The 121,896-nt window shown below is 36.5% G+C and overlaps 1 protein-coding gene and 1 pseudogene across 2 annotated transcripts; one reads left to right on the forward strand and one right to left on the reverse strand.

Moving 5' to 3' along the window:
- The first annotated feature begins 53,254 nt into the window (after nucleotides 1-53,254).
- On the forward strand, nucleotides 53,255-90,473 carry PLSCR5 (phospholipid scramblase family member 5). Its single transcript, XM_020980937.2, has 7 exons — nucleotides 53,255-53,267; nucleotides 61,706-61,869; nucleotides 70,006-70,048; nucleotides 71,359-71,579; nucleotides 80,847-81,008; nucleotides 85,260-85,421; nucleotides 90,435-90,473. The coding sequence occupies exons 1-7, from the start codon at nucleotides 53,255-53,257 to the stop codon at nucleotides 90,471-90,473; spliced, it is 804 nt and encodes a 267-aa protein (XP_020836596.1).
- On the reverse strand, nucleotides 86,495-121,568 carry LOC110204804 (large ribosomal subunit protein eL36 pseudogene; annotated as a pseudogene). The gene is made up of 3 exons (XR_013483418.1): nucleotides 120,886-121,568; nucleotides 90,267-90,467; nucleotides 86,495-87,726 (listed from the first exon to the last, which is right to left on the reverse strand). The product of XR_013483418.1 is annotated as a large ribosomal subunit protein eL36 pseudogene (transcript).
- Nucleotides 121,569-121,896: the final 328 nt, after the last annotated feature.

The raw sequence follows: 121,896 nt of genomic DNA on the forward strand, positions 1-121,896 counted from the left end.
ACCAGACACAGACAATCAATGTTCATCTATTGAAGTTCAAGGAGAATGGGGAGGGTATTTCTACAAGTTTAGATTCAATGGGCAACAGAATTCAAATGACCCTTAAGTCAAACTAAACTGGAACAATTTAAAAAAAAGAACTATTTATTTAATTCAATTAATTACTTTCAATCAACAAGCATTTGCTTCCTTCCACAAGGCAAACATTATGATAAACCCTGGGCATAGAAAGGATAGCAAAACAAAAACATAAATGAAACAGTCTCTGCTCTAAAATATCTAAATATGAAAGGGGCTTCAAAGACCGTCTAGTCTAATCTTCTCATTTAGCAGATGACATCAAAGCCCAGAGAGATTGAATGCTTTGGTGTAATGATGTTCATAATCTCAGATTACATAGCTTCCTTACATAACACCTAGGTGTACATTTACTGATTCTACAATGTAGGAAAGACATAAAAAGGGGGGGGGGGAACGACTATTTAGTTTTATTCCTTTTTTGTGTGTCCAGGTAAGAGTAGTTTCCACCCTTTCTAGAATTCAGGGGGGACAATGTCAAGTCTATTCTTCTACACACAGCACCAAGCCAGGAGCAAAAGCCTAGAGGCAAGACAGTATTTCTTCTCCTTGAAGCAAGTGGAAGTTGGATGGAAGACATGGGGAGTTCTAGTTCCTTTTTTGCTTCATCCTTTCACTATATCTCATCACACATATGCCAGGACACACGTGAAGCCTTCCATTTCTCCCCTTAGTCCACTAGAAGAATCCAAACTGAGGTACACTAGTAAAAAGCAATCAGGATCACTGGGAAATAGGCTCACACAATTAGTGAAATGACTAATAGAAACACAAGATCTTTAATTTTTCACTCTTAGATTAAGGTGTTCCCCAAAAAGCTTCTCTCATTAAGTAGATAAGTACATATTAAAAGAAAAGAAAAAAGATGACAGCTACTTATGGATACCAAATAGCCATTATGCAAAAAGAAGACATTTTAGGTGAAGATTTTTAGTGGGAAAATATTTGCTCTACTGTCTATTTAAAATGTTGTGGGTAAACATGCCTTTTAAAATACTTGATTTATGTTAATAATGATAGAAACAAGTATAAACAAGTATAGAATTAAACTCTAAATAAAATTACAGATGCTGATATTTTTATACTAGAAAAAATAAAAAACAAATATCAGCTTTAGCACAATAATATCACTACCAATTTTGAAGCTGGCTTCCCTTCTAGATTTTTTTTTCAGTTTATAGACTTTAACTTCTGCTGTGTTATTTTTCTCTGGCCATATTTACAGTAATTTCTTATCCTGAAATAAAAAAAAATAAAAGCAACTTGCCATGGACAAGTTACTTAAAGATAAAATGTTAAGACACATAATTTACATATTATAGAACTTTATATATCTTATTTTGTTGCGTGTATATATTTTATCTGTTGATTTTTCTCTTTATTTTGTGTTTGACTCCAACAACTAGTAAATTCATCTGTTCAATTCATTTTTTAAAATTATTTTATCTGAAGGTTTCTTTCTTGCATACATTTATTAGGAGCATGCTGAGTAATTTAAATTGATTTGTCAAAGTTATTTGCCAAAATAAAAGTCCAAAATATCTTTTTAAATGAGAACCTAAAAAAAGGTTTATTTCCCACAGGCCAGCAACCCAGAGCACTATTAAAACAGGAATAAGAAGGGAGGAATAGAACTAGCAATGACTTAAAGATTCAGATGGGTAGCCTTGAACACAGCTGCACCTGAAATAATCTTAATTTAAGAGAACCTCAAATTGAATGCATCCCTCTAGCTTCAAACGCAGAGATGATCATTTACATTCAGGAGAAACAAACTGAGTTGATTGCAAAAGGGAGCTCTGTGCCCCCACCCCACAAGTAAAGTAGAATAGGAAGCCATGCAAATGAGGCATACAATTTATAATGAATTGGGCTAAAAATGATGATCTGTTCATGTGCTGCTCCCCAAAGTTCATTAATTTAATGTAATATACAGTGAAAAGAACCATACCTACGATTACCACAATTAAAATGCAAATTCTCTGTTTACCCAACCCATCCTAAGTTGTAAGTATATGAAACATCCCTCCTGCAAAATAACAAAATAAACTAGAAGTATCATATAATAGTATCAAAGGTAGTGTGTGTTGTGTGCCACCATTTATTATCATGCTATACTTTTATCTGTATGTCACCCTTACCCCAAAGCATATTGGGATGTGACTTCCTCCTTACCGGTGGAGATGAATGCCCTTTCCATGAGGTGTGGGATAGAGTTGGTGAGAACAGAACTCCAGCTTTCCTCTGTTTTCTTCAGGAATCTCTAAGCTTCATGTAGCTTTGGGTGTTTCTGGCTTCCATCTTTAAAAGGGAAGATAGAAAAGACAAACCCCATTTCAAGTTGATATGAGAAAGATATGAGAGGAGCTGACAGTCTCTATCATATCCCTTTCTCCAGGTTGCTATGGAAGAGACTGCAGGGAGTTTCCCCTCAGATCAGATCTTGCACTCTCTTTCAACTGAGCTGAGTTACCTCACTCCCAATGGGAGTGCCCCTTCAATCTGTATTGTCTGGTATGTATTCTCCCACGGATGCCTTCTCTAATTTCTGGGTGACTATGATTTGGACAAATGGGTTTCTCTGCTGTTCACTAAATGTGTTCATTGTGGAACTGGTGTTTGGTGAGAAAGGAGTAGTCTTGAATATAGATATTGGGGTCTTTCTTCTCCCCAAATAATGACATGGAGATCAGAAGTTAAATTGAACCTGAACATATCTCCTAGTCTAACAATATTGTAAGAAGCAGATAGATATAATTCTAGTCCTGTACCTCCTCTGTGAGGAGAGCAGAGTGGCCTCTAACCCCAGCCTCAGAAATGTGGATAGAGAAGAGACAAGAGATGTCTATTCTGCATCCCTTCAAGCAACACAATGACACCCTCATGTACTGGTGGGGAGGTAGCCCCTTATCTCACATGGTTTCTATCTACACATGGACCCTCTTTATACCTATCAATCACAAATTAAGTGACTTGCCCAGGTTTACACAGCTAGTAAGTGTGTGGATTTGACTGAATTTGAGGCTGGATTTTAATTCAGGTCTTCCTGAATCTGTGCCGTGCCTGGTGCTGTATCCACTGAATCAGCAAGCTAACAATATTGAAGGGGTGTATGGGGTGTTCAGGGAGGGCTTGACAAGCCCTTTTCAGGGCTGCTTATCCACCTTTGGGGTTCCCCTTTCACCCAACTCTTAACTGCATCTCTAAGAAGCTATACAATGGACAGTGGCCACACCACCATAAAATGTTCTCAGCAGATGGGCTAAACCAGCTTGAGAGTAACCAACAGGCCTTAAGCCTACCAGTGAGTTAGGGGAGTGTCTACCCCAAACAGTGAATACTTCCCTTGCTGGAATGGGCAGATAAAAACAATTGGTTCCAACAACCATGAAGGTTGCTGAAGCAAGCCTTAAATGGAGTCCTTACAGCTTGGTAGGCAGAGAAAACACCAACGTCATCCACCGCATCCCAGACCATTGCCAGTCATCCTGAATTTTTACTGCCACTGGGCTTAGATGACTCTGGAAGAGAGAGGGAGTCTGATGACTTTGTGCAGCAATTCCTTACTTAAATCCAAATCATGCACAAGTCATTGATGTCATTGGTCCTCTTCAAAGACAAAGGAATGGACAACAATCCAAATTAAAGTAAAAGTAATAATAGACAACATTTCAATGCATGTAAAGTTTGCATTGTCCTTTAAATATAGGATTTTATTTAATTCTCACAACAATTCTTTGAGCACAATTCTGTTAAGTGCTATTATTCCCATTTCACCAAGGAAGAAATTGAGACTACAAGGTCTTCCCTTTTCCAAATCTAGCTCTGTATCTACTATACCACTAAGAAGACAACAATTTTTATTCATTCTGTACATACTGTCTACTTGTCTAAAATGGAATCTGGCTTGCAAAGGGACTACAGGTAAATAAGAAAGAAGGCAGGACTTGGGCTCAAAATCATGCACATTACCCAAAGAGAGTCATCACTTGAAGAAGAACTTACATAAGTCTGAGTTCAGGAGTTTGGTTTCATCCAAACCATGCTGATGACTTGGGTGATGGTGCTAGCTCCCACTTCTCAAGTACATTAAGGTTTTAGAAACCACTTTTTCTCCAAGAACCATGTGAGATAGAGAGTATAAATATTATTGTCCACATTTTACAGTTGAGGAAACTAAAATTCAGACAGTTTAAGAACTTTGCTAAGAATAATTTTATAATTCCCAAAATATCTGTGTATTCTGGCAGAGTAAATTAACTTGCAGAAAAGTCTATGACTTAGCAAATAAAACCTATAGAGAATCCTGAAGCATAGAGTTTAAGAGCTTTGCCCATAATCACATGGCTAGTAAGAGTCAGAGGATGGGAACTGAATTGAAGTTTTACTGATTCTCAATGCAATCAAGCTTGGTCAGAATCATAGGAAATGAAAAAGCTGCTGAAGTAATGAGACCTTAAGTCTTTGTCAAATCATTTGCTGAAGTCTCCCATGCAGAGATGGGAGTGGGATTAAAATACGATTAGTTGAATGTACATCTAGACAAACAGCTGAAGCCAAAGAGTAGTCCTCAATGGTTTGACGTCAATTTGAAAGGAAGACTCCAGTGAAACTCCCCAGGGAGTTTCTGCTTAATTCTCTGCTGTTCAATATTTTTTATCAATGGACTGGAAAAAGGCATAGAGAGAAGTTCATTAAGTTTTGTTGATTACTCAAAGATGAAAGGGGTAGTTAACAAGGCTAACACTGAAATATGATGATTTGATAAGGGATAAATATAAAGTCTTCTATGTGGATTCAAAAAGTCAACTTCAAAGTATAAGATGAGGGAGACAGAACTAGACAGAAGTTTATCAGGAAGAGGTCTGGAGATTTTAAAGAACTGCAGATAAATATGATACAATTGTGATGTTCAGTCAAGAAAGCTAAAACAAGAATGCATTAAAAAGGGGGGGAAAGTATAGTGCCAAGAGGTAGAATTACACTATACTCTACCCTGACTAGACCATATTGGGAGTTTTGAGTCCAGTTCTGGTTGCCATATTTTAAGGAAGATGTGGATAAGCTGGAAGACAACTAGATAAGGCGACCAAGATGATGAAAAATCTTGAAATCCTGACATATGAGGATTAATTGAAGGAACTTGGAATGTTTACCTGGAGAAGAGAACATAATGAGGCCATTTCCTCTGTCTTCACGTCAGGAAGGATTATCACATGAGAGACACATTAGACTTGCTTTGGTTGCCTCCATAGGGTAGAAATGGGAGAAATGTTTAAAATCTTCAAAGAAATAAAATTTCAAAGAAATTATTTTTGAACAATGGAAAAAATGCCTAATAATGAAAGCCACCCAAAAGTGAGATAGGCTTCATTGGGAGGTAGTGGGCTCCATCCAGTGGTGTGCTGTAAATATTTAACAACTGGCTTTCTGGTGGGGGGATATGAATGACATACTTTTAAGTTTAATCTAGCTAGACAATCAACAAAACAATAAATAAAGTCCTAATTTGTAACATTTGTTGATTGACAAGGTATAATAGCTCACACTAAAAATGTGATAATCATCTCTCACAAGACAGTATGGAGGAAGACCTAAGAACCCGTAGTTGTATAATGATTTAGAGATTTTAAAATATTTTCCTCACAATAGCCTGTGAATTCAGTGGTACAGATACTGTATCCCTATTTTACAGACAAAGAAGTTGAGGCTTAGGGAGGTATTACACCGCTAGTAAGGGTCCTGGAGAATCCCTGATTATAGGTCTAGCTTGTTTTCCATTAGCTTACTACTGTACCTGGAACATGGTAGGTGCATAATAAATCTAGATGAATGACTGACTGACTGCACAACATTGTAGAAGTGTTCATATGCAAATATCATTGCTTGGTCTCTATAATGGTGATTTGTGGTGCTTAGAGCTCTTTTCTTGTTCCAGCTATATATCTCTTTCATATATGTATACATATGGAGTTACTTCTGGATAATTGAGATTGTATTTCTCAGAGATAATAATACTAGTAATAATAATTGTAAAATACACATTATGTAAATTATATATATGATTTTTAAAAATTTGACTATTGCATAAATAAACCTATCTTTTGCTTTCATATCATGCATGGATATTGCCCAACATATTCCTCTCCATTCCTTATTTAAAAAAAAAGAGGGGAATAAAAAAGAGTTTAAGAAAACTAAACAATAAATTGGGAAAGTTTAACATTATATGCAGTCCCCCAAATTTGCAAAATATCAGTGGGAGCTGCCTTCTCATATTTCTTTTCTGGTGCCAGGTTTGGTTATATAATTTTGCATCATTCAATTTTCCTTGTTTTGTTATTGTTTATCTTTTTTATTTGTATTGCTGTAGTCATCATATATTTATACATATATGATTTTGTTGATTCTTCTCTTTGCTTTGCATCAGTTCATATAAGTCTTCTTATGTTTTTTTTTTATATAAATCCTACCATATTCATCTACAACAATTTGTTAAGCCAGGTAACAGACATTTACTTTGCTTTCAATTCTTTGTTATTACATAAAACATTTTGATGCTTATGAAGTGTTTCTCTTTTTTAATTCACTTGCTTGGAGTATACTCCAATGTATAACAATGAAATTTCTGGTTCAAATGGCAAAAGCATTTTAGTCATTTTATTCATATAATTCCAAATTACTTTCCTTAATAGCCGGACCAATTCACAGATTGCAGTAGTGTCTATTTTTCTACAACTCTTTCAACACTGACTATTCCTATATTTTACAGTCTTTGCTAATTTTCTAAAGCAAAGATTATTATCCTCATTTTAGAGACAAAAGTCACTGTGGTTTGCTTGTTTGTTGTAGTTTGCTTTTCTTTTCTTTTTTTGTGACCTCATGATTTCCTTGTTGTGGAAATTACTTCCACCAGTGACATTGATCAACTGTTCTATAACTTGCAGTCTTAGAGAGTTCCCTAAGACACTATGAAGCTAAAGAACTTGCCCATGGTTGTGTGACAAAAGGTGGTATATAGGCCAGAAACAGTACTTGAATGGAGGTCTTCCTAACTTTGGACAACTCTTTGTATTTTACTACACCACCTCTCGTGGAAACAAAATAATTACTGAAATTATTTCTCTAAAATCAAAAGATGACATAAAGTATTCATATTTGATTTTCCTAGATAAAACTGTATTTTGCTCCACAATGGAATATTATTGTAACAGCAAGTTTTCACATATTTCCAATAGGATGGTTTCTTAACTGTGTTTCTTGCATTGTTTTTCAGTCATGTCTGACTTCTTGTAACCTCATTTAGGGTTTTCTTGGCAAAGAGAGTGGAGTGGTTTGCCATTTCCTTCTCCAACTAATTTTACAAATGAGGAAATGGAGGCAAACAGGATTAAGTGACTTGCCCAGGGTCACATAGGTAAGAAGTGTCTCAGGTCAGATTTGAACTCAGGAAGATGAGTTTTCTGACTCTACGCCTGGCACTCTATCCACTGCACGATCTATCTACCCCTTCTTTTAGAAATGATTTTTATCCTTTCCTGTAGGTCTATGAATAGAATAAAAATGTAATAATCACAAAAGAAAAAGAGAAATTTAATATTGTGAACCTGTCATTGCAATAGGGCTTTTTGGAAGAACAGTCCAATACAGAAAAAAGAGGCCATATTCCTACAAAATATTAAAGGAAGGATCTTCAGTGTTAGGTGCTTAAAATGTCTACAATTATATGAGATTCAGAGAGGCCACCCCCTGCTGCTTTCCATTCAAATGAATGGGAAGCACATGGGTAAATTACTACCCAGATTGCATGATAGAAGACATTGTAAGCAGCTGTCACTGGAGCTCTGTAATTACATAAGTATCCTTCCACTATTATACAATTAGATAGTCCTATCTCTCTTTGACTAGAAAATATTTTTGTTGGTGTCAAGAGCACTGAACTCCCTCTACTTGTTCAGTCTCTTGGATCTCGGCAGAAAACAATCAGTACTTCACTGGCAGGTCATGTTGACAGTGTCATCTCTAATGTTTTATGCCCTGAGGATTTCAACATTGGTTTCAAAAGATTTCTAAAGTCTTCTATCAGGGCAAAGAAAATGTCCTGAATTCAATTCATTTCTCATCAAATAAAATGGAAGAAGGAGATAAATTCTTTTGTCAAGTTAAATTTCTTTCCAACCTTCAGTTCTATTGTTCGATACAATATCTTTTCAAGGGATTCTAGTATGAATCAAGTTAAGGAATATTTTGCAAACCATTTCAAAAGAAGTAATCTGGTCTGGAAATAGAATTGTTCATGATACATCATTCGTGGATTTGTTAACTGTCCTATTCTTTAAGATCTTAAAGGAAATTCTGTAAGCATTCTATTTCACTTTTGCAAGACACATTTATGAAAAAGAATAAAATAATGCTTAGTGAGATATTTGGGATCTTAAGTTGTGAAAATTTAACTGATAATGCAAATGCTTGTGTTCATCTCAAAATCATTAACAAATAACTATCAAGTGTCAATACAACTACAACTCTTCCCCACCACCCCCAACCCCAAGAATGTCTTCACACAGTGATAGTGCCGATCTATTGGTCTTCCAACTTCTTGTTGCTGCTGTTATTTTTTCCAGTGACAGTTCCACACATGTTAATTGCCATCAGCCTCACTCTGGAATTAGGGAACCTGTGTTGAAATCCAAACTTGTTGCTTTCTATGTAACCTTTAGTAATTAAATTAATTTCTCAGGTCCTAAATTTCCATATCTCTTAAATGAGTGAATTGTACTAGATGGGCTCAGAAGACCCTTCCAGTTCCAGAATTACTATCATATGATATATGAGCCTTTGATCTGGGAAATGCCATTGTTTCATAAGGAGGGGAATATGTTTTGTGCTATCAAACTCCAATACAAGGGACACAGCAGCTTTTCACTTTATGTAAATTTTTTAACTTTACCATTGATATAGAAATCAGATTAATCAGCTAAATGAAACATATTTAATATTAATTATGAACACATGATCCTTTTCTGGAGATGACCTGTACACATACAATGTTTGTTTAATATATAAAGATGAAACCATATTTATTTTAAACAATTTTAACGAAGTCAGTTTTGGGTTTTCTTAGGTCAGTCTTTCAGATTTTGTCTGTGTTCATTAATCCAAAAATCATTCATAACACTGATATGAAGAGGATTATTAATAAGATTTTAATATAATTCTTAATAAAAAATTTTAAATAATAATTTTTAAAATCTTTAAAAAAATAGAGAAAGAACAATTAGATGATAAAGAGAATACAAATATTAAAATATATTCTAGAGTTCTTAAAATTCTCACTAAAAAATCACCTTTGTGTTTTTGTTATCTTAGTGAAAATTGATCCTTTTTAAAATGCTTGGCCAAACTTAAAACAAAATCACTCCATTGAAGGGCTCTGAGATAGTCTAGCTTTTCAGCTTATTAAATAGTGCAAGTATTTTGTGCAAGAAGAATTCTAAAAGGATGTGAACTTCTGTGTTTCACCCGGCATGCATTTTGTATAGAGTTAAGAGGGGAATCTTTTTTTTGTCTTACCTATTGTGTATGCAAAAATAAATAGAATAAACAATTATCAAGAGCTTAGGATAAATAAAGCATTGTGCTAAATTAGGAATAGGTTAGGGATACACACATTTTTCATGAATGCATATATACACATGTGCATGTATGTATGTGTATGTGTGTAGAATCCCTGGCTCTAGTTGTAGAAAACAACACAAGTATGGGGAGAAGTAGAGTTACAAAGGGAGAGGATGGAGGAGGGAGAAAAAGAGAGAATAAAGAACAGATGATACAATTACATAGATATATGGCTTGGATGGTACATGAAGGTAAAGCACAAGACTGGATTCAAGAGCCAACCAGGAGATATTGTAGGCTAACAGGGTTGATTGGCAATCACACAGTCATAAATCAATTGAGTTGAGTCTTTTAGTGCAGCCAAATGCTAGACTGAACTTTTATCATTCCCCATTCAGAAATCTGCAATTAATCTAGTACCTATGTCTGCATCTAACTGATTCAAGTCCAAATACCTCAAATGGCATTTGAATCCCTCTACCAACTGGTCACATGTAACCCAACCAGACCATGAGTGTGTAATATGAACATTCTACTCAGCTTGGTCTCTCCAGTGGCTCCAATGCACATGCTTTGCTTCTCCCTGTTTTCCATGCTTTCTATGCTATTCATTCCTCCTGAACTACTATCTTCTGATTTTTGTACATCTCAATGTTACTAATTCCTTTAGGATCCGTTTCTGGCTCTCCTTTAATTCAATCCCCATCCATCTGTCTTTCCTCTAAATTCCTGTAGCATTTATAGTCTGTGACTTATCCCATACAATTTGTGTACTGTCATATTATTTTCTAGTTGTTCCATATATGCATATCCATCCATCCATCTATCTATCTATCTATCTATCTATCTATCTATCTATCTGTCTGTCTGTCTGTCTGTCTATCTATCTTTCTATTTATATGTACTTACACATTTCTACTCTGATAAGAACGAAGAAAGCTACTCCCCCTTCCCCTTTACTTTTGAACTCATTTTTTCACTCTACTTGACCTTATTTCATTACATTCTACTTTGTACTGAAAGCAAAAAAGAATCCTATAGAAGAGAAAGTAAGTTCAACATTAAATACGTAGCTACAATATAATAATTGTAGGTTGAAATAATTCTATGTGATTACAAAGTGCTCACAAAGTATCTATTCTCTCCTAGGAGGCAATGGAAATTTCACTATCCTAAGAGAAGACTGATGGATTAAATATGAAAAGGGCTAAAATATTTTTAGTTACTTCAATTTTCATACTTAAAAAGGAGTTGCTTTACATTAATGGGGAAGTCAGAAGAAAAATGAGTTTCAATTGAATTTTGCTTCTATATATCACTCTATTTAGGTTCAATCTAAAAATTATCAATGACATTCTTATTTTTACATAGGAAACTAAGCATTTTACTTTTTGATACTGTGTATTTATATATTTTATATCAAATAAGGGCCAAGATTATAATTTCAAAAGTATTGATTTGGCAAGTTGTTTTCCTCTTGGAACTATATACTTTCTAAGAGTACATATGTGTATTCACACACACCTTTTGTGTGTGTGTGTGTGTGTGTGTGTGTGTGTATTTGTGCAGGAGTGTACATATACATACAGGTACTCATACTTATGTGTGTACCTATATACACTTATGTATATGTGTATATATCAAAGATATATATACATATATATACACATATATAGTTACATTTTGCCAGTCTTATAAGAAAAAACACTTTTAAAATATATTTAAGTGTGCCTAGTGTTCAGCAAAAATATATATTAGTGTTATATCTATGAAATAAAAAGTCCTTCATTTGTTAACAAAGCCAAGAGAACAAAATTGCCCAGATGATGCATGGTAAAGATTCCCTAATATTCTAGGGCAGGAGGTATCTTTTTTGGGCGGAGGGGACTATGGTGTCTCTTGAAGCATACAAAAAATATAATATAAAAATGCACTGGGTTCTCAGGAAAGGATTTGTCATGATTCTAAGATTTCTACCTTAAATCATTCACCTTTGACAAAGAGAAATATGACAAAGCACTTGATTGACACGAGATTTTCTAGCTGCAACATTGATCTTATTTCAATATCCATTGTAAAGTTACAAGTTAACTAAAAATGTTATTTCACATTAATAATGATGCAAACAACAACCATTTTCTCAAAGGAGGTGAAATAGCAATCTAGACAGAATCCAGGGCATCCCTCAGGAACTGGGAAGCTGTGATGACCCAAATGACCACTTGATGGCGACATTTCACCATCCAAATGCAAATAATCCAACATTTGACAGTAGAAATTCTAAAAGCTTAAAGAAAATCAAAATGGGCAACATATAAAAATCACCGTTTTAAAGTTGCCCTTCATAAAAACATATTATTAATACTTCAATGTCAACTTGTGCCCTTTCCATTATGATCTATGCATCTATGGCAAAGTTGAGCTTAGGTTCTATAATTTTGACAATGCTCAAAAATAATGCATACTGATCCCTTATTGCTTTCTATCAAGGGTAACATTAGCATGAGTTAATTCATTTTTTTTTTTAGTATGGCACCAGGCTATATACAAAGATGTTCCCGTATCTTGAGTGGATCTTTGAATAAATCCTTGCTACTCGCTCAACCATCATGAGAACCCTATCACATTGACTCTAGACTTCTTAACCACTGAACAACAGCTTTAAAAAAAAAAAATCACTGTAATAAAAGACTTGGAGGAGGAGAAGAAAGAGATGAAAACTACACTAGGGCAAGAAAACCTAACTAGATGATAGGAAGTCTAAAAAGGGGAATAAAAAAAATACAGATCCCATTATAGTTGCCTCTTCTGGAAAATCTTCACTATAGCCAGAAATGGAGGACATTTTAGGAACTAGGTCACCATTAGTTAAGAGAACTAAGAGCTATAATATTCATTAAATTAGTAACAGTAATAAAGGCACAAATAAAGGATATCTTTACTATAAAAACAATCTTTTCAGGTTATAGGGATGTTTTGCAGCTGCAATACAGGTTCAATGATCCATGCCTTACAAGCTCAACAGAATATTTAAGGAGACATTCCCTCAAGAAATGCTTAAGCAGAATGAAGAAGCTAAGTGTTTAGTTCAGTTGGTTAGCACAAACAACCAAAATTAAAGATTTCATCCCTGGATAGGACAGGCAAGTTAGCTCCTAGTGTGTATCCCTAGTCCCAATAAACTCACGAAAGTATGGCTTGGAGATGACAGTGAGTTGACAAACAAGTATATATGTCTTAATACAAATTAACTGTGACAGTAGTTAGCACAGATAATCTCCCATTATCTCAATTACTATCTCACAATTCTGTCCTGGCTCTTCCAGGGACAGTCTTATTTTTGGCTTTACTCTAAAAGTTCTTCCCAGCCGGGGGAAAGGGGGAGGAGTTTAAAGCATAGTACAAGCATAAGTCAGGTATGAAACAGGTAGTTTTATTCCCACACAGATAAGAGAATCTTAAGCAATACAGATTCGGAGAGATGCTTATAACAGAATGTAGCAACTGATCATTGCTAGTACAGCCAGTTGAGAGGCTAATATTCAATCTCTATCGACACATTTGCAAACAGCTTCTTTGTGAGGATAAATTAGTTAATTTACATCTTCAGCTCCACTGCCCACAATCTGATACATGCAAAATAGACACTTTTCAGAGGCCTTCTGCATCTGCACCTGCTCTGGTCACTGCTACCCTGCTGCTTGTCAGGAAGGAGAAAACCCCAGATGATTTTTAAAGATCTCTCAAGGCCTTCTACCAAAGGAAAAGAAGATACAAACTAGAAATAGCCCAACCTATGTACAGGTTTGTCTAGAAAGTCATGAGCTCAAGGCTTCCAGTGGGAAGGGAATAAAGGCAACTCCAAATCAACCTTTTGGACAGCTCACAGAGTCATCCTTACATTTGGGAGTTGACAGAAGGGGGAGACCTGAAGAGCTAAGATAGCTCCTTCAATATATGAATGGAGTTCTGGCTCAATAGCCAAACAGAATACTTTTTGACAGCACACTACGAGTATTTGTGTATGAACAGAAATAGAGTATATCCCTCCACACTCTGCACTGATGGAGGGGGACATCCATCATACATGCCCCTACACAAACCCACCCCTACCTTCCCTAGGCTGAACTGGAGTTCTAGCTGAGTATGTCCTGAATGGAGAAATGGTGAGGAAGGCTACACTCACAAAGGTCATCCCAAATGTCAGATCTGATGATAGGCCAGTAAAATCATCTTGATATAGAAAGTATGACATATTGTATTGCTAAGACACAAAAACTAAAAATCCAAATATATTTATTAAACTAATCATTCTCAGCCCAGCAAAGTCCATAAAATTATCAGGAATAAGAAAAAATAAATGTAATTTTAAGAAAAGATCATAGTTGTTATGGGTTTTTTATTTGCCACATGACAAAGAATAATTCAAACATATCTAAATAGATTATTGCATTGTAGGATTTTTCTTTGGTTAAAAAAATTGTAAAAAAAATAAATAAATAAAACAGATTTTGTGTCATTCCTGAAGGAAGAAAAAGGGAGATGATAGATTTCCCCTAAGGGCTTTTATAACACAAAGACCATACATACATAGACATAGACAGTATTATATCTGTACACATATCCTTGTAAACATATGCATGTGGTATGTATGAAAGATCTATATGAGAGGTAGTATGCTGAACTTGAGAGGGCAGCTAGGTTGCTAAGTGGTTAGAGCACTGAACCTGGAGACAGGAAGATCTGCATTCTAATTTGGCTGCAGACACTACCTGCGTGACCCTGGGCAAGTCATTTAACCTCTATTTGCCTTAACTTACTGGAAAAGGAAAGGCCAGACCACTTTGGAAAGAGAACCCTATGGACAGCATGGTCCACAGGGTCATGAAGAATCAGATATGACTGAACAAAGAAGTGAAAACAAATTACTGAACTTGGACTCAAAGGACACCTAGCTTTAAATCATCATATGACTCCAATTATTGTATGATTCACAACAGTTTACTTACCCTTTTCCAAACTCACTTTTGTCATCTGCCGAACAGAAATAATATTACCTCACAGCATTTTTATGAGGATGTACCTAACTTTTGTGCCTAGCACCGTGTCCAGCATTTAGTAGGTGTTTCATAATTCTGTTACTTATTGACTGTAAATACCTTGTACACCTTAACATGCTATATACAAAAGCTAGTTAATTCTGAATCTACACAAAAATACATATGCATGTATGTAAGTAGATGGAGTCTGGCACAATGGACAGAAGTTTGGCTTTCTACTCAGAGGACTGAGATTAAATTTCAGTTCTGTCACTGGCTACCTACACAACCACATAAAGATTAGACAAACTGAGGTTCAGAGAGGTTACGTGATTAATTTATTATCATAAATAAACACCTTCTTGCTACTACTTATGTTATTTGATTACATACTGAATTTTATCTCCCAATGTAAAATTATATGAAATATGGAATTAATAACATTTCCTATTCAAAGATTCTCTGCTCTATATTACCACAATACTTAAGCCCTTTCTTACCCCCAAGTGACCAAGGACTGGATTTTAAAATGTTAAGGAGAAGGACTATTTTTAATTTTTTCTTCTTTTCCCCAGTGCCTATAATGTTGCTTCGCAAGTAGTAGGTAATTAAATATTTTGGAGTTTGTTTAAGGGCTTGAAGGAATTTTGCAATTGCTCCTTATTTTTCTGGGAAGAAGAAAAATGTTCCTAATTTAGAAATTCGGTGACTCAGGCATAATGTATATGGTAATTCAGCTCTGAAGCTGAGATATTATGGCTGAGGGAGGAGGAAGAACCATTCCTATAGCAATTCTATGCTCCGCACATCAGGACCAGGGAAAACCCCTAAAGGAGAAATTTAACTAAGTTTCTGGACATCATAACCTTCATAGACAAGAAAGTCCTTAAAGTAACATGTGTGAATTGTTTACCATTTAACTGCAAGATTTATGCCTTTTTAAAACAGCATTTTAGATCCCAAATACCAATATTCTATATTGACTGCAGCATAGTCATTGACATTACAGGTGTTTTCATTTTTTCATCTATTCATTAAATAGAATGGGTGGAACAAAATGCCAACATAATGATCATTAACTGAAATGTGCATCCCAAATATTGAACAATAAATACTTCTGGAATTCTGAAAAGTGACTTTTTTTTCTTGTGTCTTATATTACAGATTTGCTCCACTACTTAAATACCATGGTTATGGAATTAAGTGCTTGAAACAACTTTACAATTACTCCTTACTTCTCTGGGAAGAAAAAAAATATTCCTAATTTAGAATTTGGCAACTGAGGCATAAAATGTTTAGTGATTCAATTCATTGAAGCTGAGATATTGTGGGTTAGGGAGGATACAAAACCTCAGCAAAGTAAAACTTAATGGTGGGACAGGTAGAAGGACGAACCAATCATATGGCACCATGATGAATTTTATTCCTTACATCATTCTGATTAATGATATTTGAAATTTTAGGACTATATAAATTTCTTTATATATGCAGACAGGGAAAAATCATATTCTTTGATTTGACTGAAAGTTAATGGTATATTTCCAGAATATAACTCTAACAGGAGACAATCCAACTCATGTCCCATATTTCTGTACTCTCTTGAGTGATCAAACATTTACCTTAAGCATCATTCTATATTGAGAAGGCTAAATATCTTCTGACATTCTCCTCTGCATATCGGAACATGGTCATTTGCTGAAGACATTTTTTCCTTTATCAAACAAAAATAAGATGCAGCTATAAGGTAAACATCTTTCTTTGGTGACAATATGCCATCTACCTCCAAAGATATATTCAATCATGGTACCTAATTTGCACTAAACATTGCAATTGTTCAGCAACATACACTTGTTAGCTAAAATTTAAGATCCAACTCTCTTTACTTACTGTATATTCCCATCTCCTCTATATGTAAGAAGACAAAAAATATTAGAAGACATGAAGCAGATTGATTTTGTTTCATTAATATTTTAAATATATTTCATGTTTCTACTATTGCTACATTTTAAAAAGCAGGATCACATTTTATCTTCAACAACTTTCATTATTTTGTTACACTTTATGTAAGATAAATTAAGTGGGGACAGGGGCATAAATGGAGAGAAAGGAAATGAAGCCATCATATATAAAGGGTAAAGAAAAAAAAACTTTTTTTGAGAAAGAAAACTTTTTTATTTCAGATTCATACAAAATTCATACAAATATTATTATGGTTGGGAGTATAGCTCATTTGAATTTTACTTATGTTTGTTTGAAAAGACCAATATGAAAACACTGCCACTCTTAATCACTCCATTTTTTTTTATAAAATTAGAGCAATACTTCTGAAATTGATTAAATAAAAGATGTAAATTACTTTTAAGTAGGATTCTAGACATGGAAGAGGCTCCAGAGATTCACTTGATGTTACAGATTAGGAAACTAGGGTGTCAGAATTGGAACTTGAACCCAGGTCTCATGATTCCTAGGCTCATTCTCCTACTCCACATATCCTTACCCTTAGTTGTCCTTTACAAAAGAAGTCATTAAGTATGGCAGAATAGGAATACTCTTTAATTTTGACTACAAAAATTGGTTTGAAATTTATCCATTTCTTTTTAGAAAATAGTATTCATTTAATCCTTACATTCTGATAAAGCTCCTCTTCTTTTGAAATACAATTAAAATATCTTCTACACAAGGCTTTCCCTGATCTCCCCAAATAGTATTGCCTTCCTTCCAAAACTACTTTCTAGTTAACTAAATGGCATGTGTTTGTATGTGTTCATTTATTTACTATGTGTGTATACATGCATGTATCTGTATGTAATTATTTGCCTTCCCTCTTGGAAGGTTAGCTCGTTGCATATTGGGATCATTTTATTCTTTGTACTTGTTTCCTTACTCTCCTTCCTGTCTGGCATGCAGTAGGTGTTTAATAAATACCTGTTGATGGATTGATTTGACAGGATAGGATTCATTTTGTTAAAGCTGTCAAGATTATATAGCTAAATTTAAGATGATGCTAATTTTCTGATTTAGTAAGAACTGACTGCTCTCTGCTGGTATAACCTTCAGGAATTAAGGTTAAACTCATTATCACAAATTAAACAAAGTTCTGTTTGTGATCATTTGAAGTGTTAATTTATATTAAATTTCCTGGCGTACAACAACCCAGTATCAATAATATTATTCAATATTATATCAATAATAATTCTACTGCAAAGATGTGTTATAACATTTCAGTTTGCTATTAAAAATCATCTGAGTAGGGGAAGGGGTTTTATAAGTGTAACACATTGAGTATAATGTCAGACTTTTAAAAATATATTGATGTTATATGCTTTTTTCACTTCCTTTTTTTCTTTAATTTTTTTTTAAAGAATGGCTCTCTTAATTGGGGGTGTGGAGAAAAGATAAAGGGAAGAATCTCGGTGATGTAAAAAACAAAATAATTATTCATAAACATGTAGTTTTTCAAAAGTATGCCATCTGAATTAAACAAAATAGCAATTATTTTCTACATAAAACATAGAACAGGTGTGTTAGCTGGCAAATCCACAGAGCATCAGCTGCTCAGTTACAGTGAAGTCAGAAAGTTAGAATTACTAAAATGACCAAACAAATAAACAAACAAACAAACAATAAAAACTAAAGTTTGGGTGCTTTTCTGCAATGTCCTGAATCCTAAAGAATTGACCTACATAGGCATGAACTATCTAGTTAGGTATAGTTCTGTATTAACTTCAATTTATCTCAGTTCTTAAATCACCCTTGTCTGACTGGTTTTCTAGAGCAAGAATTGAAAGGCAGACTGTGGCCATTATTAAGAAGCGTCTCCCCTTTCCATTAGTAACAAAACCACAGAGAGAACTATTTTCACAACATTCTAAACTAGATACCGAACAGCCAGGTGGTGAAGTGCATAGAAAGCCTGAAGATGTCAGAGAGACATCTTCCTGAATTCAAATCTGACCTCAGGCACTTATTGGTTATGTTATCCTGGGTAAGTCATTTAACCCTGTTTGCCTCAGTTTCCTCATCTGTAAAAAGAGCTGGAGAAGAAAATGGCAAACCACTCCAATATCTTCATCAAGACAACCCTAAATGGGGTCAGAAAGAGTCATGCATGACTTAAAGGTCTGAATGACAAAACTGAGTACTTTTATTGTTATGTTGCCTTTGGTGGCTATATGTTACATTGGACAGGATTTCTGTTGAACATTAGATAGAGGAAGAACTCAAGGAAAAGCATCAACCTTCCATTGATTACCCTAAAAAAATGACTTGTAAGCATCCTTTATTGTTCAGGGAACTTCATTAAATGGCACTGTGACTGCATTTTCAAATGAATTGTATCAGTGTCAATCTCAAAGTAAATGAGTTAATCATGATTGTCTAATCCACTTTTAATTCATGTTTATAATCCATAATACAGAAAAGAACTTAGAAGGCGGAAAGGATGGGAATAAACATTTATAAATCACCTATTACATACCAGGCCCCGTGCAAAATACTTCACAAATATTATCTTATTTGATAATAACAACAACCCTGTGAGGTAGATGATGTTATTACCCCCATTTTATAGTTAGGAAAACTAAAGCAAACAGAGATCAAGTGACTTGCCCAAGGTCACAGAGCTCAGAGGTGTCTAAGGCTGGATTTGAATTCATGTTCTTGATTGCAGACCTCACCTTAATACAGCGTGGATTCAGACCCCTGGGAAAACTCTTCTGGATCATCCCATTACCAATGTCATAAAAAAAAAAAGCTTTTAAGAGACTTATTTGTGAACTATTATATGCCAATGAATGCAGCTTTAAGAATATATTCATCCAGCAGAAAGGCAAGAGCTGAGCTCTTTGTTGATTCTACATTTTATCAGACATGAGAGAGGTGGAGGTCTCTATTTTTTAAAAAGAAACTATTAGCCCATCCAAAGATAACCTCTTGAAATATACTAAGCATCACACTGTCATTGAATTAGAGGAAGAAAAAAAATTAGCCTCAGCACACAAATTTAGAACTAAAAAGAGCTTACCTCAAATTCCCTTACCAGGACCCAGTCCAATTCCTCCTTTTCACAAAGGAAGAAACTCACACTTAGGTTATATGACTTGCTTGGGATCATGTTAATGGAAGAGCTAGGTCTTGCTCCCAATTGTCATGAGTGGCAGTCTTTTCCCATTATGTCATACAATGTCATTGTTACTCTTCAGAACATAAGCTATTAAAGAAGAGATTTCCTGAGAAAGCTGATCTGTCATTCAGGTGCCACAAAGGACTTTTGAATCCATTATGACACTAAAGATAGAAATGTTCAGGTAGCTTGCGCCCATTTTTTTTTTAAATAAAATTTTAAGAAGGGGATTGGTGACATCTACGATCTGTTGTCTGGATTGTAGAAATATCTTTGCCAATTAACAATGAAGAACATGTTGTTAGCGGAATTATAGCACTAAGAAATGATTAAGGTAAAGCAGGAATAGCAACAGTAGGAACAGCAATAGCAGCAGCAACAGCAGCAGCAGCAGCAATAGTAGTAGTAGTAGTAGTAGTAGTAGCAGCAGCAGCAGCAGCAGTGGTAGTAGAAAAAGAATGTTATCAGAGTAGTGACTTATCCAGGACAATTTTTTTATGAATTGTACTTCACAAAAAGCTGAGAATAATGGGATAAAGAAGATGAAGATAAAAGAAAAAGTATCTATTGAATGACCTGAATGTCAAGTGGCCAGAATCATACATCAGAACCTGGATATTGTATATAAACTAACAAATGAGAGTTCCCTATACTTTAACAGTAGGGTAATATCTTCCTGGACACTATAGGGTATTAGCTTGAGGTTTTAGTAAGGAAGAAGTTAGAAGGAAACTAGATTACATGCCCCTTCAAACCTCATGAAAAGGACAGTTTTCAAAATGGCAGTGCTCAAGCTAAACTGGTAGCTACAAATGACGTGAATCAAAACTCTATTGAGTTGATCCATTTGCATATGTAATAATAAGAGTATGTATATGATAGTTTTATGTCATTTGATCCTCGTAACAATTCATAACAAGTGAGATAAGTGCTATTACATCCTTATTTTATAGTTGAGGAAGCTGAATCTAAGAAAGGTGAAGTGACTTACTATTATGTGTCTGAGGTAGGATTCTAGCTCAGGTCTTCTAATACTATCTACTGGGTGGATAGAGATAGCTATATCAATACCTATAGGTGGGTAGATTCTGACTCTTAGGGTGTCTCCATCATACCCTCTTACCTTGGTGAGTTTCTACCTGGGCTTGCATTTTGGAAAGGGGCCCAGACTGGTCATCCTCAATTCTTTTCACAGCTCTTCTGACTCTCAGGACTTCTCCACCATTCCCTACCTCCATCCCCTAATTTCTCTTTCCATTTCCCTTTTATGTGTTGATTCTTACAATAAGAGTATATTGCTTGAAAGCAGGATTATCTTTCTTTTTGCTTGTATTTATATTTTGAGTTAACCACAATAGCTGCCACATAGTAAAAATCTAATAGATGCTTGTAGACTTGCTTTGCCTGTAGTTATATCCCTATCTATATCCCAAGCAGACAATAAAGTTGGACAATGAGCTGAATAATTAAATAGGGTGAGATTAGGCTTTGTAACCTTGGGGAATTATTTTCAGCTTTTGGTGAGCCTAAGCTGCTCAGTTCTGGAGCAGTCCATCTCTTTAACAGTGCCATTTTTTCAATGTGCCCTGTGGTTATAAATCAAGAAAAATCATGATCTCAAAAGAATTAATTTGGCAGGTCACCCTTGCCCCTAAAAATGCTTTATTACAAAGCTTTATATTGGGAGTAAGCAAGTCACATATCACAGAGCACAGACAACTTGCTACTGACAAGCGACATAAGTAGCATCAAAGATGTATATGGCTGGAAAAAGAAATGGGTGTGTCACATAATGAGAATGAGAGAAAACAGCTGCATAGACACAGTGATATAGTGGCATTCCCAAAAGCATCCAGCAACTGTGCTAGATAATCTATAGGAAGCTCAAAAAAAAAGATATGAGCAAGAATTACACGGGAAGAGAAGGCATTGATAGATTGTCATTGATACCAGGGCTTCTCAACTTTTTTCAACTCTAGATAATTTTTTTGCATTTTGGCAGCTTTCCTTGGTTTTGCATGGCCTGAGGACATGCACAGTGCAAAGTGTGCATGCTTTGTGTTCAGAACTAAGGCTAAGTGTTTTGAGTTTGTTAGTGATATGTTAGAATAAATTGTAAACCTTTTGCAAATCCATCAGATTATCTTTCCTACAATAATCAATAAATCAACATGAGCTCAAAATAATTAAATCACTTAGATTGGTTTGAAATTCCAAAACTAAAAGTGACTCAAAATAGTGATGTTTTCTTTTTGGTTTATATTTTAAAGAAATAATAACATTTATATAGCCGTTAAAGGGGTTTTTTTTTTCAAATTGCTGGACTCGTGTTATCTACTTTGATCCTTACAACAATGCTATGAGATAGAGACTGGTACAGAAAGGGAGTCTAAGAAAGGTTAAGTGACTTGCCCAGGGATCACATCGATAGTAAATGTGTGAGGTAAAATCTGAATTCAGTTCTTTCTGACTCCAGAGACAAACTGGATGCATTGCCTATAATTGTGAGGAGTGCACAAGAAATTGATGCAAAGTGTATCTGGTTGTTGAAGACAGAATTCATATGGAAACCTAAGCTTTTTCCAGATGTACTACTGATGTAAGATAGACTCATTCCAAAGTTAGCCCTTGAGAAGATTCAAGAATGTGTTTCATTTCTAACCTGCTTGCACTCATTTGTAAGTAGAAAAGTCCACTGAAGATTTTGATATTCTTGTATGAAGATTTTCAGAATGGATTTCTTCATTCTACATGGCCTGGAGCCATCATTTACTGGCTCTGTGGGAGGTGAGACCGCTATAAAACTGTTTAACTTTGTCAAATGCAGAAAGACATCCAGTAACAAATTCTTAAGTTAGAGTACATACAATCAGAAACAAGTCTATTTTAAGCAGACTACTTTCAAAGGTAGAAGGATACATGGTTCAATTGTGTCAAGACTCATAAAGAGCGGGGTTTTCTTGTTTGGATGGCCAAAATAACTGGTCTCCTTATTTTCTAGTCATACGATGAAAAAATAGCAAGACACTAGCAGTGAGACAGACAAATAGCCTTGTTAAGGAAAGGAGTAATATTGTGAAAAATCAAATGAATATATAATTAGGTTAATAATTCTTCAAGGACATTATGAAAAAGCTGTGGTGCCGCTAATGAAGAGAGTGTTTGAAAAATTGATGCATTCAAAATAAAACTTTAAATTAAAAATAACAAATAATAGTTGTTTGACTCCTTTGACTAGGATTTCTCAGTGATGCTATTAAATGAGGAAAAGACATTAGATTGAGATTCTTAAATCCTTTCCTTATGATTTTAAAGGATAAATGCTTTAATAGAATTAAATTCATCTAAAACTTATTCCTTCACCCTGCTAATTAATAGAGCAGAAGCTTGAATTTGTTAATTAAAATAAGATACCTCAGGGAATCAAAATTAATTTTGATGTCCTAATAGTTAGCTTTATACCAATATATTTTCCAGACATTTTGCCCACATTATAGAAAAGTGAATAAAAGATGTTTTGAGTCCGAATTTGGTGGGGGTGGGGAGAATTACTCATTTTAGCACTAATCACAATGCCCAATGTAGATTAATGTGGTTTTTCATTAAGGCTAATCTCTATGGATATCTTAGAAATTTCAGAGTGAGCTTTTGAATGCTGTAAATCTAAGTCATTTGTTCCAATGTGATCCAGCTCAATAGTAATGGAAAGCTATCACCATCTGGCAGATGTTTTCAGGTCTATGGGAAATGAGTTGAGGGGCTCATTTCAGTTTCTATTGAACACATGTCCAGGTCACCAGAAACACCACCACAATTTGCACCCAATTAGCAATCACCAGTATGTTGTGGGTTGCACAGTAATGGAAGCTGGGCGAGGATCCAAATTCAGAAATGATCCCATTTGGATCCAAATGGAAATGCCCTAGTGGGGTCAGCATAAAGGGAGCTTGTGCGTCTGTGTTGTATAAATGAGAAAGGATTTTGTTGTCCACAGTGTTCATGTGGCACTTCCCATGAATGCTGTTCTTTCTCTCAGAAATCAGTTTTGAATTCTACGATACTGAAAGAGACATGGGAATAATATAAAGGGCAAAGACGAGCAAAGTTTGCGATTCCAATCCAGGTTAACCTTTTGAAAATAAGGCCAAAGTCCATGCAGCGATTCCCACCATTTTAAAATTGGGGTCATGGATGATAAATAATTGTCAAATTATGATTTTATAAATGAGAGATAAAAAAAACAACAACCTGTATTCTTTCATAGCAGGGATGGAATAATAATTACAATGTAATAATAATAATAATGACAATAATAATAACTAGCATTTACATAGAACTTTAAGTTTGCAAAATGCTTTACATATATTATTTCATGTATTCTTTACAACAGCCTCTGAGGAATGAGCTATTATTGTCCTAATTTTCCTGATGGTGAAACTGATATTCAGAGGTTAAGTGACTTGCCCATGGTCATATGATAAATAAAATCTAGAGAAAGGATTTCAACCTATATCTTCCTAAATATCAACCCACTACTATAACCTACTTCCTCTATCATGTATTTTTCCATATGCTCACCAAAATTATTGATTAAAGTTCTGTGAAAACCTACACATAAGCCATTCTATAATCTATAAGACCTAAAAAGCTAAATTAAGACTGGGATCTCTAAATTATGAAAGATGCTCAGTGGATGCACACCAAGAAATTTTTTTTTTCATTCTTTGTTTACAACTTATTAGCATAGGTTCTAAAATCACTAGGATTGCCTTGCTCCCAAGGAGGAAGAAGTGGATTAATGTCAGTGTATTTTGACAAATGGGAATATCTGGCAAACTAAAGAGGACAAGAGAAGTATAGTTCATGTAGGGAGTAAAATTAAACTACTTGTGTATAAAATATTCAAGACAGCCAAAAGAGACCTAGGCCCCAGTACACTAAAAACTAAATAAAACCTACTACTTAGTTTACAGCCTTATGGTAAGGATGCTAGGAATCATAAACTTATATAGCTTTAAATGACCTTGAAGATCATTCTAGTTTAATGAACAGGCACACATTATTTTTTACCACTACAAAATACACACACACACACACACACACATACACACACACAAACAAGTATAATATGGCCAAACTGACCTTCTTGCAATACCACACACAAGCCTTTCAGTCTCCCATCTCTATGTCTTTACATTGGCCATCCTTCACGCCAAGAATGAATTCTCTTCTTATCTTCTCTTAGAAATCCTTGTTTCCTTCAAAGCTCAGCTCAACCACCATCTTTGATACAAAGTCTTATTAGATCCTCTGCTAGTGCCTGCCCTCCTCACTTACTTTGTATATTTTTAAATTTTATTTTTTAATACTTATTATTTATTTTTAACATTTTTTTCTTTTTACATTGAGTTCTAGATTCTCTCCCCCTCTTCCACCTCTACCTTACCCAATAAGAAGGCAAATAATATATCAGTTATACATGTGAAATCATGCAAAACATTTCCATATTAGCAATTATCACAAACAAAAAATAAAAGAGAAAATTGTACTTCAATTTGCACTCAAAGTGCATCGTCAGTTCTCTCTCTGGAGGTGGGTAGCATGTTTTTCATCATGAGTCCTTTGGAATTGTCTTGTATCCCTTGATCAGAGTGGCCAAATCTTTCATAGTTGATCATCATTACAGCATTGCTGTTACTGTGCACAATGATCTCCCAATTCTTCTCACTTCACTTTGCATCAGTTAATGTGGGTCTTGCCATGTTTTTTTTAAACCACTCCCCTAGTCATTTCTTATAGCGCAACAGTACTCTATCATAATCATATGCCACAATTTGTTCAGCTGTTCCCCAAGTGATGAGTATCTCCTTAATTTCAGGTTCTTTGATGTGACATAAGGAACTGCTACAAATACTTTTTATACAAATAAGTCATTTTCCTATTTATTTGATCTCTTTGGGGTGCAGGTATATTAGTGGTATTGCTGAGTCAAAGAGTATTCACAACTTTATAGAGCTTTGGACATGGTTCCAGATTATTCTCCAGGATGGTTGGACCAGTTCACTATACCACAAACAGTTCATTAATGTACCCATTTTCTCTCATCTCTTCCAGCGTTAGTCATTTCTAATAGTTGTGAGGTGGTGCCTCAGAATTGTTTTAATTTGCCTTTCTCTAATCATTAATGAGTTAGAGCATTTTTAAATATAATTATAGATAGCATGGGTTTCTTCTTCTGAAAACTGCCAGTTCACAGCCTATGACCCTTTGTCAATTGGGGGATAGCTGTCTCTCCTTTTTTTTTTTTTAATAAATTTGACTTATTATTGTGTTCAGTCATTCAATTGTGTCTGACTCTTCATGGCCCTGTATGGAGTTTTCTTGGCAAAGATACTGCAGTGGTTTACCATTTTCTTCTCCTGTCCATTAAGGCAAACAGAGGTTAAGTGTGGCCTGGTGCCACACAGTTAGTAAGTATCTGCGGCCAGATTTAAACTCAGGTCTCCCTGATTCCAGAGCCAGTGTTCTATCCACTGAGCCACCTAGATGCCTCTAAGTTTGACTTAGTTCCCTACATATTTGAGAAATGAGATATTTTGTCAGAGAAACTTGAAAGTTTTAAAAATATTACTTCATTGACTATGGTGCCTTTTAGCAAAATGCAGTTTCCCTGATTTTCTCTTTTAATTAGGCGTACTTTTGCTTTTCTTTTTTTCGTGACATCACAATTGCCACCCCTGCCCTCTTCACTTCAGCTGAAGCATAATAGCCTCTGCTTCAGCCCTTCATTTCAATTCTGTGTGAGTCTTTCCGTCCCCAGTGTGTCTCTTGTATACAACATATTGTTGGCTGTTTTCCAATCCATACTGCTTTCTACTTCCATTCTAAGGGTTACCTCATCCCATTCACATTCACAGTTATAATCACTAACTGTATTTCCCTCCATCCCATTTCCTTTTGTTTATCTTTCTGTGTCTGTCTCTCTCTGTTTCTCTGTCTCTGTTTCTGCCTTTCTCTCTCTCTGTCTCTCTCTCTCTGTCTCTCTTCTCTATATATATATAATCCATATCCATATATATATGTATATATATATATGTATCTCCACATACATACATACATATGTATAAATGTATGTATGTATGTATGTATGTATGGTGTAATGGATGGAGGATTGAATTTAGAGTAGGAAAAACCAGGTTTAAATATTATATCTCAGACGTATAATATCTCTAATGAAACTGAATAAGTCACTTAACATCTCTCTGCTAGTTTCCTTATCTGTTAATGGAGAAGGTTGGGTGAGATTGTCCTTGAGGTCCCTTCCAAGTCTAGATCTGTGATTTTATGATTTTTTTTTATCTTCCTGAAAATATTCCTGGAAGAAGTAATGCATCAAACTAATTCACAGTACAATGTGTAGGCTTCTTCCCTGAGAGAAAGCCATGTAAGTATTAGCCACTTACAGGGAAGCTGAAGAGCCATAACCAGCAGCTCTGGTGTCTGGGGCACAAACTGCAAGACTTAACCAGAGAAAACAAAACAATCTGTGAGGATTCTTCAAATCAACTTCCGAGACAAATCCAGTTGTTTGCAGGAGAGGAGAAAGACCAAAACAAAGAAAGCTTCTCATTTCCTATCCAGCTGCATTCCTTTGGACTCCATCATGCTTCCAGGATGATAATCATATTGTAAGGTCACAACAGCCTTGGTCTTCACACATCATCAGTGCCTTTTGCCCCTGTAATTCTCTTAATGGAGGGCAAAGTATACAACCTCACCTTTTACATGAAAGGCAGAGCAGAGAACTGCTCCAAAAACCTAATCTGAGGAGGCTATCCAGATCAGCCATCTCTTCATTGCCCTCCTCTCGCCCCTCCCTTCCTTTTCGGCTTCCTTTTCAGTGTTGTCTTCTTCTATTAGATTGTAAATTCCTTGAGGGCAGGGACTGCCTTTCTTTTACCATATTCATATCCCCAGGGCTTGACACAGTGCCTGACACATAATAGATGATTAATAAATGTTAGTTGACTGATTAACTGACTGACAAGGTAGGAGGGAGCAGAGACACCTTGATACACTTGCTGGGGAGGGAGCAGGATGGTACTATGCTAAAGAGCTGCTCACCTGGGATGTGACCATTAAGGAGAGAGAAGGCACAGAATGTAGTAGCCTCCTGTTTTACTGATTCTTCACAATTAAGTTCTAAAATCAGTTACTTTCACCTATGGAAGAAGTATAAATGCTATAAGCATCTTCTAAATTTTGGCAAAGTCCTAGACACCCCATCCTAGTTGTAGCTCTTAAGGGAAAAGGCTAGAAGCAAGAAAGTACCTCTTTGGTACTTTGAATAGGGTAGCAGTAAATTTGTAAATATAATTTGCACTTTGATTTTTATTATATTAGGAGAGACATGAGTAGCAAATATCCCTCCAAATATTTGTCTTTTCTCACTCATTTCCTCAGGCTTGAGGAAGGATTTCCTTAAGTGAATCTCTTTCCATTTCCATTGTTTAGCTATTATTTTATCATATTGTTGCATTTCTAACATTTATAAGATGTTCAAGGAGTAGGATTTAGACATAAACTTTCAATCAGCCTTCATAGTAGAAGCCTATTTTTGTAGTTTTGAAGCATGAAGCATGTTTTTACTCATGTTCAAATGAAAAGTCCAAGAAAAGGACAATACACATAAGCCAATATCTCAAGCAGTCTGTTAATATTTCATATGTTATCCCTACAAAAGAGATATATAAACAGATTTCACAGTTCTTCCTAAGGTCAGTCTCAGTAATAGTCTATATTTTCCCTGTTTACTTGAACAAAAAATGTTAAAAACTGGAAGATATGAGAAAAAGAGGACCAGTTCATAGTTAAGGTACTCTAACAAGTAATTAATCAGCTTCTCAATAGTCAAGTTGACTGTGGTAACCAATAATAACTGATAAACCTATTATTTCAAATACATCAGTCATTCTATGAGAAGATAAGTTTTATCATTTCTGCCATCAACTGAAGGTTCATTAACTTGTTCAAAGCTACTAAATAAACAGCTTGAGTAAGATGAGGGCAGAGGCATAAGATGGCTAAGTAGAGAATTAGATCAGAATATTAACTTCTGGCTATAAAATATCAGTTAGGTCCCTGCTTGAAATTTGACATACATCACTTCTACTGCTTTCCTACTCATATTCTGATCTCACTTCAGGTTTGGAAAGAGCATAGTCTTGAGAATGTTAGCAAAATGATACACAGCTCTATGAGAGTCTATTTAAAAATTAGTATAAATAGATTAATAATATAATTTTTTTACCAGATCTATGATTTCATTAGTCTAATAGATTCCTAATAAGGGAACTTCTTCTACTATTCTGAGTCGCAATGATATTAAATAATTTGCCCAAGGTAATGAAACCAGTATAAATTTAGAAGGGGGCCCTTGAACCTAGGTTCTCCTGACTTCAAGTTCAGCTTTTTAGAGGCTACCATGTCACTCGTATGGTCATATCATGTCATATAATTTCATGGACAGTGTACTGTAATGGTTAATGTCCTGGGCTTAGAGTCAGGAAAATATGGTTCAAATTGTTCTTATTGTGGGAACTAACTCTACCAATCCAGTTTGCCACCTGTCTTTGACAGTAGATAAGTCTCAGGGGACTGAGCCTGTCTTCAGAGGGTTCTTTCCCAGGAACACACAGCTAGGAGGTGACAGAGGTACCACTTGAACCACATATTCCTGACTCTAGGCCCAGCACATTAGCCATTATGGTACAATGCCCATGAAATTATATGATATGATATGATGAAATGTTGAAATCTCAGATGATTCTAGTATATCATATGTACAATAAAATGTAATTAGAGTTAATATTTAGAATAAAGACATTTCAATTCTTCACAGCACTTCAAAATATTTCTCAGTAGAGAAATAGTAAAAAGAAAAATCTTAGCATGTGCCATTGCAAATAGTGAATCATAAGTGTTAATGTAGCTTCATGAAAGTAGAAAGCTTGGACATCATCTATAAAAATATCAAAGAATCAGAATTATGTAGCAGAAAAGTATATTAGAGGATTAAACAGTGTATTGATTCTATGTCCTCAGGCAGGAAAGTTCTTTTTATTTATTTTTAGCAGAACTTTAATCCACACTCAGCTGAAGAATATTGACAGATAGATAGATAGATAGATAGATAGATAGATAGATAGATAGATAGATGGATAGATAGATAATTGAGTTTTAGACACTCATGTGATACACAGACCACTAGATTTATAGTCAAGTATATAGATGTTTTTTGCATCAGTTCATAAAAGCCTTCACAGCTTTCTCTGAAACTGTCCCCTTCATTGATTTGTTACAGTACAATAATCATTATTGGTTCAGCCACTCTCCAATTGATGGGTACTTCCTTAGTTTCTAATTCTTTGTCACCACTAAAAGAGCTGCACATATGGGTCATTTTCCTCTTTGGGCATACCTCTAGTAGTTGTATCACTGGGTCAAAAGAGTTCAACAGTAACTTTTTGGGGCACAGTTCCAAATTATTTTCCGTAATGACCATAGAAATTTGTAGTTCTACCAAGACTACGTTAAAGTATTTGCTTTCCCACAGCCCCTCCAGCATTTGTTATTTGCCTTTTTTTTTTCAGCTTTGTCAATCTAATGGGTATAATGGAGGACTTCTGAGTACCTTTAATTTTCATTTCTCTATCATTAATGATTTTGAGTGTTTTTGTGTATGTCTTCACTTGTATTTCTTCCTCTGAATACATTGTATTCATATCCTTTGACCATTTATCAATTGTTCAATAGATCTTGTTCCTATAAATTTGAATCAGTTCTCTATATATCTTTCAATCTTCATCAGAAAAACTACAAATATCCCCCTCTCCGCAGTTACTTACTTCTCTTTTAATTTCATCTGCATTCATTTTGTTTGTGGAAAATCTTTCACATTTCCTATTCTCAAAATTGCCCATAATATCTTCTACAACCCTCTTTATCTTTGGTTATTCATAAATTCTTCCCCTATCCATAAATTTGAAAGACATTTTCTTCCTTCCTCTAATTTGTTTATGGTGTCACACTTTATGCCTGTCTTGTAACCGTTTGGAGCTGATCTTGGCATGTGAGGTGAAATGTTTTATAGAGGGCAGAATTTGGACTTTGCAGCACACTCCACTTTCGATCAATACCTCTGCTGGGTTTGAGGGACAAGATGCTCCTTCTATGATGAACTGATCTCTTAATCTCATACCCATGCTGCTAGCTCAACCTTAGATGTTCAGTACCTTCCCGGCTTCTTCACTCAGCCTCCTCCCCTCTGCGATAGAAGGGCTATGGGGTAGTACACTCGACTCTTCCCAAAGCTTTCCTTTATGGAGGGAAGGCTTACACTTTCCAACTCTCTTCAGTGTTCATTCGCAGCTCTGCTTGGTGTTAACTCCGTAGAACAAAATGGACCCTGATGCTCCCTCCCTACCCAGCCCCACCACTTTTCCAGCTTCCTTTTAGATCTTGCCTTCCTATTTTAGATTGTAAGCTCCTTGAGGGCAAAGGCTCTTTCTTTTCCTTGTTGGATTGTTAATATTACTATTATTATTTTCATTATTGCCAGGCTGCTTTCTAGTTTGCCCAGTAGTTTCTGTCAAATAATGAATTCTTTTGCAAATAACTATTAAAGACTAAGATATTGAGTTCATTTGCTGCTATATATTGTCTACTTAATCTGTCCCACTTGTAAACTTCTATTTCTTAAAGAGTACTAAATTGCTTTGCTGAATTATTCTTTTTGGTATACTTTGAGATCTGCTACTGCTAGGTACCCTTTCATCCCACTGGGGTTTTTTTGTTTGTTTTAATTTCCCTTGGAATTCTTGACTTTTTATTCTTCCAGTTGAATTTTGTTACTTTTTCTAGCAATATAAAACAATCCTTTTGTGGCACTAGTTAAGTAAATTAAGTTAGGTAGTATTGTCATTATGATTAGATTAAATTGGACTACCCCATAAAAGTAATATTTCTCCAATTATTTAGATCTATATTTGTGTAAAGAATGTTTTATAGATATACTTATATAGTTCTTGAGCATGTCTTCATAGTTATACTCCCGAGTATTTTATGCATTCTGTAGTGGTTTTAAATAGAAATTTACTTTTAATTTCTTTCTGCTGTAATATACAGAAATGTTGATGATTTCTGGGGGTTTGTTTTATATCCCACAAAATATATGAAATTATTAATTATTTTAATTAATTTTATTTGTTAACTCTCTAGGGTTCTTTAAGTAAATCATCATTTTATCTGCAAAAGTGATTGTTTTGTTTCTTCTTTGCTTATATTTATTTCCTCAAGTTCTTTTTCTTGTCTTCTGATGGCTAACAGTTTCTGCACCATATGAACCAGCAAAGGTTAAAATGGATAACCTTGCTTTGCCCCCATTCTTTTAGGAAGGTGTGGTAGTTACATTTATCTAAGCATACACTGAGATATTCTAGTATTATAATTTTGTTAGCAATTTCTCTGTAACTCATTTAACTTTTCTTTTAACTATTTAGATGCTGGGTCATTTAGTACGCGTGTATACACTTAGTATCGACAATAATTCATTCTAATGTGCTTCTTAGCAAATTGCATTTTCTGTACTTATCTCTTTTAATCAAGTCCATTTGTGCTGTTGCCTCATCTGAGAATGTGTACATAAATTGTGCTATGTGAATGAAAGGTTATATTACTTTACTGAAAGAAATGTAAGAAATTCTGAGAAACATAGGAAGACCACATCAACTGATACAGAATAAGCGAGTAAAATGGTATATAAAGTTACTCAAATATGCAAATGGCTCTTTAATATCATTGAATTTTATCTTCCTACCAATTATGTATACCATAACTTATCTACTTCTGATCACTTAGTGCGCCTCTTGTTCGTGTCCTCCCATGAAGCCATGGTAGAGAGTGAGGGAGAGGAGTCCTAACATGTTATTTGGAAGTCTTCTTTGCTTTTTTTATCTAATATAATGAATATTCCCACCAACATGCCCATGTGTGGGTGAGGAGAGATAAACAATAATTATTACAATGTAAAAAGAAAAATTGGGGCAGCTAGGTGGCGCAGTGGATGGAGCACCAACCCTGGAGTCAGGAGGACCTGAGTTCAAATCTTTTCTCAGACACATAACTCTTACTAGCTGTGTGACCCTGGGCAAGTCACTTAACCCCATTGCCTAGGCAAAAAAATAAAAAGAAAGAAAGAAAGAAAGAAGGAAAGAAAGAAAGAAAGAAAGAAAGAAAGAAAGAAAGAAAGAAAGGAAGGAAGGAAGGAAGGAAGGAAGGAAGGAAGGAAGGAAGGAAGGAAGGAAGGAAGGAAGGAAGGAAGGAAGGAAGGAAGGAAGGAAGGAAGAAAAAGAAAGAAAAATTAAAGGAAGTTGATAGCTTTGGAATTGTCTTGGATTGCTGTCTTGATGAGACTAGCTAAGTCTTTCACAGTTGATAATCATGCAATATTACTGTTACTTTGTGCGGTGTTCTCCTGGTTCTGCTCACTCCATTTCATATCAGATAAGTTCATACAAGGCTTTCCAAGTTTTTCTCATCCATCCTGCTCATCAGGATGATGAACAATAGAGAAGAGATGGGAAATTTACTGTTTTTTTTTCTTTGATGAGGTAAGAATTTAGGGGTGTGGAAAGGTGCAGGTGTTGTCAGAAATGACCCACATGAGACTTTCCTTATCTTAATTTTGTTTTTGTGCTACAAAGAGATCACTGAGAGTGAAGGGTGGGAGGGTGAGTCTTTATGTAAATGACCATGCTTTAAAAAGAGCATATACAAATCTGTAAAAAAAAATATTAGGAGTAGTTTCCTAATATAATGAAAACATACTATGGGATAAGTCCATTACAGAAAATAATTTCATACTTCTGTAACAATTATAACTAGAACCCAAGAAAAAATGATAGGGTCACACATAAGCCACAAAAATAATCATTTTAATGAAAAAAAAGCTTAGAACAGAAGGTAGAGATCTTAAGCATCACTCCTTGTTAAATTAAAAGGTAAGTTTCAAAACTGATAGTTATCAAAAGAAATCTAAACTATCCACAATGATCTGGGAGAAATGTTCAAAACCATGAATTATAACAAAAAGTCAAATAGAACCTCATCCCTGTCCAGCAGGTAGGGAAATAATATTGAAGTGACTGTGAGAAGAGAAGCAAGTTAATAAACTGCTAGTGGAGTGATGAATTATGTAACTATTCTTAAAAACCATTTGTCCCAGAAATCTGACCTCTTGGATCATAGGAAGGTTATTGACTTCAAGAAAAGATTCATGTACAAAAATTACATAAAATACAACTTTATTAATGATGCTAAGAAGCTGGAAATTAATTATGTGTTTAAAAATTGTGGCATGGCTAAACAAATTATGATACCTAAAAGTAATGGAATATTGAGTCCTAAGGGATGATGGATATGAAGGATTCAGAAACACATAGGAAGTTTTGTGGAGGAAAAAAATAGAGATAAAAGAAGGAAATTGATTATCATTGTCAAAATGAAAGGATACATCCATTTAATTTGTGTGTGTGTGTGTGTGAAATACACTCTGTTAAGGAGAATTATTTGTGTGTTTAATAAAACAAAAACAATCAATGATAATAAAAACAGAAAATACTGAAGTTCATTTTTAAAGTATGATTATTAATTTTTGATACTGTGCATAGGCTTTGACTTAGCAATAGCACTACTAGCTCTGTAACTCAAAGAGATAAAAGAGAAGGAAAAAAGGACATAATTGTACTAAAAATGTTTGTAGCCACTCTTTCTGTGGTAGCAAAGACTTGGAGACTAAAGCGCTGCCCATCAACTGGAGAATGGCTAAACAAGTTGTGGTAAATAACTGTGATAAAATACTATTTTGCTAGAGTAAATAATGAGCCGGATGGTTTGAGAAAAATCTGGGAAGTCTTATATGAACTTATTTGGTGCAAAGTAACTTGAGCAGAACCAGAACATTATACATAGTAACAAGAATATTGTACAATTATTGGTTATAAAAAACTTAGCTACTTTGATCAAGCAACAATCCAAGACAATTCCAAAGGACTCGTGATGAAAATTACTAACCACCTCCAGGGAGAGAATTGATGAACTCTAAGTACAGGTTGAAGCATGTTTTTTTTTAATTTCTTTATCATTATTGCCTCTTTTTGCTTCTTTTTTCCAACATAGCTAACATGGAAATATGTTGTGCATAACTTTGCATGTATAATTGGTATCATATTGCTTGCCTTCTCATTTGGGTGGGAAAGAGGAAGGAAGAAGGGAGAGAATTTGTAAGTCATTTTCGAAATGAAAGGTAAAAATAGTTGTTTCAACTTACAAATATCCAATGTATTTCCACTACAATGAACATCCCTCTCTAATGTTTTAACAAAAGAATATGTAAGAACAACTGTGATTCCATTCATAATGCAACCTTACAGTCACATAGTTTTTCTTTTTGTTATGAGATATGATAGATTTATGCTTTACAAATTAGTAGTAATGCTTTTTTATTGTTTTAAGATGAGTATTATTATTGTTGAAAGCTGCCTTCATTTACATAAGTGAAGGAATCATGTGTATTTTCCTTTTGGTTCTGATTTATTCACTCATCATCATTTCATGCAGCTTTCTTCATATTTCTTGTTTTGTTTTACTTGCCATTCTTCATGGAGCAGTAATATTCCAATATATCCATGTACCACAGCCTTGAATAGCATTTTGTTTAAAGTGCAGATGATGAACAAGTTTTATTTCTGTAACAAATCATATATCCAATCACATTCAGAAACATCCCATTATATATACACATGTGCCTCAAATTGGAAATGAATATTGGCTATACTATTCAAGATATTCAAGAATTAAATAATACACAGAGAAGTAATTACTTTTATTGAACCGGTGAATTTATTAAACCTAGAAAGACTCAAATGACAGTGGAGTCAATGGATTAGACCTGATAACCTTGGAGAAAGGTTGTCTGTTTCCATGACTACCAAGATTGCATCTGGGTGGTACATCAAACACAATGTTCTCTGATTGGCAGAGTAAACTAATGCTGATTTGGAAAGTTTTAGAGCAAGGGAATGGCTTCTATCACTTGCCTGCTAAGAAGAGGCAGCTAAATGGAATAACCACACTGAGGTCTTTGGAATGGAAGTTAAAGGAGAGCATTTTTTTGAAAAGTCCTAACATAACTCATTGCTATGAAGCTGATCAAGGGACCCCCATTTAGAAGGCAAGAAAGTCAGAGTCAATGCCTCCCTATGCTTGATCCTATATCATCTACTATAGTGTTTTTGTCTAAAGGATTGACCCTCTGACCAATTATATAATTCTACAGGGTAGTCATCATCTTTCCTTTCTTTGTGGCAGGAATTATAAGTTAATACTAGCCCCTTTTCAAATTTTTGTACCCTGATGTGCCAGATAACTTTTTTGTGACTGGATCTGTGATTTCGTTGATATAAAGAAGTTACAATGAAGTTATTCCCTTTACCATTGAACATGGCACCTGCTCCATGACTTATTGTCTTAATTCCCTGAATCACTAATACGTTAAAGGATTTAACCAGTTGGTACATGTGTTGGAGAAGGGCCTTGAGTTAAGGCCTTCATGTCTCTGAGGTCAGCTCTCTACAATCATACCCTTCTGCATTATTATAAAATTATTACTATATAAATATAAATAACATGTAAGTTGTGTAGTGGATGCACCAATGCATTGTAATTGGTCCTTGTTGCCTCACTGATAAGATCATTTCTGAATATTCATGAACTCTCTAAATACAAGGTGTAAAAGTTATCATTCCCCCAGTGATAAGAACATTGTTCTTATACTGATGAAATATTAATCCAATAAGCATTCATGAGGAATCTACTATATGCCAAGAATTATGCTAGATGCTGAGATACAGACAAAAATAAAATAAGTCCTGTCCTCCTGGAGCTTATATTTTATTTGGGAGAAATAACAAACATAAATGAAAACATAGAGAAAGTTATTTATTGGGGAAGGGGATGAAACACTCAGTCTTGGAGGATCAAGAAACACCTTGGGTAATAGATGGTACATTTTTGATAGAGATATTAATATAAATAGGTGAGAAGAATATGCATTCTAGGCATAGGGAATAGCTTGTTCAGTGGCAAGCAGACAGTGGATGAAAGTGTATATATGAAGAACATACTGGACTGAAGATTCATTCGTAATAATCATGGAAACATAGGCTAGAATCAGATTATGAAGGGCTTCAAAAGTCAGACAAAAGGGGTTGTATTTTATCCTAGATAAAATAGGAAGGGTCTCTCTCTCTCTGTCTCTCTGTCTCTCTCTCTCTCTCTCTCTGTCTGTCTCTCTCTCTCTGTCTCTCTGTCTCTGTCTCTCTGTCTCTCTCTCTCTCTCTCTCTCTCTCTCTCTCTCTCTCTCTCTCTCTCTCTCTCTTTTTGGCTAGGCAATAGGGTTCAGTGATGTGCCCAGAGTCACACAGCTAGTAAGTGTTATGTGTCTGAGGCCAGATTTGAACTCAAGTCCTCCTGACTCCAAGGCTGCTGTTCTATCTACTGCACCACTTACTTTTCTCACAATACATACAACTATCATACATATATGGATAGTTAAGAAAATTAGCATAACAATAAGTCCAAGGATAAAGAATTCTTCATACATGACCAAATTAAAATCTATCCACTGGATTCAGAAAGCTGTGATGCTAATATATATGTATGTATCAGAAAAGATGTATGGGGAGTTCATGGAGGACTACCTCTGGCATGAGAATTTGCTGAGCCCTTTTCAGGGCTACTCATCTACCTTTGGTGTCCACCTGTCACCAAACTCTCCCCTGTGGCTTCAAGAAGCTGTGGCTTGTACAGTGGCCACACCCCAGTAAAACTGTCTCAGCAGATGGGTTAAACCAGGTTGAGGGTCACTGACAGTCCTCAACTGTTAGAGGGAAATCTACCCCAAGCATGTGAAGACTTCCTCCCCTGGAATGGGTTTATGGGGACAATCTGTTCCAATGGCCACGAAGGCGGCTGAAGCAGATGCCATAGGGAGCTTAGAGCTAGGTCAGACATAGAAGACACCAAGGTCATCCACTGTATTCCTGGCCATCTCCAGTCATCATGACCTTTATCTCACTACTAGATTTTGATGAGTGTGGGAAAGTGAGGCTGACTATTTTGTTCAATTATGCCTCACTTAAATTCAATTCACACACAATGAAGACATCACCCCATGATGTCATTGGTCCTTTTTGAAAATCAATTGGTTTGTCAGTAAACAAGCATTCTCTCTGTCTCTGTCTCTGTCAATGTCTCTCTCTCTTTCTGTGTGTGTGTGGGGGGGGTTGTGGGTGTGGATGTGGGGGTATGTGTGTATAGAATAAATTGGAGATAATCAGTAGAGAGAAGGTGCTAGCCTTAAGGGGGATCAAGAAAGTTTCATTTAGAAGGTAGGATTGCAGCTGGGACAAGAAGGAAGCCAGGGAATTCAGGAGGCAGATTGAGGAAGGAAAGAATTCCAGGAATGGCAGAGAGTCAGTGAAAATGCAAAGTTAGGAAACAGAGTGTATTGTTTTTAAGAACAAACTACCTTAAATGTTTTTCCATATTGTATTCAAAGCACTTAACCCCCTCACCAGCGAGTTTCCTTGAAATCCCATACCTAGTCCTTTTCCTTTTATTATCCAATTCTATGAATGAATGGCTCCTCTCTAATGCCAAAGGCAATATCTCAATCCTTCATTTTAATCAATTTTCAGAGTTCATTAATTTCTTTGTAGGCATCAAATCAGGAGCCAACACTAGAAGATGAACTATCCAACCTGGAATTAGTTTTTGTTTTCATTAATAACTATCAATTTCTTCATTAGGCAACAAAAGAAATAGACAAAGAAGAAGAGAAGGAAAATAATAATTCTATTGCCTTCAGTTTGACAAAAATTTATTGTGGGAGGCATCATCCTAGCCCCCAGAGGTACAAATACAAAACTGAACAGTCCCTTCCCTCACAGGACTTGTAATCTATTAGGAAGACAATGGATGTTTACATACAAGTAAATATAACGTGTAAAATACAACATATAAAGAACTAAAAGTAATTTCAATAGCTAAATTCTTTAACAACTGGGAGGATCATGAAAGGATTAAAATAACAGGTGATACCTGAGTTGTGCCATTGAAAAATTAAGACTTCCGAGAGAGAGAGAGAGAGAGAGAGAGAGAGAGAGAGAGAGAGAGAGAGAGAGAAGGATTGCATCCTAAGTAAAGGAAACCACCATTGCAAAGGCATGTAGGTGGGAAATAGAAGGTTGTAAGTGGTGGGAAAAACAACTTGTCCAGTTTGACTAAAGAGAGTGCATGAGAAATGGGAAAGATAAAGGCAGGCAGGATTAGAGACGAGGAAGTTAGAAAAAAAAAGGAAGACAGGAAGAAAGAAAAAAAGGAGGGATGAGAAGATGAAAGACCTAGGAGAGGAAGAAGGAAGAAAGAGGACCAGGTAAAACAGGGGCTCTGAGGTAATTGTTTCCTCCAATTAAATTAAATTAAATAAATATTTATTAAGCATCTACTATGTGTCAGGGATTATACTAAGCTCTTGGGATATAAATAAGAAAAAAGAAAGACAGTCTCCACCCTCAGTGAGTTTACAATCTAATGGGGAAAGACAGCTCACAAAGGAAAGCTGGAAAGCAGGGAGGGAGATACCTGGCAAGGGAGCATCTTGTTCCATGGAATTGAAACAAATCAGAACTGCAAATGGAAATTAAGTTTTCTTCACTCCCGTCAAGATGAGTCAGATTTTACATCCTGTGTGCTCTCCCTAAGGCAAATGTCACAAATCTCCTTAGGTCCAATTATATATTTTCATGATTAAAAAAAACATTTCATTCTACTCAGTTCAATTTGATAAACATTCTCCAGATACCCACAATGTTCAGAGCTCTAGGCTAACCCCACTCAGGAAGAAACAAAGTCCAGGTGAGACAAGCATCAACCAACACAGCAAACGCTTAACCGTTCACACAGACAGGTGGATTGTAAATTAAAGTGAAAACCACTGAGTTACGCAAGGCTTCTAGACTAAACCTAGTAACAGTCACCACTCCCAGGACAATGCTTTAGGGAAGGCTGACATTCACCTCTTTTGCAGCCAACACTTCGGGGGCCCTTGGGGCTGGGCTATCAGCTGCCTGGCTAATGCAGCAACCTGAGCTGTGTGTGATATGGCTGCTGTGAGTGAGGGAAGCAGCTTCATGCAGAGAGCCACTGTAATGTACTGTACTGAGCTGCAGTGAGCCGGCTAGGGGCTGGCTGCAGTATTTCTGTGAGACCGGCAGACCCCGGCAGATGTCTGGAGATCAATGACCACAGTTCCCCCACAGGCAAGCGAGGCACACCAAGAGCCAAAGTACAAGGTGAGGTGGGTTCAGCTGGTGGTAGTAGGTTTAAGCAACATTCCAACCCCAAAATGATTATCATTAGTTGGGGATGTTAAGGTGCTGTGGGGTCTTGGGAATGTTTTTTGCTTGTTTCCTAGTCTCCATCTCAGTCTGCTTGTTAGCTGTAGCACAAAGAACAGAATGTGGAAGGAGTAGCTCCATGAATGATATGAAGAGAGAACAGACTTTTCTTCATGACAGGGAGCAAGTGTAATGGAGAGGGCAAGTGGTTCGGGAGTGAGAGGACTTGGGTTCTAATCCTGACTCTATGGGCCCCTGGACAAGACCTTTGGGCCTCAGTTCCCCAACTATAGAAGGACCTGGAAGGTTCTAAATCTATGTTTTTATTCTTCTCACTGACTTTTAAATTCAGGATTTCACAGATTACAGATATATCAGTCACATAATATTATGTCTAAAATGGAATTTAGTGGCCATCTAATCTAACTCCTCAGTATAAAAATGAGGAAACTGAGGCCTATCCAAGTGAAATGGCTTCTCCACAGTTATAAATCTGGTAGAAAGCAGAGCCAAAGGCATGTTCTTTTATCTGACTCCTGGTCCAGGGTTCCACTCCTTACCACCATATGCTCTCCTTGTTGACTTCTGGGGTGATGGTTTTGTTTGTTTTTAATTTTTTAATTCCCTAGTACATGCATGTTAGCTAGCAAATCTCAGAATTTTCTTCCTCTTTTCTAGGCTCTTTGGAGGAAAAGATTGTTGGGAACTCTGACAGTTATGCATTTTGTGGATTAGATCAAGCAAATGTCAGATGAGTGAAATACACTAAGTAGAGTTTACTTCAAAGCTCCTGATTCAACTTATCTTATTCCCCTCTGAGGGAAATTTACAAGTCTGAAATTGAAAGAGAATTTCTACAAACAGATCGTGGCCCTTTGCCTTTGCCTCGGGTCTAGCTGACCTGGAGTCTGGGAGATGTCATTTGCCCAGTGGGTCCTTTCTGTGGGAAGTGTTCTCTAGGTCTAGGGGTCTTTTCTGTGGGTTTTAGGTGGATGGAGACCCCTCCAGAAATATTTGTTCCAGAACCCTCTCTTTCTCCCAGGTTCACCCTAGTACTGTCCTGTATCTAGGCATCATTTATCTTTCTTAGGTTAATATCTTTTTTTTTAATATAGTCGTAAAGAATAGCCAATAAGCAATGCACCTCTGACTGCAGAAGGGTGATTCAAGTCTTTAACTTTTTTTTCCTTTTTAAATAGCACTCTCTATATTAATGATAACTTTCAAGCATTTAGCAACAGAGGGAAGAGAAGGGAAGAGTTTATCATTACATTGATATGTTTCAGATTCCAATTCTCTCTTTTGTTGGGGAAGGAAGAATCTATTTCTTACATTTTGGTGTTTAAGTGGTTGAAAATAATTAGCCCTTGGTAGGGATACCTTTGGACATGAGAGTAATGTTAAAAAACAAAAAACAAAAAAAAGATGTCAATAATGATTAAAAAGACAAAAGAAAAAAAACTAACCACAAATGACTGCCACCTAAATGAAAATTTAAGTCCAGAATAGGATAAGAAAAATTACTGTTGTACAGGGGAAGGAAAACTAGATTTGAAGTGAAAGTATATGGGTTCAAATCCCAAGTCTGTCCCCCTTTTGATGTTGTAGCAAAATTACTTATGCTGACCTGTAAAGTGAGGAGATTAGACCAAATGACCTCTGAGATACCTTCCAGGTCTTAACATCTGATCTTAAGTAATAGTACATCTAACAAACATAAAGCAACAAAGGAATATCCAGTTTAAATGAATTTATTAAGCATTTACTGTCCATGGAACACTGCCAGTCATTGAGAGACATAATCTAAATAAGACATAGTCTGTCTTCACATACATCTGGCTTAAATTACTGTAGAATATGAGAAGAGGGATAACATAAATGAGGTTGGACATGTAGGATGGGGCCACATTATGAAAAACTTTAAAAGAAAAATATGAGAGATATAGTATAGGATCATGTCACATTGTGCAAGGCCTTGAATGACAAGATCAAGATTTTGAATCTTATTCACTAAACAGTAAGAGAAAATTTTAAATGAAGCATGACACTACCAGGTCTATGCATGAAAGATTCATTTTCAAGTAGCATGACATACCTAGTTGCTATACAGCATAAAAAAGAACATGAATATTGTTAAATATGCATGAGATTGAGAAATAGCCACAAATGAAAGGAATCATAAGGAATGGATGGTGAGACAGCCTCAAAGCAGGAAGTCCTAGATTCATGTCCTAAATTGGAGATACACGTACTGTGTACCCAGTTAAATCACTGAAACTCACAATGCCTCCAGATAATTTTCTAAGATTACAAACTCCAAAATATTTAGTTCTACATTGGTAAAGGGGGTTTCCTTACTTGCAGTGTACCACTGATGCCATTGACCTAGAACATAAACCCTTCCTTTAATTGTGTCCAATAAACTTTGTTGTAAATTGTATTTAAAATAGTCAATAACATTGATTTAGCACCTACTATGTGTCAGGCACTGGCAATAGTGCTCAAGATGCAATGAAAGGCAAATGATTGTACCTGCCTTCATGAACTAAAAGTTCATGCTGAAGTTCCTAAGCTTGTTGCTTATATAGCAAGGGTATCTGTTAATTACATGAAAAACACTAGAGAAACAAGAGTTTCATTTTTTTTTTGTATTTATGATATGGGAACATTCCTCTATTCTCACATGAAATGTTAAGTTCTTTGAACATAGGGATGATGTATTCTATGGCTTTGCACCTCTTTACAAAGACTGGCAGTGAGCCTAGAACAGAAGAAATACTCAAGTGTTTGTTGAATGAATGAAATCCACACTGCCATGGCAGCACAGGTTTGGGGGAAACACTGCACAGGTGATACCTGGGAAACCAGGGGATTTTGTGAACATCCTAGATATTAGGAGGAGAAGTAGCTCCAGATGTGGAGGGGAGCCTATTGGAAGAGCCTTGAGACAGCACAGAAATCAAACTTCACAATTTGCACTGAGTTCTTATGATCATCAAATTAGAGCAGAATAGAACCTTATGGATCTATTAAGCCATGACTCCATTTTACAAATGAAGAAACTGAGGCCCAAGAAAGCTAAGTAATTTGTCCAAGGCTACACAGGTAATAAATGACTGAGATAAGATTCGAAACAAAAAATAAATCCAACTCTCTCTCTCTCTTTTTTTTTTTCCTATACCACACTTGTTCAGAATAGAAATAAAGGCAGGGATATCTAAGCATACCTCCGAATGGTACACTGCCCGCTTACCCAAGTTTAGAGTTGAGCCTGATTTTATTTAGCATTTTTATGAATCATAATGGCTGGGAGCAGTTTCTTTCAGATACAAAAATTTAAAGATGGGAATAAGCTACAAGGAGGCTAATGTACAAGATTATACAACTGAATATTAAAATGACCGGACCTGCTTTGTTATAATGTTTTCTTGCTTGCCTTACAAATTGTGGAGAGATATCTGGAAGCTTCACTATAAAAAGTCCTTGACAATGACCTGTCAGTTGTTTTTGCCTTTCCTGTTGAAATGGAAAGTCAACATGTCATTTCCCTGTGCAGTGAAAACTAAGGATGATTTAACAGCCCTCGTTGTTTCTTGGTGACACTATTTTTGTCTGATGCTGCACATGTGACTGCATCTGTAGGTATTAATCAACTGAGGCAGTAGGAGGAGGGGAAGGGGAAAAATGCTGAATCTGACCTTACTTTTCAAGATGATTTTCAATAGGAGAAATGCTATCATTTCAAACATTATTGTCACCATTTTCAACAATAAAAATACTTATTGAGCTCCCTAATTTCAAAAAGGGAACATGGCATACTGAATGGTAGACGGCCAATCTTGGAGTCAGAAAGAACTGTAGATTCAAGTCTCACCTCTGATACATATTGACTCAATGACCCTGAATGAATCATTTAAACTCTCAGTGTCTACACAATTCTCTATTACAGTCTTCATCATTAGAGGGAGTTTCTTTACCAGGAGTTTCTTACACCAATAAATACACAAGTCTGCATGGGAAAAAAAAAAGATGACCAGTTTTAGGGAAGCCGTAAAACCAGATTCCTTGAACAACTTTATAGGAGACTTGGACTTTTCAAATTAAAGCCCATTGAAGGATCATTAAGGATGGCAAGGCTATCGATTAAATTAAATTAAAGGTAATTAAAGGCCCTAGGAATATTTATGATTTTTAACTTTATGATATTCAGACTTGCAAAGCTTATAATTAAAGAAACATTTTTCTCCACTGGTATGTTTTCTCTACTGTAAGCCTTCTCTGAGCATTGAGGTGACCCAGGATTCCTAACTCCACAATGTTTTAATGTTCTACAGCATACCTGATGCTGGAATACACAGATAAAAGCAACATAGTCCTTGTCTTTGGGAAGTTTACCTTCTACTGCAGATACAAAGTACGTAAATAGATGAGAATAGCATAATTAAGTAATAATAATAATAACAAAATAGTCTGAAAGCCAGAAGATGAGAGATCTAGTAATATGAGAAAACTAAGGCTATATGATTGTGACTTGCCCCAAATAATGTATGTCAGAAACCAGCAAAGAACATTAATGGATTGGGAATTGGGGAATTTATAAGAGGAAATTGAGGAAGGAGTCATTGAAGAAGTGGCAACTGGTTTAGCCTTGAAGGAAGCCAAGGATGTCAAGTGGCAGAAATGAGGAATGAGAACATGCCAGGAATGTGGATTGGCCCATAAAAAATACACTAATCTGAGAGATGGAATGTCAAGCTCTTTGACATATGCCTAAGAATCTGCCATCCCTTTCAGTTCTGAGATCCTGCAGGTATGGCAAGGTTATGATGGCCAAAAGTTCCGTGCAAGGTTTCTTGCTGCCTTTGGAAACATAAGTCAGATTTATCCACTCTTTTATTCACCACTCTGAGAAGGAAATAGGATTTTTTTCTATTTAGAAACTTTACCACTTTTGATTTCATTTATAGGAAGAATGTCTTGAAGAAGCAAAAGCTCTATCAGGTCTTCTCATCCATACAGGAAGGCTGTCAGGATAGACCCAATGATAAACTCTATTTCTGTTAGGCAAAGTCTGACTGACTAAATTTGGAGAGAAACTCTCTAGAAATTGTACTTTAGGGAATGAATTTGGTTGGTTGCAGCAGCTCATGAAGCCATCAACTACCATATGGAATGGTTGTCAGACACTGGAGCATGTGTATGCCTTATATTATAGTAATGATGATTGCATGTGCTACCCTGACACTTCTACAGTTAGAATACATTGTCATATACTGTTCAGTTCTGTCCACCCCATTTTAGGGAGGATATTTATAAGCTGAAGGGTACCAAAGGGAGGAGAACTAGGGTGGTTATAAGACCACAGGGTCAAGGCAACATAGAACTAGTCACAAGGTATCTTGGAAGTCATCTTGTTGGGCCAGCCAGGTGGTGTACTGACACTGAAGTCAGGAGAACCTGAGTTCAAATCCAGCTACAAACAAAATACTTGATACTAGCTGTGTCACCCTGGGCAAGTCACTTAACCCCAATTGCCTAAAAAACAAATTTAAAAAAAAGAAATCATCTTGTCTAACTTCCTCATTTTTATAGCCTAAGGAAATCAAGGCACAGAAGGGTTAGTTTGATTTGCCCAGGATCACACAGATAGTAATTGTCAGAGTATGAATTAAAATTCAGGTCCTCTAATTCTAACTTCAGCCTTCTTTCTGCTGTACCACACTGGTTATGGGTTTTTGGTTCACGCCAAATAAGATTCACGTGAAGGAAATAGTGATCTTTAGCCTGGATCAGAGAAAACTTAGAAAAAACATAAGAGCTCTCTTCAAGTATTTGAAAGGTTGCCACATGGAACAGAGTTGACACTTGTTCTGTTAGAACCTAGAAAGAATGAGTCTAAGTTACAAAGGGGATAATTTACACTTGGTATCAAGAAATATTTCCCAACAATCATAATTATTAAAATAGAATGAGGCTCCTCCCTGGAGGTTTTATAACAAAGGTTGGATGACCACATGTTGGGAATATGACAGAGGGGACTTTTTTTCCATTTTAGATTTGACTAGACAGCCTCTAAATCACTTCAAAATCTGAGATGCTTTACAATCATTTGAACTACATTTTTACTATTTTAAATGGTTCTCCACCCCTGTATATAGAGATTAACAACTATGTGTTTCCACTGTTGGCATACCTATGATACAACAAATGAGCTAAAGTTTGGAAATCCCTTTTCAAACTATAACACTTTAAAAATATCAGCTTTTATTAAGACGATGAATTGATGCCAAGCCGTTGGCTAAGAATGCACTCTCAAATTATAGCACTGTTTCCATTGGCAAGTGTGATACATGTTATGATTTCTAGGAATACATAGGAGCAAAAAAACATGGAGAGCCTGTATAAGGATCCAAGTTCAAAACACTGATAAACATGCCACAAGTGTCTTGCTGGCAGGCTATGGCAATGGTATGCTGGTGGGTAAGAAGAAACTCAAAACAACATGGCCTAATTTGAAGTCAGTATTTATTGCTCTTTCTGCCTACCTGGCTTTCCTCCTGACTTAGCATAGGCAACTCAAAGTGAAGCAGCTACATTTTCTACTAATCGACTGACATTGGAAGCAGGAAGGGTAAAAGATTCCATACCCTCAACTATTTTTGGCTGGCAATTCTCAAAGTCTCTAGAAAGATCAAGAAGAAAACACACACACACACACACACACACACACACACACACACACACACACATACACAGAGTAGAGAGATTTTCAAGACAATAAAATAGAGGTATAATTTCTAGTGCTATGCTTGCTTCTAGGAAAAATTTCTTAGGCAAGAAGATTTTCATGGTTTCGTCCAATGGGAGTTCTCTCTAGATCAGGTTTTCTTAGCGTTCTGTTAGAAAATGGTACGTCATGTGAGAGGAAAAGCTAGAAGACTGTTCTAGCTTAATAGGGCAATAAGTTGTACCTACAAATAACCATGATACTAATTAGAATGCTGTGTTAGTCTCACGCATGAGCCAGTCAGAACTTGATTTTTAACTTCATAATATCCAGTCAGAACTTGAGTGTAAAAAGTGACTGTAAGAGACCTTAAACAGTTGTAGAGTAAAATGTAGTACATTCCAGGTGTCTTCCGGGCAACCCAGTAGTAGCTTTCCAGTTAGTTATAATAAATCTGATGCCATATTCTTAAAATGCCAGACATTCTGATAAAACAGGGAAAGATTCATTTAGTTGAACATCAAGGCATTTCAAATATCTGGATGCTCACTCTAATGTAGGCAAAATATCTGCAGAATTAACTCAAATCTATAAAAAAAATAAATATCTAGGTTTGGCACAATACTGACATTGGCTAAATTAATTCAATTCAACAAATAATGATTAAGCACTTACTCTGTAGGAGGCATCATACGTAAGGCTGAAAGTGACCCAAAGACAATTATGACATGGCTCCCATTCTCAAAGATCCAACTGTTTATCGAAGGGGAGGGGGGGAAGACATGGAAACTAATGAAACAAGATAGGTGAATAAAAGAGTTATAAATATAGTGCCATGAAATACCTGAGGTAGAGGGCATCCTTAGGTATAATTAGGCCTTATTCATATGTTGTATTTTCTTCAGTGCCTAACAGTCAGTCAGTTAACAGCATACATTAATTGCTTGGTACATGCCAGGCGCTGTGCTAAGTGCTGGGATAAAAATAATGGCAAATATCTGGACCTTGCCCTCAAGTATCTCACATTCTATTTGAGAGAACAATAAACAAATAACTGAACATAAGATATACACAATGTAAATAGAAGGTTATCTTTGGAGAAAGGAATGCACTAACTGCACAGGGGACAAAGATCAGCCTCCTACAGAAGGTAGGATTTGAGATGAACATTGAAGGGAACCAGGAAACCCAGAAGGGAGAGAGAGCATTCCAGGAGAGTGGAGACGGACAGAGCAAATGCATGGAAGGGGAAGCTAGAGTACTGTGTGTAAGGAGCACCATGAAAGCCAGGATCCATGGATCATGGACTGCAGAGAGAGGAGTGAAGTGTGAGTAGAAAGCAAGGGCCTAGTTGGTGAAGGGCTTTAAAGGCCAAATAGAGGATTTTGCATTTGTTCCTGGAAGTACTAAGAAGCGCTATCAAATAGGGGAGCAATAAATGTGGATGCACCTATGCTTTAGTAAAATTACACTGACAGCTGAGTAATGCTCTGCATTAAATAGGTGCTTAGGGTTTGCTGAATTGAATTCTAAATGAGAGTTGGGTGAAGTTTCTAGGAGATGGGTACATTTGAACTGGTTTTTAAAGGATGGGTTTCAGCTGATACATATGGAAGAAGGGCTTGCCAGGCATAACAAATGGTGTTAGCAAAGGTAGTGAGGTGGAAACACACAGCAAGTAATGTGTAATTTGGTTGAAACAAAGCATATGTGAAAAGGAATAATGAAAGATTCAGTTGCAAAAGTTAGTTGGAACCCAATAGCAGTGGGCTTCTCCTGCTGGGGTTGAATTTTTAGGGTCCATTTGTAGATCACTAAGGACCTATTGAAGATGTTTGAGTGGTGGAATGATGTGATAGAGCTAATCATTAGGGAGACTCAAAAAGAAAAAAAGAAATCACAAAATGTAAGAACCTGAAGGGACTTTAAGGACCATGTAGTCCAATCCTGACATTTTATAGATGAGGAAAACTGAAGGCTGAATTGAGAAGGAAATCACTCACCAAAGGCAAATCTGCCGACAGCATGAAAAGAGGTTCAAGGTATGAGAAACTGGAAGCTGGGAAGCTCTTCAGGAGTCTATGACAGGACCCTGTGACAAATAAGAGCCTGGAATAAAGTGCAATGGGAACGAAAAGGAGGAATTAATAGTACTTGGCTGCTATTTGGAAATGGAGATAAGGGACAGAGATGGGTCAAATATGACAGTGAGTTTTCCAGCCAGACAGAAGGGGCAGGGAATCATTGTTGGGGGAAGGGAGGGAATGATGAATTTCATAGGAATCATTAAATTTTAGAACTGGAAGTGACCATAGAGATCCTTTAGTCCAATTCATTCCTTTTATATAAACTGAGGCTCAGAGAAGTTAAAGGACCTTCATTACCATATTAGTATTAATTCATTGCAAGTAGTATATAGCAGCAATACTTGCAAGCTGTGTGACACTGGGCAAGTCAAAACCTGGATCTTAATTTTCTAATCTGTAAAATGAGAGGCTGAAATTGAACAGCCTCTAGCGTCCCTTCAACCCTAAATCCACATTCTGCAATACATTTCACCTGAACACTGGGAGTTATCGTAATGCCTTTGAATAAAGGGGTTGCTTACTATTCAGACAAACTATTATAATGGACTCCTAACTGTTCCCTCTGCAGCCCGTCTCTCCTACCCACATCACCCTAAAACAAATAAATAAAAATTCTTCAAGATTAATTTCCCTAGAGCTCAGTTCCCATCGTCGTTCTCCTGCTTGAACATCTTCAGTGGTCTGGCGCGGCCCGAGGAATGAAATCAATACCTTTTAGCATGGCATTTAAAGTCCACCACAACTGAGCAATCAAAGAGACTTGATTAAGCACTTCTTTGGTGCTTGACATCATTGATGTCATTGTGGTCCTCTTCAACAACAAACAACAGCAACAACTATGCTAGGCAATGGGAATGAAAACCTAAAGGCGCAAGCCCCCTGCCCTGGAGCCTTTTCTATTCTGTTGTGTAAATTGTCCACAAAAAACACAGCATTTATGCAAAATGATTTGAGGAGAGGTTACTAAGGGAGGGGGGAATGATCAAGGAGAGTTTCTCAAAGGGAGTGACACCTATGCTAAATCCTGAAACCTAGGGGTTCCAGAAGGCAGAGGTTAAGAAGGAGACTGTCATAAGCATGGAGAGTTTCCAATGCACATGGAATTTTGTGCACATGGAATTGGGGGTGGGGTGGGTGGGTATAAAAGGAATGCTATGACATGAATGTGGAATAATAGATCGGCACCATATTATAAAGGTCTTTAAATGCCAATCATAGTAGTTTAGCCTAGAAGCAATAAAGTCTCTAGAGCTTTCAGAGCAAGGGTGTCATTGTCCCACAATACTTACCTACTTTTTGATAGACCCAATCTGCTTTTCTCTAGCAAAAACCAAAAAGATAAGGGTCTTGTATTCAATAGGTATTTAGTAAATTTTTGTTGCATTGTTCCTGCTTTTTCTGCTCCCTACAATATCCTCTATCTGCATCTCTACCTACCAAAATTCTATCCAACCTACCCAGAAAAAGGCTACCTCCTTCACGAAGCCTTCCCTGGCCCTCTCAACCAAATTTGTTCTCACTCTTCCTCTGTATCCTCATAGCCCTCTGCACTATTCATGTCACTGTTCATATTCGGTTGTGTTTTGTAGTTTTTCTGGGTTTCCTTTATAATCCCATTTAATTATAAGCTCCTAGAGGGTAGAGGTTTTCCTTATTCACGTTTGCATTCTTTATAGAGCCTTGTACACAGTGGGTGTTCAGTTTTCAACCGTTCAATGCAACACATATGTTATACTACGTTTAAGATACGGGGTTAGGTCCTTGGGGGAGGTGGGATGGGCTAACAATACAACATCTGGCAGGAAGAAATGACAAATTGGGAATGTCATTGAAAGAATTTCTGCTTAAGCATGGTGTGAACCACATGATTTCTGTGGTCTATAATACTTTGAGTTCCTCTTATGAATCCGTACTAAGTAGGCTCTATCCTGTATGCTACATTTTCCCAAAATGCCAGAAAATCCTCATTATTGAGGAAGAGAGAGGTATAAGAATCAACACTATATGATTCTGGACCTTATGAGGCAGCCCTCTTTTATGGAAGTTGACAGATGTACTGGACTTCGAGACACTTACAAATAATAAAAAAAAAAAAGATAAAAATCCATTAGCAACAAAAGGAGTCATTTAATCTTTGAGTATTGAAGCCAAGTGGCACAGTGGAACATGGCAGAAGAGACAATCCTATGCTGCCAAGGAGGGTGATATCATGAAACCAGATGCCCCTGCTTGGTTGTTGACAAGGGCAGCTTTTTGGGCAATGAACCTGCCATAGGAGGCTAGGCAGGTAGAGAGTAATGGTACAAGAGCTGTGGCTGCTATATTTCCTTGCTCTAAGTGAATGTTGCCTTGAACTCAGTTTTAGTTTTGGCTTTGGAAAGCCCAAAACCAATGTCATGGAAACGCAAGTAGAGCAAGTATTTTACTCATAAAAGGGAGTTAAAATGCACTTGGTGAACTGAAATGAATTGGAAGGAAATGAATTGAATTTAGAATATTTGTGGTAGGAGCTGAACTATTACTTCATTACTTCATACTGGCATCAGAAAAGTTGAGAAGCCTCTGATTTGTATGCTAAGCACCTTGTTAATTGGCCCAGCCAATCAACAAGAATTGATTAAATATCCAATATATGCTAGGCATTCTGGGTACAAAGACAAATCCTGCTCAAAACAAAGCTGAGAGTCAAGGTTGTGACATCCTGATTCAGTGACACTCAAACAATAGCCCACCACAAGCAATACTTAAGGCTGCCTAAACTGCTGAGTGTTATTCAAATGAAAGTACATATGTAAAGTTCCATGCTAAATTCTATACTTCTATACAAATATAAGTTATTATAGTAATTATTTCCTTTTAGTTTGTTTTCTTTATTTAGAAGTAAATTTTCTGAATTTTGCAGTTATTGTCTTTACTTTTAAATGTAGGAGAGAGAGGAGATAGAGAGTGAGAGAGAGAGAGAGAGAGAGAGAGAGAGAGAGAGAGAGACAGAAGGACATGAGAATATCAATTTGACTTACATTATTAAAGTGACAGCCTGAAATTTTTCTGTGTTAAAATGTTGCTGATACTGCAGTGGGTTCTCCCAGTCCAACAGCTGTAAATCATGTTTGTCAGTACAATAAACCAGGTGAGCATCATCTCCATGGTGACTTAGTCACCTGCGCTAGAAATATGAGCTCCCAGGTCAAGGTTATAGTCCCCTTTCTTTCAATGCACAATGTAGGTAATTAGAGGCTCTACCTATTGATTTGTAAGTTACTAGAGTTCTGTATTTTAAAGTGTCTATTATTGTCTGAAATGAGCCAAAACCATTTAAAAAAAGTAGACTCCATTTCTGAATCTAAAATAATTGAAAAGTCGTCTTCCTCTGGAGAGAAAAAATAAAGGTGAAGTTCATAAGAGTCTTGGTCAGGTACAACTTAGATTAGAAGACATCTAAGGTAATTTTTTAGTTCATAATAAAACAGCAAATTAAAAAGAATATGGGTAATTTTATAGGTACTGTTTTATTTTCTATATTTTGAAAATACATTTAGAATTGGCAAGCCATCTAGATACTTCATTACAAGAAGCAGACTTGAGGAAGTAATCTATGTAGCCCAAAAATTAGAAATAAAAAAAACCATTCCAATCTCATAATGTGAATGGAAAAATACACACACACACACACACACACACACACACACACACACCCATGTAATTGTCAGAAGAAAAGCTAGGGTGAGATGGAGTCTTTTTCTGAGAAGCAGTTTGTACTCTACTATTTCCTCATTTATATGGGTTCTGAATTCTTCCTCCTGCCACCAAAGTATCAGATGACTTTCAGTCATGTTTACTGTATAAGATAGCATCATCATCTCCCCCTGTTGTCCACGCTCATAAAGTGCAACATTTGGGAACCGGAGCAAGGCACTCACTTCTTCAGTTATTTTGTAAGCTGACAAGAGGTAGACAGACACCTTCTGAAGTTTTACACATGCTGTGTTTTCTCTCATTGCTGCAACAAGAAAAGCCATTCCTTTTAACCTGGCTCCCTTTGAAGAGGTGACTCAGACATCTTCATGGCCTCTCAAGGTAAGCACATGGGGGGGGGGGAAATATATATATATATATATATATATATATATATATATATAACACATATATATATATAACACATATATATATATAACACATATATATATATGTACACACACAGACATATATATATGTCTATGTATATATACAAATCTGTATGTGTGTGTGTACATATATATATATATGTGTATAATGTATATAAAATTCTAGTAAATATTTCTCCTCCTATCTTGATTTCTTTAAGGTGATCACAGACATGCTATAGCTAGTTAGAGAAAAAATTGACTTAAAAAAAGCTATTGTTTCACCTTTAGAATGGTTGCAGTGCTATCTAAAATTGTTCCTAGTAAAATGAAAATGTTCAGATAGGAACAATGTTTGCAATGGTTGGAGTATTGCATTAATAAGAAGGACTTCTCAAAACAACACTAGATGAAACTACATTAAATGACAACCAGTCAGTTAGAAATTCCAAGGTTAAAGGTATTTGTACATTGCCTTCTATGTAGATGTTAGAAAGTGTTAAGGGGTGGGGGGAGCATTCTCCAATTTTGAAATATATATATATATATATATATATATATATATATATATATATACATATATATATATATATATATATATATATATATATATACACACACACACACACACACACACACACACACACACACACATCCTTTTTTGGTCCTTTGAATACCAGCAGAAGAGAGGAGGAAGAGATGAGCTGGTCCTCATTAGTACCGAGCTATTTACTTTTATGAAGTCAGTGAGTGTTGTCTTTTGCTGGAGACAACTGGATTTGATAAACCACAGCTAAACACTGCCAAGGTATAGTGGAAGAAGCTTTTAAGTCTCTTGTGCCATAAATCAAATGTTACAAGCAAAGTGAAAATCTTGGTCTTATTTTAAGCAAACTGATGAAGAATGTTGAGTGTGCTTTTCCTACACACTCCTGCTACCCCCAACAAAGTTTGTTTTTATTGTCCCTGAAACGCTATAGAAATATCATTAGTGCTTGTGACTTTGGATCTGCTTTCAGAAGACTAGGGATGCTCTTTTTTTATTTGTAGGAAAGTAATGAGGTGCATTCTTGCTAATACCCCCCATGGAAAGTATAAGAAATGCGATCATTGTATAATTTTTCATCCTATTATCAGAAACTACTAGACCCCAGGCTCTAAAGAAAATTTTTTATCATGACGAGATACAATTAGGACACTTGGGGAGAAACTTCTAACCTAATTACAAATAAGATGATGAGGCCCACAAGTTGACAAAAACCTAACTTGGACTTATGGCATATTTACTGATTGTTTATGGCATTTTTTTCTTAACCAAATAGCTTCTTTTGTGAATTTAACATGAAACGCTTGAGAGTAAGCTTTCCATTTCCTTCAAAGCTGAGAACAGTCTTGCTCTCAAGTAGCACTTGCAGAATCAAACAAAATGTAAAACACACTTAAACCAGGAAAATCATGAATTTTTTATACAGCTGTGCTTCAGTTTTATATATTTTAAATTGAGAAAGGGAGTGGGATATTGGGTAGCTGTGGAAGGAGATGTAACAAGGCTTTTTTGCTTTTATTCGAGCCTGACACCCACACTTGGTCCCAAACACTTCTCAACTTCACAAAACACAAGGTAGAGGAACAACTGTGGACTGTGAGGTAAAGTGTTGCAGAGTATATAAAATATTTATAAGGTAGTTATACATTTTTAAAACAGTAGATAGAAATTCAAAGCAAGACAGGAATTCAAAGAATTTCCTTCTTCTTCTGGTGGTCTAAGACTTTGAAGAAACCAGGGGCTGGAAAGGAAGATTAAGATCAAAATATCATCAATCCACCAGAAAAAGTTACAATATTCAAATAAATGGAAACGATCTAGCTTGGGACTTCAGACTTAAAGGGAAGACTAGCAACTGAAAATGGATATTCCTGTATTGGTAACATATTGCAATGGGCTGAAACTATTGTAGCACATGGAAAATGTACATCTCTGTTTAGAGACTTGTGGACCCCAGTACAACTTAAATGGATTAGAGTGATAGAAGGTCTAGATTAATTAAAAATGTTTACATTGAGAACTTAGGTTAGATTGACATTTCCATTTTCCCATGAATTTTTAGGAGACAAATTTCTATCTTTCTTGGGAGCAGTTCAACTTAATGATAGAATCACAGTATTTTAGATTTAAAAGGACTTTAAAGCCCATAATCATTATAGGATTATAGGATTCAGAGTTGAAAGCAAGTATAAAGATTATCTAGATCAGCCCATTTTACAGATGAGGAAACTGGGGGCTAAAAAAAGGTGAAGTGATATGTAAGGACACATGGCTAGTAGAATGGCAGGAGCAGGATTTTATTCTGAGTTCTCAACATTCAAATTTATCATTCCTTTTACTAAACTAGGAAACTGAGGCCCAAAGAGGTAAATGACTTGATCATATAACTCAGACCTTAGCAGAAAAGACTATTGCCAGAGGAAAATGGATGCTGATCCAAGTGGGCTTTTTGCTGTCTAGTGGGTTGGACTTGGTATCAAATGGACTATACAGTTCATGTTACATTTGAGGAATTTTCCCCCATTTTATTACCTTTTACTCTAATCCAATTAAACTGCTTGTTAAAATAGTGCTCCTTTGTACAGAGCCATTTAGTTGAAAATTATAAGAGAAACCAATGATTTGATTGATATACATGCATACACCACTAGACTCACATCAGAATTCAGCTAAACCTTCTGCTGGTGTCAGAGCCAATGGGTGAATGATAACCAGCTGGCCCAAGGATCCTGAGAAAAACAGACAAATGGCTAATACCCACAAGGCTTCTGGTGACTATGGATATAGCACAGACTAGGGAGTAATGGGGCAAGGAGAGGTCCATAGTAAACCCATCTAGGAAATAGAAGAGATTGATGGATCAAGAAAGAGTTCATGGAGCTGGTAATAAAAGGATCTGAGCTTTGATAGTTCTGAAAGGCTGAGATAGGGGAAGAGCGAATTCCAAGAATTGAAAGGAATCTACATAAGTCCAAAGAGGATGCAGAACAGCTTGTGTCCAGAAGCTTGTCTGAAACATGGCATACATGAAAGAGAACAATGTGATAAAATAAGGTTGCAAAGGCAGGTTGGAGCCACATTGGGGGCGGGGGGCAAATGCCAGGGTAAATAGGATCTGATGCCACAATCGATTTTAACTTACTGACGAAAGGAAGATACTGATGCCTTTGGAGCAGGATCTGTTCAGACCTGAGTTTTACAAAGATGGCGTTGGCATCGAGGTGAAGGAAAAATTGCAGGGAAGACTGGAGGTAGGCAAATCAGTTAAAGACTATTACAATAGTGTAGTTGAGAAATCACAAGAGCATGAACCAGGGTAGTAGCATTGTGGGTAGAGAGAAGGGGACAGATCAGAAAGCTATTGTAGAGATAGAAACAGATTGGAGAGGGTAGGTAGTGAGGGAGAGGGGGAAGAATGAAAGACGGCAGGCTTTGAAGACGAGTGACTGAGAAGAGAGTAATAATGTCCACAGAAAAAGGAAAATTTGGAAAATGTACCAGGTTTTTTGTTGTTTTTGCTGGGGAGAGGTGAGGTCAGTATTGGATATGCTAACAATAACAATATCTCTATAGTACCTTAAGGTTTACAAAGTACTTCAATTTGTTATTTCATTTGTTTCTCCTAAAAATCCTGGAGGGTAGATGCTATTATTTCCATTTTACAGATGAGGAAACAAGCTAGGAGAGGTTAGATGACTTGCCCAAGGTTACACAGCTAGTAAGTATCTAAGGTCAGATTTGAACTCAGGTGTACCTGCCCCTGAGTCCATCACTGTATGACATACTGGGCCACCAAGCTTTTCAGTTTGATGTTCTTGTCATCCATCTAGGTGATGTTCAACTGACATTTGGAGACACGAGACTGGAGTTCAGGGGGAAGGTTGGGCTGGATATATGTTCTCAGTGAAGAGGTGATAACTGATTGACCCAATGAGAGCAGGGGGGATTTTCAAGGGAGAATGTGGAAAGAGAAGGCCCAAGACAGAGCTATGTTTGAGGAGATGAATGATGAACCAGTAAGGGCACAGAAGTGATGCTAGTTAATAATGTTTTAAATGCCCTTCTTCCACTCCTGGTGGTGACATTTTTAAACCCTACCCCTACACACACACACACACACACACACACATACACACACACATGCATACACACACACATGCACACACACACATGCACATATGCACACAGAGATAGAGAGATATGGAGACAGAGAATCAAAGAAAGAGAGAGAGGCTAAATTAGGCAGCAAAATACTGGTAAGTAGTATCCTTGAGTGTGCTGACACTATTGAAGCTTTCCTATGACTATCCTTCTAAGATAGTACGCTAGCACTGCAGGGATGGTCACAAATGCCTGCAACAGATATCCAAAAGTTGTAATAGTCATAACTACTAGCAAACCACATACCCAAAGTAATGGATGTTTAAAGACCCTTTAGACAGAGAAACAAATGGTTGGTTTCCACAAGGAGAGTAACAGTTTCAGAGTTTTCCAGGGGCCAATGCAGCTAGTTATTCATTGTTTTTCACTGATGTATTGCTCATTACATTGGGTTTGCTAGACTCTGAAACTCATCCAACTCATATTATAATATTCCACAAGTAACCTTTTTGGCATCTGCCTCCTTTCTGGGGAGAGACCAAGCCCTAAATAGATCGTAGAAATAATTGTCCCCTGGTGAGCTGAACCAGCATAGATAGCACTGTCCATATTGAAACCTACATTGTTGATAGAAAAAGCACCTTTGTTTCAGGTTCAGCACAGAATTTAAGGTGCTTCCAAAATTTAATCCTAGTTCCAGATCAACTGAGTCTTGCCTAGACTAGGAATAACTAAGTGATACTATGGACCAGAACAGAATTGCTAATGGATTGATACAAAAGTGGGGAAGTGAACTGACTTTTGTACATCTGTTAGCTCCCTGATAATAATCCATTTTAACCCTCTATTCTGTCCTACAATCTTCTCATCTCCTTTTTGTCTTCTCTTGTCTTCTCTTGTCTTCTCTTGTCTTCTCTTGTCTTGTCTTGTCTTCTCTTCTCTTCTCTTCTCTTCTCTTCTCTTCTCTTCTCTTCTCTTCTCTTCTCTTCTCTTCTCTTCTCTTCTCTTCCTTTCTGTCCTCTTCCCTTCCATTCTCTCCTCTCCTATCTCTTGCCTCCCCTTCCCCTCCTCTCTTTCTCTCTTTCTCTCCCTCTTACACACACACACACACACACACACACACACACGTGTGTGCATGCACTTGACACATAACAACTAAAATGGCAAAATATTAAAGAAGTAAGGAAATGCAAAATAGAAGAATGCCTGAATACTCAGGTTTCTTGCTTTAAGAACTGATACATGTTAAACATAAATCAAAATGCAATTAATCTTTAAAAAAAAACAATGGAGGCATCTAAATTGAAATAACCTGGAAAAACTTTGAAAAAAATGAAGATGACAATGGACTAGTTATGAAATTTGTTTTTTTAAATGGATCAACCTTTATGAAGTTCATAACTCATTACTCAGTCACCCTACAGTCTTAAATAGAGGTTAGACCTTTGTCAAACCCGAACGTCCCCTAAAGTTGAAATTTTATAACTAAGAAGATAAAACTTGTTTCCATTAAGACAAAGTTACCTCTGATGACCCTTTAAACAGTGCAATGGACTTTCCAACTTGATTTTGCAGGTCTGCTGAATAGATTCTGAAGCTATAACGTTCTGTCTGAGGGATTATTTTAAAAATAGAATTCCATTCTAATTAAAGTGGTATATAAAAATGGTTACATCCCTCTACCATTCAGTAAATCTTTATTAAGAAATCAATTAACAAGTATTAATTGGTCACTATCTCCCCAGACCTACTAGCTGCTAGGAAAACAAAGAAAGGTAAAAACACAAAACAGTCCATTCCTCCAAAGAGTTTACATGCTAATGGGGAAGACATCATATAATTAAATAAGTACATATAGGATGAAATTAGTTTAGAAGAAACACCTGTTACACATGCATAGCATTCCAGATGCTCAGAATATGGAGACAAGGATATCTGCCTTCAAAGAACTTGGAAGGATGTCAAAGTCTTTATATGATCATTTGCCTATATGGATAAAGGGCTGGACTTTAAATTAGGTAGATCGAGGTTCAAATCTTGCCTTTTAAGAAACAACCTCTTAGCATGTTTCTTCATTTATTAAACAGGGATATAATATCTTTAGTACCTACCTCGCAAAGTTATTTCATAGTATATTACACACAGAAGAGTTGACAGAAGGCTGGGTATAAGTCGGAAGACCTGAGTTCAAGTACTGCCTTTGGTGTTTGCTACTAGTGTGCAATGACCAAGTCCATTGCCTCTCTGAGCCACAGTTTTCTCATCTGTAAATTAAGGGGGTTGGTCTAGATGACCTCTACAATCCTTTTCATTTCTAAATCTAAATCTATATAAATCTACAATCTATGTAAAGTGTTTTGCAAATTTTAAAGTCTTATATAAATGTCAGTTATTTTTGTACCTGGTCCATGAGCCAGGAGTGATATTCTAATCCTGCATTTTGCCTTCTCTACTGCCTGTTAATGACAATGGACAAGCCAATTAAAATTTCTATGCCTCAGTTTCCTCATCTAGAAAATTAGGATCATGGAATTTCAGAGCTGGAGGATACCTGTGACCCACTTAGGCCAACTAATACATCAAAAAGACATTCTCAACAAATGGTTATCCACTCTTTGCTTGAACAGTTTCAACATAGGGAAAACATCTGCTGAGGCAGCCTGTTCCCCTTTTGGGAAGCTCCAATTATTAGGAAGCTGGATTTCATTTTGTTTTGTTTTGTTTTCTCCTAACCAAAAGCCTAACTCTGCCCATAGCTCTTCCTGGCTGAATTTGGCTCTGTGGTATGTACTGGTATTGGACAGCTGAGCCTACCTTTCTTGAAACTTCCAATCTCAAATATTCATTGCATTGTAGATTCTGACAGAATTTTCTTTCATGAAATTGGTACAGAAATGTGTAGAGTGGAAAGAGCATGGAAAGATTACTACTTCTTTGGTTATTCAGTTCAGATATTCCTGACTACAAACCCGGTGCTCTATCCATTGTGCCACCTAGATTCCCCCTCTATGCTGCTATCATCAGTAATTAATGCATTTTCCACCATGTACACAGGGATACCAATATTAGTTTTGGTTCTTCCTATTTGGCAAATAATTCTCATTTCATTTGCTATTGCTGTGAAAACTTGCTATGGTGAAGAAGAGTTTAATTTTTTTTGCGCATGGCAGTCCTTCAAATGGTTGAAGACAACAACAATTTTATACAATAATTAACAATATAATTGATAGCTACATAAATATTTATTTATTGAATGTTTACTATGGGACAGACATGGCGTTAAGCACTAGGGATACATATTTTAAAAAAGCAAGACTCTCTACATTCAAGGAGCTTAGGTCTAATGGAGAGAGACAATACATAAGGCGGAAGTAGAAAGTAGGAGGGTATAGGGGAGGAAGCAGGCAATGTGGCAGATGAAGAGAAGGAGGAATACAGAAGGAAGGTGAAGCATACCTTTCTAAAATGGCAATTCTGGGAGAGAGTCACCAATAAGAAGAGCAGGACCTTTCATGGTAGAGTTCTCCAGTATGGGAATACAGAAGACAGGGAGAAAGAGGAGGTGTCCAGAGAGAGGTATGAGTCAGGGCTGTCTGGTCTACCTCACAAGGTCACTGATGACACAGAGAAGATAATACATGTGAAAGCACTTTGTCATTTATATGCCACTATACAAATTTTAAATTTTATGTGTAAATTCCAAGAGGATATGTTTGTAGAGTGATAGAGAAATTAAATTTGCCAGTGCTGTAGAAGGTAAAAGGCTTAAAGGAATGAAAGAAAATGGTTCCTTAAATTGGAAGGGTCCAAGAGCATGGATAGAATACTGAGAGACTTCTGGTCCACAGCAACTAAGTAGAATACATTAGGGATTCTGGGAATCCAAAGACTTCTACCATTTAATCTCCACCGTTGTCTATACCTCTTCATGCAATGAATGTTCCAGTCACTCTTGACTTTCAAGAGGACCTTCTTAACGTAATGTAACCATGTGAGTTACCTTTTACCGAATTACTAGAAAGGAGAATATAGTTAACTAATTCAGGCCTCATCTCCTTTATGGTGCTCAGTGGATACCTGATAGAAGTCCTAATAAACTGGGAGAATGATGGACAGACAGCTGAGACTTCTTTTATAGATTGATAAGACAGGCACATTAAGTCTTCAATTAAAACTAGAACAAAGAACAAGTGAATTCTCCCACCTCAAAACAAAAACAGTGTCCCAACTGTTAAAAAGTATATATGGTTTCCATTCTCTTGCAGATGGTCAGTATCGGAAAAGTCGAGGCTTTCCCGGTTTTCTCCCAGGCTATCCTGACCCTGATCATGGTCGTTCCACTGTGCCTTCGAATTCAAGGAAGCAAGTATTACTACCACCTCTCCCACCACCAGTCAATCTCCCTCCTGGTCTAGAACGCTTGAGCCAGGTGTCTTTATTTTTCTCTTTCTACGATCTCCACTTCCCCAGCCCCCACCTCCCCAAAATGAATTTATGCTTAAGACGTTGAAAAAGGATTCAGTAGCTAACTTGGTTTTCCACTAATTTTTTTGAATTCTATTAAAAATAAGTTTCAGATTATAAAATGATGTAAAGATTTTTGTGTTTTCTTTAATTCTTCCCTATTGATGAAAAAAGGAATATAAAAATTATACAATTTTGTGGTCTAATCCTGAGTTGTACTATTGCTTTCACTACACGATATTAATTTGGAAAGTATAATTCATATCAAGCTTATTTGCTATTTTACATTTATTTCTGGTTCATTTTGTTTAGCCAGTGAAAATATATTTATGCACTGATATTAAATCAATATCATTTCATTTACCATTAAGGGTTAATTATATGATCTGTTCTTCTCAGAACCATATAGAAATCTCTGTTTTTCAGCCACATATAAAAGAAAACAGATGCAGGTGTTACTGGGCCAATAGTTACAGTGGAAGACATTCAATATCAGTCCCATGCATGTAACTTATAAAATCATTTATGTTTTTATTGGTTAACATATAAAGGGAAGAAGTATTTAAATTACTAAAAGTTAGACTTTTATGGGAATTAATATTATGAGAATGTAAGAAAAGTCTTGAAGGGGATAAGAATTTGAGTACCTATTGTTATTAATCCAAGCTATATAAGTGACTCAGTCTTAAATATAAAAACAAATAAACATACTTTGCATCTATTTAAATATAAACAAATTAATGTTCACATGTAAAATGGCATAATTTTTTTCATTTTGTTGTGTGCAGCTTTTTTCTCTTTATTATTAAATTTTATTTTTTAATTTATGGAATAAAGCAAGCATTTCCATAATACAGTACAACAGGGGGCAGCTAGGTGGCACAGTGGATAGAGCACCGGCCCTGGACTCAGGAGGACCTGAGTTCAAATCCAGCCTCACACACATCACACTCACTAGCTATGTGACCCTAGGCAAGTCACTTAACTCCCTTGCCTAGCCAAAAACAAATCAAACCAAAAAACAAAAAACATAATACATTACCACAAAAAGGTGATTGCACATGAAACCGCAAATCTGCTATGTACAAGTTGCTACTCATTTCAATTCTACAACAAAAATATCACGTGATTTTTTTAACTTTTTATGATTATAAGTTTCCATTAGAATTCTTTGTCCATTCACTTTTTTTTGCTATTATCTGATTATATTTAGTTAGTATTTTATCTCTGTTTACTCCTACTGTGTACTCTATTGTTCTGGGTCTCTTTTTCTTTTTATCATTTTTGCTTTGCATTGTTATATGATGGTCTTTCCCTTTTTAAAATGTATCTCCCATATTAGTTGGTTTTATTTTTATTACATTATGCCATTATAAGACTTCACAACAATTTGTCTAGCCACTTCCTTATTCTCAGGTACTTAGATTGGTTGCAGTTTTGTTTTTAATTACAAAAAAAAAATGCTATTTGACAATAACTATTTCCCTAGTTAGCTTCAAATTAATAGTAATGATAACACTTTTAGAATATGTTTCCAACAATGGAATTATAGTCTCAAAGGGTAAGATGATTTTTATAACTTTTATTATAGATTGTCAGATTGCTCTACCAAAAACAAACAAAAACCAAACACAAACACAAAACTACCCCAATCCCTACAATTTTGCAACTCCACCAACAATGAGTGAATCTACCTGCTTATCTACAGTAAGAACATGCTTTTTTAAATATTCCCTATCAGGACAGCAACGGTATGGTAAGTCCATTGAGACACTGACTACTGTAGCTCTAATGTCAAGCCTCCTAGACTTCCATGCTGATTAGTTATTGCAGTTATTAACTGGTTCACGTGAACAAGAATAAATACAGTATCTATTAGCTCAAAGTGATGTAGGGAATATGAACATTTTTGAAAAGCAGGCTCTGATTTCAAGTAATTTTACGATTTAGTTTGGAAGACAAGAGAGATGACATAAAAAGAGAAAAGTACTAGATAAATGGAATAGACATTACACACTAATGGAGATCAGAGAAGGGAGAGATTCTATGGTGTAGTATCCTGGCATCAAACACAATTAGAAACGGGTGCAATTAAACCATACATAAGGATTGCATATTGATTTAGAAAACCAAACATTAATGTTATCTATGTTCTACTGCATTTTTATTGGTTTTATTAAATATTTCCCAATCACATTTTAATCTGGTTTAGGTCAATGCACAGTTCTGGCTTAGATTAACTAGGGAAGGCTTCACCAAAGCGGTGAAATATGAGTTGGCTCCCAAAAGATAGACAAAATTGAGTAAGTGGAAAGGAATGGAAAAGGCATTCTAAGTGGGATGAAAGCTATTTCCCAAACTCAGCATCCCATCTCCTGCCTCCCTGCATTTGTGGAAGCCATTTCCAATACCCCACTGAATCGTTACCTTCCTTCATGACTCACTTCAGCATCACTTCCACCCTCAAGTCTTCCCTGACCCATCCCTTCCCCAATTGTATATGCTCTCTCCCTCTTCATTGCACTATACTGTATTTACTTACACTTGTACATTGAGAGACAGCATGATATAATTGATAGGACACTGTTGGACCTCTTGGGCTCAAGTCTTGCCTCATATGCTTTCTAGCTGTCATATCCTGAGAAAATTATTTAACCTCTCAGTCTCAGTTTCCTCACCTGTAAAATGGGGATAAGACTATCACCTACTTCTCTGGATCAAATAACATCATATTTACAAAAGTTAAAAGGCCATGCTGGTATTATTATTAATCCCCAATAGCTTCAGTTTTTTCATGCATAAAATGAGCAGATTGGACTTGACCTTTGAGGCTCCCTTTAGCTCTGAATCTTCACTCCTATGATCCTATGTGATATCCCTCAACTTCTTTAGGGCAGGAATGATTTTATTTTCATTCCTATGTCCTCGTTGCCTAAGACAGTGCCTTGCACATAGCAAGCACATAAATATTGTTTCTTCTATTGTTTCTTTTGCTATTAGAGTGAACATATATTTCTGGACCTACTATTCTTACAGGCTCATAGTAATGGCAGTAATCTTAGTGTTAATAATTTTGACAAAGGTGGTGGGGCAGTTGCATAGATCTAGAGATCGAAGGCCATAAGCTCCAACAACATCATATTATAGATGATGACAAGTCACTACTGGCCATTGGAGAGCATCCAGTGACCCAGGTCTCATATTATTTAGTTACTTAATTTTCACTGGCACTCCTCTGAGTAATGGCTCCACATGGATATAATGCTCCAAATATTTTGCTCATGTAGATATAGATGTAGAAACTGAGGCTTTAAGAGGTCAAATGGCTTAGCAAAGATGAGCTAAGTAGGGTCTGAGGTGGGATTTGAACCTAGGTCCTAAACTGCCATCAACATCTTGGCTCATTTTTTTGATGTTCTTACATCTGAGTCTACAAGGAACTCACGTTAACACTAACATTGAGTTATCAGCACATCTGCTACAGTTTCCAGACGATTTGGCATTCTTTCAAACCATAAAGTCTATCTCCTTTATCAAAATCAAATCTCTGTTTCAATTCCCTCAAGGTACAAGAGATTTCTGTTATGCCTGACAGGGTTTAACCAGGAAGCAGCATATGTTCCTGGGAAAATGTTTATAATTGCAGATGCGTTATCCAGGAACCCACTGGCAGGCAAATGCACTTCAGAGACTGAATAGCACGTGGAGATATGTAAAAGAGCTGGGGAACCCAGCCTACCAGCTTCCATCTGCAAAGTGGATCAGCTGTAATAGCTGACTAGAGTGGATGAACTGCTTCAAGCTGTTAGAGGACATTGTCAGACAGGGCTTTGCCAAATGTAGAGGTGGAATGCCAGTGCCAGCAGACTGGATTGCACAATCACATATGGTCACCCCATATCTTCCTCCATCTAGGAATGATCAGACACCCAATTCTTGGCAATGCACAGAGGCTTTTAAAACTATATACAACACAGAGAGAAAGCCTGGCCTGACAGATGCAAGCCCAGGCAGCTCAGTCAAAGCAGAATAAGTTGTCTAGACACATGTCTTTAATGCTTTCCTTATCGAAATCTCTCCAAAAAATGGAAGTTTTGCCTCAAATAAACGAGCAGCTTATTCACATGGAGGACTGTATTTTATTCACTTTATGCAAGATTGCCTTTATTGCTTTCATGGAGTGAGTATATATAAGTATCCATACGTAGGAAAATACACACTTTGGTTTATTTTTGCTATATACTGGTTAAGTGGCCTTGTGAAAGTCACTTAACTTCTAATTTAGCTAAGTAACTCTCTTAAGATGATAAATAAGTTGTAGAACAGTTGCTAATCTGCATTGATGGAAGGAATTTCCAGTTTCCTCATTGTGAACTCATTACATCAATAAGTTCACAGGTCCGCAACATATGGATATAGGATTACCTCAAAGTCTTAGTGTAGTTTTAATCTTTCGTACCTTCAAATTGCACTGACTTTTGGGACACCCTGCATTTGTGTACATGTGTGTGAGTAGATTTCGATATATACAGATACATAGTATATTGGCTGTATATCATATATGTACTAAATGTATGTATATATACATAATATATGTATGCACACATGTATATGTGCATATATTCATATATACCTATATAGTACACATAAGATGTGGGCTATATGTGTGCTATATGCATACATATATGCGGCATATAGGTATATATTTATTTGTATATATACATATGCATACGTATATATATTTGTGTGAATAGTGTATTGTACATACATATGTGTATATATATATATATGCATGTGCATGTATATACATAAATATACATATAAACATGGTCTTATTGCTATTCCATTGTTTCTGTCATGTCTGACTCTTTATGAACCCATTTGCAGTTTCTTGGCAAAGATTATTAATAGAGTGCTTTGGCATTTCCTTCTTTAGATCATTTTATAGATGAGGAATGGGGGCAAACAGGGTTAAGTGACTTACCCAGGGTGACACAGCTAGTAAGTATGTAGATACAGGAAGTGTATACATACACATGTACAAATACATACATATATACACATGGCATGGCATATGTGAAACAGTGTTCTCAGGGACTAAAATAACTGCATTTAAGTCTTACTTCTTCCCATTACTGGTTATGTGACCCTGGTTAAGTCATGTAGCCTTTTAATTTGTATTTATCAAAGAAATTCCTTCTCAGGATCTCCTTACCTTTATAAAATCACATCTATTAAATGTGTGTCTGTGCATGTGTATATTTTAGACCTATGAATTCACAGACAGAAGGAATTCACAGGAAACTCCCTCTATCATTTCAGATCAACAATTACTATACAACTCCTGTATAGTGGTAGAGAGTTCTCTGGGGAACTGAGAGGTGTGATGATTTCTGTACAGTAATGCTTTAAGGTTTGCAAAGCACTTTACTTCATTTTATCTTCACAACAACTGTGAAGTAAGAGCTATTATTATCCCCACTTTGCAGGTGAATAAACTAAGGCAATCAGATGTTAAATGGCTTGCCCAGGGTGTCACAGCTAGTAAGCATTTGAGAATGGATTTGAACTCAAGTCTTCCTGACTACAGATACAGCACTCTACCCTCTGTGCCACCCAAGTGTCTCATGAAGCTAATCATACAGCCAGTTTTGTCAAAGGCAGTACTTGAATCCAGGTCTTTCTGACTTCAAAACTGGTTCTATATCTTCTTTGTCATCCTACCTCTTTCTATACACACACACGCACACACACACACACACACATACTGAGGTTTGCCCATTTTTATAGTCTTCTTATATGCTACCATAATTTAAATACAAATTATGTTTCTAGCTCCCTTGAAACGTGGATTAAAATAAAATCCAATGTTTGAAGTTACCATCTAACTAAGAACTGTGTGAAATCTGTGGTAAATAAAACTATAAGCATTTGGAACATTGAAATTATATATGTATATATATATATATATTTGTTTGAAGATCAATTCAAACCCCATCTAAACTTTATAAATAATTCCCAGTTGATTAAAAAAAATAATCTAGTCAACTTTGATATATTTATCCCAGTGCCTTCCAAGAAATGATACATGTCCCCAAGCATTCAGTGAAGGAACTCATCTCCAATTTTAAACAAATAAAATGTTGCAATTATTGATTCTGGAAGAAATAGTTGATTCTTATTAGCCCAAAAACAATATAGCAGAATTTGGAAGAGAAAAAAAACTATATAAATTTGCTAAGGAAGATGGATGAATTTGATTTAGAGCATCTTTTATTTATTTTATTTATTTTGAGAATTTAGAACTCTTATTTATCTGTGTGTGGAACTCATAGGATGGAAAATTTCTCCACCTAATGTTTCAGGCAGCTTCTTATAACAGTAAACTCATAAATCCAGTTTTTAAAAAAGTAGAAATAGAAGTAACATGATTGTTCATCTTCCTACCTGAGATAGTTGGGAATACCTAGGGAATGAATAGACTTAATTCTTGAATGTTTTACAAGCCTGGACTCAAAGCACCAAACAAATGCCAGCTCTTGTCAATACGTGTGCTGAGTTTCCTATGTCTAATAAGTTTAGGAATCTATTTCTCCAGGGATAGATAGACTATTTTTTTTTCAGAAACAACAAAATGCCTGTTGAATTGCTGAAACGTCAATGCTATTTTTTTATAAAACATGCCAACTCAAGCTTTTACCTGGCAAATTCTTTTCTTTATTATTCAGTTGTGCTAATGTTTGAAATGCTGAAAATAAAAGAAAAAAGGAGAATAAATTGGAGATTATAATCTTTAGAAAAAAATGAAAAAAAAATCAAATCATCACATATCATCACATACAAAGTAAGCACGATCTTGTTACAGGACATCTTCAGACACCAAACGTCAAAAACGCCCTCAATTGCATAGGCTTATTCTCTTTGTATCACATGACATATCTGCTGCAGTCCGCTTTTTATTACTGGTAGACAGATTATCCACAAATTCACTGCATGTTAGGTTCTTGGTAATTCCCTTTGCCTGCAAATCCTTACTCGGACTAACAATAATATTTGTATGAGACTTTTAGTTTTACAGATGAGATCCAATGAGAGAATGTGTATGGGTGCTTTGCAAACCTAAAGTGCCAGTTAAATAACAGTCATTATAATTAAAATAATAATTATTATTACTACTTCATGTTCAAATGGAATATTTCATTGGATCCTTAAAAAAAAATCCCTGTGAACTAGGTACTACGGGTGTTTCTATTCCCATTTAAGAGCTGAGGAATAAGCTCAGTTATTCAATCATTTGCCCATGATCACATAGCTGATAAGTAGAGGAGGTTATATTACAAGCCCAGGTGTTTCCTAGTATTTGTCTCAAACACTTTTTTCCACTATGGCTATTTCTTTCTCTGTTTGAGTTTTTTGTTGCTATGAATAGAATCATACTGTGGACCAGCTGGAGCGAAGGGACCATCTTTAACCTAAATCAATTGCTTCCCTAGTTAAAGGAAGATATGCACCAGAAAGTTTACAAAAATTGACTAGCTTTGCTTTAAGTTAGTCCTTTCATATCTGTGAGAGATGATTCCTAACAATGAATAGCAGGGTATAGTCAGGAGTTCACCTAAGGGTGGCAGAATAAAGAACTCTGACAATCATACTTTTCCAATGTGCCTTCATGGTTTTTATTAGAGGCATTGTGAACTTTCAGAATATCTGAGACATCAGCAATCACACATAAGATGTCCATGCATTTTAAATCCAAAGGTTAATTAGGTTTTTTTTTTATTTTTGCATTATCCAGAAATTATTTTCCTTAATTCTCATATTTAATAGCTTACTGAAGTTGTTATCATTCTTAGCAATTCTTGCACATAATCCTTCCACGACCCTGTAGGTTGTTACTTGAGTACAACAATAATCGTAACCTCTTTTTTTTTTTGACTCATAAGAAATGAGTTCTTTCCCCAAATATTCTTTAATAGGGAATCAGTAAAACAGATGATCTTCATGTACACTGTGATTTGTATTGACGGCTTCTATAACATTTCCAACTTTCCTATGAGGCACAATGTAAACCTGGTATCTCCTTTATGTCATCCTTTAACAGTTAGACCTGATCATTATACACCAGCAGGTGGAGCTGCTCGAAAGTAAGTATGGGACATGAACTTCAACTTTTAGAAATTAAGTTCCTTGTGCTCAGAAAGCCACACTTGTTAATAATTGTATGAGAAATGTAGTTATTAAGTTTCTCTTAAGGAACTGCAAAGAGATCAATGTACAACACATGGAGACTATTATTTCCTCAGTGTAGGATACTCCTGATACGTGAATTTCTTCCACCAACAGAGATTCTAAACAATCTCTGACTTAATAGATAAAACCCCAAAGCCTGAGGTACAGAGAAGCTCAGTGATGTGGTCAATGTCACATAGCTATATTGTAAGTGACTTATGCATGTTCTGAACCTATATCTACCTGATTCATGTTTCCTATCCACTATGCCATGTTTTCTCTACCTTTTAATACATAGCACTGCAAATTTTACAGTTGATTGGTATACATACATATTCCCCTCGGTAAATGATCAGTCAATGGATTTAGAAGCATCACTTTAAAAATCATCATACTTTTGGTGGTAATTGATTATTGTCATTAACATCCTATCAGTACAAGTTCATTCTAAAAGATAAATCATATTGACTCATTTCTTTCAGTTTAAGTATTTGAAGCTTGCTTGTGAATAAATGCATTTCCAGGGATAGAAAGGGGTTGTCAGGGATTATGTGAAGAGCTACAGGGAGCACAGTTCTGGAATTTCACAACCTCATCAGTGTGTAAATCAATCTGCAAGTGATTTTCCAATTTAAAGATGTTACAGAAGGATCTGCTATTACTTGGGCATTGTTAAATAAAGAATTTCCATTTCTACCCTCCTTTGAATTTTTCCAAATATATGTCCAAAATATGACTAAAATGAATACTAAAACATAGGGATCAGGCAGTCAGAAACTTTGTCACAAAGGGGATTTAGAGTTAAAGCATTACCTTAATCTTTAAGATTGTAAAATAACACGTGAACCCTTTGATATTTAACTTTGAATTTGAAATAGACAAATATATGGATTCTTTGTTATTTATTTATTAAGTTGAAATGGTGTGGGAGGTATGCAGGAGTATCTGATTTAGCATAGGTCTGTAAAGAAAATTAGAAAGCTAATCCCATATAATTACCTACAAAGTACCCTTGTAGGTCAAGGGATGGAATTGATATAAAATAGACATACAATTGAAATCATAAATCTCAGGTGATATGAAATGGGTACTACAAATTTAATGATGTAGTTAGAAATTTGTTTTTATTTTCTTCATAAGTATTGAATGGACTACTGATATACAGAGTCAAAGAAAGTTCATGCTAGATTATAACATTTTAATTACTTTTTTTCCCTTCTCTTAGTGATACTTGGCACTGAAACTTCCAACAAATATGAGATTAAAAACCGCTTGGGACAACGAGTATACTTTGCAGTAGAGGAAAGCATCTGCTTTAACCGTAATTTCTGTTCACCATTAAGATCCTGCACTCTGAGGGTCACTGATAACACTGGTAGAGAGGTGATTACAGTGCACAGACCACTGAGATGTACCAGCTGCTGGTGCCCTTGCTATCTACAAGAGGTTAGTCTTCTTCAACATCACTCAAGTGTTGTTTTTTTTTTCCTTCCTCTTAATAAATAAAATAAAATAAAATATTCTTATTAAAATAGCATTTAGTTTGAACCCTGGATGACAAATTTTGTGGTTGTAATTAGCATCCACGCTTCAAGAGCAGAATAGTTCGAGACACTAAGTGATTAACAATTTTCATTTCCAACCAAAACTATTGTAGATTGAAAACAAAACAAAAAAAACTTCGAGCCTAGGGCAAGTACCATAAATTGCATCTGGGTAAGTGGGAGCAAATGTGCTTAGTTGGGGGGAAGGGGAACAAGGTAATATGAGAGAAGAACTTGTCCCAGCCTATTATATGGAAGCTTCCTGTTATAACTGATTATTCCTGCTAAGTGTTAAACTGTTGATTGTACAATGGTGAAGGGCTCTCAGAAGCATATATGAGTTTGACACCCTATGACAAAACTCCAGTTGACATACCCAAGTTGTACTTCTATACTTCATACTTCATGTAAATGGTGTGTGTATATACACACACACACACACACACACATACATACACATACACACTTGTGTATATATGTATACACACCCACATGTATATATACATACATATACATATATGTATGTATAGTCTATATATAGCTATTGTATCACTGTAATAACTTTGTCCTTTTATGTCTAAAGATGAGACCTCAATAAGAGAGATTAAGTCAGTGATGTCAATTACAGTTATAAAAAGATGATCCTTACAATCAGTTTGGGAAGATCTACCCCATTTATATGATATATCATATGTAGAAGCATACCTATAGATATAGATGATAGATATATGGATATAAATATAGATGATAAAAAGAAATCACATGTACATACATATATAGAGAAAGAGAGAGAGAGAATAACTCCAAAATCCAACAGGAATAGAAAGGTGATAAGAAGACCCACCTCTTCAAACCTCTAGTCACCAACTCCATTCATTATGGTGACATGATCACTAGGCATTAGCATCTGCCTTGCTAGTACATCCTAAGGTATTTCAGGCCTTATCATCTACCCTCCCTGTATGCCCTGCACACCTTCATGTTATCATCTGACCTACTCTCACAGTCTAAGGACCACCTCCCCTCCCTGCATTCCTACCACTACACTCTTAGAACTTCTTGGAATTTCCATCCACCTTGAAGCTGAACCTTTTTTTTCTCCCAGTGTCATCTCCTTCAATTAGTATATGTCCTCCCTGAGGACAAAACTGTCTTACTTTTTTCTATTTTATCACTAGAACTTAGAATAATTTTTACAAATAGTGGGCACTTATTAAATGCTTTTTAGTTCATCCATGCATATGTCTAGGTGCCTGTAGTGCATTCCAAATTTTCTGTGCACTAAGAATATTACATAACTAGTATAATGTGTTCATCAGGAGAACTTCTGGACAGTTAGCTGCTATAGTAGCTGTATACATCTCAGTAGCTCTTTGGAAGGAAGATGAAAAGCTGGTGGGAACTGGCTTGTTCTTTTTTTCCCTAAAGGCTAGAGCTAGGATCAGTGAAGGGAAGATGTGGAAAGATGGAATTTGGTTCAATGCAAAAAAACCAACAAACAAAATCTCCCTAGCAATAAGAGTTACTCAAAAATGAAATGAGATGCATCTGGATTTAATGGTTCCATCCCTCACTCTAATTGGGGATTTAACATTTGTCAAGGTTGTTGTATAAGGAATTTTTGTACAAGTATGGATTGGGTTAATGGCCTCTAATATTTCTTCCAATACTGTTTACCTGATCCTGTGAATTCATCTTCTACAAATTACAACATAGATAAACACATCAAAGTAGCATTGAAAATTTCTTCAATGAGATCATAGAATATAGTGCCAATCTGAAAAAAAAATGTTGTTTGCTTCCTTTCTGTTTTAACATAGACCAATTAGGATTATGGGCCTAGGACTAAAAGGGATCTCAAAGACCATTTCACCCACCACACTCATTTTAAATAACAGGAAACAGGCACAGTAAGGTTAAGTGACTTGGCAGAGGTCAAGGTATAGTAAGTGGAAAGGGAAGATTCAAATCTGAGTGCTCTTATTCTAAAACCAATTGCTTTCCAATACACCATGATGCTTCCTGCTGACCCATAAACCAAACATATTATCTTAATATCCATTAATAACAAACTAATTTTGTTCAAATTCACCCATCTCTTTCCAAACTTTTAATAGATCAAATGAACCAAAGCACAATGTGCTAAACAGCTGAATTGAAGGCTTACTTCGTGCAGTCAACTAGAAAAAAGTAATTTCAGAAATATACCTAGAAGAATGAGGAAGAAATATGCAAAGAGGTTGTATACAAAAAAGGCAGAATCAGAAATGCAGGAAACCTCAAAGTATGGGGTGGGAAACTTTTGGAGAAAACAATGGGGAGTCTCTAAATAATTTGGAAGACTAGGTGTCAGTCAAATTGGAGTGTAATGAATAAGTCTTTAAAGAATGCATGTGTATTTAATCAAAGGGAGTAAGACAGAAAGCTGAGAATCTAGAGAGAAATGGATTTCTATAGTCCTTGTGAGAGACACCCAAGGCTTAGATGAAAGTTATGACTGGAATAGAGACAAAAGAGTGGTTATAGACAAGGTATAAGTATTTCTCCAACACTTTACATTATTGTTCTCTTAAATGGAATAAACAGTTCTACAGATAATTCTACTGAAGTGGGGGAGACATTTTCATATATATCTGCTGGCCAAAGCAGCAGAATTTAATCAATTATCATAAGATGCAAATAATAGCAAAAGCTAGAAAATGACTCAAAGGTATTAGGAATCTTACAGTGATATATAAACATGAACTAATAATAATAATGATAATAATAAATATCATTTTAGGGGATAAATAAGATAGGAGCATCTCTTAATTTTTTTGTGCACATCTGTAATTTCATCCGCATAGAGAACATCTGTGCAGAAGAAATGTTCTCAATCAATTTCTTTGCAACCTTGACCCTTGAAAGGTTTCCTGTAGCACTGAGAATTTAAGTGTCTTTCACAGGGTCTCACAGGCAGTATGGATCAGAGGCCAGACTTGAACCCATGTCAATGTGGCACTAATGCAAACATATCTATTATGCCATATTTCCTCTCACTCTTTTATATAAAGTAATAAGATAAAAAAATAAAGAAAACCAATGGGTAGAGGGAATATTAATTCAATCTAATCCAACAATGCTTAGTTAAGTACCTACTATGTGGTAGATACTTAGTTTACAAAATTAAGGAATACTGAGATGCTTGTGCTAAGATTAGTCCATTTTCATTGAAAGCCAACTTTTTGTTAGAATCATGTAGGAGCCCTGAGGATGTGTGTGTGTGTGTGTATGTGTGTGTGTGTGTATGTAATAACATTGGGAAGGCTGAAAGTAAGAAGAATTATTTCAAGTCTTCAGGCAAGAGTAATTTTATTTAAAAAAAAAAGATATTTTAACACAGCAGAGTCCACACACACTAACTCTGAGTCATGATGATAACCAATTTATTAAGTATAATAAAATCCCATTGTAAATAATTTTACATTCTTTTTTCAGGCTTATTTGTATTTCAGTGTTTTATTTTTCCTCAATTACATGTAAAAACATTTTTAACATTTGTTTTTAAAACTTTGAGTTCCAAATTCTCCCCCTTCCTTCTCCCTACGCCCCTCATCGAGAAGGCAAGCAATTCAATATAGTTTATACATGTGTAGTCATGCAAAACACATTCGTAATAGTCATGTTGTGAAAGAAAACACAGACAAAAAAATCAAGAAAAATAAAGTAAAATAAAAAAGCATGCTTCAATCTGTATTCAGACACCATCAGTTCTTTCTCTGGAGATGGCTACGTTTTTCATCATAAGTCCTTCTGAGTTGTCTTGGATCATTGTAGCACTGAGAATAGCTAAGTCATTCACAGTTGATCATCTTACAATATTGCTGTTTCTTTATACAGAAGACATTTCACTTTGCATCAGTTCATGTAAGCCTTTCCAGATTTTTCTAAGAGCATCCTGCTCATCATTTCTTATAGTGCAATAGAATTCCATCATAATCACATAGCACAATAGTATTCATTCATAATCACATTCTACAATTCCCAAATGATGGGCATCCCCTCAATTTCTAATTCTTTACTCCCAGAAAAGGGCTGCTATAAATATTTTTGTACACATATGTCCTCTTTTTATTTTTTTTTGTTTTCATCTCCTTTTGGATACATGCTTAGTAGTGATATTGCTCATTCAAAAGTTATGCATGGTTTTTATAGCCCTTTGGGCATAGTTCCAAATTGCCCTACACAATGATTAAATCAGTTCACAACTCTGCTGATGGTGCATTAATATCTCATTTTTCTGACATCCCTTCCAACATTTGTCATTTGCCTTTTAAGTCCTATTAGAAAATCTAATAATTATAACATAACAGAACAGAACAGAATTATTTCAATTTGCATTTCTCCAATCAATAGTGAGTTAGAATATTTTTTTTTCATATGGCTATATATCACTTTGATTACTTCATCTGAAAACTGATTATATCTTTTGATCATTTATCAATTGGGGAATGGCTCTTATTTTTTCATAAATTTGATTCAGTTCTCTATATGTTTGAGAAATGAAGATTTTAACAGAGAAACTTGCTTCAGTTTTTTTTTCACAGTTACTACTGCTAACTGTATTTCCTTCCATCTTAATTCTCCCACCTCCATTTATTCTATTCTCTCTTTCCTTTCAACCTGTCCCTCCTCCAACGTGTTTGCTTCTGACCACCCCTCCCCTAATCTGCCCTTCTATTACCCCCTCCCTTCCCTTAGCCCCTTCTCCTCTTACTTCCCTATAGGATAAGATAAATTTCTATAGCCAATTGCTTATATATGTTTGTTATTCCCTCTTTGAGCTAATTCTGATGAGTGTAAGGTCCACTCACTCTCCCTTATATCCCCTCTCTTCCCTTCCACTTCTGTAAAAGCTTTTCTTTTGCCTGTTTTACGTGAGATAATTTACCTTGTTCGACTGCTCCCTTTCTCTTTCTCCCAGTACATCCCTCTCTCTCACCCCTTAACTTTATTTTTTAGATATCATCCCTTCATATTCAACTCATACCTATGCCCTCCATCTATATATACTCCTTCTAACTACCTTAATAATGAGAAAGGTCTTATGGGTTACAAATATAATCTTCCTATGTAGGAATGTAAATGGTTTAACCTTATTAAGTCCCTTATGATTTCCCTTTCCTGTTTCCTTTTTTATGCTTCTCTTGAGTCTTGTTCTTGAAAGTCAAATTTTCTATTCAGCTCTGATCTTTTCATCAAGAACACTTGAAAGTCCTCTATCTCATTGAATGTCTATTTTTCCCCTGAAGGATTATACTCAGTTTTTCTGAGTAGGTGATTCTTTGTTGCAATCTTAGCTCCTTTGTCCTCCAGAATATTGTATTACAAGCCCTCTGACGCTTTAATGTAGAAGCCACTAAATCTTGGGTTATCCTGACTATGGCTCCATCATACTTGAATTGTTTCTTTCTGGCTGCTTACAATATCTTCTCCTTCACCTAGGAACTCTGGAATTTGGCTATAATATTCCTGGGAGTTTTCATTTTGGGATTTCTTTCAGGAGGTGATCAGTGAAATCTTTAAATTTCAATTTTATACTCTGGTTCTAGAATGTCAGGGCAGTTTTCCTTGATAATTCCTTAAAAGATAATGTCTAGGCTCTTTCTTTGATCATGGTTTCAGGTAATCCAATAATTTTAAAATTCTCTCTCTTGCATCTATTTTCTAGGTCATTTTTTTTTCCAATGAGATATTTCACATTGTCTTCTGTTTTTTTCATTTTTTTGATTTTGTTTTATTGGTCCTTGATTTCCCATAAAGTCATTAGCTTCCATTTGCTCCATTCTAATTTTTAAGCAATTATTTTCTTCAGTGAGCTTTTGTACCTCCTTTTCCATTTAGCCAATTCTACTTTTTAAAGAATTCCAATCATTTTACTTTCCCATAGACTCTTTTTTTTGTGTGTGAGGTAATTGGGGTTAAGTGACTCGCCTTGGGTCACACAGCTAGTGATTATCATGTGTCTAAGGCCGAATTTGAAATCAGGTCCTCCTGACTCCAAGGCCAGGACTCTGTGGCGCCTGAGTGTCCCACCATAGATTCCTTATAAGGACAGGAACAGGCCTTATAATTTCATTGATGAGGAAATTCCAAGTCAGGAAATTCCCTCTAGCAATGAAGGCCACTAGTTTCTTGCAATTTATGGTGCTAGAGTATTGCCTAGAAGCAAAGTTTCAAATACTAGGTAGGTGGGCCACATGCTGCCCATACTTGCTGGGCCTAACTAAATTAAAATATAAATCTGATCTGATTTTAACATGTTGATGTATTAATAATAATAAAAAAAACACATAAACACATGTACTTTTCTAGTCAGAATGAAGACCATATTAGTGGCTCCCATTTATATTTGAGCTTGACGTCAGTGGCCTAGAATACGGAGATACTAAATGATTTGCCCAAAATAACAAAAGTCAGTATGTTCCAGAGAATTGGATTTGAATGTACCTCTTCTGGTTTTGAGACCAGTATCCACTGGGGCAGCTAGGTGGTGCAGTGGATAGAGCATGAGACCTGTAGTCAGAAAGATTCATCTTCCTAAATCCAAATATGATCTCAGATACTTACTAGCTGTATGGCCCTAGGCAAGTCACTTAAGCTTGTTTGCCTCCATTTTATCATCTGTAAAATGAGCTAGAAAAGTAAATGGCAAACTGCTCCAATATCTTTGCCAAGAAAACCCCAAATGGGGTCATGACTGAAAATGACTATACACCCCATATACCATATCATACTGTCTGTAATAATATAACAAATAGTGTTCTACTGATTGCCAATTGAACAAATTCAACATTTAAAAAAATACTTTCTAAATTCAAGGCACAGTGTGGTAGGTACTGGTGATACATTCCATAATCCATGTCCACACCTTTCCACAAGCTGTTTCCTTTGTCTGGAATCCTCTCTCTCCTCACCTTATACTTTGGGTCAAACATGTCTTTTACATTCACAGTGATGACAAGGGCCTCTTCTATTTCTCTTACCAGCATAAAATTTGTGGCTTTGATCTTGTATTTTTTTTTTTGGCTCCACATCAACATTCAAGTTAGATTAAGCAGCACTGTTTTGTAGGAAATTGGCAGATACATAGAAATTTTCATCTGTTTTCTTCTTGGGTTATGTCAATATTAGTAATTTATTTTTTGTTAGATGTGCATTAATACACTCAGATACTCAGTGGAATGATGGAAATAGTCATTGGCATGGTAAACACATTTTAAAAATTACCTTTTAAAGATTTTTTTGTGTGTTTTAATTGTGAGATGACTGGTTTCTAATCCATGTTTTTCCCCAAATCAGCAGGCTAGTTGAGGTTATTTTGTTCCATTACATCCTATCCATTGTTTAATTATTGAGCTGAAAAAAAGATAGAACAGTAGATGAAAACTCAAATGAAATCATGTAGGTAAAGTGTTTGGTTTTGTTTGTTTGCTTCCCTCTAGTTGAATGGAAGATTCTTGTGGGTAAGGGCTATTTTCTTTTAATCTATTTCAATTAAATTAAATGATAATTCATGTAGCACCTACTATTCACCAAGACCTTGCTAGATAAAAGCAAAATTGCTCCTGCCCTTCAAGGAGTTTACATTCTACTAAGAGAAATAATATGTAAACTGATAAATAAATACAAAATATATAAAATACAAGCAATACAAAATACATACAAAGTAACTTTGAGGATGGGGGAGAGTACTAACATTGGAGATAAAATAAAGCATCTCATGCAGTAGGTGGATTTTAATTGAACCTTGAAGGGACTAAAATATTCCAAGAGAGAGGTGAGGAGAGAGAGGATTCCAGACAAAGGAAACAGCTTGTGGAAAGGTGTGGACATGGATTATGGAATGTATCACCAGTACCTACCACACTGTGCCTTGAATTTAGAAAGTATTTTTTTTAAATGTTGAATTTGTTCAATTGGCAATCAGTAGAACACTCTATTTGTCATATTATTACAGATAATAATAACAATAATAATAATATCCAGAAGCTATTGGTGTTTAAACATAATCTTAATGAAATCTTGAACTTACATGCTGTTAAATCTTTGGATAGTGGTTCTAGATGATCTGAATTAACTCTTCATTTTGCCGTGTTCCATCTTGGGATAATAATTCAATCAATAAATAAACATTTATTAAGCACCTACTATGTGCCAGCCACTGTACTAAGCATTGGGGATACAAAAAGAGAAAAAAAAAACTCCTGCCTTTCAAAGAGCTTACAATCTAATTAGCAAATGATACTTGTTTGCTTCACATAACCCTTCTCATTCATTTATAACCACAGCCCATCAATTCTGTCTAAGTAACTCTGGAAAGATGGTAGTGAAACTCAAAGCCTTAATTTATGTGTGTCAAAGTTCTTACTGGTGACCTCCAGAGTGTTGTTGTCAGACTGACACTGTTTTTCATGATCAAAAAGATTCTGGGAGAATGGTAAAAAAAATAATTAAGCAAAGTCAACTCTGTATATAGTTTATTGCATTTTGGGAAGCATTTTTATAAGGTACTTGTATCACTGTCTAACTATTTCCAAGGCACTTAATAGCTACTCATGTTTATATAGTGCCTTAAAATTTTCAAAACACTTTACATATATTATGTAATTTGACATTTAACTATTGTTGTTCTATTTGGAATACACTGTTCCGGGGATCATGGCATTAAAGAAGAGGAGGTAAAAGGTACTTCTATATCCCTTTTGCAAATAACTTCATATTAAAATCTCCATCCCTGGTTAACCTATTTAATATTTAGAAATAAATCAACACAGAAATGTATGAATATTAAATTTTAAGCTTGGTCATTAGGTATTATTTTCTTCATGAAACCTAGAATCTAGTATCTTCCAACCTCTCAATCCCAATACCTTGGATTTCCTTTGTAAAAATTTTGTACTACCTTTACACATAAGCTCCTTGAGGGCAGAGTACCTGGAACATAGTAGGTCTTTAATAAATTCCCATTGATTGATTGATTGATTACCCTGAAGCTAATGGTGTCAAAGAAGAATAAGCATCATTTCATAACAACCCTCATGCATCACATTAAATTATCATTATATTACAACCAAAAAATATTTTGATCTTAGAATTAACTTGATTTTCTTCTTGTGTCTTCTTACAGTTAGAAATTCAAGCCCCTCCTGGTACAATAGTTGGTTATGTTGTACAGAAATGGGACCCTTTCCTGCCAAAGTTCACAATTCAAAATGAAAGCAAAGAAGACATCTTGAAAATTGTGGGTCCCTATGCAACATGTGGCTGTTTTGGAGATGTTGACTTTGAGGTATGTTTGGGGGGATGTTCATCTTAGATGCCAGCTTTGTATTTTAGCCTTTTAGAGGCTAACACTTTGAAAAATGTCTAATGTATGTTAGGACTGAATGTCTCTAAAAAGTTATATAGGAATCCCGCTTTGAGTGAAAATTCTGGTATTTTAAAGACAATTCCCAATTTTAGTTGATAGGAAATCCTATAAGCAAGGTTATTCACAAGTTTATTGTTTAATCAGCCTTACTATTCATATTCAAATAACATACAGTGGTTGTTTCTAGAAGTCTGAATTGTTATCAGTTTTTTCTTGAGGGGGGAGTGCAGGGCAACTTGAAGGGAATAAACTCAGGATCCCCCTAATCCATCTCATACGTGAAAGACCTGTACAACATACCTGAAACTCCCAAATAGCCCAGACTTTAATTGAATACCTCCAATAAATGACATCCTGGAGTCTTCCGAGGAAGGTGGGTTCCATTTTTGTACAAATCAAATTGTTAGGCAGGTGAATTGATAATTAATTTATGAAATTATGAAATGGGGCAGATGCAGCCAATTCTTTGGAAACTCACTGGGAAAAACCATAGTGTCACTGAGAAATGGGGCTGCAATCACAATTTAATAAGGCACAAAAAGCATAGGGGTAAATGGCAGAGAAAGTATAGACAAATGAGAAAAGCAAGGAGGACAGAGGCAGACAACATGGGGACAGAAATGGAATGGAGAAGGAAGGTAGGCAGCAGGGCAAGAAGATGGGGAGAGGCATAGATAATCATTCACATAACTATGGATTAGAGTTTGGAGCACTCAGCAGCCATGGCCCCAGTGGAAATGAAAGAGGGCTGGAGTGGGCTAGGGTAGGGGTTTCCGGTCTAATTTTTATAGGTTTGTATGTGACTTTTAGGTTCCCTTTTGCAATCTTATTGCTACTATCACTTTATATTGACTACTGATATACTAACTACTGTGTTACATCTTTGACCACACTTGTACAATGTGATATAGTATAAAAGAGTGTTGAGCTTACAGCCAAGAGAGAATTGAATTTGAACCATATGTCATCCAGTACTTGGTCATGTGACCATGTCAATCTCTCTGAGACACAATTTCTAAAAATATAAAATGGAGATAATCAAATATGTGGTGCCTGCCTTATGGGGTTGTGACAAGGATAGAAAGCAAGTGCTTTGTAAATTTAAAGTGACATATAAATGCCAGTTATTAAAGTATAGTTTTTAAAACCTCAGCATACTTAAAGTCTTCTTTAAGCTTCGTGTTATTAGTTTCTGTTTATTGCTGTAGCCTATTGAGATTTTTTTGATTTTCATTTCATCCAAGATGTTATCTATTTTTTCTCCTTTATATCCTTGCAAAATTGATATGCCTCCCATGTGATAGGTAGTTCAGTGGATAGAATTCTGGACTTAACATCTATAAGACTTGAGTTTGAATCCTGCCTCAGATGGACTTCCCAGTGATATCACCTTGGGCAAGTCATTTAGCCACTCAGCCTCAGTTTCCTCATAGGAAAAACAGCATCTACCTCAGAGGATTGCTGTGAAGATCAAATGAAACAGTATATATAAAGTGCTTTATAAACTGTTAAGGGACATGTAAATGCTGGGTATTGTTACCATTATGATGATGATGACACATAATAAAAAATAAGCTCTTTAAAGGTAGAATATGCTTCACTTTTGTCTTTATATCACCTGCTGCTAGCACAGTGCCTGGCACATACTAGCTGCTTAATAAATGCTTGTTGATTGATAGACTAATATGTTTGAAAAACATAGTGCTGAAGGCAGAACTCTATGTCACTCTATTAGAGGTCTACTTCTAGGTTGATATCAATCTAGTAATAAGAATACTCGGGCCAGGTCATTCGACCAATACCAACTCCTCCTAACTGTACTACCATGCATGTTGCAAGGCTCTGAAGAGCCCATCAAATTCTTTGCTGAAATCCAAGTACACTATGTCTATGGCTTTTCCCTGAGCTTCTAACCCTGTCAAAAAAGGAAATGAGGTTATTTGAATCAGGTCTACTTTTAATGCACTCCTGTTGCCTCTTTGCTTTCTGCTCACACATCACTCCTTTTGTAATATATTCTAAAATGTTGCCAAGAAACAAAGTCAGCCTTACTTACCTATAATCAGTAAGATGATAGGTGAAAATAAGAATTTTTGTTTGTTCTAATCTTGCAGTACCTCTCCTATTCTTCACACTTCCCCCCCCAAAAAAAAAACACAAAAAAGAGCCACAATTACAGCAGTGAGTTGTTTTTTTTTTTTCAAACTGAATCATTTTGACCTGGTGATTAAAACTCATTGAGCGCAACTAGGTACACTGGCATCATCTTCTCCCTTACTTTGTATTTCAGTTACCCATTTATTCTTTTGTGCTATTTTCCTGGCTGAAAATCATTCTCCCTGGCTTTTAAACATATGCAACATAGGAGCTGAAAAACTCTGCTTTCCATCATCTGTTATCACCATTCCCTCCAAAACAAGAAAAGATCATAACCTTTCTTTGATCTTCTTTACCTCAACATACCTTAAAACACACACACACACACACACACACACATTCAATTTTGATTTTATAAGTTTCACCACAAGCCTCATCCGTTCTGATCTTTAGGATCCCAGCGTTGTTCTTATAGGGCCAATTCACTTTCCTTTCTGTCATGTGGAAAACAATGATGAAAACCAGACTTCAGCAACCACCTGAGAAAGAGAACAATCCAATGAATGGTGCTTAAGCTGAAGTACTTACCCTTAGCTAGAATCTATGTCTAGTGTAAAGTGCATCTGAGGGCAACCTGGCTTGAACCTGGGTGTAGCTACTAGGTTTTCTGCATGACAAGCTGGCCTCAATGTCTGAAACCACGTATCTGCCCCAAACTGTGGATCTATCTCTAAGACAGGATTTAGGATAAATAAATAAGTAATATTATTTTAGCCAAAGTCTAGGGATAAAGATGGGACCAATGGTCATCAATAACACTTAAGGACTGGAAATGGTGGATATTTTAGAATTGGAAATAACATAATAAAAAGTTATATATAGATAATTATTTCTTTTAAAACTTACTCTGAAGAAAACTACTGTATTTTTTACTACTTTCTCTGTAGTTTAATAACATTGTATATACATACATACATTTAATGGAAAATGCATGACTAAAAGTAGGAATCAGGCTAAGTATATAATTGATAGGTTGGGCCAAGTACTTCTTGTCAAATTTCAAGTTCAAGTTTCTGAGGGATGAAATCTGAAAATCCTGAATATTAAACCAACAGGTAAAAGGGGATGACAAACAGCATGCCACCCTTAAGCTATGGCCAAAAATATAAAAAAAGAAAAATCATTCAAAACTTCATTCTAAAACCCAAATGTTTCCAACAAACCTCGTGGCATCTGTTCTCTCCTTGCCCTCAAGGGATGAGTTTCTATGGATAGTATAAGTATAAGTATAAGAACAAGAACAGAAATAGTAGTTCTGTAAGTACAAGGAGCCAGAGATTAGAAGAACCAGAAATCGAAAAAAGACCTGAAGGGTTAACACTCGTCCAACTTAATGGGCATGCTGTCCAATCAGGAGGTTGACAATGGTCATCCAGAAAGGCTTGAGCTAAATCAGTTTCAGGTGAATAAATGTTGGGTCAACGACAAGGAGATCTGAGAAGAACAAGATCAATGTACTGGGCTGCTAAATTTGCTAACCCCAGGGCATTATGCTTTGCTCACTTCCAGGCTGACTACATACCTAATTCAGCTCCATAAACTAAAGTTGTTACTGAGGGCTAAAATGAACAGTGTCATGAAAGTAAAAAAGATTTAAGTTTCTTACTGACAAATATTTTTATGAACTTTAAAGAATAATCACTTTGTAAATATTTATAAGGCACCCAGTAGGTTCTCCAATGCTAATGGATAAACGGGAGGAGGAAAAAAAAAAAGATACAAGGTTTTTTTTCATTTTTTTTTTAGGTAGAAATTACTTGAAAAATAATATACCCAATCCTCTTATATCATGAATGAGAAAATCGAGACACTGACAGGTTGTCTTGGCTTCACAATATCCTGTCAACTCTGCCATATTGCTTCCTTCTTTTGTCTTGATTTTCTCTCTCTAAGTATTAAGATCCTATGATTAAACAATCCTAATTTATCACAGAAAAGTTTTTTTTTAAAGTTTCCAAATGGCTTTTGATGTCTTTGTTCTTATTTTTTTTTAATTTAACTTGATTTCCACAGGTGAAAACCATTAATGAAAAGATAACAATTGGGAAGATTTCAAAGTATTGGTCAGGATTTGTAAATGATGTCTTCACCAATGCTGACAATTTTGGGATACACGTTCCTGCAGATCTAGATGTGAAAATCAAAGCAGCCATGATAGGGGCCTGTTTTCTCTTTGTAAGTATAGCCAGGTATCCTGGGTAAACCGCATGAAGTATAGCAGGCCATATTCATCTCTTGTCTAGACACTTCCTAATGGTTGTCTAATCTTGTGGAAATCACTTAACCCTTCAGTGCCAGGCCACTCTAAGACAAAAAACTGTAGAACAGTTGTTCTGAATCATGGAAATTCCAGATTTGGGAAGTCCCATAAATATAAATGATTATTTACAATGTGGTGTTCTAGACAAAGAGATGGACTCAAGTCAGCAAAAGCTCTGTTTGAGTCCTATTCTGACACCAATGTGTTTGTGGGCAAGTCCCCTCACCTCTCAGTATCCCCAGGCAACTGTAAATGATGGAACATTTGCCTCTCTGTATTGGTAGAGGGGAATTTCCTCTTAGGACATTCACCACACCAATGAAATCATTTATCCAGAGTCCCCCCCCCCAGAAAAAAAGCACAAATTTATTTTTATTTATATCTGGATAATGTATTAGGTTGCTGACTTAATTTGCTGCCCATAATACTCTCTGTGCTGAACAGAACATGGATAAGACATCTTCTCTTCCCTGACTTTCCCTCAAGTCAAATCAAGTCAACAAGCATTTATTAAGCCTTTACTATGTGCCAGGCACTATACTTAGCAATGATTGTAAAGAAGAAACACACACACACACACACACACACACACGAGTTCAATCCCGAAAGGACTTCACAATCTAATGGGGAAGATGATATGTAAACTATGAAAAAAACAAGATAGATCCAGGATAAATAGGAGACAATTTTCCAAGGAAGGCACAAAGATTAAGGAAGACTGAGAAAGGCTTCTTTGCACAGGGCAGTTCTGTAGCTGAGACTTGAAGGATGCCTGGGAAGCCAAAAGGTAGAGATTAGGAGGCAGACAGTTAATTCTAGGCGTAGAAACTATCTAGAGTCAGGAGTCTCATGCAAGGAATAGCAAAGACACAAGTGTCCCTGCATCACGGGGTACGTGGAGAGGAATAAGGTGCAAGAAGACTGGAATATTAGGAAAGAACCAGGTTGTGCTGGGCTTTAGAAGCCAAATAGAGGATTTTATATTTGATCTTAGAGGTGACAGGGAGCCGCTGGAGTTTACTGAATAGAATCGGGGTGGGTTGAGATATGGTCAGCCCTGCATTTTAGGAAGATCAATTTGACAGCTGAATGAAGATGGACCAGACTGGGTAAAGACTTGAGTCAGGGAGACCAATGAGCAGGCTATTGACATAGCTCAGGTGACAGGTGCTGAGTACCTGTACCAGGGTGGCAGTTCTATCAGAGGAGAGGAGACATTTACTAGAGATGTTATGAAGGAAAAAAATGACAAGCCTTAGGAACTGATTGGATATGGGGGATGGGGAACATAAGAAGTAAGCTACCTCCAAAGAATGTAGTGAGTTTGGGCTTCATTCTTTTTTTTTTCTATTTGTCAAATCTTTATTGGGTAAGTGGTGAAGGTTGACAGGGTCCAGCTTAGTCTTTTTTGGCAGCAGCCTTCCTCATGGCAGCTAGGACGTTGCTGAGCTCCTCTCTCTTCCTCTTGGCGCGGATGTGAGTTCCCACCCTTTTTTTGATGAACTTAAGGGCTCGCTTATCCTTTAACAATTCCACGGCCCGCCTCTCATAAGGGGCAAATCCACACACCTCCCGGATCATATGTCTCACAAACTTTGTGTGTTTGGTCAAGCGCCCACGGCGGCATCAGTGTCGCAGCTTTGAAATGTTTTTGGTAACTTTGTGGCCCTTGTTGAGGCCTACGGCCATGGGGTAGTGGATGGCCATGGCTGCAGCTCTACCGTAGGCCCAAAGGCCTACCAGAAGGAAGTTGGCTTCATTTTTTGTTGGGCACTTGTGGGCATGGGTGAGCTCCTGGTATGTCAAACTGTAAATCATCTTTCCTTCCCAACCCTAATTTTGTTGAGACAAATTTTGTTTGTTTTTTTTTTGAAATTGATAAAACAGGAATCAAGAAATGAATCTTAAAAAAACTGCTTTCACAGGTCCTGTCTCAGCTTCTTCAAAAGAATCTTCAAAATTATCTGATGATTATTCAGTGAATTTCCTCAGTGGCCACTATAACTCAAAACATTCTTCCAGGAGATCTTAATTCTTTCCACCACATTTTTATGTAATTCAGTTCCTGTGGGCAAAAGCAGAGCAGTGGAAAGAAGTCTGGATTCAGACACAATGAATCTTGGAGTTGAAAAAGATCTCAGACACCAGGCAGCTCACTCAGGAGCAGAACAAGATTTCCTTTGCCCAACAAGTGGCCATTCAGTTGTGGTTGGAAGATCCCTAGGAGAGAGAGAGAATAGTGAGGGGAACCTCCCCAGGATTGTATATCTAAGATGTAGCTCAAAATACTAGGAAGTTTTTTCCTTCCATCAAGCCTAACTCCCTCTGCAACTACCACTGCCTAGTGCTTCTCTTCTGGGCAAACAGCCATAGCTAACATTCACGTGGTAACATTTGCAAAGTGCTTAATATACAATATCTCATTTGAGGCTAACAACAATAACAACAAAACACACCTGTGAATTACAGCACTGTGGGTATCATTATTCATCACTGCAGATGGGGAAACTGAGGCTCAAAGAATTTAAGTGACTTGCACATGCAAATGTTGCAATCTGAATTTGAATCCAGACCCCTCCTAAGTTTCAGTCTAGCACTCTTCCCATTACGTCATACTATCTTGCCTAAATCTAATCTTTTAACATGACAGTCTTTCCATGCTTGAAGATAGCTATGATGTCAACCATAAGTCTTCTCTTCTGCAGGCTAAACCTCCTCAGTTCTTCAGCCATTGCTCATATGGTTTAATTTGAAGCCCTTCACCATCCTGGTCAAGTTCCTTTGTATGTTCTCCAGCTAATTTTTGCCCTTCCAAAATAAATTTACACTTAGAACTGAATACAATACTCCTTATGGTATCAGACCCCAGACCATTTGCCTCTCTTAAGGACCTGGAGTCAAATCATAGCACTGCTACTCACTATTGTGTGACCTTAGCAAGTCATTTATGAAAGGATTAGATTAGGTGACTTGTAAGGTTACCTCTTCTAGCTCTAAATTCCTAAATCTTAGTGTTAATTCAAGTTACTATTAAACAAAATGGAACAGAATTTGTTAATGAATACTGTCCTAAGCATCCTTATGTTCTACCTTAGCTCAAGCTTCATGACAAGGGCTGCTTCATTTTTGCCTTTGTATTTCCTGCTACTTAGCATATAATAAGCACTCACTGAATTCATGGCCACTGGCAACTGACACCTTCAGGTAACCTCCATCTACTCTATATGCTTTGTATGTACCCAGTTGTATGTACCTATTATAAATAAGCCATTACAAAGCACTTAGAAAGGTGTCTGGAATGTACTAGGTAGGCACTTAATAAATGCTTGTTCCTTTCCTCCCTCCCCCTCTCATGCACATTTTGTCTTCTCCATTAGAATATAAGCTCCCTGAGGACAAGGATTGGTTTTTACCCTTCTCTCTACTCTTGGCTCTTAGCAGAATGCCTGGAACATAATAAATGCTTAATACAGATTCAAATGTTCGATGTCCAACTCAAGTTACCTCATTAAAGATTACATACACACACATACACACACATGTGTGTCTGTATATATGTATGTATGTATATATACATAAACATGTGTGTGTGTGTGTGTGTGTGTGTGTGTGTGTGTGTATATATATATATATATATATATATATATATATGTTGCAGAAAAGTAGAAAGGAAATTCCTGTTCAGACATTTCACCTGTACTTTGATAAATTAATTTGTCAACCCATACAAGCATTTAGGGAATACTTTACTCATTAGAAGGAGCTCACTATCCCCCTTTTAATTCTTTACTTTGTTACCTTAATTTTAATAACCATACACAGAAAAGGGAGCATGACATAGTAGGTAGAGTGCTGGGCCTGAAGTCAGGAAAACTCAAATTCATATCCTACTTCTGACACTCATTAGCTGTGCGACCCTGGCAAGTCAAAATTTCTATGCACCTCAGGAAACTCCTGGGTTTGGTATCAGACAATGTGGGTTTAAACCCTGGTTCTGGAACAAGGCAGTAAGCCTCTCTGGACCTCAGTTTCCTCATCTACAAAATAAGGAAAGTGGACCAAATGACCTCTAAGGTCCTTTTCAACACTAGATCTATGATTCTACTGTAGATTGGTTGTGCTCTGGCTCCTTGGTGGAGGGAGTTCCAATACTGTATTTTCCATAATGATTTTTGAATCATAGAGCTTTAGCTGGAAGGGCCCTTAATGGTAATTTAGTCCCAACCATCTCATTTTATAGATAAAGAAACTGAGACCAGAGAGATTAAATTAGATGCATGAAGTCACACAGCTAATATGACAGCCATGCACAGTGGAGTTTAGACTCAGGTCTTGTCATGAGATCAGCAGCCTTTCCATTGAAATCATAGACCTTTCCTGTGTCAAACCCTTGGTATATATTCTCCAAGCTAGTTTTCAAATATGTTTGTGACAGCACATTCTTTTATACAGTTCAAATAAGCTTAGAATCGGCCTCTGAACTTTTTTCCACATGGAAAATGAGGTGTATGTGATGTCATGGGCTTCCACATTGGACTCGATGGTAAGAATTTCAATTTTCCTTGAATAAAAGGCACATCTCATGGGAGAAATTGCATCCGATGAAATGTATCCCAATGCACAGCTCTCTTAGCTAGTCCAAGCAGTCATATTTGACACTGGTAAGCAGAAATAACTGAAAACAAGAGCAAACACCTCCACAATGTCTGTTCCATTCAGATATGTTTTCCTAATTACTCACAGTGTGTAGCGATACTTACAACTTTCCGATTTCCTGCTGTACAGCTATCTTGGTTAAATGACACTTTGCCGGAAAACCATTGGGGAACATAATTGCTTCACATAATCAAAGCTTACACATCAAGTGTTTGATCTTAATTGTTGCCTTTTTGTATCTTCCTTCATATTCACAGTTTATTTATTTGTAGGACTTTATGTTCTTTGAACATTCACTGGCTGGGCTGTAACAAGCAAGATGACAGAAACAATAAAATATGCAGACCATATTTCAGTAAGTAAAAAGTGACTTTAAATGATCCTCTTTCCTTTGAAGATGTCCACATTTGACACTGGTTAATTCTTTTTTTCATTTTCTTCTAGAAATCCCTTGGGCTCAGCATTTCATTTCGGAAATGCCTGGATATCAGCTTTCTTTCTTTCTTTCTTTTTTTAAGAAACATTAATTATAGCATTTATTAAAATATAACTAAACAAAGTAATTAACTACTTGTGTGTGTGTTTGTGTGTGTGTGTGTGGTAGCTAAATACACAGTTTCTGGCCTGAGCACGAGGTTGCTTTGAAATCTGGCCATTCTTCTTTTTTCTCTTTTGATGTAATGGCATGAAAGATGAGAGTTCAGGCTTACAGCATCACTGATGAAAATTCAATGTTTAGAGAATGCTTTGAAGTTTTTCTGGTACTGGGATTGGTTACTAATCAAAAGGGTAGTAGTATTCCTACTCCACTTTTTTCAAACATAGTTTCTTCTGTTTTTGTTTTTCCTGATCACTATTGAGTTGCTTGTGTTTTTTTCAATCAAAGGTTAAAAGTTGGGTAAATATGTGTTGAAGGATAGAGTGTAGAAAGCAGAGCTAATCACTTTCTCCTTCAGCTTAACAGAGATTTGTTCCCCAGAAAAGATCAAATTTATGAACCAAACCTTGCGGAAAACATCTCCCCATGTATTCAAATATTCACTTGTTTCTATATTTGTGGGTTACTATAACACTGCCTAGGAAGAGCAGTTGAAAAGCGAATGACCAATGAAAACTTATTTAAGTTTGATAACAAGGGGAATGAATTAGAAATGTCCAAAGGTGGAATACACTGCCTCATGAAGTCCCTCTGAAGGGAAGATGCCTCAGAGTTCTTCAAACAAAGGTTGGAGGGTCATCTGTCAGGTATAGTGTAGATAGGACTACCATTCAGGCATTGGTTAGACACAATAGCCTAACTCTGTGATTCCATGATCTTCAAGACATGAAAGAGAAATCATTTTAAGTATAGGGGGAAATATAGACATCAAGAAACAAGGCAAAGTGAAGTCACCTCCAGATTAACTTACTCTTAATTGGTAATTACATTTATACTTCAAAATACTCATCTATACTACTTCACAGCATCCCTAAGAGGAAAATTTCATACCAAATGTTCCATTTCTCTTGTCTGGAATCAAAGTGACCTAGGTGCCCTATAAGGTTGGTATTGAATTTGTAGATTTCTTTAATTTCACTTTAAGCATTTACATAACTTCTGGAGAGATTCAGCTGCATATGAAACTTGAATGAAAGGCTAACTGTATAGCTTGCAACCAAATAACAAAGGTTGTTCCAAAAGCTGAACTGCAACACATTTTTTTTTTGCAATTTGTCTACAAATAACCTTGCCCTGGGTTGGCTGGGGTTGTTATTTTTAGGACTTTTGCCTTTCTACTAGGGGAACCCTCTGTTCTAGACACAAATGGAGATAGACCAGATTCATTCCTAGTATGGTATGACCTCTTACAACAGGGGCTAAGCTCTCTTACTCAATCTCTTTCATTCTATACTCCTCTGTGCCAGAGTCTAAATGAAAGTTAGTTACAACTTAGGTTAAGTTCATTTCAAGGGTCTCCCTAAAAGAGGGGAAAAAAGGTACTCAATGTCCAATATAAATCGTGTATGGGACAGGTATTTGTTTCCTCTACACAAAAGAAATGCTAAGCATAAAGACTCAAAACTACACATTGACAAAGACTGAAAACAAGATTCAGAAACAAATTAATGTTGTGCTCTCCCAGGAGACTGATACTTAAAAAATCAATTCATGATACAGCTTCAGGGAATCCTCAACAAGCATTTTAAAACTTCACTTAACACTAGGTCAGGAAGAGGTTCTGCACTTATAGTGGCATGTCAGATGGCAACATGTCTGCAATAGGGAGGCATTGGTGTCTGGGTGGATGGCTGGATGGGGTGTTACCATCATACCTGTCAATAAAAATGATATGGAGGAGAAGGGGAGAAATAGAGGAAGAAAAAGGAGAAGGAGGAGTAGAAGGAAGGAAGAAAAGAAGGGGAAAGGAGAAAAATACAAAATAAGGAAATCAAATGTTAATGGGGTCCTTGTGCACATACATGTAAAGTTGAGGGATATTTTAAAAATTTTACACTCCAAGAAACAGATCCATTCTTCTGATTTTCACAGAAGTAAAATCCAAGAAACCATTGTCCTTAAATACAAATGTATGAAGTAAAGCTAATAAAGAAAGTCAACTAGATAAATCATGATAAAAGAAACCAAATCGGACCTCACAAGCATTACTGATATTTGATAGAATGGGACCCTGCTTCTGAATATGGCTCTGAAGGAGTATACATTATTTAAAAGGAATAGGATAGTTAAAATTGGGCATATAAGAAAATCCAGCAACCAGAAAGAGAGAAAATGGTGGGAAACAGTTGGCTACAGAGCAAAAGAGTCAAAAAAGAAATGTTATTGTTATCAGAGTATAATAAAGACCCCCCTGAGCAGAAGAATTGGAGAGGGCATGAGGAGTTCTGGAAACACCACAAGCTTGGGATGTTACAGGGTAGTGAAGCTAGCCTTCATTTATCTGAATACCTACTGGAGCTCTCTGCCAAAAATAAAGCAACTAATAATTTACTGAATCACTTGTTTTTTATTGAGTTCATCCTTCTGAAGTAGAGGTTCTTAACCTAGAGTCCATGAACTTTTTGTATATCTATATATTTATGTCTATATTTATGCATATATTTCAGTGCCTTTATACTTTTCTTTGTGAGCTTATGTATTTTCTTTTTTGCATTTAAAAAAGTTATTCTGAGGAATCCATAGACTTTACCACACTGCCAGAGGGGTCCATGACATTAAAAAAAAAAAAGTTTAAAAAAAAACCCTGTTCTAAAGGTAATAAACCAATAGACAATTTTATTTTAGATCTGATATTCACCAACAAAAAGAAATTCATTGCCAAAATAAGAATGATGCGAACCTTAAGCTCGACATCTATGATAGAAGAGAAAAAAGCTAGCTATTTAACATTATTGTTTAGAAAATATATTTCAGGGGCAGCTAGGTGGCACAGTAAATAGAGTGCTGGCCCTGAAATCAGGAGGACCTGAATTCAAAGCCAGTCTCAGACCAAACACTTGACACTTATTAGCTGTGTGACCCTGGGCAAGTCACTTAACCCCAATTGCCTTAAAAAAAAAAGAAAGAAAGAAAGAAAGAAAAAGAAAGAAAGAAAGAAAGAAAGAAAGAAAGAAAGAAAGAAAGAAAGAAAGAAAGAAAGAAAGAAATTATATTTCAAAGACTTTGAGATGGAAAAGTGGCAAGTGTTAAAGTGGTAAGTCAGTAAGTAATGAGCAAAAAAGTTTTTAAGAATGAAAATGTGAAGACACAGAGCACCCATCGTGATGAGGAAGAAAGAGGAGTTACCTGAAGAAACTAATGTAGTTACACAGGGACCTCTTTGACCAATTTAGATTGCTAAAAGATGTGTTCAAAATGAAGAGCTAAGCAAAATCATTTAATGAAGGACGACCCCAAAGTGTGTCATATTCAAGTAACAATACCGTCAACAATCCTAAAATGCAGAGGAAGCTGGAGAGGAAGGCTAAGTATAAAAAAGGGAGTTGGTTAGAGGGTTTAAAAAAAAAAAACTACATTGGGAAATGAGGAAGACCAAAACCCCAGGCAAGTTACTTAACCTCTCTTACCTTCATCTGTAAAATGAGGATATTAATGGCACATGTCTGACAATGTTAATTTGAGAAACAAATAATATGTAAAATACTTTGCAAACCTTAAGCCCCTGTCTAAATCCTAATGATCAAAGAAGAAGTAGTCTTAGAGTGAATATGAATGGTATGATGACAATAGGTGATTTCATCCTCAATCTCATCCCTTCCCTTTTGCTTAGAATGTACTCAACTCTTAATCAAATCTTTTTGTCAGAAAACACCGGATACCCATCAGAGATCCTGGTAGCAGAAGGCCTAGTATCTACAGCTTTCTTTTCTGGCCAGGGTCCTAAAAGTAGCCATAGCAACAGATTGTCTGAAAGTACCATGATTTCCTAAACAATTTTTACTGGACTTTGCCAAAAATTAGAACTGATTTGCACCTAGAGAAGTACTTTATATCACCTGATTTGTCATATTTTTCACTGTCATATTATAAGGACACATAAAAGTCAGCCTCATATTCTGGTTTTTTCCTTTGATGTGAATCTATCATCTGACTTCATAAATCAGTTTTCAAGCTTGTCTGTGAAGGAACTCAAAACTTACCTGCTTATCCTGTCTTAAATGCTCAGACTTGACAATAAATGTATGACTGTCATGATATTGGCATTTTCTTATTTCTACATAATTAGGATCTTGCCCTTCATCCTTTTTGCTTAAAGGAAGAGTTATAGAAAATAAATAAGTAGATAAACATACTTTGAACATGATAGTATAATTATTAACAGGCATACAATATTTTAATGCATGACTGGTAAAGACTCCATTACAGCATCTTGCTACAATGACATCATTCATTAGGGATAACTTTCCTACTTCCTTGTTTCGTTCCTCATTCTGATTTCCCTGCATTGGATTCCACCCTCTTTATTAGGTAATTTAGAAAATATGGTGTGGGGAAGGATGGAGCCATGACGGCAGCGTAAAGAAAGCATTCAGTTGAACTCTCCCAACATTCCCCTCCAAACAACTTTAAAATACCACCTCAAATCAAATTCTGTAGTGGCAGAGCCAATAAAAGGTCAGAATGAAACATTCTTCCAGACTAAAACAAAGTAAGTGGTTGAAAAGAGAGATCTATGACAAGGGGGAAGAGGCTGATCCCGAGACCATAAGGATGAAACACCAGTGGTGGGACCAGGTGCCGATGAAAGAAGCAGCAGCAGCTTTGGGAGTTCTGAAGCCAGATCTCTGGTAAAGGGACCTGACAACTGGTCAGAAAAAAATTACAGGGGACCCCTATGTTAGCACTGGACACAGGACCAGACATTGTTTGGCAACTCCATTGCTTATACCCACTTCCAGGTCATAGCCTATATACACTACTAAGCCATAGCTCAAGGGCAGGAAGGAGTACTATCCACCAACGACTTCTGCCCCCAAGGGGTCAGCGAGCCTGAAGAACACTATTTTCCAGTCCCAAGGAAAAAGAGGGCCTGAGGAATAATATGGCTTGCAATCCCAAGGGATCAGGAGTCCTTCCTAGGTAAAGACCAAGAACAAACTAGGAGAGCAGTGACCACTCCTCCCCCTAAATCACACCACTTTGGAAGCACAGCAAGCTTCCAAACCCCCCAGAACTTGCTCTGAAAACAGCAGTGTGAAAAGCCCGAAGCTGGAGATAGTACCTGTCTCTCCACTCCACACCGAGAATTGAGCCCAGAATTAATATAAAGATCCACATCAAGAAATGAGATAAAAATGACCAAACAACAGAAAAGAAATTTGATCATAAAAGAAAAAGTATTTTGGGGGACAGAGAAGACCAAGACACAGCTCAGAAGACAATGATGTTAAAACAGCCATAAGCAAAAATCTCAAAGGAAAACAAAAGTGAATTGGACATGGGCCCAACATTAATTCCTGGAAGAGCTAAAAAACTTATTTTCAAAATAAAATAAGAATAATGGAGAGGAAATTTGGTAAATAAATTAAAGTAAAAGGAGAAAATTGTGAAAAGACAATTAATAGTTTGTTAATAGAGGCACACATGGAGTTAAAATAAGGATATAGAGCAGAACCAATTATGCATCAGCTGAGGTAGAAAAAGGCGGGGGGGGGGTAGCAATCATGGTCTCAGCTAAAGCAAAAGCAAAAATAGACATAATTAAAAGAATAAGCAAGGAAACTACATCTTGCTAAAAGGAATCATAGACAGTGAAGTAATATCAATACTAAACATATATGCACCAAATGGTATAACATTCAAATTTTAAAGGAAAAATTAAATGAATTATAGATAGAAATAGACAATAAAACTGTACTACGGAGGACCTCTTCTATGAGAGCTAGATAAATTTAACAATAAAATAAATAAGAAAGAAGTCAAGGAGATGTATAGAATCTTAGAAAATTTAGATATGATAGACTTCTAGAGAAAACTGAATCAGAATTGAAAGGAGTATGCCTTTTTCTCAGCTGTAGTGGCACTTTTACAAAAGTTAACCATTTATTAAACCATAAAAATGTCACAACCAAATGCAGAAAGGCAGAAACATTAAATGCACCCTTTTTAGACCACAATGTAATAAAAATTATATTTGATAAAGGACTTTGAAAACACAGATTAAAAGTTAATTGGAAAATAAACAATCTAATCCTAAAGAATGAATGGGGTAAAAGAGCAAATCATAGGCAAAAAAAAAATCAGTAATTTCATTAAAGAGAATGAGAAAAGTGAGACAACATTCTAAAATTTGTGGGGTGCAGTCAACACAGTACTTAACAAGAAATTGTATATTTCTAACTGTATACTTCAATAAAAAAAGAAAAAGGGCAGATCAATGAATTGGGCATGCTGCAACAACAACAAAAACTAGGAAAATAACCAATTAAACACCAAAATAGAAATCCTGAAAATCAAAGGAGAGACTAATAAAATTGAAATTTTTAAAAAATTGAACTAATAAATAATACTACAAGGTGGTTTTATTAAATAAACAATGAAATAGACAAACCATTTATTATCAGTATTAAATAAAGATGAAATGGGTGAATCCACCACCAATGAGGACAAAATTGAGCCAATTATTAAGAATTATTTTGCTTAATTATATGCCAATAAAACTGGCAATCCAAGTAAAATGGATGAATATTTACAAATACATAAACTGCCCAGATTAACAGAGGCAGGAATAGAATACTTAATTAAAGGTATCTTATAAATTTAATAAGCCATCAATGAACTGCCTAAGAAAAAAATCCCCCAAACCAGATGGATTTATAAGTGAATTATACCAAACTTTCAAGGAACACTTAATCCCAATAGTATATTTGAAAGGAATAGCTAAAGAAGGAGTGCTACCCAATCACTTTTATGACATAAATCTGGTTTTGATACCTAAAACAGAGAGACCAAAAATAGAGAAAATTTGGGCAGCTAGGTGGCGCAGTGGATAGAGCAACAGCTCTGGAGTCAGAAGGACCTGAGTTCAAATCCGGCCTCACACACATAATACTTATTAGCTGTGTGACCCTGGGCAAGTCATTTAACCCCATTGCTGAGCAAAAAAAAAAAAAAAAAACAGAGAAAACTATAGATTAATTTCCTTAATGAATATTGGTGCAAAAATTTTAAACAAAATAGTAGCAAAGAGATTATAACATACCACAAAGATCATACACTATGACTAGGTGGGATTTATGACAGAAATGCAGGGCTGGTTCAATATTAGGATAACTATTAGTGTAATTGACTATATCCATAACAAAATCAACAGAAATCATAGAATTATTTCCATAGATGCAGAAAAGCCTTTGACAAAATACAACACCCATTCCTATTAAAAACAATAGAAAGCATAAGAATCAATGGAATGTTTTTTTCAATGATTAGCAGTGTCTTTCTAAAACCAAGACCAAGCATTATCTGTAACAAGGATAAGATCAGGAGTATAACAAAGATATCAATTATCACCAGTATTATTCAATATTGTACTAGAAATGCTAGCTATAGAACTAAAACAAGAAAAAGAAATTAAAGAAATAAATATAGGTAATGAAGAAATGAATCTATCACCCTTTGCAGATGATATGATGATATATTTAGAGAATCCTAGAGAATCAACTAAAAAAACTAGTTAAAATCATCAACGATGTCAGAAAAGTTGTAGGTTATAAAATAAACCTACATAAATCATCAGCATTTGTGCATGCTACCAACAAAACCCAGCAGAAAGAGATAGAAAGAGAAAATCTATTTAAAATAATGACAGACAATATGAAATACTTGCCAAGGCAAACCTAGGGACTATATGAACACAATTACAAAACATTTTCACAGAAATACAGACAGATATAAACATAAATAAAGAAGTGTTAGTTACTCTATACTCTTCCCTATTTAGAATACATCTGAAATACTAGTTTCCATTATGAAGAATACATTTTAGGAAGGCCAATGATCCTTGGGTTGAGAATCCACAGGAAGGTTTCAGGCATGGTACAAGGCCTCTAGTTCTTACCATATGAAGATATGTTGAAAGCAGTGGAAGTATTTAGCCCAGAGTTTCATAATAGCTATGTTGGAGGGTTTGAGGGACTGTTGTATAAAAGAGAAATTAGACTATTAGGAACAATAATAGGTAGAAATTCCAAAAAGAAAGTGTAAGCTTTATGTTAGAAAATATAAAATTCCTAATAATCAGAGCTATCCAAAAGTGGAATGAATTGTCTTAAAAGAGACTAGTCTCCTCATTAGAAGTCTTCAGACAGACACTTAGTGACCACTAACAAAGTATGTGGGAGAGGCAACTGGGGCTAAGTGACTTGTCCAGAGTCACACAGCTAGTAAGTGTTATGTCTCTGAGGCTAGATTTGAACTCAGGTCCTCCTGACTCCACTGCCAGTTCTCTATCCACTAGCTGCCCTAAGACAAGATTCTTTTAAAGATATAATTGGTTTAGATACCTACTGAAGTCCCTCTCAACTATGAAATTCTGTGATTTTGAAATCTTCATGGATTAAAAAAAAAAAGGTCCTTGTAGAAAAACCGCAGGAGACTGAAGAAAAAAAGAGATTCCAAAAAAATGAAGAAATATTATAGAGTAAAGGAAAGCAAGAAAAATTACTAGCAGTAAAGAGCAATTCAGTAAAAACTACATTTTCAGAATAGAAAATAAGCCTAGTCACAGGAACTTTCAGGATGATTTTAAAAAAAAATAAAGGAAGATCTGGCATATACTAAGATGAAAAAATATTGAAAAGTAGAACAGAAAAAGGAAAACATAAGACTCAATAAGTAAGAACATTTGGAGGAAGATCTTAATAAAGCCATAAATTACTGAAGGTACAGAAAGGCTTAGGTAAAAGATAATGATCAACAACAACCCCCCAAAAAAAGGAAAAACCTATAAGGAGATTTGAGTTGTCCATAAACTAAAACAATGGAGCTAGATAAAAGCACTCAGCAAGACAACTTGAGCATTGTTGTTCTTCTAGAAAAAAAAAATATTAAGAAACAGAGTTGGAAAACCAAGTTTCAGGAAATCATGCAAGAGAAGAGAGTTGCTTGGTGGCCTTAAGTATGCTGCAACACGTTACAAACAAGGTCTTGCAAAGAAGTGGTCTCAAGGATGTCATCAAAAAGTACATGAGCACAAATAAATACGGACTACTCATATAGTTATAGCATAAAATAGTATAGACATGGATAGTATCTGTGTAATGTTAAGAGAATTAAAAAAGACCTCAGAACATTAGGTGAAACCCTTCTTACAAACATGAGAGGAACGAATGAATGAGTGTAATATGATAAGTAAGCATGAATGAGTTGCAATCTGTGCCATTAGAGGGAATATCCATATTTATGAGATCAAAGATCATTAGAATATTGATTTATAAGTGCACACATTTTTCCCCTAGTAGAAAGTAAGCCCTTTGAGGGCAGGGATTATATCATTTTTATATTATAACCCAAGCTTCACCACAGTGCCTTCAATGTGGTAAATGCTAACAGTTTTTAAAAATTGAAATATGCATAGGTAAACAGCACCAATATTAAATTATAAAAGTTAGACCAGTGTAAGTATATATTTTTAACAAGCATCTCAGTTCTTGCTGAGAGTTTTCCATTCATCCACTTTTTCTTAGTGAGCAAGGAGTCTTAAGTAAAGAAGTTATTATAAGCCATTCCTTCAAGATGAGAATTTAACAAAATTTAATATAAAGAAAGAAAAGAATTGTACAATTTCTATCACTCATTGCTATTTTTAAAAAAAGTCCAGGTGCATCTGCACTATAAAGAAAAGAGGTCATTTTGAGATTATCAACCTGGTCCTGGAGAAAATAACCAAATTAACTTTTCTAGGTTTCTTAATAATGAATGATGAAGACTTGTTTTTAATTCTTCTTATATAGATTTTCCTGCTTCCATGAGATGGATCCGTGGACAATTTTTGTTTTGTTTTGATTGTTTGGACTGAATGGGATTGAGGAATGAGTTAATGGCAAAGTGGTGGAGACATCTATGTAAATAACTTTATCAGGAAGTCTGGAGTGGTAACTCATTGGAATAGTAGGATCAAGGAAAAATATTGCTTAGAACCATGGACACTTGAACACTTTTTATGGCACATGAGATGAAACCAGAAAAAAAAAATGAGAAACTGTTGAAATATAAGAGGGGCCAGTATGAAGTGTTTAGGTCTTTTCCATGGTACAGGTTGATGTCTAGTGCAATCCAAAGCCATGTGGGCATGTAGTAGAATAATATGTAGTAGCATTTTCTAACTCTGTGAGAACCCAGAGACAGTGTCAGACATGACATGGGTAAGTAGAAGACGTTATCAACTTGACAAACATTCTGTCCTGAAAGTCAGGCAAGAAGCATATCCACTGACCAAGAGAAAATAGTTAAAGTAGTAGTCAATGGAGTGCGAAGAGCCAAACATAATTCAAAGTTAAATGAAGCACTGACAAAAGTCCATCTCAAAATGTAATTAGGAAATGTGTCTGAGCTTGGGTAGGCTTTTCCCCAAATCATGTTTGGTGAGTTGAATAACTTTGTGGACTGAAAAAGGTATGTGAGGCCATGGATACTAAAGTAGTATTTTACTGTTCCATCATGATCTCAAAATGGCCCAGGACTTCACCATCAGAGTGCAAAGTCTGAGAAGTCCAGCCTAGATGAAAAGACCTTAATTTGTTAATGGACTATGGTTCCAAGGAGATCCATCAGAAAGCTGACCATCTAGTGATAAATTTGCATGTCACAGAAATTTATGAAGACTGTCTACTGAAACATAGATAGGTTCTAATCTCTATTTAAGTTTAGTTAATGTTCACAACAACAAAAATACATAACTTTTGAAATACTGAATTAGTGTAGAATTAGCCTCCTTAGTTTTCCTTCTTCCAGGTGAGCTGAATGGGATCGAGTTGTGTACAGGTAATGGCAAGAAAGGATGCATATTGAAGTAAAGGTCTGAGAAAAGTGTCAGAGAAGAGCATTCTAAGTTAGCTTTACCAAGGAATAGATTTATTTCCTCCTCTGAGATCACCAACATTAAACACCACCTCAACCAATGGAAAAAAAAAACTGCCACAGGACAGCAAGGTGACACAGTGGATAGAGCACTGGCCTTAGAATCAGGAGGACCTGAGTTCAAATCCAGCCTCACACACTTGACACTTACTAGCTGTGTGACTCTGGGCAAGTCATTTAACCTCAACTGCCTCACCAAAAAGAAAAAAAAAACTACCAAAAGCAATGCATTGGTGGTAGTTTTGGATTTTTCATGACTTTTTTGTTTTCAAATTTAAGAAAGAACTGAAGGGACCAGAATTTATCTCAAAGGCATATTGTTTTGCATGACTTGTGGAATGTTCTTGACTGCTGAAAGTTTTACTGAAAATAATCAACCACTCTTGCTGGAAATTGTTGTGAAAAACTAACAATGTTACATGGGAGAATTCATAGGAACCAGTTAACTTGAACATGCTACCTCTCATATTTTCCAACAATGAACCTGATTCAGGAAGCTAGCATAAGATCTGTGCATAATGACACATTCTGCTTAACTCTCTTATGCTATAGGTGGCAGCAATGCTCCATATTAGAACATTTTTGTTTTGTAACTGTCTCAGCAGAATTCTGAAAAGACAAATCCATAGTAAATCTTCATTTGTCTTCCTGCTATAATCTGGAAAGGAAGGGAGTCAGATTTCATTTTGTCATTTTCAACATTCAGAAACTTATTGTATATGAAATGGAAAATAATATCACCACAGAGAATCAATGACTCTCAGATTTGTCATGGAACTCAGTAGCCATGCAGCCCAACCTACTGTACAGCCTTTGTGTTTGGATTTATTAGGCAGAACAGTGTTTAACAAATATTTTAAAACATCTACTGTGTACAGAGCACTGTGCCAGGTGCTAGGGGAAATACAAAATGTAGATAAAAATTAATCCCTAATCTTATCTTTTGTTTTGGATAAGAAGCAAAACAAATGCCTCAATATACAATATTGCATGATAAAATGCTTTAGAGAGTTATAAAACAAAGTCCTAAACAGGAAAGAGATATGGAGGGCTTCCTGGAAGAGATGTCATTTGAAGTGGGCTTTAATGAATGCTTAGGAATTAAAGAAGGGGAAAAGAGGAAGGAAAGCATTCCAGGGATTTAGAAAAATGGGAGAAAACTCAGGAAGATATGAGTATATCAATTGTTTGTACTAGTCAAAGAGTACTCTTGTTTGGCTGGAGAGTGAAGTAAAATGTAAGAATAAGTTTGGAAGGCAGGATAGAACAAAATTTCAGAGAAGTTGGCACGTGAAGTTGAGGAATTTTAGCCTTACTTAGTGGCAAATAAAGAATGACTGAAGTTGTGTAGGTGTTTTAGCAGAAAAATTTTATAACCAGGTAGATGTATAAGAAAGATTTCTCTTGCAAATATATACTGGATGGACTAGATAAGAAGAAAAGAAGCCATTCTACAGTCTGGCATAAAACATACTATAAGGACTCTGTTATATAGTGAAGAAACATGATAACAAGTGGACAGAAAGTCAACCTCTACAAAGGAAGATTTAGTTTCAAGTTTTTCCTCTGATACATGCTAGCTGTGTGACCCTGTGTGATTAAAGTATTAAGCACCCCCAAGCAACTGTGAGATGTTAAATTGCCGAGCATTTGACAATCTACACCAGTAGAGGGAATTTCCTTGGAGTTCCCCACACCAATGAAATGATAGACCAAAATATAGATATGGATTATACAATTCGGGGAGTGGTACATGATGAGCAATGGATAAGTTGTGCATATGGAATCAACAGCACTTAGCAACTGAATATGTAAGAGGGAAAAGAGCCAAAGAACCTAAGGTTATTAACATGGGGGATTAGGTGAATAGTACTGTCAATGACAGGAAGAGTCAAATTGGAAAAGAAGCAGGTGGAGATGGGATGACAATGTGGTCAGTATTACATTCAGTTCTGGGAACCACATTTTAGGAAGGACATTGATCGACTGGAGTTTGCAGAAGAGGACAACCAGAATGATGAAGAGCTTCTGCAGGATGTCACAGGGAAATTTGTTAAGGGAACAAGGAAGTTTAGCAGTAAGAAGAGAAGACTTTAGTGGTATAAGACAGCTGGATTTAATTATTCGATGGGATTTCATATGGAAGAAAGATTAAATTTATTTTGCTTGGCGCCATGGGGCAAAACTAGAAACAACAGGTAAAAGTTGGAAAAATGCAGATTTGTTTGATATCATGAAAAACCTCCTACCAGTTAGAGTTATAGAAAAATGGAACAGAATGTTTCAAAAGGCGGGGTGGGGGCACATCACGGTAGGTTCAACCAAAGACTACTCAATCACTCAGTTGGTGTACTGCAGGAAGCAGTCTTACTCAGAAACAGGTTAGAGTCGATGGCCTCTAATGCGTTCCCCCTTCCAGCTCCAAAATTCTATGATCTCTAAGGCCTCTTCTAATTCTAAATCTCATGATCCTATGAAGGAGCAGTTGGAACCAAAGGAGTAAATTAAATTGTCAAGGGAGAGAACATGGATTTTTTTTAAAATGGACTTGGAATTGGAGATATAGATATAGATATATGTATTCATGTATGTATGTATGTATGGACAGAGAGAGAGAGCATAATTCAGAAAAGATTTTGACTGAGAGATTCAGAAGCACAGAATTTCAGAATCACAGAATTTAATAGCTGGAAAGGATCTCCATCTAGTCCCACCCATACCCTAAAGGAATGCCAGCTACAACAAACCTAACAGGCGGTTATCTGCCTCTACTCGAAGAACTCCAGGGGGAAAAAGACTCAGCCTTTCTAGGTGGCCCATTCCACTTTCTGAGAGCTCTAATTTTTAGAAGGTTTTTTTTTCCCCCCAATAACCAAGCCTAAATTGGCCTCTTTGCAGCTTCTACACATGGTTCCAAATTCAGCCTGCTTTGGTTCAAAAGAGAACATGTTTATCCCTCTTCCACAGGACAACCCTTCAAATACTGGAAGACAGCTATCTTTCCCATCAGCCACTATTCCTCCAATTAGGGTTTTCTTTTCTCCAGGCTAAGCCTCCCCAATTTCTTCAAGTGAAAACCAGGTGACATAGACTCAGGGCTCTTCACCATCCCGATTGCTCTCTTCTGGACATTCTTCAGCTTATCAACATCCTTCTTAAGATACGGTGCCCAGAACTGAACATGATGCTCCCAATGAGGGCCAAGGAGGGCAGAACACAGTGTGATAATCACTTCCCTGTGCAAATAATGTTAAGTCTTCATGCAACTGAATAATCTTGTTGGCTTTGTTATCTGCTACACCACACAGATGACTCCCACTGAGTTCCCAGTTCCCTAAAACTTGCACTTTTTTTTTATTGAAAACGATGGCTAACCCTTCTTGTAATTAATGATTTTTTTAAAATCAAGTACCAAGCTTTACATTCATCCCTACTGAATTTCATCTTGATAAATTCAGCCCAATCCTTTAGCAAATGAGATGCTACCATTTTTTGGTCCCCATATCCCTTGACTTTCAGTAAACATTACTGTACCTCCTATTCAATATGAAAGGAAATAAATTCTAGAATTTACCATGCATATGTACATAGGAATAAAGTTATTTATTTGCTTTCAGTCGGATCAAATGTTTATATTTTAGATATTTCTCATGCCCCCTTAACAAGCTTCTCATACTCTCTGGGAATATATACATGCATACATACATACACACATACATACATAAGTATATATATACATATAGGTATATGTGTATATACACACACACCTATACACATGCATACACATATACATATATAAATATTCATACATACATACACACACATACACCCCATCCTCACAGGTTGGGAACCCCTGCTTTAGATCCTGATTTTACTATCTAATATGTTATCTACCCCTCACAGCTTGATGTCTTCTGCAAATCTGATGGGTGTACCATCGATACCTTTATCTAAGTCACTGATAAGAAGGTTAAATAGTATGAGGTCAAATACAGATGTCTGGGAAACTCTAGCAGGGACCTCCTACCATATTAACATTTAACTATTAAAGACTACCTGTTGAATACATCCATTCAACCAATTCTTAATCCATTTGAATATGCCATCATCTAGGCCACAATACTTCATCTTCTCCACAAAATTATTGTGTAATATTTTATCAAAAGTTTTGCCGAGGGGGCAGCTAGATGGGGCAGTAGATAGAGTTCTGGCTTTGGAGTCATGAGGACCTAAGTTCAAATTTGGCCTCAGACACTTGACACTTGCTAGCCTTGTGACCCTGGGCAAGTCACTTAACCCCACTTGCCTCACCAAAAAATAAATAAATAAATTTGCTGAAATCTAGTTAAATTATCCAGATCACTCACGCTCCACTACATATACACACATAAAAGTTTACTAATCCTGCCAAAAAAGGAAATGAGCTTAGTCTGGTATGACCTGTTTTAATGAAGCCAGGCTAGCTATTTGTAATCATCATTTCCTTTTCTAAGTGTTCACCAACCATCTCTTTAATGATATAATTTAGCATAGGAGTTGTCATGAGGTTACATTGAAGTCACTGTATTATATTAGGTGGGATATTCATGTTTATTGAAGTGGATTGGTTGTCATTTACATTTACATTTTAATAGAACAGCTATATTTCAGGTGATTAATCATTAAATATTAAAACTTTTGTTATTGGGGTTTTTTGTTTGTTCGTAGGAAGGAGGAGTCAATAAGTGACACCCTTACTAGAGGCGAATGACCATCCATTATACCACACTTACTTTTCTGATTAAGTAGAGTTGGGGTTCATACAAGTAGTTTAGGTCTCCAGTGGTCTGCGGTTATTACTTTCTAAGAATGTAAAGTGTAATCCTAAGAGGCTTTGCTCCTAGTGCTATTATCCACAAGCTCCTAACTGCATGCTTCCCGTGAGCAATTTGCCCACCAGACTTAGCATTTTTAGATGAGGGCTTTGATTAGAAAATGAGCAAAAACGCTTGGTACAGATATCCCCCCAAAGCCTAGGAATGCACTCTCCAACCAACAGACAGAGGGTTCACGGGGAGCATTGGCTCAAATTGAATGTACAGTGATTGTGAGGTACATGTATAGAGAACACACAGCAAAAGAGAACATCCTTATTCATGAGTAGAAGTCCTTTGAAATTCATGGAGTCTCCTTAGATGTTACTCTGTGGTCTGAGGATTAGTTACTTTCTAGAGTCCAGAGTTAGCACTACTATTTTCCCTAGAAATCCCATTCTTTCAGGTGACCATTTTTCCACTGAATACCTACTTCCTTTGCAGCCCACCTCTTCTTCTCTGTGGCCACTGCTGCTGCTGAAATTCAGCTCCAACTATTAATAGGATCTCTGATAATAATTCTGGGTTGTCCGACCCCACAATATCTCCTGGACATTTCTATCCCTGAATATTCATTTAACAAAGATCAGGAAATAATAGACACAAAGAGGAAGAGAAGGTATGTGCACACAGTCACCACGACTGGGTTTGAGGTTCACTGACTGACTCTATGGAAGTTTTTTTTCCCAGATAACCAAGTCTAAATTGGCCTCTTTGCAGCTATAAGTAATTCCACAAAGGTAAAAGAAAGATAAATGAGTGGGTCACCTTTGTTAAATATCTACGAAGTTCCAGTTTATCAGTTCCTGCATTGTCGTTTATTTTGACTTCATAGCCAATTAGAAGGCTTTTCATCACAATACTATGTAAGCTCCTCAGTCATACATAGCCAGGAATTTGTTCTCCCCATCCCCCAAGATTCCACATGGTCATTTGAAATGTAATAAAGCTGAGATTATCTAGACATTACTTCAAGGCCCTCAAAGGTTATTCCATCCCTATTACATGAGGATATTCACAGAATCATAGATTTACACCCAGAAAGGAATCTTGAGGTCATCTTATCCAAACATGTCATTTTATGGATGAGTAAATTTAGGCCCAGAAAGATTAACTTACCCACACAGGTAGTAAATAACAGAGACGGAGTTTAAAACCAACTCTTCTGACTATACAACCAGAATTCCTTCTACTCTATCCACTGCATCTAAACTCTATTACTTTCACCTTTATGCAACCTCTAATATATTACAGGCAATTGCTCTATAAAAATATATTCATTATTGGAATACAGAAATAGCCATGTAATAGCCATACCCAGCATTTATATAGCACTTCAGGTTTGCAGAGAACTACAATTCCAACAGAAACCCTGTGAGATATGTCATTATTATCTACATTTTTTGTTGTTCAGTCAGTTAGTCATGGATGACCCTTCATTTGGAATTTGCTTGGCAAAGGTACTGGAGTAGTTTGTCATTTCCTTTCCAGGGTCACACGATGAGGCCTGATTTGACCTCGGGTCCTCCTGATTCCAGCACCAGCACTCTATCTGCTATGCAACTTAGCTGCCGTATTTTTTTAAATACACAACTTGTGTATACTTTTGCTTTGTAAAACTCTTTTCGGTAATCTTTGCTTGACAATAGGTGAAAAACCTGCAATGTAAACCTAATATTTGGCTTCCTTTCATTTGGCACATAAAGCAAATGCCTAGAAGGATCTGCATATTGTTATAAAATATTATGTGGGTTTTATAAATTTTAGAGACAGTCTCTGCAAAGTCCACAAGATGGAACTGTTACTCCATGAAAATGAAGGGCCTTTTTCTAAAATAAGATGCAAGGCTGTGAATTTTGAGGGAGAGGCAATTTAATAGGGTTACTGCTACGAAAAATGAGGTAGAGAGAATGTTATGCTTTCAAACTTGTGGAACTAAAGCATTTCTCTGAAAAATGTTGAGAACATTTAGCCTTCTGTAGAGAAAGTTACTTTACTACTTCTCAGGGCCTTGGCAAACACCACATGTACATTTTCAGAACAATAAGCACATTGGGCTGTGTACCTTTTATAGTTGTGTGAGCTTAATGAGCTTCCTTATCTCCCTCTGTGTTGTTCTATACCTCAAGATCTATATGTCTGTCTCTATCTCCCTCTCCTTGTCTCTCTCTTTTTGCCTATCTCTCTCCATCTCTCTGTCTCTGCCCCCTCTCTTCCTCACTCTCCCTCTCTGTCTCTGTCTCACTGTTTCTGTCTCTCTCTCTCTCTCTCTCTCTCTCTCTCTCTCTGTCTCTCTCTCTCTCTCTCTCTCTAGCTCTCTTCCGTCCTCCCTCCCTCTCTCTGTTATTTTCCCTCTTCCTACACTTCTTCACTTGACCTTAAATTGTTATTCAGGAAGGCAATAACTCTTATCAATCACCCTAAAAATGTTATTAGTTGTTTTCCTATGATGATGATTGCTTATAAGCAATATTAAATTCAGTTCAATAATAGTTAACATTTATATAATCCTTAAAGTGGGCCAGGCATTGAGCTAAGTACTTTATAAATATTATCTCATTTACTCCTCAAAACAACCCTGGAAGGTAGGTGGTATTATTATCCTCATTTTACAGATGAGGAAACTGAGGCAAACAGGTTAAATAACTTGCATAAGGTGACACAGTTAGTGCTCTTCCTGATTCTATACCCAGTGCTCTATTCACTATACCACCTACATGCCCAATATCATTCAGCAAATATTTATTAAGTGCCTACAATGTGCTCCCCAGGGCAGCTAAGTGATGTAGTAGATAGAATAGTGGGCTTAGAATCAGAAAGACTCAACTTCATGAGTTCAAATCCAGCCTCAGACACTTAGTAGTTGTGTGACCCGAGGCAAGTCACTTAACCCTGTTTGCCTCAGTTTTCTCATGTGTAAAATGAACTGGAGAAGGAAATTTCTAGTATCTTTGCCAAGGAAACTCCAAAGAGTCACGACTGAAACAACCAAACAACTGTGTGCCCTGCTCAGTGCTAAGTGCTGGGGATAAAGACAAACATGATTAAGTCTTTACCCTCAAGGATCTTACATGTCACTGAATGCACAATGTAAAGCAGCAATGCTGAGCCTAAAAGCCATGGCCATAAGTACAAATCCTAGGTCCACTTCTTACTACCTAGATGACCTTGAGCAAAGCAATTAACCACTCTGGTCCTGTATTCCCTCTTCTGTTAAATTAGGGAGTTGGTCTAGAGGACTTCTACAGTCTTCTCCATTTCTAGATCTGGGATTCTATGATATTTGGCAATCCTCTTCTCAAAATAAAACCATATTCTTAAATTGAGAAGCAATGCAATATAATGAACAGGGAGTTGTCCTCAGAGACAGGAAGATGTGACAAGTCCTACCTTTGACACATACCAGCTGTATAACTTTGTTTAAGTTATTTAATCTCCCAGTGCCCCAAGCAACTGTCTCAGGCTACAAAGTTCACAGCAGGCACCAATCTGTTTTGGCAGAAGGAGTCTCATCAAAAACTCCCTATCATGTGCAAGTCAAGATATCGCCTTGTGATAACACTGATCCTCTTCAAAAATGAAAGATGAATAACAATAATGAAATCACAGGTCCAATAAAATATTTTAAAGCATCTTAAATTACATTATTTTTTTTTATTTTACCCTTAATTGATTCTATTGGGCAATAAAAAATTAAAAAGATTTCACACTCCCATTTTCTAAGGTATGGAACCAATTTCTACGATGATAGTAAGTATATCATTATATCAAAATTCATATGTATTCTTTTCTTAGCTTTTTATTTTCATTTTATTGTTCAAAGAGTAGTGAATTAGATTTGGATAAGATTACACTGTAATTCATTTATATATAGATGTGCTTAACTTTCCAGTATATGAAATTTCACATTTCAAGAAAAGAATGTTTGAATAAAGAATGATCACTTAGAAAAGATGAACAATGAGAATTAACAATCAATTTTAATGTAGTTAAAATGTGATTCCATTTAAAACATCAACAAAATCTTCCAAAATCAACCGAAGTAGAGTTGAATTTTCTATTGATAAATGATCAATCACTTGCGCAAAGTATTTAAGAAATTTATATGGCAAAAATAAGTATTTTTTTTAGTTCAAAGTAAAGGCATTTACTCAGATGTCATAGTGAGAAGGATATTAACACCACGTCTCCCTGCTCCCCCCAAATAAACATAGTGCACTCTCCCACAAATGTACACATCAGTGGGAAGAGTGAGCTACATATGAAATAACAAACATAGTCGAGGCAACTCAATCATATGTAAAGTGGGGAGTAGCATCTCATGGTGCCCTCATGCTGCTCTCTGCAGTTGTAGGATTTTCTCCAGGATTTCTAAGTCTGTTCCTATCATTTATTGAACTCAAATTCTAGGAATATTTCTGTCCCAAATACAGAAACTGGGTCCCTTCTTGGCTGCCAGAGCTCATGCTTTTTCTTTTTTTTTTTTTAATAAGCAAATATTACAAAATTAAAAGGTCTGCAGAGGTCAATGAGGACCCTGATGACTTGTTCAACAATCTAGATCTACCTTGTATTTATGTCTGAAAAATCAAGGAACTTCCTGCATTTTTTGACTTATCAAAATAGAATTGGAGCCCATGAATATATTTTAGTTTAAGCAAGCTAATTTTTAAATGGCTTCATTATTTAAGCATGAAAACTCTGATTCTGCCAAGTACTTGCCAAAATGAACACTTTAAAACTAGGGAATTGATGTGATTGGCCTTTTAGTGCATTAGGCATTGGTAATTCAAAGACAAAAATGAAAAAGAAGTGCTACCATCAAGAGCTTCCACCTAGCCACTGCTGGAATGGTGTCACAGCAAAACAAACAAGTAAATGAAAGTTTAATGCTATCTTAGGTTACATTTTGACAAATTTAGTCATTTCAGAAAAAGGTGAATAAGCACCTTGACTTCCAGCTTGGGGACTACTATGAAAAGAGCTATATTTTTGGACAAATACGTTCTTTTCTTCATTTGATCTTTTTAGGGTATAGAGCTATGAATGGTATTCCTGTGTCAAGGAGTATGAGCAGTTTAGCTGCTTTGGAAACATCATTCCAAACTGCTTTCCAGAATAGTTGGACCAATTCAGAGTTCATCACGTGCCTGTTTTTCCCACAGCCCCTCCAACATCTGTCATTTTCTTCTTTCCTCATCTTTGCCAGTCTGATGGGTGTGAACTGGCACCTCAGGCTTCTTTTAATTTGTATTTTTTCTAATTATTAGTGATTTGGAGCATTTTTTTGTCATGGTGGTTGATAGCTTGAATTTCTTCCTTTGAAAACTGCCTGTTCATGTCTCTGACCATTTATCTATCAGTGAATGACTGTAAGTCTTATGAATTTACTTCTGTTTCATATTTGTTTTGGACATATGACTGCTATCATATAGACTTTTTTGCAAGCCTGTTCTTTGTAACTGCATATGTTTCTTTGTAAATGCATTTAATCATTATACAGCTGTGAAGAAATGATTTTGCCCAATTTGATGAAATCATATGATTATCATAAATATTAAAAAAATCAGCAAAGTCTGTTGTTGTCTATTATGTGCAAGATTCCACGTACATTGAACAAGTAGATACACAGATGTTTGAAAATTTATTGAATACCTATTTTATATATTAAAATTCATTGATAGTTCAGTCTCTGACATATACTGGTTGTGTGTTCCTAGGCAAGTCACTTAAACTCTAAATTCCCTAAAAAATCTTCTTAAAATATATTTCAACTTGCAATGATGGACCACTTATGAAATAACAGGTCTAGTCCATGAGACTCTAGGCTTAACTGAAATTATTTGATTAAGTTTTAGACAGAAAAAAAAACAAGAGATAGCAAACAGGATTAGTTCTGTCATTAAGTGCAAATGAAAAAGCACTGTGTTTGGAATTGGTGCACCTGAGCACTCTCGCTTCTCTTTTCCCACTGTGTGACCTCGAAAGTTGCATCTTTTAGGTTCTCAAGTTTCCTCGTCTCTAAAATGAGGGGGTTGGACTCAGTCTCTAAGATTCCTTCCAGTTCTAGCATCTAGCCTATGATCTTGCTTGGATTATGGCAAAGAGAGCATACTTGTTTGTTTCAGGAATTTCAGTTCAATAAAGAGGAGGCTAGCACCAAAATTCAGAATTCAAGATGAACTTGTTAAGCTGGAGAAGAGTTCAAACAAGGAAATCCCACACTAGTAAAAACAATGGAGGTAAAGAATTCTTTAATATCCACCTTAAAATCCTTGATTGCCATAGTTAGTAGGAGAAAATAATAGGCATTCTGAGACCCAAAAAGAAAGATAAGGATGATTGTTAATTTAGACATAATCATTTTAGTATTTTCTAAATGAATTTCATCATTCTGAATGTGTATCTACTTGTTCTGTTCATATTTCTTTGTTAGTATAAATTTAAAATAATCAAAAATTTTATTGTCATTCATTTGTTTATTTGTTGTGACTATTACATGCTAAGAACTAGATAAATATGAAAGTCCCTGCTCTCAAGGGGCTTTTATTCTACCGGTGAGATAGAGCATGTACACAGAGAAGGAAAAAAAGAATATTCTAAAAGTTATTAAGAATAGGGGGGCAAGAATCAGGAAAGGCTTTCTATAGGAGGAGGTACCACCTAAATAGAGCCTTGTCTTGAGTTATCTGTATTTGCTAACTATGGGAACAAATAAAATTACTTCAAATCACCTCACATTGTTCCATGCAATGCAGTCTATAAAGAATTAATGAATTAGAAATTCTGAATTCCAGGCAGTGATACATTTGCCAGACTATTGGCAATATTCCATAAATCAAGGTAAACTGCATATCCTAAAGTTATTCTGTGGCTCTAAGTGACCATGCATAGAAATGGCAAAATTATCTCATATCGCGTTCATGTCCTGTTATACCGAGAAATGAGCGAGTTGACCACCCAAGCTAATTTTAAATTGTGGACTTTATTAGCGCGTGGCTGCCAGGGATATTCACATCCAAATCAAGCAGCAGCCATCAGGGGTTGAGCTAGGGTTTATATAGGGAGTATACAGGACGGGGAGGGGGATGGATCTTTGAAGTCTGGCAAGAGGAAGAGGTTTTTTGGGGGCTGGTCAAGGACACCCTTCTCCCTCTGTGTAGATATGATAATGCTGTGCAAACTTTCTCACAATGGAGGCTTCCAGATATGATCTGAGGGCTGTGGCCTGAGCAGCCATATAAGGGTCTTGCTAAGGAATCTGGAGGTTTCCAGAGATATGATCTGAGGGCTGGAGCCTGAGCAGCCAGATAAGGGTCTTGCTAAGGAATCTGGAGGTTTCCAGAGATATGATCTGAGGGCTGGAGCCTGAGCAGCCAGATAAGGGTCTTGCTAAGGAATTTGGAGTTTTCCATGGCCTAAAGGGTTCTACTACCTAAATGGTAAAATAATGTTCTGCATTACATTCCCCACTTCTTTTGTGTACCACATCAAACCCTTGACGTGGTGGGGGCTGCCTCATTATAGGGTGCAAAGAAGGCAGACACCAGGGTCTGATAACGGGGACCTCTAACCAACAGTAACTTAACTAAATTAATACAGGATCTAACAAAGTCAAAGAGCCGATTAACTAGACAAGGGTCAAGAATTAGGGCTATAGTAAGGAGGAGCAAAGGCCTGGCTAAGGCAGAAATAAGAATGCTTAACCATGGGGAAGTCTGAAACAGGCTCTGGTACCAATTTTCGTTCCCTTCTCATTCCCTCTGCCTGTCTGCAATATTTTTCCATACTAGGGAAAGGTGCTCCTGAACTGCATCTGAGTTATTGGCATAGAAACAGCAGGCCTCCCCTAGGGCGGCACAAAGGCCGCCCTGCCTGAGAAACAATAAGCCTAAACCCCTCTGGTTCTGCAGAACCATCTCTGCCAAGGAGTTGACCTGTCTCTCCAGTTGGGATACAGAGTGCTCCAGATGACAGGTCTACGTTGACCTGAGCACTAAGTTCCTGGTAACTGGCCTCTCCTCGGACTAGGGCAGCGGTACCCACAGCAGTTGATCCCACTAACCCCAACACCACTGAGGATAGGGATGAGGAGGGGAACAGCTCGCTTGCTTCAGTAGGACACACTGCCCTCATGACTGAAGTACTCCCAACCCTCCAGGCCCTGAAGAAGGGAGACCCTGGGGATAATGGAGACTAATATACATAGAGGCTCAGATTCTTTTAGGAACACCGTAGCAGAGACACACTGTGTGATCCCATCCAGACAGGCCCACCAAGTGCCAGATGGTGCTGAATAAAAAGAGGAGGAGGATTGGGGAACAACCACAGTACTATTACAGACAGGAGAGTAAGGAGAAGTTTTCAGGGATGTGGTAGATGAGGTAAGACAGGTACCTTTTCCTTGGACATTCTCCCGAGTCTGGGCTATGGGAAACAGAACCATTAACTGCCACTCCCACATTGTATGGGGGTTGTGCATCCATACACAGCCAGCAGCTAGGTCCTAGGTCAGGCCGGGTGGAGTTGACAACGCCATGGATGGCTCGGAGCAGTCTCATAATCGAGGGGTGAGGAGGATCTGCCTGAGGGGTCCTACTAGGAGCCAGAGGAAAAGGAGGAATGGGCAAGTAGGTGGGGGCATGTGAAACAGGGAGGGGTAGGGGAGAATAGGGAAATGCAGGGGGGTCAAGGGAGATTGAATAGACAATGGGAATAGATAATGGAGGGAACAGGAAGGCAGAAGTTTGAAAGGCATCTGCACAAAATCAAGGTGGGGCTAGGACTTTCAAAAGGAGATAAAGGAAGGCCTTTCTGGGGCCTATAGACAAGAGGGAGCCAGATCTGAATAAGATTAAAAGGTAAGGCTAAGGCTTTCAAAGGGAGATGAGGGTCTGGGGCCTGTGAGTCAGATTCCCTTTGAGGCAAAGAGCGAAGATCTTGGTTTGGGCCCCGCCCCCATCATCCCCCCCTCAAACAAATAGGAACCAAATTCTTTTGGTGAAAAGGGGCAGAGGTCTCTGCTTCTGAAACTGCTTCCTGCTGGCAAGGGGCGTAGAGCTGTCCCTGCCTCTCTGGGTCCCGTTCGAGGGGTCAAACTTCAAATGCCAGGTTCAGTGGACTAGAGACCTTGGGTTGGTATACAGTCATCTGGAAGTTGATGGCTCCGACCCTAGAAGAAAGGAATCTGGCAAGAATATTTAGTAAACATGGACCAAACAAACACAAGAGAAGTATGATCAGTAGTGGCCTCTGTGTTTTCTTTCTGGAGTCCCTGCAGGAACTTGGTTAAGGAAGAATTAGTGCCATCTGCCCTGAGTTCCTACTCCCCCCTTTTAGTTTTTGGCAAAGGAATCATCCAAGGAAGAGGACTGCCGTAAGAGCCGGACCCATACTGCCAACCCCCCACTAAATAGTAAACAAGAGCAAACAACAATATGCATACCTTACATTAATCCACAGGCCCCAATACATACATAGATATATGAAAGAATCCATTTTAACACAGTGCATATAGGATCTTAAATGTTTCAGTCATGCCATGTTTCTCTGATGACATGGACAAGATAAACCACAAGCCATTTCCCTTTTAACATTATTAATTGTAACACAACTTTAAACAAGTATGATATTACCCAAATAACAAAATAACATTCTCACAAACCCCTGAATTGTAAAGAACTTAACTCATATAGGAACACACACAGAACACAAGTCCCAGTTCTATAGTACCCTAAGATGTCACATTGCCTAAACATTTCCAAAATGAGCCCTAAAATGCTTGCATGCATTTCTACTCTTGTTCATAAAACCTCACTAAATTGGTACAAAAGTTCTTAAATAACACAAATTCCAGAGTAGTATTAAGGAAACTAAATTCCTAAGTATTCCAGAATCCCTCATAAGTCTTTAGTTAAAGGCACATAGAGATAGTTCAGTTTTCCCAGTCACACAGGACTAGGTTCAAACAATACAACAAAGTTTACTCATAATTCGCAAAATTGCATAATTACATTAAGTCAGGTACAGATTAAACCAATCAGAGAGCTCACAATAGACTAGTTTGGAAAAGAGAGATTTACATGTAATCAGGGTAACAAAGAAAACCTTAGACAGGAATCATACAAATCAATACAATCAGTATTACCTATATTAACTAACATTAAGTTCCTTGCTCATGTACAATCGGTTTAATTCATAGGCAGTTCAAAAAGGGAGCTCTGCTTCTCTGGCTTAGTGTAAAAATCCAAAACTGTGATCTTCCTACCTAAACATGCTTAAAGCTTGGATTGCTATGATAGATAATAGATACATCTTGGAAGCCAATCATATCAGTCTAATCCTATTGCTTTTCTCAAAATTTGCTATCCTATTTAATTAGACATCTATCACATTACACCTTTGTCCTATTATTGTGTGTAAACATTTCCTCCTTAGGGGGATGTTATCCCTATATTATTATTATGTGGCCATGAATGTACTTGCATCCTATTACGGTAACACAGGGATGTTCCAGAGGGACAGGGTCATATATCATATCAGAAGGAAAGAACTTCCTTAGCTCCATTTGATTCCAGGCATGAGTCATATCTGATAGGTAATCACGTAGTCACTGGATGTTAAAAGCAGGGCCTGGGATTAATCAGGTGGGGATTTCCCTTGTCAAAAAGGAAATAGCACAATTGGGAAATAGAGTCAAGAAGATCCTATCTAGGCTGTGTCCAAGGTTGTCCTCAAAAGTCTTCCCAGGCACAGACTTCCACCTTTATCAGTTATCAGCCTGCAGCACATGCCATTCTACTATTGGCTTTATGACAACTCAGACAAGTACCCTGGTAATCAAAGCTCAAAACAATAGTAAATGTCTGTCCCATAAAATCACAAATCCTGGATAATAAGAATTTAATCTCACATTGGTAATAGTAAGAGACTGATCACAGAAAAATACTACTGCTCTCATAATTCCTTTAAACAATGGGAACATCTTGAGGTGAGTATAATCAATTGAACCCCAATAAGGGCCAAAAACCTGAACTAATTCTTTTTTTTTTTAAGTGAACCAAAAACACCCATTTCCAGGACCAGATAGAACTGACCAACATTCTTTCTGTGTGTTATCACTGAGCCCAAGATGTCTGGGACCAAACACTCTCCAGAACAATGGGACTTTTCTTATCTCGGTATCTTATGGACATAGACTATGCTATGTCATGTTAATGGTAAAAGAAACACAGATATCTTGGTCTATAATTTCAACTGACACTTTGACACCCTCCCGCTCTATTGAATTTACAACCCATTCAATTAAGAAAATTCCTTCCCATGCCACATGTCAAACAAACATATGGAAGCTGCACTTTTTTTTTTTAGGGCAGATGACCTTGCTACCCCCCCCCCCCATAGTTTCCAGGGATCCTGGCAAGTTTACAAAATAAGGGGAATTGCCATGTGCCCCTCCTTTTCACACACAAGTAATCAATTAACAATCTTAGGTTTTGATATTAAAACAATAACCCCAAAACTTAGTTAACAATCTCACAAATTTTATAAATTATAACAAAACAATTTCAACTGAAAATTCCCTTTCAATAGAGACAAAATTTGAAAATTTTATACTTCCTTGAATTACAATATTTAAAAGGAAATGTTACAAAACAGGATCATATAAAATGCCCCAACAGCCAAATTGACTCCTTTTTTTTTTGAAGACACAATTAATTTAACATTCTAGATTATAAAAGAAATTGCCCTTCCAGCAACATAACTAATACAATTGACCCAACAGAAAAATCTTTCTTCTTTCTAGACCCTTTCACCAGGTCCAACAGTCTCCTGGGGCCACTCCCATCCCTATAGACTGGCTTCTTTACCTTGACCCATCCCCTTTTACTCCCCATGGCTGTGTGCTGGAAGATACTTCCAGGCTGTAGCTGCTGCCCCTCCCCTTCCTTCCTATAGCCAGGTGGGGGAAGGTGAATTTGCGGGCAGGGGAGAGGGGGTAAAACACTCTCTTCCTAATCTGATCTGGGCTGAAAGGGGTTAATAGAGAAACCCAGCACTGTTTGGGATCCCCACACAGAGATACCCTCTTGACTCAAGGGGAGGAAGTGGGGGAAAGGAGTGACAAGATTGTAAGGAGGTGTTTAAAAACTCCTTAATGATCAATCTCAAAAACTTCCAGAATCTGCTAAGATGTTTTAGCTGTCCTATCTTTTTCACTTCTACGTCCACCCCTTAAAAACTTAGAGTGGGGCATTGAACTTTCAAACCTACATTCTTGAGACCAGTGCCCTTTCTTATGCTACCTGAAGCAGGAACCATTGACTCTGTTTCTCTGAAAGCACCCATTTAAGGCCAATTCAAGGACACAATTTACATAGGAATGAAACTTAGAAAATTCACAGTGGATTAAGACATAATTGTTATCAGTATTAAATTATTGCAACAAATTAGCTTGCAAATGGAAATTTAGTAGGCCTTCTAAAAATCATACAAAAAGATTTTGCAAAACATTACTTTGTAAAAAGTATTTCCCTTTCTAAAAAAGCTTACAGTTTATCCTGATGTTAGAAGGAATAATCACTAAACTTTCATGAAGAACATTTGTTAGAAATTTTTAAGGTGATAGATATCTTTCCTTTCTACCTTAAAGTAAAAATAAACCTTTAAAAATGGAATTTATTAAAACTAAGTTGATGTAAAATGTCCTCAAGTAACATAAATAACTTCCCAAAGTACCATAACAAACTAAATTCCTAGTTGTTACAGAATTCCTAGACATCAAATTTCCTTAGTCAAAAACAGAAAAAAATTCAGTTTTTATAATGCGTGAAGAACATTACCACAATAACAAATATTATCAAACTTTTAAAAATTTACTCAATTTTTATCTCAAGAATTCTCATTTACTCAGGAATTTCACAACACAGAAAACGTTTACACAGATTTGATAAGAATTATAGGTGAAACTTCCTCTTAAAAGCAATAAAATTTGGAAGTTTATTCTAACCCATTCATTCTCCCCTATTTATTTAGTTTTTGGAGGGGTAGACAAAATATATTCCCAAATGCAATACCCTTGTTAAGCTTAGAAATGTACTGGACCAGTATTCTGATTGCTTTTTCTTTCCCATAATGACCAGTCTTTAAAAGAACCCACCCGGGGATCTAGCCTGAAAGGTGGGTGGACATAATTCCCTCCATCTCTCCTCAAACTGCCCTCACTGTGCACTCAAAACAATCCACTCGTCTGAGTTTCCTTCAATGTACCTAAGTGCAAAACAGTGTAACAAATGCTGAAATTGAAAACCTCACATATTTACCAATTTGGATGAGCTGGGGCTCGTGGGAAAATATCAACTAAACCCAGCAAGCCGTAGTCCTCAGCACATAAACCATTTGTCTATGTTCTGGTACACAAGAACTTTTCTCTTTGTCTCCCACTCAAACTTGGCCAGAGTTAGAATGCAGAGAGAGAGAAACTATTACTCATGCAAAAGTCCCAAAACCTTCTCACTTTCAAAACCTCCAGTCACACCATGCAACTAAATCATATTCCCTTCAAATTTTCTACACACACTCCTCTCTCCTACATGCTTAAACTTCCTTGCCTTTCTTTCTAATGATTTAAAATCCCCTTAAAACCTGTACATATCTCATTCCTTTCTAATTCTGACCTGACACTTCAAAAATCCTTCCCAACTTGCCCTCTACCAACCATATAACCTAAATAATAAAGTATTCTTCTCTCTTTCCCTCTCCCATCCACGCACTGCTTTGAAGCTGCTGTTACCTGGGGACGGAGAGGGGGAGAAAGAAGGCAACTTTTCAGAGTCCTGCTGCAGCCTTTGGCTGTCTGGCTGCAAACAACCCAAAAGGGAGGGAAATGATGTACTGGCCGTATCCCCCCCCATTATTGCAGAACACAGACACAGACAAACAATAAGAGCCTGAACACTAAACATCCTCCCAATGAAGTCAAAGGAACTGCCCTGGAGAAAACTGTCTGCAATCCAGTCTGACACCTGTCTTTCAGTATGAAACAGAGGTGGCTTCAGGCAGATGATTGCAAAACAGAATCTCTTAAAAACAGAATCTCTACACATATGAACTAATAGACCAACACTGAGACAGAAACCAGGAATGAGACACGGCCCGACAGAACTAAGACAGAAACCAGGAACCAGATACAGGCATAGTCCCGACGTCTCGGGGTGCCTGGGGGATTGAGGCACTAAGTGCTCTGCCACGTCTGACACTCGTTCCCCACCAGAAAACAGGTCTGCAGACATTTACCTCCAGAGGGTTACCAGGTCCACGAGGGCCGAAATGAGGTACAGTCGGAGTCGGGGAGGGAGGCTTCTCCTAGTCCTGAGTCCTGGGGCCCTGGAACATCATCAGGGGCCGGCTCCCCTAGAAGTCAGAACAGAACAATTCCCCCCTCCCAAGGCCGATGTCCTCTCCAGGCGGGTCTCTGCAGCAACACGGTACGCTGCTATCTCGCTGGGGCCTCCAAAATGTTATACCGAGAAATGAGCGAGTTGACGACCCAAGCTAATTTTAAATTGTGGACTTTATTAGCGCGCGGCTGCCAGGGATATTCACATCCAAATCAAGCAGCCCCCATCAGGGGTTGAGCTAGGGTTTATATAGGGAGTATACAGGACAGGGAGGGGGATGGATCTTTGAAGTCTGGCAAGAGGAAGAGGTTTTTTGGGGGCTGGTCAAGGACACCCTTCTCCCTCTGTGTAGATATGATAATGCTGTGCAAACTTTCTCACAATGGAGGCTTCCAGAGATATGATCTGAGGGCTGTGGCCTGAGCAGCCAGATAAGGGTCTTGCTAAGGAATCTGGAGGTTTCCAGAGATATGATCTGAGGGCTGGAGCCTGAGCAGCCAGATAAGGGTCTTGCTAAGGAATTTGGAGTTTTCCATGGCCTAAAGGGTTCTACTACCTAAATGGTAAAATAATGTTCTGCATTACAGTCCAAGGGTACTACAATAATGAGTGCGTTTTGAATCAATCACCAAGTAAAGAAATGACATCCCTGCTCTGGTATGACTTAAAAATGTATTACAGTGCAGCTAATGTGTTTGGTTCAGCAGCTGCTGGAAAACTGCAAACAGCTTTTGTATTCAAAGAATTACTCTCTTTAGTGTAACTAACAGATAAATTATTCCATGGCGTCATTCTTAAGAAATTCGAACTTTTTGCCAAGTGGCTTACTCATCAGCAAAAGTCAGGTAATGTTTCATTACAGTGCTCAGACAGTAGTGTCTAGTAGTTGAGAGCATGTCAACCCTTA

This window comes from Phascolarctos cinereus, unplaced genomic scaffold, assembly GCF_003287225.1.
Source record: "Phascolarctos cinereus isolate Bilbo 61053 unplaced genomic scaffold, phaCin_HiC Scaffold_7;HRSCAF=346, whole genome shotgun sequence".
Classification (NCBI taxonomy): domain Eukaryota; kingdom Metazoa; phylum Chordata; class Mammalia; order Diprotodontia; family Phascolarctidae; genus Phascolarctos; species Phascolarctos cinereus.

Excerpts from the sequence above, each read along its gene's own strand:
- PLSCR5 (XM_020980937.2), top strand. Across the intron at positions 61,870-70,005 it reads GTCTAGAACGCTTGAGCCAG|TTAGACCTGATCATTATACA; the intron begins GTGTCTTTATTT and ends ATCCTTTAACAG. Across the intron at positions 81,009-85,259 it reads TTGGAGATGTTGACTTTGAG|GTGAAAACCATTAATGAAAA; the intron begins GTATGTTTGGGG and ends TGATTTCCACAG.